General features: G+C 30.3%; 2 protein-coding genes across 5 annotated transcripts; both read right to left on the bottom strand.

Annotated features, from left to right (window-relative positions):
- Positions 1 to 13,136: 13,136 nt before the first annotated feature.
- On the bottom strand, positions 13,137 to 19,788 carry LOC142333685 (uncharacterized). Of its 3 annotated transcripts, none has more exons than XM_075381103.1 (3): positions 19,770 to 19,788; positions 14,598 to 14,698; positions 13,137 to 13,613 (listed from the first exon to the last, which is right to left on the bottom strand). In XM_075381103.1, the coding sequence occupies exons 2-3, from the start codon at positions 14,680 to 14,682 to the stop codon at positions 13,198 to 13,200; spliced, it is 501 nt and encodes a 166-aa protein (XP_075237218.1). In that variant the 5' UTR covers positions 14,683 to 14,698; positions 19,770 to 19,788; the 3' UTR covers positions 13,137 to 13,197. The 3 variants fall into 3 exon arrangements, with proteins under 3 accessions (XP_075237218.1, XP_075237219.1, XP_075237217.1); XM_075381104.1 differs by lacking the exon at positions 19,770 to 19,788 and adding an exon at positions 17,751 to 17,769; XM_075381102.1 differs by lacking the exon at positions 19,770 to 19,788 and adding an exon at positions 17,681 to 17,766.
- A 4,499-nt stretch (positions 19,789 to 24,287) lies between these two features.
- On the bottom strand, positions 24,288 to 115,587 carry Sf3b1 (splicing factor 3b subunit 1). 2 transcript variants are annotated; one of them, XM_075380833.1, is made up of 22 exons: positions 115,532 to 115,587; positions 112,220 to 112,398; positions 107,315 to 107,401; positions 97,765 to 97,891; positions 76,122 to 76,201; positions 72,027 to 72,203; positions 69,838 to 70,051; positions 68,145 to 68,402; positions 64,864 to 65,004; positions 61,302 to 61,483; positions 59,473 to 59,754; positions 53,021 to 53,291; positions 51,126 to 51,358; positions 47,906 to 48,052; positions 43,592 to 43,717; positions 40,795 to 41,016; positions 38,415 to 38,597; positions 35,579 to 35,767; positions 32,420 to 32,595; positions 31,852 to 32,124; positions 27,890 to 28,106; positions 24,288 to 25,390 (listed from the first exon to the last, which is right to left on the bottom strand). In XM_075380833.1, exons 1-22 carry the CDS (start codon positions 115,557 to 115,559, stop codon positions 25,232 to 25,234), a joined length of 3,951 nt encoding a protein of 1,316 aa, XP_075236948.1. In that variant the 5' UTR covers positions 115,560 to 115,587; the 3' UTR covers positions 24,288 to 25,231. The 2 variants fall into 2 exon arrangements, with proteins under 2 accessions (XP_075236948.1, XP_075236949.1); XM_075380834.1 differs by lacking the exons at positions 97,765 to 97,891; positions 107,315 to 107,401; positions 112,220 to 112,398; positions 115,532 to 115,587 and adding an exon at positions 80,598 to 80,687.
- Positions 115,588 to 117,447: the final 1,860 nt, after the last annotated feature.

The raw sequence follows: 117,447 nt of genomic DNA, 5'->3' as shown, positions 1-117,447 counted from the left end.
TTCTCCTCTTTCCCAATTTCCTTTCTTCCCTTTTTTGCAAAAATATTTCTTTTCACATAAGGAAGAGATCTTTAACAGCAATTTTAACCCTAATAAAGATCTTAAAACCGACGTAACAAAAATAATTTCAAACGTCATCGATGAAATACGTGAAAAATATATCTGCCAAAATTGTTCAATCTCAGTGTAAATAAATGTCAGGTAAAACATAATTTTTAACAAAAGATTACGCGTATTTTGTTTTATAATGATTAATTATAGTATTTAACTATTATAATACTATAAAAATTTATAATAACTTATATTTTTGTTCAGTAACCAGGGTTACTCCGATACGTTAATCGACCATCTTCATCTTTTCTTTTGTCTTCAGTATTTGACTGGTTTGATGCAGCTCTCCAAGATTCCCTATCTAGTGCTTAGTCGTTTCATTTCAGTATACCCTCTACATCCTACATCCCTAACAATTGGTTTTACATATTCCAAACGTGGCCTGCCTACACAATTTTTTCCTTCTACCTGTCCTTCCAATATTAAAGCGACTATTCCAGGATGCCTTAGTATGTGGCCTATAAGTCTGTCTCTTCTTTTAACCATATTTTTTAACCATCTTCATCAGAATTTCAAAACAAAAGAGTAAAAAAGAGACTGAAAGTTCGTACAAGTACTCCAAACGAAAGCAAACTTTCACGAAAATGGTACCACCTATCCGATGAATGGTGGTAACACATTTTTACTTCTAATTGGTCGAAACAGTCAACCTCAGATCGTACGATCTGGTCGGATCAACTTTGGTGTTGGGGGGGTAATTAACTGAAGAGGCAAGTCCGTTATTTTTGACTTCTCACGTGAAACATGATATTAGTCGAAAGGCTGTTGAAAAATTAACGGGTTAAAATGTAAGGAAGTACTTCCACAACTAGAGAACGATGAAAACTATGAAAAGTTAGCAAAAATTAAAAATAAAATTATAATTATTAATAACAGGAAATGAATTTAAAAAATTAAATAAAAGAGAAAACATGTTTCTTGGCTTTAATAAAATAAAATAATATAACAAGAATTTTTCTATTAAATTTTTATTAAGAAAACAAGGTTTTTTCCAGTTATTATTCCAAAAATGACCCTAAATATTAAGATTGTGGTGGATCTTGTCACACTACACTTGACACAGTAACAAAAGAGAAGTTGGCTTCAAAATCAATAAATCGTTAAGGGGGATATATAGGATGCAATATTTTTCTAATTTTTACCATTATTGTGTCATCTAATTATGAACTTTATTGTTTACCATTTGATTTGACCCATGTGTTTTGCCTATATGTAAATTTAGTTGAAACTACAAGGCAAGAAAAAAAATTATACATACGATTCTAAATGGATAATCGATAGTATTTTTAGTATCGATTTATTTGTATCGAAAATAGTTGTGTTTTAACATTTGTGTTTTGATTTAATTTTTTTTTGTCTTCAGTCATTTGACTGGTTTGATGCAGCTCTCCAAGATTCCCTATCTAGTACTAGTCGTTTCATTTCGGTATACCCCCTACATCCCTAACAATTTGTTTTACATATTCCAAACGTTGTCTGCCTATACAATATTTTCCTTCTACCTGACCCTCCATTATTAAAGCGACTATTCCAGGATGCCTTAACATGTGGCTTATAAGTCTGTCTATTTTTTTAACTATATTTTTCTAAATGCTTCTTTCTTCATCTATTTGCTGCAACACTTCTTCATTTGTCACTTTATCCACACATCTGATTTTTAACATTCTCCTATAGCACCACATTTAAAAAGCTTCTATACTTTTCTTATTAGGTATTCCGATCGTCCAAGTTTCACTTCTGTTTAAAGCGATGCTCCAAATATATACTATCAAAAATCTTTTCCTGACGTTTAAATTAATTTTTGATGTAAACAAATTATATTTCTGACTGAAATCTCGTTTCGCCTGTGCTATTCGTCATTTTATATCGCTCTTACTTCGTCCATATTTTGTAATTCTACTTCCCAAATAACAGAATTCTTCTATCTCCATAACCTCTTCTCCTCCTATTTATAAATTCAATGGTCCATCTTTGTTATTTCTACTACATTTCATTACTTTTGTTTTGTTCTTGCATAAGACTTCATCCATGCCGTTCATTATTTCTTCTAAATCCTTTTTACTCTCAGCTAAAATGACTGTATCATAAGCAAATCGTAGCATCTTTATCTTTTCACCTTGTACTGTTACTCCGGATCTAAATTGTTCTTTAACATCATTAACTGTTAGTTCTACGTAAAGATAAAAATATAACGGGGAAGGGAACATCCTTGTCGGACTCCTTTCTTATTACGGCTTCTTTCTTATGTTCTTCAATTGTTACTGTTGCTGTTTGGTTCCTGTACATGTTAGCAATTGTTCTTCTATCTCTGTATTTGAACCCTATTTTTTTTTAAATGCTGAACATTTTATTCTAGTCTACGTTATCGAATGCCTTTTCTAGGTCTATAAATACCAATTCTTCTATCTCCATAACCTCTTCTCCTCCTATTTATAAATTCAGTGGTCCATCTTTGTTATTTCTACTACATTTCATTACTTTTGTTTTGTTCTTGCGTCAGACTTCATCCATGCCATTCATTATTTCTTCTAAATCCTTTTTACTCTCAGCTAAAATGACTGTATCATAATCAAATCGTAGCATCTTTATCTTTTCACCTTGTACTGTTACTCCGGATCTAAATTGTTCTTTAACATCATTAACTGTTAGTTCTACGTAAAGATTAAAATGTAACGGTGAAGGGAACATCCTTGTCGGACTCCCTTTCTTATGTTTTTCAATTATTAATGTTGCTGTTTGGTTCCTGTAAATGATGGCAATTGTTCTTCTATCTCTGTATTTGAGCCCTAATTTTTTTTTAAATGCTGAACATTTTATTCCAGTCTACGTTATCGAATGCCTTTTCTAGGTCTATAAATACCAAGTATGTCGGTTTGTTTTTTTTTAATCTTCCATAATAATAATAAATGATTAATTTAATTTATATTTAAGCTTCCAGCTCTCGTATTGAGTGAATTGGCAAATAGATATTATGAATCCTGATTAAAATGTTAAGAGTGTGTAATCTTTAAAAGATACGTAAACCAATCTAAACCAAATTTTATTTGGAAAGATTTGCTGATATTTTTTTGTATTTCCTTAATCAATTTTCATCATTATGAAGAAAATATTTTTGCACAAGAGGTAAATAATTTTGGACACCTAATAATAGCATTCCGAGAAATCGCCCTTCAGGGCAACCCGACCGGAGAGTCGGGTTGCCATATATAATACTATTTATGGATATGACTACTTTTTAAAAGCTTTTAAACTCGCTTTAGTTATAATCAAATCTTTCAACTGCTATATCTTTTGATCTATCGTATGAAAATCAATGAAATTTGGTACACGTATGTAACTTCGATGACTATACAGCACTACGATGTCGGAATTTGATATGACCAACCCCCACGCTCTACCACTACGCTAAATTCATGCATTTAGTTGAAAATTTTCATTTCTCATGTACTATCGTATGAAAATGATTGAAATTTGGTACACGGATGTAACTTCGATGTGTAAAAACAAATATTTTTACTTTTTTTTTAGTCTTACAAAAATATATTTGATTACATATAAAAAATTATTTTTTAAGAAAGGTTTTATTTAACTAATATTAATATTAACATTAATAAAAAAATGAAACAAATTAGAAAAACCCTCTAAAAAGTAAAAAATAAGACTTAAATCAAATTGGGAATTTTAAACAAAAAAATATAATATATTAACAAATATAAAAATGCACTGCAAAGTAAAAAGTAAATTATATAAATACCTAATAAATAACCAATAAATAAATGTAAAATTATTAAATTTTAAAATTAAAAGTAATGAAAATATTTAGTTAAATAAAAACGTGGCACAGTTTTTATAACAATCTTTTCGAATAAGTATTTATAGACATTTGCTGTATTTTAAAATATATTTTTTGTTTAATGTACTTTATTTATCTGTAATAAAATAACTCAAGTTTTAATTCTTTTATGGTTCAAATTTGCACCGAGATGACCTTTAAGGGTTAATAAGATGAAAAGTAAAAATTAAATTTAGAAATTTTGCATAAGTTATTACATTTTAACGGTAATCTGAAAAATTATTAATTATTATCATTATTATAATTGTAACCGTAATTATGAATTTATTAAATAAAATTCATAATTAATTAAAATGAAACTTTTAGCGGAAAGAGTGCGTTCGATTTGGCTTAGATTTCAAGCAGAATCCAAAGATGAACTTCAATTATGTGAGAACACGTACAAAGAGAGCAAGTGGGTGCATTTTCCCAGATTGTTACTTTTAACTAGTCAGACTCAACTGGAGAGGTTCCAGCAGAACTTTCCGCCTCCTCACGTCGTTATTTAAAATGAAAATGAAGATTAATTGTTGTAAAAATAAATGTTTTGTTGTTTTAAATATATTATAAAAACTGCCCCACGCTTTTATTTAATTAATTAAATATTTTCATTACTTTTAATTTTAAAATTTAATAATTATTACATTTATTTATTGGTTGATATTTATATAATTTATTTTTTTACTTTTTAGTGCATTTTTATATTTGTTAATATATTATATTTTTTTTGTTTAAGATTCTCAATTTGATTTAATTCTTAATTTTTACTTTTTAGAGGGTTTTTCTAATTTGTTTCCTTTTTTTATTAATGTTAATATATTAGTTAAAGGCTTTTTTAAAAAAATAATTTTTTATATGTAATCAAATATTTTTTTGTAATTTTTTTTTATTTTTTTTTTATTTATTATTCATCTACCCTGTGGGAGAAATAAAAGAAGCTTGGACTCTTGGAAACATTTCCTTCTCCATTATCCTTTATTCCTAGCTAGAAGTAATATGTTTTTAATAATTCTTATAGTTCAAAATATATATATATATATATATATATATATATATATATATATATTAATTTGAACATAGTCGGTTTATTGTTAACAAAGGATAAACGAAGATTGTTCAAAAATATCGATACCTTTTTCAATGATATCAAAAAGGAAATTTCCAGAAAGGACATCAAATTCATGACACTTTCGTAAGTTTACCTTATTTTATTTACATTTTATATAACATATATTATTTTTTTTAGCCTTTCACGTAAAATTAAAATTCTTTTAATTGTAATTTAAAAGAGATACAGAAGTAATTGCGTCATTTAAAAAATTTTTCCACTGCAGCTGAATAATTATCATCAGATATGTTTTTTCCGAGATAAGTTAATAAAATGATTGTTTTACCATCTGTATTGCATAATATTTTTTTAAAATTGATACAACGATACATCGATTTAAAAGCCATCGATAAAGTAATTAAAAGGCCAAATTTTGTTGAGTTCTTAACGTAAGAAAAATTAATTTTTCCAATAAAAGTCACCAATTCTATACTAAATAATATGTACAAAATGGGTACTGTTTTATTATTGTCAATCTCCACAGAAGAATAGTAAAATTATTTCTTTTCAACAGATCGGAATATACAGGAAATCAAATCCTGTTTAAGTTTTATATTTTTTTTTATACATTACAAAAAAGCATTTCTTTTTTAAAGGTAGCGGTTAATAATGACCGTTAAACAAACATCTTGAAATTAATTTATACTAGCATAAAAAAACTTACATAGAACAAATTTCGCTTGTCCGGTAGTCACCCTAGTGTAGCCGTGAGACTTAACGCACGAGATACCGAGTCAAACAGACGATCAAGTTACTTTTTTCTTTTTTTTTTTGTCTTCAGTCATTTGACTGGTTTGATACAGCTCTCTAAGATTCCCTATCTAGTGCTAGTCATTTCATTCCAGTATACCCTCTACATCCTACATCCCTAACAATTTGTTTTACATATTCCAAACGTGGTCTGCCTACACAATTTTTTCCTTCTACCTGTCCTTCCAATATTAAAGCGACTATTCCAGGATGCCTTAGTATGTGACATATAAGTCTGTCTCTTCTTTTAACTATATTTTTCCAAATGCTTCTTTCTTCCATCCATTTGTCGCAATACCTCTTCATTTGTCACTTTATCCACCCATCTGATTTTTAACATTCTACTATAGCACCGCATTTCAAAAGCTTCTAATCTTTTCTTCTCAGATACTCCAAGTTTCACTTCTGTTTAAAGCGATGCTCCAAACATATACTTTCAAAAATCTTTTCCTGACCTTTAAATTAATTTTTGATGTAAACAAATTATATTTCTTACTGAAGGGCTCGTTTCGCTTGTGTCGTTCTTGCTTCGTCCATCTTTAGTAATTCTACTTCCCAAATAAAATTCTTCTACCTCCATAATCTTTTCTCCTCCTATTTTCACATTCAGCGGTCCATCGTTGTTATTTCTACTACATTTCATTACTTTTGTTTTGTTCTTGTTTATTTTCATGCGATAGTTAATTTTTTACACTTTAAATATTCATTTATTTAATTCTACCGCTCATTTATGACGTCACATCATCGCAGTAATTTGGAGAATTTTTTGGTGTAGCAGTTCGATTTTGCAAAACCTTTTTTTGCATATATTGTTATTTTTTAACGTTAACAAATGTTCCTAAGAAAAATACGATCTTAATTTGGAAAAATCTAGAGATGGTGACCTTATATTATAGTCTCACCCCTTTGACCTTTTAAATTGAAAATTTAATAGCATGAATGTCACATATATAAAACTAATCGAACTAAGTTAGGTTAAAATCGGTCTAGTAGTTCTGGAGATATAAGGTGATTGAGAGGCTGACACCGAATATATACGTACATATAAACATTAATATCCGGAAAATTTTTGAGTTTTTTTTTGGGTTTCTTAGGCGTCAAAACGTCCCGGTAAAAACTGCATATTCCAAATTGGAACGATTACAATATTTTCCCTTCTAAAGTTATAACTCTGCTATAGCATTAGAAGGGAAAGTATAATAAAATAAAATAATGGTTCCTTATCCAGCAGAAATTCGATGAAGTCGTCGACATGATCAGGAAAAATGAAAAAATCTCTTCCGCAGGTAAAATCACGAAAGACCCTGAGAAATACGTAGGAACTCAGATTGAAAACAAATCTGATATAAAAATGGACGAGTCGTCCGAAGAACTTTAGTCCAGTATAAGATGAAGAGAGCGAATAAACAAGAGTCTAGTAAGAAAACAGTACGCAGTTTGTTAAATTCAGCCACAAAAGTGACGTTGCAAGAACCACTCAACCGGGCGGTGGACTTGCTCCCTTTTAAAGCCCACATACCAGCCTACCAATACTGCGATCCTGGAACCAAACTAGAAAAAAGATTGCAGAGAGGTGACCCGGTGATAAATCCGTTCCATATTAATTTTATTTTCTAACATAATAAACTAGAGACTTAAACAAAAATAAAAAAGTACAAAAAAGTGAACTGTATATAATTTATTATTTTTTTATTTTCAAATGTGTAATTATATATATATATGTTTTACATGTACATACATAATTATTATTATCGCTTGAATTAAACAAACATACAACATTAAAACGCGTATTAATCAGTTATGACTGCTTAATAATCACCGGACGGTGGTCTAAGGACTGGAAGATCTTGAAAGTTCAAAATTGCTGGTAACGCGGATTTGTACTTTTTTCCATCACAATGATCCGCGGTTGATTACCGCTCTGCGAAAATATGTTGGTATCTGATTGCCTCACTTCATAGTCTTATGCTACCCTCTTGTGAAAAAAATTTCAAAAAATTATAGTATATTAAAGAGATTTAACAGATTTTGACCAAAAAAATACCGTTACGATTGGATATTTTTTATGCCTGTAACAAAGAAAAAATTGAAACAGTACAAAAATTACGTTAATTTAATTGCAGAATTTTTTTTGCTCATTTCTACCGCGTTTTTTATTAGCAAAAATTTTTATTTTTTGCTTTGTGTTTATGAAATATAGTTTGCCGATTATTTTAAAAATAATACTTTCAAGCAAATCGGTTGAAAATTGGGCAAAATATGATGAAAAACCCGTGCCATAAATCACAGATTAGTAACATATGTTAGTATAAATGAAAGTAGATTCTGATCGTGGATACCCGTGTTCTTTGGTGGTTGGGTTTCAATTAACCGCACATCTCAGGAATGGTCGAACTGAGAATTTACAAGACTACACTTCATTTACACTCATACATATCATCCTTATTCATCCCCTGAAGAATTATCTAAACGGTAGTTACTGGAGGCTAAACAGGAAAATTAAAGTTTCAGAAAACTACGTTTTATAAAGATTCCCACCATACAAAACCTATTCAGATTGGCAAAAAAACCAATTTTACTGTATACTCTTATTCATTACGAATATATAAGTGTTACATGTTTACCGATATCATTTCACAGAAAAGATATTTATAGGCCTCAAGTAAAAGTGACATATTTATGACCACAAATACCTTCTTTTTTTTTTTTGTGTGTCGTATATCATAATAATGTGTTTCAATACATCGATATGTTGCTAGTAAGGTAAGCAATTTTTGTAAATAATAAATAAATCCGTAACCCTCATAGCAATTATAAACACAAGTCACACACACACACACACAAGCACATTTCTGAAAAAAATGGTCATATTCTTTCTAGTCTAAATAAAACATTTCACATCGTATATACGTCTTTCAAATTGTATAATAAAACTGATTCCTTTGTGAATATAAAAAAAAAATAACCGACTTAGATGCCATATAAAATGATTTTGTAACAGCGTTTTAAAACTGACGCCGTACATAGCCAGTTTAATGGCTACTTGATCTGAAAAGAAATATTTAATAATACATCAGCGGTAACCATGTTTGAAAAATTAATTTTATTTCATTAATAACTTCTGATATTTTTTTTCTTTTTTGTTATTATTGAATTATTATTTATCGTAATTTTTTTTTTACAATCAGAGGTTAATAAATTATTAATAAATCTGTATATTTAAATTTAAAAAAAAAAATTAATAAAAGGAGATCAAGTCGGATTTGAACCGATGTGCTTTCCCCTTGTAAGATCAAAATATTTCATTAATTAAAATTTTATTTGGCTATAACTCTGGAACCAATGAAAATAAGTACCCCTTATGAAATATCGTTGAAAAACTCTCAATGTGGGCTTATTACTGCAGTTAATAAAATCCAAATATTTTGGATTTTGGACTTTTTTTGGATACTTTTGGTTCACTCGATTACAATTAAAAGGAGAGATGGACAACTAGATTGTATAACAGTCCTAAATCGAAAATTTCAACATCCTACGGCTAATATTTTTTGAGTTATGCGAGATACATACGTACGTACAAACGTCACGCCGAAACTAGTCAAAATGGATTAAGGAATGATGAAAATGTATATTTCCGTTGAAATCTGAAAACCGAAATTTTTCGCGATCACAATATTCCTTTACTTCACACAAGGAAATAAAAATGCTATGAAATTTTATTAAAGGTTATAAAAAAGACAGTAAATAATTTAATAAAATAACATATTTTTAATTTATTTATCCAAATTCTTTTCGAGACAAAATTTTAAAAAACACAATAATAAATAATATGTATTAAATTTAAATAGAATATCATAATTACAATGCCGTAAGGATTATGTAAAACATACAAATAGAAAACATAATTTCATCTATGAATGATAGATGGCATACGGATCAAAGATTTTAAATATGTTGTTAATAAAATCAGCCCTTTAATTTCAATTATAGTAAACAATATAATTAAAACAAGGAGGATTCCTGATCTACTGAAGATGTCTATTGTTAGACCTATCTATAAAGCTGGTTCTTTTTTTTTTGTCTTCAGTCATTTGACTGGTTTGATGCAGCTCTCCAAGATTCCCTATCTAGTGCTAGTCGTTTCATTTCAGTATACCCTCTACATCCTACATCCCTAACAATTTGTTTTACATATTCCAAACGTGGCCTGCCTACACAATTTTTCCCTTCTACCTGTCCTTCCAATATTAAAGCGACTATTCCAGGATGCCTTAGTATGTGGCCTATAAGTCTGTCTCTTCTTTTAACTATATTTTTCCAAATGCTTCTTTCTTCATCTATTTGCCGATATACCTCTTCATTTGTCACTTTATCCACCCATCTGATTTTTAACATTCTCCTATAACACCGCATTTCAAAAGCTTCTAATCTTTTCTTCTCAGATACTCCAATCGTCCAAGTTTCACTTCCATATAAAGCGACACTCCAAACATACAACTTCAAAAATCTTTTCCTGACATTTAAATTAATTTTTGATGTAAACAAATTATATTTCTTACTGAAGGCTCGTTTCGCTTGTGCTATTCAGCATTTTATATCGCTCCTGCTTCGTCCATCTTTACTAATTCTACTTCCCAAATAACAAAATTCTTCTACCTCCATAATCTTTTCTCCTCCTATTTTCACATTCAGTGGTCCATCTTTGTTATTTCTACTACATTTCATTACTTTTATTTTGTTGTTGTTTATTTTCATGCGATAGTTCTTGCGTAGGACTTCATCTATGCCGTTCATTGTTTCTTCTAAATCCTTTTTACTTTCGGCTAGAATTACTATATCATCAGCAAATCGTAGCATCTTTATCTTTTCACCTTGTACTGTTACTCCGAATCCAAATTGTTCTTTAACATCATTAACTGCTAGTTCGATGTAAAGATTAAAAAGTAACGGAGATAGGGAACATCCTTGTCGGACTCCCTTTCTTATTACGGCTTCTTTCTTAAGTTCTTCAATTGTTACTGTTGCTGTTTGGTTCCTGTACATGTTAGCAATTGTTCTTCTATCTCTATAAATCAATAAATAATGTATTGTTGAATGGTTAAAGCTTAGTTATTTATTTTCTTTATGTAATTGTTGCAACAAGATATTGTGTAATTAGTTGTAATTAAGTATAGTTTTGTTTCTTAAATATAGTTTTAGTTAAACCTAATACATAACAAATATTTAAGAAACAATTTGTTCATTAGTTTTTAAATATATATTTTAATTTTGTTAAATTAATTTTTATAATTGTACTACTATTATAACTATTAGAAAAAAAAAACTAATAATATCTTTAGTTGTTACATAAAAATGGTTATTGCATTAACCACTTAATAATGTAATAATAATTCTTTAGTATATCTGTCAACAGACTTAGGTCTGACGGATGATCATGTAAGTATTAAATTGTAAATAAATTATAAGATTAATAAAAAATAGATTGGGGAACAAAATAAGACTGCATTTGATTTTTTACTCTTACTTAAGAGCACTTAATATCCAAATTCATCAAGAAATATTATACCGTATTGAGAGTCGTAAAATGATATCACATTGCATTTGTAATAAATAAATTCTAAACATGATTTGGTTTCATGTATTTTAAATATATACATTTATACGCGAGGTATGCTTTTAAAAGCTTTTATTTAACTCGCTTTAGGAATAATCAAATCTTTCAACTGCTATATCTTTTGATCTATCGTATGAAAATAAATGAAATTTGGTACACGTATGTAACTTCGATGACAATACAGCACTACGGTGTCGGAATTTGATATGAGCAACCCCCACGCCACCACGCTCTACCACTACGCTAAATTCATGCATTTAGTTGAAAATTTTCATTTCTCATGAACAATCGTATGAAAATAATTGAAATTTGGTACATGTATGTAACTTCGATGTGTAAAAATAAATATATTTTTACTTTTTTTTAGTCTTAAAAAAATATTACAAAAATATATTTGATTACATATAAAAAATTATTTTTTAAAAAAGCTTTTATTTAACTAATATTAATATTAACATTAATAAAAAAATGAAACAAATTAGAAAAACCCTCTAAAAAGTAAAAAATAAGACTTAAATCAAATTGAGAATTTTAAACAAAAAAAATATAATATATTAACAAATATAAAAATGCACTGAAAAGTAAAAAGTAAATTATATAAATATCTCATAAATAACCAATAAATAAATGTAAAATTATTAAATTTTAAAATTAAAAGTAATGAAAATATTTAGTTAAATTAAAATCTCATCGTGTCATTTAACCAGGAAAAAATTGATCACTCACCGTATATCTCAATTCCCCCCCCTCGTCCAAAAAGGGAGAAGAAGACCCGACTCGTAGGGTGTCTGGTTGCCACACCACCCCCACCGATCCTAGCCAAGAGTGGCTTAATCGGAGGACGTCTTCTTGCCCTCCAACTGATCACATTTTACAGTCATCAGTCCGCCTCGTGAGATGCCACCGATGCAGATGCCTCGTGAGATGCCACCGATGCAGATACCTCGAGAGAGAGTCATCCACATCGGTAAATTCCTCCCTAGTCAAGTTTGCCTTTAAAGAAGACATCAGACACGTAACTCTACCACGTAGCCCTCAGAAACTACCAAACTAATAGCCTACCCGCAGAAGATCAAAGATCCCGCCCTTAACTCTATACATTCTATCACTATCTAAACCGTATATACCAGTAAACTTTCATGTCACGACAGCATATCAAAATTCAGTCAAATTCATGCCACGAAGCATATAATTAAATTAGTGACTGAAGTATTACCAACAAGAATAAATGTCCCAGAGGATCTCAGGTCTGGTCCGTTCGGGATCTGAGTATAATCGCTAGTCTTCCACTTCAGCTCCAACTTTGAGGACCGCTTGGATTTTCAGCTAGGTTGATCGCAACCAACATTTATATATTTATCACTCACCGTACAGTCCTGACCCGATGATAACCACTTGTTCAGTATCTATGTGGTCAATACAATGACGACGATATCATAATAGCCGTTCAACAGTGGTTATCTTCTCAGGTGGAAGATTTCTATGAAATTAAAGCGCACAAGCTGATCACACAATACAAGTGCCTGCCTTAACGTTAGCGGAAATTATGTAGAATAGTAAATTAAGATCTAGGTTTGTAAGTTAATATAAATTTTCTTTAAAAAAATTTGTTTTTAATCTTTTATATCAAATCGATATTTACTTAAAAACCAGACCTCGTATGTAATACAACTTTTTTTTAAATGTGAAAAGAATGGATATTGAAATAAAAGTTGGCGAAATATAAATAAATAATATATATTCTTATGTATTCTTACGGTAAACTTGTTAAAAATTAAAATTCTAAGGTTTTATAATAATATAATTACCAGCACATTTTTCAAAAAGGACATTATAATCTGTATCATCAGATAAGCTAAATGTGTTTGGAGCATGCCAATCATATGTTCTATTGGTTTTTACTGAACCGTTATGTTTACACTTAGAAATCCAATTTTGAAAATCTTTTTCAACAAACAGTCTAATGCTTTTACAACTTTGTTTAGTTTCATTAATTGCTTCATCGGACATAGTTTTTTTTGAGTCTTGTCGTATTAGAAGATAAACTACTTTCACTTGTTGACGAATGGCTGCATATACGCATTTCAGACAGCTAATTTTTGTGTGGTGAAGATTTCGATTATCTTTCAACTCAGACAAAATCATTAAACGTAACTGTGAATAATACCAGTAGTATTCAGGAAGATCTAATTCGTCAGCTGAAATCATAATTAATAAAAAAAAAAACACAAATTAATAAATATATTAATAAATTAAATTTTTTTAAATTATTAACTTGAAACGTGCCAAATTTACATCTCTAACTCAGTAATATTGAACATTTAACCCTCATAATATTAAAAAACGAATTAATTGTATACTACGCGTATAAGGATATACTACGAGGATAAGTCAATTATTATCCGCAATTTAGTTATATTTTTGTTTATGTTGGTAGTACTGTCGTGTTGCGTAGATGACGCATGCGTAGTTTAAGCGTTATGTCTTCTTTATCTTTCTTTTCCTGTTTAGCCTCCGGTAACTGCCGTTTAGATAATTCTTCAGAGGATGAATGAGGAAGATATGTATGAGTGTAAATGAAGTGTAGTGTTGTACATTCTCAGTTCGACCATTCCTGAGATGTGTGGTTAATTGAAACCCAACCACCAAAGAACACCGGTATCCACGATCTAGTATTCAAATCCGTGTAAAAATATCTGGCTTTACTAGGACTTGAACGCTGTAAAACTCGACTTCCAAATCAGCTGATTTGGGAAGACGCGTTAACCACTAGACCAACCCGGTGGCTTCATATGTTGAGACTGGCTACTCGTAATTCTTTAGTGTAATTATGTTTCAAATTATTAGCCCCTCCTTAATGAGCAGTGGTGGCACCTGTCTTAAAAATTTCCCAATCACAACTAGTATGTTTGAAAAAAAAAGCAATCTCATCATCACCCCTTCACATATTTCACACTCCTCGCCTTTTAAACTTTCATACCTTTTATCAATTCATATCTGAAACAAAATAGGAAATGTAAAACTGGTAAAAATAGGATACTTGTCTACTGATCCGTACAAGTATTTTGACATCTGTGTACTGCAGGCTTCATCAATAAGTAGACAATTCACTGCAGAGAGATGATTATTGAATGTGTTAACATATCTAATTACATTATTAAAAAATAATAAAATTATTTTACCTTTGTTAAAAGAGACAAAATATGTTAAAATTAGTACAAATGATAACTTGTAATCCACTGATGCGAATATATTAATGAAATCCATATTTATTTATTAAGATCTGAAAAAAAATAAATCATATATATATATATATATATATATTGCAGAAGCTATGTTCCATCTTGAAGAAATTACTTGCCAAGCTCTACTTTAGAGATATTTCAAACAAAAACTACATTTGACCATTGGAGAATGGAAGAGTAGGTAAAGAGATGGTTAAAAGATAAAGGATAAATCGGAAGCCTGTGGAAGAGATGATCAACAAAATAAAAAAGTACATGCTTTCAAGAATATTTTACTAAACATTATGGGAGAGCAGAAGCAAGTAGAATGATAGTTTCTTTCTGGAGGTGATTTCTATCTCACGGATAGTTGAATAAAAAAGAAAGGAGATTTTAAACAGTAAAATTATATCTTATGTCAAATATTCTTATGTCTTTTGGTATTTTTTTTATTTTTGAGAAAAATGTTCACTTTTCCCATAGCAGATAAATCATAAATTTTACTTTAATATGATCTGAAGAAAATTTTTATGAGTATATTTAATGAATGAATGTACAAATTCTGAAAAAAAATCTGTGAGTTTTCAATAAACTTTTGTTTTAAGATAACGATTTATTGATTTTGTGAAAATTCTAGACACATAATTTACCAATGAATATCTATAATTAAAACTGTTGTGACCATTTCCTACCAAAACCAGAGATTCCTACTTCTTAACAGTTTTACGGATCTCTAATACAAATAGATCATAGTTATTGTTGCTTTCTTTCTAACCCAGTTGTACCATCTCTGTTTTGTATTTTATAAAATCAATACACTCTTTGACAATGCTCTGTCTCTAAAATTTTCATTCATTTCTCTATCTATGCTCTTTCAATTAAAAACGTATTTCTACATTACCTAATTCATGTTTAAATACGTTTATAATTTATTTATAATAATTTAATACCCAAAGTATTTTTAACAACCTGCAATACATACGAGGTGTGATCAAAAAATACAGTGACTGAATTTTTATAGCAGCAACTGCCGACGCTACATCCATATACTGTAATTTGTCCAATAGCGTGATCAACTGAGACAGGCAGGAACAAGTTGTAACACGTTCAAGCTTGCCAGCTGCCAGAGCCGCTAGAGTGAGGTTGTGTTTATCGTGTATGTCGCGCAACATGGATTTTAAACAACACATTAACATTAAGTTTTGTTTTAAGTTGCAAAAGAGTGCCACCAAAGTTCACGAAATGTTAGAATCAGTGTATGGCGATAATGTGGTAACTTTGAAGACTGTGTAAAAGTGGTACGACTGATTTAAAAACGGAAATGAGTCTGTTGAAGACTAGCAGCGTGTGGGACGTCCAGTAACCTCAAAAACAGTTGAAAATGTGCAAAAAAGTGGAAACAATGGTTTGTTCAAATAGGCGAATGACTATTCGAGAGCTATCGGAAGACCTTAACATCTCGTACGGATCCGTTCAAAGCATTTTAACTAATGAATTACAAATGAGACGAGTGAGTGCAAAGTTTGTTCCCAGACTTTTGAGTGATGAACAGAAGGAAAATCGTGTGTTGCACGGAGTTGAAGAGTCGTCTTCATGCAGATCCGGACTTCATGGCCAAAATTCTAACTGTAGATGAAATTTGGGTCTATGGCTATGACCCTGAGACCAAAACACAGAGTTCCCACTGGAAAACCGGTTCATCTCCTCGCCCTAAAAAGGCACACGTCAGTCAAAATCCAACATCAAGGTCATGCTCGTTGTTTTTTTTCGATAGTGAGGGCATAGTGAGATCAGAGTTCGTTCCAAAGGGAACAACTGTAAACTCTGAATTTTATAAGGGTGTACTGCAACGTTTGCGAAACGACGTATGAAGAAAGCGACCAGAAAAATGGACCAATGGCTTCCTTCTTCACCACGACAATACGTAGTGTCACACCTCGCTTCTCATTCGTGAGTTTTTGGCCGAAAAAAGTGTTCCTGTCTATCCACATCCGCCATACTCACCGGATTTAGCACTGTGCGACTTTTGGGTCTTCCCAAAAATTACAACTGTGCTTAAAGGAAAACGTTTTGACACCATTGCTGACATTGAGAGGGCCACGACGAGCAGCTGAAAGCCCTTCCGAAAGATGCCTCCAGTCATGGAGTCAACTTTGGGATAAGTGCATTGCTAGCCAAGGACAGTATTTTGAAGAAGATTAAATCGAATTCTATGTAACCTTTACTATTTTTAATAAAAAATTATTCACCGTATTTTTTGATCACACGTCGTATTATTTTCACACCAACAATATTAAAGCAGAAAGACTTCATAACAATAAACAATCAGGACTTAATACAAAGAAGGAGCTTAACTGTTTCTTAAAACAAACAAAAAAATCATTAAAAAATATCAATATCTTATATTAACTGGTCAATTCAATTATTAAACAATCATCATCAGTAGAAATTAAGAAATTAGTATAATGAATTTTCTGCATATGAAAAGCCATGCCCAATAGGAATTTGAGCCTGGAACCTCTGGATGAAAGGCCAGGCAATATTATCATTCTACCATATAGATTGATATAACAATAATAACTAAATAAGCAATACTTATGAAATACTATAAAAAATTTAATTCTACCTGTATTAATAAATTTAAAGTAATTAATGAGTAAAAACTACGTAAAATCGTTATAGATAATCATGTCGTTTATAAATCTTTACTTTTTTGTGTTCTGGAGTTTTTATTCATTATTTTTTTGCGGTCAAACAGGAAAAGTTATCGTAAAAACTGTTTAAACTACTCAAACTGCCAGAATAATCGTTTATCTTATAACATATATCATTACATTAATACAAGGACATACATTATCAATATTAATATCTCATGCATAATTAATATTCATCATGAGAATAAACTACAAGGAAACAGAATACGAATTGAAAAAGAAACGAGTTCAGGTCTGGTAAGAATATGAACACAAATGAGGAACGTCAAATAATGTAAAGAGTAATAATATTAAAATAAATATTTTTACAAAATATTAGATACTTACACAAATAAAAATTCAAGAAGGTAACAAGTTGAAAATATTTCTAAATAAAAAATAATTGAAGTAGTAGTACCTTTTATACATTGTGAGGAGTCGAAGAAACTGACGACCGATTATATAAATTAAATAATATTATTCATGAACATATACTTTTAACAAGATGTGCAAATTAAATGTTTAATCTAACTATTTTTAATTATAAAATTTTCTTAAATATGTACAAAGCTTTTTTTTTATGAACAGAAAAATAAGTTTTCATAATTTATTTTATTTTCCTAATGTGGACATTGCAATCTGATCAATTAGTGAATAATAAACAATTCCTTCACAACCCAATGAAATGAATGTAAATGAGGTATAGTCTTGTACAGACTCAGGCCAATCATTGTGGTTAATTGAACCCCAACCACTAAATTACACTGGTATCCACTGTCTACTACTCAAATCCGCCTAGGATTCAAACTTCAATTTCAAAACTCACTGTTAACACTTGGCTACCACGTGCACAATATCTGGACAATGAATTTTTATCACAGCCCATGTGCAACACTTGTGCACACAAGTTGAACTTACAATTTTTTAACTGTATTTTGTACACAGTAAAATACTATTTTAATATACCGTTATGTAATACTGGACCGAAGGATTAGAACCACAACAATGGGTTCAGTTGATACTATTATTGAACCATAACTTGGCTTTGAAATCAGCTGTTTCTATTTCTATTCCACTTTGTAACTGACAATAGTATAAACAAACCATCGTTCAATTTGTATATCACCATTTGCTTAGTGTTTAATTTGCTTGTAATTTTAATTGTTTACTGAATACATTTTATAAAAAATGGAACATCTTAGTGTAGATGTTAGGCACTATTTAGAATCTAGTGATGAATTCAATGACGACCAAATCAGAATGATTATGGGAATGATTCTTCTGTGTCTACTGAAGAAGAACCTTGTACAAAAAAAATCCAAAATTTGTAGCATTGCAATGCCAGTACATTTAATGGAAATTCGAGGTTACACAGTCTACATCTAGAGCAAATTTGCAAATTTATCTCATTACCAAACACATGAAAAACAACATTTAACAACCATACCATCAACCAATTCAGTATCATAATATTATATGGAATAATGAAACAGGTAATTTGAACAATTTTAATCCCCTTTTACCAGAAGTGAATGGTTTTTTCCTTAATTTCTGTGAAAACATTCATGTAACAAACCAGTATTTTATCATTGCAGAAGATATTTGGTGGTATAGTGAATGATTCTACAAATGAACATTCTATTTTAGCAAAGCAGTCCAATTCAAATGTAAAAGAAATGAAAATGTTTTTCAGTCTCCTTCTGCAGGTGGGTATCCAGAAAAGGCAATCTGTGAATAAATATTGGTCAAGCGTTTTTCGACAGATATAGACATAATAGATACAAAATGGAAAGGTAAGGAGGGATGTACTGTTTCTGTAAACTTGTCATATTCGTGAAATGGTTGAAACAATACCATAAGTGTTTGAAGCAATTTTTCCACAGGCATGAAAAAATTTTAAAGAAGCCCTTGGCGACTGTGGAATATAATCAGTCTAAAGCATTCACTGATCTTTTTGATAAACTTTCTTCGTACAGCAAACCGCTTTGAAGAAGTGTAAAATGGTACCAAAAAGGTACACTTTGAGCTTCTTTTGAACACTTGCATCATCAATGCAAGCATATAACTGTAAAAACACTTGATATCACAACATTTAAAGAAATGGTGATACTTGGCCTCATCGAAGAAGATAATGAAACAACCGCTCCACTTCTTACATAGTGGAATAAAAGTTCAATTTCACGATAATCTAATTTATCATGTAAAGAACTATGTGAAAATACTAAGGTTTACGATAAACACTTATTGCCAAGGATTCAGATGACAGTTATAGTTATAGCCAGGAATAAAAAATAGCTCATAAATTTAGAAAAATTATCTGTCTTGTTATATAAAAAAATTTAATTAAATATTTAAACATTAAAACTGGAAACTTTATTATACTCAAGTGTTTTATACATAAAATTATTTTTTATTTTTTTTCATAATTAGATATTACCTTGAATAACTTATTTATACATTTTGTTTCTTCAGCTACTCTTGTAGCATAAATTATGTAAAAGCACTGCTAATTTTAACACAGATTAAAATCAAATAGCTTTGAGAACTACGTTTAATAATTTAATTATAAAATTCCTGAACACGCCTATCATCAAGTTGTTTTTATGCTGACATTGCTAAAATCATTAGTTAAATATAGAAACCATAAGCATGTTTAGAAATTATATTTATTTTTAATTACAAGACACGATATAACTTTGCTTGCGATTGAATCCAACCGACTCGCTTCATAAGTATAACAAAATAAAGGATAACAATACGATAATAAAATATAAAAATACGATCCAAACCTAATAACTAATAATTTCCGATTTTCCTCAACTATTGGCTTCTAGTTATCAGCTCAAAAATTAAGATATGAGTCATTTAATAATTAAAAAAACAAAATTAACAGTAACAGAATACCTATTTAATAAAATAGATTGAAACTGTGGGATGTTCAAGTTGGAACCACTGACAGGAAATTTTGAATGACTAATTTGCAAAATCACAATAATCTTTTACTTGAGAATAAGCATTAAAAATTTGAGACATTACAGAAATTTATAGTGCAACAATCGGCAGGCACTGTTCACTCCATTTTCCATGAAAAGCTCAATTACCACAAAACACAATCAAGGAGAATTCTGAGACAGTTTAAAATACCCTAACTTACATTGGTACAGAACTTAAACTAACTTTTAACAGAATAATACTTTTTAAATCAAAAATTGACCTGAAACTGTAATTGAACATTTGCTGGAATCCAAATATCAGCGTATGGTATGGAAAGATCCAAGTTTGCCTGCCGGGAAAAATTTCAAAATCTTTTCAGAAAAATGATATTAACAGTATTTTGAGAGTAAGGTCCAATTTAATGCAATTATATTTGGAAGGGCATCGTACAATCAACAGCAAGTACTATTGTTACATACTAAAAAACAAAGTGAAACTTGCAATAAGGAAATGTCCTGGTTCTTTGAAACTGCACAATTCTTCTCCAAAACACTGACCCTTATACTTCTCTCAAAAAAACATAGGAAGTTATTTAAAAATCAGATTGGAAAATTTTGCCCATTCACCTTACCAGCACCTGACGTTACCAATTACATTATTCTTGTTTGGTTCTCTCACAAGTTTTTAAATGAAACAAAGTTCAGCAACAATGATCCATCAAAAATAAGGTAAAAGAATAGCTCGCATATCAAAATGAACACAATTTTCTCCTACTTTATTAAAAAAGATGGCAAAAGTGATAAATATAGCTGGAGAACATTGAAAGGTGGCGTTAGTTTCATTATCATTAAATAAATACTCTCTACAGCCATTTGTCGCTTTTATTATTAAATGATTCATATCAGATATATAAGAACAAAACTTCTGAGAAACAAAAAAATAGTCTTAATAAATGAAAATTAAATATTTTTAATCGTCTGGTTAGTCTAATGATCATTATCAACTAAATATCAAATGAGAAAATATGTTCAGAAATTAAGATAACAGTATTACAACAGGGTTGAATTGATAATAAAAAAGAAAAAAATCACGTAGTGCACAACAAAAAACTAATATGCACACTACTTAATGCATCGAAGCTCAATTCTAGCTTCACCCCCTGTAAAGACATTAAAAAAACCACATTATTTATAAATATTAATCAATCTGTGATGTAACAAAATTTTTTACTTACAAATTTTCTTGAACAGTTTATCACACTAAAAGTAGTTATTTTTTTTTTTTTTAATTAAAGAAATTTTAACATTTACAGATGAAAAAATTACTACTTAAAAAATAGACCTGATAATTGGAAAACTGTAAAGGAATAAACAACAAATTTGTCTACGAGTACAGTTTTTATGATATTTCACAGACGTAACTTAGAGTATAAAGTTAAATTAAAAAGGATACAATTTTCTTTAATTCCAGTTTGGTCTGAGAAATAAATATTTCAAGTAAAGGAAAATGTGATTTGAGATTAAAATAAAAATCACAATTTACCATTATTATAAAATCAGATTTAAACTGATTGATCCAGGTATAGATAGTATTGTTTAAATGGAAAACAGTCTAAACAAGTCTTTGATCTGAAACCACAATTTAATAAACAAATTCAAATTATTCACGAAATAGATTATACGAGGGTAAATCAAATATAAACAGATTTTTGTTCCTGAGCGTCTACAGTTGGTAGGACTCGGCTTGCACTTCTAGTATGCTTGGATGGGGTCATTAGGAGTGGGGAGAGCCAGCTATTCCACATTCCGAACCTATACGTTCATCACAAACAATCTACAGTTCTGTAAAGTGTGTGCCAGATGGGTCCCTTGCCTTTTAAACAAGGATCAGAAGTTGAGACATTTGGAGAGCTGTCAGAGGCTTACAGCAAGGTTTGCAAAAGGTGTTTCATTTTTGGGTGGGATCACTACCTGCGTCGAAATGTGGGTGCATCACTGCACTCCTGAGTCGAAACAAGTCAATATGGAGTGGTGGAGGAAAAGGGGCCTCCCGTTTCCTCCACCAGTGAAAACTAAGCTCTTGAAAACTGGTAGCTCCAGTGAAAACTAAGACTTGACTGTCACCTGGCAAGGTTCTTTCAACAGTTTTTTCCGACCGGTGAGGCATTTTGCTCATTGATTTTTTGCATGAGCGATGCACAATCAATTCTGCTTACTACTGCAAGCTGTTGAATGAGGTGAGGGCTGCATATCGCCATGAAAGACGAGACCAACCGATTCGAGAGGCCATCTCCTCTAACAGCTAACGGTTTCAATACTAGAGGAAATGCACTGGACTCAACTTGATCATCCTCCCTACAGCCCAGACTTATCAACTTGCAATTTTCATTTGTTTGGGCCGCTTAAAGAACCTCTAGGAGGGCAATGATTTGAAGATGACAAGGGTGTGGAGGGATTCAAATGCAATTGGCTCCTAACACAATTAGCTTCATTCTACAATGCTGCGATAAAAAAACCTTCCTTCTTATTGGGACAAATCTATTTCTAAAGCAGGAAACTATATAGAAAAATAAATTATATTTGTGTTTTATCTTTTAATAAACAAATTTCTTTAAAAAATAAAATCCCATTTATATTTCATTAACCCTTGTAACTGGTTTTCATTTTATAAAATGGGAGAGAAGAAGCAAAGAGATACTATCATTAAAAAATATTTTTTTCCATAAAAGACATATGTATTACCATAAATATAAGAAACACACATGTATAAACAAAAGTAGCCCATGAATTATTTGGAATTAATACAAAATCATGTACACAGACTTAAGAATTTTTAAAAACAACACTGGACCATTTTGTAACGCTTGGTAATTTGTAAATGTTGTCAGCCAATCAATTAATACGAATATATCGTAAACATTGCCATGGCGATGTAATGAAGTTTCATATAACAAGGCACATTTCAAGCATATATCACAAATCACCAACATACAAAGTCCTAGATATTACAGCAGTATTATTACATTATGCCTAGACATTATCACAATAAATTATAAACACAAGATTTTTAATCAACAATAACAAATAGTATATAGCAGAAGAATTACCAAGAATTTATATACAAATTCTATTTAATTTGCACAGTTTTTGCCTGTCAGAACATAAAATTTATGTATAAGGGAAAGTACTCGCTTTCATACAGGAGTACAAAACTGGTAGCCATTTTATATGTTATACTATAACACATAAACTCTGGTACCGGTTATGTACATCCTATGTAAGCATTTAGCGATTCGTCCCATTCGCCTCTTGATTTCCCTCCCATGTAGTTCAGGTCCAAGTAAAAGAAAATAAAAGATTACAGTCTCTTTGGCGTGACATTTAATGTATAGGTAAAAGCCTAAACAAGATCACTCCTAAGCAACACAAATAGTTCTGTCGATGACCGATAGTTTACAAGAGCCGAAATCTTACAAGATACAGGTGTCCTATAATACTTGACTGGAAGCATTAATAATGGATAATGGGGGATTATAATGCACAAAAATTATACAAATTAAAAAGAATACCATAGCCAAAATGTTAAGATAACCTCAAACTTAGATTTTATACAGAGAATCTTAGATTTATACAGTCGATGCTAGAATAATAAGCTGAACTAAACCTGAATTCCCTTTCAAGATGGAGAAGTATGAAGGGAAGATTATTAATAACCTATTTAAAAAAAAAAAGAATCTACGAACAAGGTTTATTACTAGCCAAGTCTTAAAATCGTGAGATTTTTTTAATCATAAAAACAGATGGAGGAAAAAATTCTGTATGCCTAGATGCAATACGAAATATTATACTAAGTTATCCCCATTTATGGAAATTACCAATTAAAAAATAAAAACCGGCAAACCAAAGATTCAACTAAGTAAACAACAAACCGATTAGATTTGAGTTAAAATGTAAATCCACAAATATATTTGTAAATAAAAAAAAAATAGAATTAGGAATAATTGTACTAATAAAACATAAAATATATATACAATTTTATTACTATATTTACTTCAATATGAATCATGTATATAAACTAAGAGCAATAGACCGTCTTAGTTTATGCACAATATGCAACACATAAATTAATTAATAATAGAACACACTGAATGAAATCTACATACAAAATATAAAACACTATAATAATAAAAGCGATAATAACAAATGTTTTTTTTTTTAGAATAATTTTAATGTAATTTATTTTTTATTATTACGCATATATTAAGAAATAAAAGATTAAAAAAATTATCACAGTAAAGATACAATTATTAAAATAAAACAAAATTTAAATTTTGTCCATTCATTTTTACTTTACTGTATAAAGAATTTCTCTAAAAACAAAAACTAAAAAAAGAATTTTCTTTTGATAATGAAAAAATAAAAAAAGCAAAAACAAAACAATTTTATTAAAAAAGATAATTAATTTTCAACTTACCTTTAAAAAAAAGATTTTTTATTTTAATAATAAATTAATGTGTACATGTATTTGTGTGTACTTATGAATGTGCACATGTGCATGTAAAAAGTAGTATTAAATTTTTGACTAAAATTTTTACACAATGAAAAATCAAAATATACATTAATTTAAAAAATGAAGTAAAATAATAGCACTTTGATAATGTAAAAACAATTCTTATAATCATGTTATGTGAAGAAGTCGCATACTAGAAATTAAAAAAAAACAATATAAATAAAAACAAAAAAAAAAGTAAATGATGCTTTTGTTACAGTATAATTCAATTAACTTAAAAATTTGTTTTAATTAATTCATTAATTTTCCAATTTATTCATTATTTCACTTTTTTTTATAACAATAAATAAATCTTATCATCTCCATACTATTATCTGCATAAATATTACCGCTATCATCACTTTATTATTTACAAATATAAATGAACTTAAGTCTTTCCAATGATCGATCATTAATTTAAAGAATGTAATCTAATTCATAACGAACATATTGATTTTTTGGATCATTATGTATTCTTGGATAACCGGCTACTAGAGTATCTTGTCCACCAATATATAACGAATTATAGATTTTCCAATACACATCACGCACCTTTCTTGCTGGATGGAATAAACCCTGAAATTAATAATATGAAATTAATACTTTTAAAAAACCTTAATTAAATTTTCAACTTAACCTCTTGGAGACTAAGAAGAATTAAACATGATTTCTAGTCTTAATACCTTTCCCTCTATTTTTAATTTAATAGCAGTAACATGCATTTAATAATTTTAACATGCCAGAGTTATGTGCGAGGTAATTTTCTGAAGGACTGAAGATTGCTTTGTGTACAATCATCAAGTAAATCAACGTTCAATATAACTTAAAATAATTTACAGGTTATAAAAAACTGCACAATAATCAGCACGATAAATTCAGTTAAAGATTTTGACTCTTGTGAGCATTCTATAATTAAGCTGCCTTAAAAAATATTATCCACTTAATAACTGCACAAATTAACAAATTAGTAAACTTAGAAAAATAATGGGAATAATTCTCGAAAGGAAAAAAACTTTTTATATCAAGAAGACATTACCTCTTTAAACAAAGATTTTTTTGTTTACTCCTTTAATTACACAATCTCTACAAAATAATCTAAGATTACAGCTATAAAAATAATCAGCGATGAAATTTCAAGGGTGAATTTGGAACTTGTCGAGAGAAGCCTTGTGAAACAACATAACCAAAGTTCATTCAGTTTGTGCAGTATATCTGTTTTTGTGCCTATCATCTAATATTTAAAATCGGAGCAACCAGCAAAAAGCTTTCAGCTTCGAGAATATGTTACAGAAATGTTTGAATCAATCAAACAAGTGCACGACAATGAAGCTATAGCTTGTAGAATGGTTTGATCTATTTCATGACGATGTTAGATCGAGTGAGGCCGGTAACTGGCTGTGGCGTTCAAAATTTTGAATGCATGATCATATTACTGTAGCTGTCTTACCCAGACAGTCTAAAACATTTATTGGACATACTTCAGTCGTGACTTATCACATTTTCATGTAACAGAGGACTGGTTCCTGCTTCACAACAATGCACGAGTTCACAACACACCATCATTATACAGTAATTTTCAACCAAACGGGTAAAAATATCAGACCACCCTCTTACAATCCTATAGTAAAGATATCCATTAACAGGGCAATACAAGTCAACAGAGAGGTGCAGTAAGAATCAATAGATGTCATATAAGAAAGTATTACAAACATATTAAAGGTAATTCCAAAAAAAAACTTTTCTAGGGCTTTTGATGACCTTTATAATTTAAATTTAATCATATCATATTGACAGGAAAGGATGTTAAAGCTTCTTTTTTTCCTTGGCCACAAAACAAAGTGTTATCAGCGGCCAGGCACAATATTATTATATTGAACATTTCAAAATTAAACAGATTTCATACAGGCAAAATAAAACCAAAATTAAATAAACTAAAAATTAACTTAAAGCAACAAAATTACCTTTTGATAAACACCAAATGGCATAAATAGACAAAAAAGTTACAGAAATAATCAAATATTTGAATACAGATGCAATGTCCTTAAGATTCATAAGACACTCAATAACATTGTCATATTCCATAAGAAATTTCAGATGTCAGCCCCTAGTTCAAACTTATGATGCAATACCAGATAACAGACACAGACCACAAGGATGTGGTGCACCGTAAGCTGGCAGTCGCAAAACGGTGCATCAGTCTAATTAATGAGGTGTCCATGAGTAAGATTAGCTAACCTCCTCTTGACAGTTATTCCTGCATGAAGAGCTCCAAGATGATACAGTGTTCTTAAATGGATGAACTTTATTGTTGATGGTAGCATTCTGTAGCCAGTCATCACAAACCACCCTCTTAAGAAAACAGACAAGATCATCAGAAAAATTAGTGAAAGGAGGCTGCAAAAAACAAGCCTCTTTTTCGCCACACTATCAACACACTCATTGCCTAAAATTCCAATATGCCTGGGGATTCAGAAAAGCTCACACTTGTATTATACAGAGTCATTTCAAAAATAAGACATCTCATGGAACACAGAGTGTCTGAAAAGACAAGTATGTGTCGATATGTTGGGCTTATTATATTTCAAGCCTTATTAATAGCGTATAGTTCCAAGACAAAAACACTGACAATGCTGGGAAGGCCAAATATGTATATTCTATTGCCAACCACAAAAGCACAACCAAAAGAATTATTGTATTTTGAGTGGTCTGTACGAACTATAGAATCAGAATTCATGCTATTTAAATATTATAAATTTTTTCTTGCAAGATAACTTCTTATGATATCAACAAAAACTAAAGCAAATGAGAGAAGGCGGCAAGGGAAGGAAATAACATGAGCAGAAACTTACAATATGAATTAACTTTTCAAATTTTTTGTTTTTATAATCTCACTCCAGAAAATGTTTGTATGACTGTGTATTCCACACCAATATACTGTGAAAAATGAGAAGCATTAACAAATTTGTAAGTCGTCTTCATTTCATGTAGATATAGGGATGATATTGCTAGCAAAACGTAAAATTTCACTTTCAACATCAAAGCTGAAAGTTATATGTTTAATATATAATAATTTACCTGTAACGTGTACTGAAGTATTTTCATTGGCCCAAGCGCTACTCTTAATCCTTCGATCGCATCCATAAATGCTTGTACCAAATGCGGTGAGGTCTCAAATATATTTGGCCAAACGTGATTCAATAAATGTATAAGAGCATCTTCACAACCAAATCCATACACTCCGAGAGCCATATGTTTAATTGCAGCACAAGCTGTTTGTCTATGGACTAGATCCCTGTTAAAAACAAAACAATATTATAATTAATCATCAACCGTTTTATAAAATAGATATGAAATAGAATCGTACACACGTAATTAGAATTACTTCAAATCTTTATATAAAGAACGTTAAATCACACAAGGCAGCTATAATTTACATGGCATAGGGCAAGATAATCCCTTACCTTCTTAGTCTCTGCAGAAGGCATTTGCAGCTTTCATTACGGTGTAGTATGCATTTTTCAGTACTTACATGATATGTTCACATTTTCTAACAGATTGTGCAATTTTGTGTCATTTATATTCACCATTCTTTTTGTGACTGATAATAGGTGATATTTTAAAAATAGATAAAATTATAGATGAAATGAAGTGGTAAGCAACATCATGGCGCAGGAGAAAATGAAGCAGAATGAAAAACATCTGACTTCAATTGATAACTACAAGAATGTTAATGAACAGTCACATAAAATACATTTAGCCTTCTGACTGTGAATGTTTCAATAATAGATCACGAACAAGATGCAAAACAGTCTAAATAAACCAGTAGGAATGTCTGTAGAACGATAACATCATAACCTACTGAAATGAATCTCATACAATAATTTATTTTGCACAATTTCCATTGTATGGATTCAATTAAAAAAATTAAAATAAAGATTTCAAGCGGATACAGCTATTACATAAGGAAAAACTGATTCAAATGAAGCATAGCATAAAATACATTCTCAAGATCTTATTAATTTGGCAAACCTAATAGTCAACACATTATTTTTTCATTGATTTCATATCTGCCAAAATAATGTAAATTTCAAAGTAATCTGCTTACAGATAGCTTATGGAATTTTTTAGAAATAATTCATGAGCATTTCTAAGTACTATGTCAGATGCTGACTTGTTTTACTGATATTTCATTTTCTCTCATTCAAAAATCATATAGAAGCAGTAATAGGTAACTTTTACTACTGATATAATCAACTAAACTTAAATGATGTCTAATCAATTAGTACGTAAATACATTACATTATTATTGTCACTTGGTTCATGTGTTGAAAGGTTAAGTGTGTGTGTATGTATAGCTTTTTTTTAATCTATCAACTATTATTATAGTTTTTTTGTTTTTTTTGTCTTCAGTCATTTGACTGGTTTGATGCAGCTCTCCAAGATTCCCTATCTAGTGCTAGTCGTTTCATTTCAGTATACCCCTCTACATCCTACATCCCTAACAATTTGTTTTACATATTCCAAACGTGGCCTGCCTACACAATTTTTTCCTTCTACCTGTCCTTCTAATATTAAAGCGACTATTCCAGGATGCCTTAATATGTGGCCTATAAGTCTGTCTCTTCTTTTAACTATATTTTTCCAAATGCTTCTTTCTTCATCTATTTGTCGCAATACCTCTTCATTTGTCACTTTATCCACCCATCTGATTTTTAACATTCTACTATAGCACCGCATTTCAAAAGCTTCTAATCTTTTCTTCTCAGATACTCCTATCGTCCAAGTTTCACTTCTGTTTAAAGCGATGCTCCAAACATATACTTTAAAAAATCTTTTCCTGACCTTTAAATTAATTTTTGATGTAAACAAATTATAATTCTTACTGAAAGCTCGTTAGCTTGTGCTATTCGGCATTTTATATCGCTCCTGCTTCGTCCATCTTTAGTAATTCTACTTCCCAAATAACAAAATTCTTCTACCTCCATAATCTTTTCTCCTCCTATTTTCACATTCAGTGGTCCATCTTTGTTATTTCTACTACATTTCATTACTTTCGTTTTGTTCTTGTTTATTTTCATGCGATAGTTCTTGCGTAGGACTTCATCTATGCCGTTCATTGTTTCTTCTAAATCCTTTTTACTCTCGGCTGGAATTACTATATCATCAGCAAATCGCAGCATCTTTATCTTTTCACCTTGTACTGTTACTCCGAATCTAAATTGTTCTTTAACATAATTAACTGCTAGTTCCATGTAAAGATTAAAAAGTAACGGAGATACGGAACATACTTGTCGGACTCCCTTTCATATTACGGCTTCTTTCTTATGTTCTTCAATTGTTACTGTTGCTGTTTGGTTCCTGTACATGTTAGCAATTGTTCTTCTATCTCTATATTTGAACCCTAATTTTTTTTAAATGCTGAACATTTTATTCCAGTCTACGTTATCGAATGCCTTTTCTAGGTCTATAAACGCCAAGTATGTTGGTTTGTTTTTCTTTAATCTTCCTTCTACTATTAATCTGAGTTAACAATCTGCAATCTATTATAGTTAAGTTTAGAAATTATTTTGATTTTTTAAAATTATTTACTACATTAATATTGGCAATTTATACTAAATTTAATACAAAAGAAACAGATAACAACAACTCTGGTGCATCGTTAAACCTCTCTCACCTGCTAACATCAGATAACGTAACTTAAAAACTATGAAAATGCAAAAACATTACAATTAATCTGAACAATCAATTTATTCAAAGAAGCTTATTTATTAAATGGGATCCAGACTGTGCAAAAAAAGTATAGAATCTACCTAGCTTTCACTTTTCATTCATGTAGTAGTAATCTACTACTGTAGTTTTGATACAAAAAAGATTTGTAATATTACACTTTGCTATATATTTTTTATTGAATTTTTCTAAACTGTTTGGAAAAATAAAACCTAGTTTGAAGTACAAATTTATAAATAATAAATGTAGTAACATTTTATTTGTAACCTATTTTGTCATCAATTATGACACATAACCTTTCTTTTTTTTTTTCTTTTTCCTGTTTAGCCTCCAGTAACTACCGTTTAGATAATTCTTCAGAGGATGAATGAGAATGATATGTATGAGTGTAAATGAAGTGTTAGTCTTGTGCATTCTCAGTTCAACCATTCCTGAGATGTGTGGTTAATTGAAACCCAACCACCAAAGAACACCGGTATCCACGATCTAGTATTCAAATCCATGTAAAAATATCTGGCTTTACTAGGACTTGAACGCTGTAACTCTCGACTTCCAAATCAGCTGATTTGGGAAGACGCGTTAACCACTAGACCAACCCGGTGGGTTTATGACACATAACCTAACTTTCTTTAATTAAAATTTGCCATATATCTTACCATATAGATGCAGTTTATCGATAACAGATAAAAAGTATTACTGTAAGTAATTTTTTTATAAACAAAGCTGATTATAAAATCAAAATAATTATATTAATTACAGTAAAATGACAAGTCACTGTGTAAACGAGCATAAATTCACAAGTTACCGATTAAAAATAAAAATATTACATATGTGTTAACATAACTGCAAGCTGATTTAGCTCACACATGATAGTTTCATTACTATAAAAATAATAAATTTTTTCTACTGGAAGGGACTAATTTTAAGTTAGACCACACCAACAGTTGACTATGCATAACCAACAGTTATGCATATACCAACAGTTGACTGTGCATATACTAACACTGAAATAAGACATAAGGAACAGTTCAAAACGACTGCTTTTCCCCACACATATTACAAAAAAATTACAAGGGGATTAACTACATAATTGTGTGGGACATTCTGTTTTTCTAAACAAATACACTGTATCAGCAAAAAAATCTTTTCTTTTGTTACATATTAACATACACACAATTTAACACAAGATTAAGGAGTTCCAGAGAAAAATAACTATTAGGTTATCTAAAGAAACCTAAAATAAATTTAATAATTTATCGTACAACAGGCATTCTGTAATAAATTATCAAAATCTATTTTTGATAACTCACCTATCCATAAGCGCATCTTCTAACAATGGTGTAACTGCATAAATATAATCTTTCCCCATTTCACCGATGTATTCAAATAAAAATGATAACGATTTTAATACACCATTTTGTACATTTAATTCTGGTACTCTATATTCATTCATTAATGCAGGTAACACGGTGAAAGGTGAACAAGTTTCAGCGACTATGGCGATGGCAACTGTTGTACATACTCTGTTCTGACGTTCTTGTACTTTTAAATTATTAAGTAATGTTGCCAAAACATCATGTGGACTGAAAACAGGAAAAAGTTTTATAATTAAAACACACATTCCAAAAATTAAATACTAATTTAAAGAAAGCTGACCATAAACTTAGTGTAAATTTTACCTTTTTTTGCAGAGAACTATTAAACTTTCCCACTAGTCATTAATTTATACAATATTACCTAACTAATTTACTAATTCCTTTGTATTTACTGATGTACAGGTGATGATTATTGAAACAGGAGTTACTTTTTAATTAATTTTTTTAGCACGTTACGTATATACATATATTTTAATTAAAAATTTATACAAAAATTACTCACCCAATAGCTTTAGCAATATAACCGAATGTATTTACTGTAGCACGACGGATTGATTTCTTATGTGCTTTGAGCAATTCTAATAATTCAAAACAAATTCTCATCCACTCTCTAGCAGAAACATACTCTGGGCCACGATCTGCAATTCTTCCAACCAAATCTATACAATTCTCTTGTACCTACATAATAAAAAAAAAAATTATTTAATCACGTAGGTTCTAATTAACAACACTTGTAAATTATATATGTTCAACTACTAAAATTAAGTTGTATATATAGAATTGCCAAAGGTCATGCAAAAACCATCATGATCTGATATATCTTATTATGTTTATTTGAATCAAATTCAAATAAGCAACGATGCAGACAAATTATGCTGAGAATGGTGACATCAGTGTGGAGGATTCGGCAGAATCAAATCAATAAATGCAAAACAGACAATGGGAAAGAAACAATAAGGATAAGCTAAAAACAGATAGGTGGTGAGAAATGGCAATCTGCTATCAGATAAACTGGATGACACAAACAACCACCCACACAGAATCTCAAGGCCACCACCTTGCTGATAATTCATTTGGAAAGCAAGAGCATTTATATAGATGAAAAACACATGATTTTATATTTTATATTGATCAACTTAAATACATCTTGTAACAAAAATCATTTTTCATTTAAAAATAGAGGAGCGATTTAGAACAGTTATAAAGTTTCTAACAAATATAACTAATCTTGCCTATCCCGGCAATTTTGTGGTGTAACAAATTATCCAACAGAATATTGGACCGTATGGAATAGATCATTCAATCAGACCCCACTAATATATATATATATATATATATATATATATATGATACTTAACAGAGTTCACAACTCCCTTCAAACATATGTTAAATATTAAAAACGTATTTACTATTCTCACTTTTAGATTAACATGTACCATCTGTGCTAAATCTTGTTTAATCTTCCACAAAAGGACAGATAAAATCTAACACACACTGGAATGTAACAGAAGAACGAACTCACGCAAGGTGACAGATGCTGCTATCCTACAGTTTCATTCCCTGTTACTAGCATTTCAAAACTAGTTGATTCAAGCCCTTTCATTTTCAGTCACTCGCCAAGTTAGGATGAATGGTATACCTGCTTTATCAATATGTCTAAAATAACATGCATAAATTGAATTTTTAACAGCAAAAAAGGGAACACTATTGACATTCATCAGTGTCTAAAAGCTGTTTATGGTCATGAAAGCTGTTTATGGTGATGTACGGCGAGTAGGAGGGCAACAAAATTTTGTGCATAGGAACCTGGTAAAGTGAATATAGAGGATGAAACTCGTAGTGGTCGACAGTTTCTGCAACTGATGATAAACACCAAAAAAAGGAAATTGATGAACCGATTCAAAATAATCCTAACATCGCACAATGCATCACCATCGTGATAGGCATATTAAAAGAGTAAGTACGACATGCGGATCATTGCAACCCAAAAAATAAAAAATGGCAAGCACAGAATACAAACACTATGGTTTGCCACAATCAAAATTTCAAATCACAACTCTTTACAAAAAAAAATTTTCTTGATAAGTGTTGTGGGATTCCAAACACATGTATGTGGCTGACTATCTGGAAGCCAGATCAAATATAAAAAATTTTAACTGATTCAGTCATGACATTGGTGTAGTCTTACAATCAAAACAATCTATGGAATGGTGACAAACTTTGTGATCCAAAAAGACAATGCAAACTAGTGTTAACCATTCGACAAAAAAGGAATTTTACTTGTCGACTTTTTGCCTAAAGGAAAAAAGTATAATTAATAGTGATGTCAATTGCAAAATGCTGAAAAAATTGTGTTGTTCGTTCAGAACAAGCAATGCGGCTGTTTGCTTACCAGAGGCATTGTGCTGATTCATAACATGCCACCACAACAATGCAACATACTTTCATCCTTCAAGTGGAACAGTTTGATCATCGTCACTCTATCACCTATACAAATTTTCCTCTCCTATGATAACAACCTCAACAATAGGAATACAAGCACGGAATTCCATTGGAATTCACAAACAACGGAATTTTAGAAAAATATATAATCCAAGATATCTGACAAAGCTGACTACAAGGCAACTTATTCCATGTTCGCATATAGTATGCAAATACCATGCTTACTAAACATGAACTGTTGCTGCTAAGATTATGTTTTCTTTATATAATTCTTTTTTAATAGAGTGTAATACTTTTGTCTCTAACCATTAAATGATTTAGCAACTTGTACACTTACAAACTAAGTTTTCTATACGTTAAAAATGCCTAGAATTTAATTGAAGTACTATTCAATTTTCTTAATTAGTAATAAAAACTTTTTTTTATCGGAGAATATTTCACAACTCAAAACCATGCTACAATTTTCAGTAAATAATGTTTTCTGTCCGCCTAAATATTGTAGATTCATTGCTTTTAGTTAAAATTTTCCTTTAGCAAAAAATAATATAAAACTAATTCTATTCAATAAAAATAGAAAATTACATGAAGGATGAAACAGAATTAGATAAAATGAAATAATAATCAAATGACAGCAGTCTCTTTAAAAAAAAGTTAGTTACAGAATAATATAGCTAAGAATAGCCATCATTTATATTAAAAATGCTAGCAGAATGTTTGCCAATAAATTATAAAAAAAACCAAATAATAAAAACATAACCGAACATATAAATTGTAATGCATTAGATCATACATCTGCATTATTAGCATGCCATTGTCCATGAGGACAAGTACATCTGGTATGAAGAAGGCAAAAAGAAACCATTTCTACTTAAAAAATAAATAATAATAATAATAACAATAATAAAGGTTTGGAATCTTGTTACTTTTTTAGAATTATTATAATAATTTTCATCAAATTATCACACACTATGGATCATACTTATTACTGGATTAATTTAACATTTATTTCATAAAAACTGGCATGAACATTCCACTGTTACACTGTTACAAAATGCATATATTCATGTATACAAGAAATATACACACATAACTCTACTTTGAATTACGTAAGATTGGTAAAAAAGAAAAACAAGAATAATAATATGTTTGAAAATTTTATAACATTGACAATATATTAACATACATATACACAAGCACTAAAAAATAAAACAGTACTAACCTTTTCATGTCTATTCTTTAAAATAGGTGTCAATCTCGGTAGTAAATCTTTAATTGGTGGTGTCATTTTGGTCATACCAATTACATTAACAATTGCTTTCAAAGCACCCAAAATACTTCCTAATACTTCAGGATACTCTTCACCGAGGTATTCATACAATACAACCCCCAAGTGACCCATAAGTTTTTCCTGAAATAACAAACAATACAAAATGAAAAAAAAAAAAAAAACGTTATAAACCCCAACCTGAAGATTCATTTCACAAGCTGATGAGGCAAATCCATTACACAGAACTTTCTTTCTTTTTCCTGTTTAGCCTCCGGTAACTACCGTTTAGATAATTCTTCAGAGGATAAATGAGGATGATATGTATGAGTGTAAATGAAGTGTAGTCTTGTACAGTCTCAGTTCGACAATTCCTGAGATGTGTGGTTAATTGAAACCCAACCACCAAAGAACACCGGTATCCACGATATATTATTCAAATCCGTGTAAAAATAACTGGCTCTACTAGGACTTGAACGCTGGAACTCTTGACTTCCAAATCAGCTGATTTGGGAAGACGCATTCACCACTAGACCAACCCGGTGGTTAAGCAGCTATCCTGCATACCACTAACAACACTATTAAATATTTAGTTTTATCTTTTAAGCACCACGTTTCTATTCTACACAACAAATCAGGTGTAAAACTATTGCAAGATCTGTAATGTATTCTGAAGTTAACATGAAGCTATTTTATTCTTTCCGAACAGACAGCTGAGATTATTCATTAGTTTTTAATATACATTAATAAATGCCTCTTTCCTTTTTACATTGAAATAATGCATCTATATATGTACTATAATAATGTAGTAAAAACACATAATTCAGTGTAATAAAAAATCTGTACTCTTATGAACTCGTAATGATACAATTTTTTTTTAAATGCTTGCAGCTGAGAATGTGACAAATACAACCTTATTCTTAAACTACTTCAACACTAATTTTTTATCTCTTTATAGCATAACTGAACACTGAAATGCACAATCAAGAAAAAATTTTAAATTGCAGGATACATAATTTACAAGTAATATTCCATAATTCATAACGATTTTCTTTAAATAAAATGTACACTTCAGTGAAAGAAAACTTTTTTTTTTTTAGTTTTTAAATACAACCTTTAATATAACGTGCATTTCAAAAAAAATATCAGTGTTTTAAAGCTATGTAATATTTCTCAAGTTTCATACAATGATTACATAAAATGAAAGGACAACTCAAACATTTTTAGCAGTGTGCAAGTTCATAAACTATTTCCTGTACCTTCCGCTTAAAAGCGATACTAGCAAAGATGGCGACCCCCCCCCCCCCACCAAGAAAGCGTTCTGAGTTTGCAGTTTGCAAAGTATGATGCTAATTATCGTTCGACGTGGATTGGGTTTGAAGTTCTGTTGTGATCCCCGAGTGACAATAACATTCATAGATGGTATAAACAATTTGAAACCACTAGCTGTATTTGTAAAGGGGATCGTACAGGATGACTGCGGGTGTCCAAAGATAATGTTGAACATGTAAGAGTCTTTTGTGCGTAGTCCTAGAAATTCTGTTAAGAAAGCTAGTCGCGAATTAGCGATTCCAGTGACATCTGTGTGGAGGGTTTTAAAGAAATGCTTACAACTATGTCCATATCGTTTACAGTTGTTACAAGCTCTAAAGCCTACTCTGATTATGGTTTGCGTGCTAACTTCACTAATGAAATGATGCACTTTGATAAAGACTTTCTCTATTATGTTGCATTCAGTGACAAATCGATATTTCATGTCAATGGAAAAGTAAATACTTGAATGTGCGCATCTAGGGATCAGAAAATCCACACAAAATATTGCAGAGTGAACAAAACTCCCCAAAACTTATGTTTTTTTAAACCCCCAAAGTTTTTTATGTCGCATCCCAATGCCAAATTTATGGGTTGTTTTTTTTTTTTTAAAGATGCAAATGCATCTGGAATGAACTATCTTGATATACTATAATTATGGCTCTTTCCTCAACTGCAATACGAACCACAGAACTTTATTTGGCAACAAAATGGCTTGTTTGCTGTGGCCTCCCATTCACCTGATCTGACACACACCATGCAATTTTTTCTTTGGGGGTTTACAAAGAATCAAGTATACATGCCACTGTTAGTGGATGGCCAACTAAACTTGAGACATAGGATTGAAGCATTTGTCACATTAATTACTCCAGACTTACTGATTACAATATGAGATGAACTCTCCTATTGGCTGGATGTGTGCATGTGACAAATGGTGCTCACACTGAACACTTATAGGAATAACTGTTTGAGTTGCTCTTTCATTTGTATAATTTATCAATGTAAGTAAACTTAATAAGAATTACATAAGTTTAAAACCCTGATATTCATTTTGAAACACACGTTAAAATAAATTGCTATACTGATTCCATCAAGTGTCTGTGTATGGCAAACGACTTCAAAAGTAAATCTATCGTTTACAATTAATTAATACTATTGTCTTCATATCTCCATACTTAAGTGATAATTGAACTAAACAGATTAATTACATAAATCAACAGAAGAAATGCTTAAATTTCCAAAGTATTATATCAAGAACTATAACCTAAAACTAAAGAGAATTAAATACAATAAAATAAGTAAATAAAAAATAAATAGATAAATTTCAGAACAAAATAATAATTAAAGCTGGGAATCATGAATCAAGTCTGAGGATGACATAATCCAATATCACTGATAGCTAACAATAATTAGAGACTGATAAAACTTACAAGAAAAAACAGTCTATACATAATATTTATAATAAATAAAGAAAATTTACCTCTTGACATGTCTTCATTACAACAGCTATACGTGATATTAAATCTGCAGCTTGTTGTCTAACTTTGGCAGATTTATTATTTAAACGCCACAATATGGTACCACATATTTGTGGTAAGTATGGTTTAACTCTTTTTCCCAGTTGATTAACAATTGTACCAAAACCGTTCAACATAACAACATCCTGTTAAAATAAAAAGAAAGCATATATTGAATTAAATAAGAGATTGAATAAAATTTTTACATTAAAAAAACGGTCGATAGAGGAATGTCTTGTTGGAATGGGAATCAAATTGAACTCAGATTCCAAGAACTACATATCAATAGAGACCTTGAATCTATTATCCTAAGAATAGTCTCCTTAAAAAACCAAAATGTTTATTATGCTCGCCTGAAATATAAATTCTGAATAATTAACAGCATATCTGTTTAAATTTTTTTTAGATATGGCAGTAATGTAAAAAAAAATAGTAATAATGTTATCAGTAATCATAATAATCAGTAATAATACTATCTAAAAAAGCAATATGAATTCAGAAAATAAAAATTTCATCAAGTACACTGTTCTTCCATGATACATATTGTAAGCAGGGCATACATTATTAAATAAGCAAACGAGATTGTACTAATGGGAAATTTCATTGCAGGTAGTTGATATGTCAGCGGTGCCATGCTGAAAATCAGACTGTTCCAGTTTATTTTATTAAAAAGTTTTTCTATTGTCATTTATTTTTTTAATTAATTGAACAACCCTCATAATTGATATCAATGTGAATACATATTTTTAAAAAAATAAATAATAAGGACAAAAATGCATCAATGGATAGCAAGTGGTCCATGAAAATGGACATCACAAGAAAATCTAACAGTTAACTGCTAGCGCTGTTGGAAGTTACGTAAATCATATCAAATTTACATTTAATGCAATACTGATACTACGGGGAGAATAAAAATCTGTACTATATATATATATATATATAGAATATATATATAAAAATGAATGTTTGTCTGTCTGTATGTCTCTTATGCCTTCCTAAACTGTTCATCCGATAGCGATGAAACTTTGGGGAATGGTTGAATGCATGCCAGGGAAGGTTTCTGAGTTAGTTTGGACCCGCTAGGTGGCGCTGGCGTCAAGATATTTTTAAAAATTGTATTTATGGTCCGATTTTCCTCATATTCAGAATACATGTTACTTACATGGAAAGAATTATCTCTACAAAAATGAACCCGCTAGATGGCGCTGGGGTTGAGATATTTAGAAAAATTATATTTACGGACAGATTTGGTTCATATTCAAATATGAATATTAGTTACGCGAAAAGAAATATTTTTGCAAAAACTATACCCACTAGGTGGGGCCAGTGTCGAGATATTTACGAAACAATCAAACAAATATACAAACAGACTTTTTTATTCTATATATATAAAAGGCATGATGTTTGTATCCGCTAAAGACCAAAAAACTAATAGACCGATTTACGTGCAGGCAAATGGGAAAAAGGGGGAAATGGAGAACGGGGAAAAGGTGGAAAGATAAAAGGGAAAAATGGGAAAGGGTAAAAAGGAAACTGTGAGAGGGGTGAGGGAGAAGTTAGAAAGGGAAAAGGGGAAGGAAAATAAGTGAAAGGTAAAATTTGTGAAGTTCAGTTTTTTAAATTTTTTTTATCAAATTTTCAATTGTGTTCATTTAAACTCTCTCTCTCTCTCCCTCTCTCTCTCTCTCTCTCTATATATATATATATATATATATATATATATATATAGCAATAGCGAAGCATTGCTATATATATATATATATATATAGCAATAGCGAAGCATTGCCAGGTCTGCTAGTTTTACATAAAAATATGTATAATTTATGTAAAAATGACAGAAACCTTCAGGAAAATTTACAAACAGTTATAAATACTTATCAAATTAGAGGAAATAATCACAGTCTAAAAAAACTTTATATTTTTAAAAATAAATAAAAATTAATTCTAACCTCGCTTGTTAAAAAATAAAAATTCACACAATAGCAAAAAGCAATAAATATAATTTATAAATAAGTAAAGTGTGAACGTGACTTAAATAATAAATATTAATTACTAAGAATTCATAATTTACATATAAATACTGTACTAAAATAATTGTTTCATTATCTACAATAGACTGTAATAACAGCAGGATAATTAATTATAATTCAACAATAAGCATCAATCTCTACTATTTTAAAATTGAATTATTTTTTTTTTTTACTAATTTATTGAAATAGTAAAAATAAAATCTCTTCTGAAGAAGAGATTTTGTGATCCTATGAGATAGCTAAATGTAGATAATATTAAAAAAAATGCAGCAAGAGAAAATACATTTTAATTAATTTTAATAAATCAACTTACTTCAGTAGTCTGTTCCTGGAATGCATATAGAATACCATCAATAAGTTGTTCTTCTAAACGTGAATCGATATCGGCTGCACCAAGATTTCCCATAGTTTTTTCAATAGTCTCCATTACCATTTTACGATACTGTTCATTCTCATCTTTCAAATCGTCTACAACTCTATTTATTATTTCTGACGCACCAACTTTGTTAGCGATTTCTACAGTCGTATCAACAAGCTACAAAAATAAAAACAAACAAAAAATTATACAAAAAGGACAAAAAAATACTTAACATAATCCAAGGATATTAACTTTTCAACTTATAAACTTTAAGCATTTTAAAGGCTTCGTTCATATACCAAAATTGTTCAAATGCATATGGATAAATTATCAAAATACATAAATATTATCAATTATTTTGAAAATAAATCCAGTCCAGTTCAACAATCGTATGGAGAAATGTACCAGTCAATCGATCAGATTCTGCATTTATTTATAATCTGCACAATTTCTTAATCCCAACATACCTTTCTTACGTCCTCAATTATCCAACACCTATTTTAATATTTATCTCCCACTAATGTTTTTATCCTCTAATTACCTTCCAAAAATAATTCACCAACTCTGTATACGATTATTTACATGGCCTTCTAATCATGTTCGTTTATAAAACATAATTTACATTAATCGCGAAAACTATGTTTTACTATAAAGGATTACACTCTACACAAATACTTTTAGTAACTTCTGATTCCTTACTCTATTGTTGATGTGTCAGCAGATTTCCCTAAGAGAGCTTCATTTGGCTTAAATTAATCAACTTTTGATATCAGTTTTACTTTGCCCACCTTTCCAAATTTAATTACTTTTAATAATAAATATTTGTAACTTCTGGGATATTTTATTTATGCATGCATTTTTTTTCTTTTTTTAAATAAAAAATTAAACGTTAAAAAATACATTATTTCTTATACACCAACTTTTTTTGTAAATAATAACAGTCTCATCAACAAGCTACAAAAATTAAAAAAAAATCTAATTATCAATTATGTAAAGGACAAACAAATATTAAAATAATCCAAGGAATATTAACTTACAAACTTTGTGCATTTTAAAGGCTTTATTTTTTATTTAACTTTCATTTTATTCTATATTTTTCTCTATCAATGAATCCATACCATTCAAAATTTCTTCTTATTCATTATTAGTTTCTTTCAAAGTAACAAACAATATCAGAAGTGAATCGTTAACATTTTTGTTTTTCATCCCTGAACTTATTTTTAAAATTTCCAGATATTTTATTGCTTCTTTCATATCCAAATTATAAAGTAAAGGGAGACAGGTTATATTCTTGTCTCGCTTCTTTCTATATTACAGTTTCCTTTCCTCGTTTTTTACTCTTATTATATATACCTGATTTTCATTAGTCTTATTCAATTCAACATCATTTAATCCATAATAATATTACAGCAATCATAAAAGTTTTTAATACAAAACTAGAAATAACAAAGATGGACCACTGAATGTGAAAATAGGAGGAGAAAAGATTATGGAGGTAGAAGAATTTTGTTATTTGGGAAGTAGAATTACTAAAGATGGACGAAGCAGGAGCGATATAAAATGCCAAATAGCACAAGCTAAACGAGCCTTCAGTAAGAAATATAATTTGTTTACATCAAAAGTTAATTTAAATGTCAGGAAAAGATTTTTGAAAGTGTATATTTGGAGTGTCGCTTTATACAGAAGTGAAACTTGGACAATCGGAGTATCTGATAAGAAAGGATTAGAAGCTTTTGAAATGTGTTGCTATAGAAGAATGTTAAAGATCAGATGGGTGGATAAAGTGACAAATGAGTAGGTATTGCGGCAAATAGATGAAGAAAGAAGCATTTGGAAAAATATAGTTAAAAGAAGAGACAGACTTATAGGCCACATACTAAGGCATCCTGGAATAGTCGCTTTAATATTGGAAGGACAGGTATAAGGGAAAAATTGTGTAGGCAGGCCAGGTTTGGAATATGTAAAACAAATTGTTAGGGATGTAGGATGTAGAGGGTATACTGAAATGAAACGACAAAGCACTAGATAGGGAATCTTGGAGAGCTGCATCAAACCAGTCAAATGACTGAAGACAAAAAAAAAATACAAAACTGACTTAAGAACAAGTTATTATACTATGTATCAGTATAATCTAACCAAAAAAAAAGAAAGTATTAAAATATCATCTTAATTTTTTTTTTTAATAAAATTTCTAAACAACACTTAATGCTGTAAATTTATTATATGTTTTAAACAATTAAAAGTTGTTAACGCTTTTAAAATAACAGTGAAAGTAATATCATTTGTTAATTATTTTGCCATGTTGAAGGAGTGATAAAAACATGTTGCATATTTGGCTTAAGTAATCGTCACTGTTTTAATAAAATGAGACAATTTGTGAAACAATATATAATAAAGTGGTACAGAACAACGGAGCTAATCGTAACATACAACCCAATCCAACCAAAAGAAAACCTTCTAATGCCATTAAAAATAATAAAGAAAAACCTACATATAAATTTTAAATCTGAGATTATTTTTTTTCCAAGAGTTAAAGTATAAAGTCAAGAGGTCTATAACTTCATAACTGCAGAAAATTCTGAATTCCTTGCAATAACCACGTGAAAGATTTTATTTTAATTATTGATAAATTTTAAGCCTCCTTAATTCATATATCGACTTGGAAGTAAATTTCAAATTTGACTTCCACCAAGTCTGCTCAATATTTTTATAATGACTATATATATAAAAACAAATATTAAAATCTACACACCTGCCGATAATTTCTTCTGTCAAGAGCCATACGATGGTTCCAAAAATGTTTGAAAAAATGAGGTAAAATTTCATCTTTAATGTATTGTGCTTCTACACCATCGGTTCCACAACACTGTTTTACTACCTGAAAAATAATTAAAAACAATAAAATTACTATACATATAGACATTATTAAAACAACAAAAAAATTAATCTTTTAACTACTAAACAAGTAAACAAATCAAACACGACTTTGCATCATTGTTATACAATTTTACTGTTTATTTCTGAGTTCCTTTTACACTGTTGCATGTAATATTTTTACAGGCATTTTAAAAGGACAACTAAAATTTATAAAATTTTTCAAACCGTATTTAAATTATAAAAAATATTCAGTTCGCATATACTTCAATTTCTAACAGATAATGCAAGTAATATCCTGTAATTTTCCATGCCACTTTTCATAAAAGAAATTCAACAATGTTTGATATCTCTTTTTTAGTGTTAGTTTACAATTCACTAAATCTGTGTATATTTTTCTGAATAAACACGTTTTTCAAAAAAGAACAAAACCTGATGGTGTACATTCTGCAGATATAGATGCCAATTTTTTAACTTAGAGCTATATTCCTCCTGTTGATTCATTTCACTTTCATTTGTGTAACAATTTAAATTTTTATACGAAAAATATTTTATAAAAATTTTGTAAAAATATTTTTATGTAAATTTATTTATACACTACATTAAAAACCATTAAAAATAATTAATACTATTATTTACAACACTAACGTTATTTTAAAATTGATAAAACTTATAAAACAAACAAAAATAAAATAAAAAATTTTGAATTTGCGTGATAAATAACAAAATATGGCACTACACACCAACCCTCTTTCTCTTTTTTTCTAATTACTAGGATGAGTGAGGATGATATGTATGAAAGTAAATTAAGAGTAGTCTTGTAGTCTCATGTCGACCATTCCTGTGATGTGTGGTTAACTGCAACCCAACCACCAAAGAACATGGTATCCACGACCTAGTATTCAAATCTGTATAAAAATAATTGCCTTTAGTAGGAACAACCTTCCATCACACTGAGTACAGATATATCTAGACTCTTTCCCCTTTTTTTCATGTATTTCCAGAATGTGTACAAACATGGCATTTTCTCATCGCATTTTTTCTATTTGGAGTCTCTGGCACTAGAGAAAGAAAATGTCTCTCAAATAGTCTATGTGGTAGCTCTTTAGATGATGGTCGTCCCCCATGCTGAAAAATACTTGCTGTATGGTGCTGTTCAAGAAGTAGTCGAATGACTTCTAGTTGAAAGTCAGCTAAGGTGACATGTTTACCTGAATTTACCATGTATAAGGTATGGGCATTCAGCAACAGTTTATCAATGAAATGAAAAAATAACTTTTTTGTATCATTTTACTGTTTTGCAAATACATTCCACAGAACTAAGCATCATATTGTTTCGATTTACTATCCCCTTCTTCAAATTACAATAGACTATGCATCTTGTTTTTTTTCTTTTTTATTCTTTTATAAGTGATCTTTTTTATGAATTGTTTTAATTTCATCTTTGTGAAGTGTAGAAAGCATTGTTACTTGCTTCTTGTCCAACCATTTCACAATTATTATATTTTACAAGCAGACCTTGTAACACTCTCACCTCTGTTCTTCGGATCTGGCAGAGATGGTCAATAATCTTATCTGGTTTTACAGTACTACATGAATTTATCTGCAAAGCATGGAAGTGTGTAATGACATCTTTGGACTGGTATACCAATTGTCAGAATACACCGAGTGACCTTTATTGATATAAGGATTCAAAAGTGTAGTGATTACACTCCCACTAATATATAGTTCAAGCACACTGTTTTGATTTCATTAACTTTACCAGTATAGATAATGAAATCAGGCTAACATCCTACCTCACAGATTGTTTATAAACTGTAACATATGAGCACACTTTCCCGCCGTTCCATATGAGTTGAGGTTAGAAGCTGGTAACATGATTTTCTTCGCAGTTTATTTCAGCGTTAGATAAAGATATCAATAGTAAAAATAGTTACTTATAAAGCCAATAGAGTACAGCAATTGGAAGACCAATAATTATACTGATCACGTTAACACGACGATAATACTTGGTCGGGAAAAGTTAAAAAACAAGTATACGTGACAGTAGGCATATGAGTCCATCAAGCTGCCTTCGTGTACACACAAGGGTAGTACTTAAAAGGTTAAGAACAAGTGATAAAAAAATTTTTTCAATATGACTACTATCATTTCATTGGAAATTGAACATTTTTGTTCAATTTCCTCTGATAGTACTAGAGATTTTGAACCAAGTTTTCCAGTAAACTTTACCTTTTCCAAGAAAATTAAAGGATTTATAAGTGGTAGACTATCACACAACAAATACCAATTTCACGCATGAATTGTGACTTTTTATTGAGTTTCAGGAATTTTACCAATCAATATTTAATTAGTTTCACTATTAACATAACAATAATATAAAATCAAGTTGTTATTATTATTATAAAAATAAACATAATCCAGCCCCTCAACCATTTTCATCACAAAAAGAGTTCTTCATATACAGTTCTCTTCATGAACACCAAAACAGTAAACGCGCACCATTGAAAAAGGTTAATTAACAGTCCAACGTGCAAAAATAATTTTCTAGAAGAAAATGTTAATCAAGAGCTCAATACCTTCCATGATTAACAGTAAATTGGTAACTTGGGCTGTATATACAAATAATGAGATGGGAAAATTTATATATAAAACATATTATGGATATACTGCAAACTATTGATCAGGAAAATTCTACTGAAACTTGTCTTAAACATTTAAAAGATTTTCACGCTTAATAATCTCTACAATAAACACAAATCCTTATCCTTGGAAAGACACACAGCTGACAATATAAATTAATGGTTATTAAAATCACTCCAGTACATAAGGTCACTGCAACAACTATGTACAGTTTACCTTCTAACAAAGAAAACAAAATCTACTTGTGTATTAAGTTCTCATCCTCATTCTAAAAGCTGAATCTTTTTGGATGCATTATTAGTCTTTTTTTACTCATTTACCAGTGCCATCATAAGATCATATTCTGACTTGAGACAGGCCCCTCTTGCAGCAACTTCATATCCATTTACATCAAACTAATTTTTTTAATTCCTGATAGCTGCGTATTCCTTTTCAACTATCTAGATGTTTTACCCTCTATTTAATATTTTCTACCAGTCTTCCTATTAATCAGTACTTCTCTTATGATATTCCCAGCCAGTTGGCAATTTTATTTTGAATTGTTTTAATTAAAGCGTCTATTCGCATTAATTCTCATTACATCATTTTTTCTTCTTTCTATTAAAGAAGCTATTATTAATTTTATTTAATTTTCACTTATGTAATTTTCTCTAAATTCTGTACCACACTTCCTTGTTTAATTCTTCCTTCTTAGGTATAATCGGGTTATCTACTGTCTGCTATCCTGAATACTTACAAGTTTTTTAGCATTCATTTTCTTACCGTATTCCTATCTTCTAATTTTGAAATCACCTACTTCATATCCAGAGCTTCAAATCCTGATAATACCATCATTTCTTTTGCAAACTTTATAAAATTTATTAACCTTTCTCCTACATTACTATACCTTTACTTAATTACTTTACCTTACTTTACTATAACCTTTTCTCCTTCACCTTCTTCTACTGCATTTGTTTATCACATCTTCAACGCACATATCAAACAAGATCGGTCATTTGACAATATTCTACTCTTCCTTGATCTGAACCACTGATTTAATAAATGATTACATTTAATATCGTGTTTCATATGATGATAAATTTAGTGAAATCAGCATAATTTATTTAAATAACAAATTAATCTTTTTTTATATAAAATTATTTGATGAGAAAAATAAGTGATTACCTTAATAAAAGAAATCAAAGGGAGATTATAAATGAAGCAGCTAAAAAGTTAAAAGATAAGATCAAATTTATGAACAGATAATTCAGTAATGAAATCGCTAAGTTTATTTTATCATGCATACTTCAGTCTAGCCCTGTAACAGCTTATAATAAAATTACCATCAACACTATATTTAAACAGAAAAAGATATATAAACACTAAACAAAGATATATATATATATAAGATATATAAACACTATATTTCAACAAAAAGAAAACTCATAGTAAAATATCTCTTGAAGGTTACCTAGACTTTAAGTAACAAAGTATTTTACAAAGATTAACCAAATTAAACGCACACGCAAAAGAAACATAAAAATTAATTTATCAAATAAACAATTATTACCTTTAACACAATCTTTTTCATTTCTTCATCTGGAGATTGAAACTCTCGAATCAGAATCAACATTACTTCCCTAGTATAGTAATTGGCGTATTCAGCATCCATCAATGGTATTAGATAACCAATAGCTTTCAAAAATGCAGCCAAACCCTATGAATAAAAAATACAATAAAATGTATTAAGAATATTTACAACAAGTTTATCTTTTTAATAAATAAAAATGTTATAAAGTAGCTCTAATCCTATTCTCATATCTAAATAAATGTAGGTAACAAAGTTATATAAACATCTGGCAATTTCATTAAACAAAATCCTCTGATCCATATTATACAAAAGCCACATGATATTTAAAGTTCATAAATTCAGGAAAATGTTTAAATAAATATAAAAGACCACACAGAGAACTACAATGAATATCACGGGATACAAAGCAGTGACAACGATATAGCCCATCGCTCATGACACAAAACAATTTAAAGATAAAAGTTTGTTTTATATGTAAACAACATTATATATCTGCAATAGCTATGACCAATCAGTACCAGTAACACCCACCCTATTGCAGTTGCTCAAGACTACTTCCTGTAAAGAATAAAATAACTTATATCCAAAGTCTAATGCTATCTATCCCAGGAAATTATGCGTGAAAAATATAATTGCCTTTAAACAATTCATGTATCATTCCAATAATTAATAATTCAATCTAATAAACAGAAACAATATATTAGAACTTCAACAACTATATAAATCTAGCCACTATTTAACTTTAATATGCCACTACTGAAAAATTCCTGGATGTCATTTTGAGATGTTGTTCTCAGCTGCTACATCGTGTTGACAATCAGTTCTTGTACCTTTTCCCCTACAAAGCACTTTTTCAAGTGAGAAAACAAGAAAAAATCAGCTAGAGCCAAGTCAGGAGAAAAAGGTTGATGGACACTTCGGTGTTGTTACACTGTACCTTGCCAGGTATATGAATGTTCAATTTATCATACTATGATAAAAAAAAAAAATATGTGATTATACTTCGGGTGCTACAGTAATTCATGTTGTGGTGGTGCTATTGTGTAAGATTGTAATGGATGTATACTATGTGTGTTGGGTTTCATCAGGTTTAATGTCTCTGCTTCTCGTTCTTTATTATTCCATGTAAGGGGGTATAACACATTGTTCAGTATATGAAAATTGTACTGAACAATTATTTGTCATTGTGTGGCTGAAAATTATTTGGGGAGTCGTTTGTTACAGAGGTGGTGACTTCTTGCAGGGTGAGGACTGAGTTATGCTTAAAAAGTGGGTCCGGTGTCTCCACCTAGTAAAATTGCAAAAAGAAAAGTATGTGAATATGCTGGTGCACTATCATGCAAAAGAATCCCATTTTTTTCAGATGCTTCTTTCTTACTGCATTTCATAAATGACAAGAATGAATTGTCATGAACTACCCTGCAAATAAAAAAAAAACTTTCTGATAAAACCTTTCCTCTGCTCCTATCCAAACAAAATTTCTTTAACCACAGACATAAGAAAGAAGCTGTAATAAAAAAGGAGGTCCAACAAGGATGTTCCCTATCCCCGTTACTTTTTAATCTTTACATGGAACTAGCAGTTAATGATGTTAAAGAACAGTTTAGATCTGGAGTAACAGTATAAGGTGAAAAGATAAAGGTGCTACAATTTGCTGATTATATAGTAATTCTAGCTGAGAGTAAAAACGATTTGAAGAAACAATGAATGGTATAGATGAAGTCCTATGCAAAAACTACCGCATGAAAATAAACAAGATCAAAACGAAGTAATGAAATGTAGTAGAAATAATGAAGATGGACCACTGAACGTAAAAATAGGAAGAAAAAAGATTATTGAGGTAGGAATTTTGTTATTTAGGAAGTAGAATTACTAAAGATGGACAAAGCAAGAGTGACATAAAATGCCAAATACACAAGCAAAACGAGCCTTCAGTCAGAAATATAATTTGTTTACATCAAAAATGAATTTAAACATCAGGAACACATTTTTGAAAGTATATGTTTGGAGCATGGCTTTCTATGGAAGTGAAACTTGGAAGATTGGAGTACCTGAGAAGAAAAGATTAGAAGCTTTTGAAATGTGGTGCTATAGGAAAATGTTAATCAGATAGGTGGATAAAGTGACAATTGAAGAGGTGTTGTTGCAACTGGTGAAGAAAGAAGCATTTTGAAAAATATAGTTAAAAGAAGAGACAGAGTAATAGGCCACATATTAGGACATCCTGGAATAGTCACTTTAATATTGGAAGGACAGGTAGAAGGAAAAAATTGTGCAGGCAGGCAAACGTTTGGAATATGTAAAACAAATTGTTAGGGATGTAGGATGTAGGGGGTATACCGAAATGAAACGACTAGCACTAGATAGGGAATCTTAGAGAGCTGCATCAAACCAGTCAAATGACTGAAAACAAAAAAAAACCACAGAGATGACACTGATTTCCACTCTTGAAGACAAAAATTTTATCTGAGGAACATATAAAAAAAAAAAAACTACGCTTTCCCTCCAGTATGAAAATGGCATGAAAAATTTTAATCATGATCTGCCATAGTGATGAAATCTCCTGCCATGTCATGTGAATTTCTAATTTGTAAAAATATTTTTTTAGAATAATGTATTACACCAAACAAGATCTGTGTTCAGATTATAATGAAAAATACTGTAGCAACATTAAACTAATATCGCAACTATTGATACTATTTCCTTGATAGTTTTTTCTTCACTTTGAATAACATCTTCAACATTCTTGATAATTTCTTCATTTACTGAAATAGATGGATACCCACTATAGATGTATCATTTAATCTGGGTTAGCAAAACATCTGAAAAATAAAGTGTTTCTCATTGCCGATTCTCAATATGCTTGTTCAAGCAGCATTAATATCTCGACAATGACTACAAAATAAAAATTTAAGCAAAATGCAAAATTTTTTATTTTGGTGTTGTTTAATTGCTAACATTTTTTCATTATGACACACAATACAAAAAGCTTTACCATTATTATATATGAAATAGAACATGTGAAGCAGCAATACTGTTATATCATACGTGTTGCTAATGTTTAAATCAAAAACTTTCTATATTATGATTGTTATTTTAAATATGATTCAATTCTACAAACTTTTTTAACTACCTTGTACAATAATGTATTTAAAAATATATATAAATGTTATATTTTACATTTAACAAACCAACATACCTTTCCTCTGTGTGTACGAATACCCTTCCACAATGGTTTCAGTACGGAGTCAAAACTTTCAATACCATATGGAGTAGCAGCTTCAGCAAGTGCAGCAATAGCTAAGGCAGTAATAGTTCTAACCTTTTGCTGTTCATCTACTAATCCGTGCTCAATAATCTCTACAAGACTTTTTAAATGCGGCAATATTGCACAACCCATTAGAATAGCAATCTGTTGCACGATTTTTATACCTATAAAAAAATAACAAATTTCCTTAAAATTTTATTTATATAAGGCTAGTGAGAAAAAATCAAATCATCAGAAAGCACATTAGAATGGAAGACAGAAAAAAGAAGCTGACATAAAAAGCTTAATAAAAACTAATAGGTCCTCCAAATTACACCCTATAAGTGCTAAATATACATTTTAACAGCACCTCTTAAGTACAACTACCAATCTGAATAACAACTACTGTTAGATAATAAAATTTGTCTAAAACTACACTATCAAAACTCTGAGAAGGAATGATTACAAATTCCTGAACAGCATATTCCTAATGTTTATTTCAGTATATACACTATAAACAGATGAAGATGTGTTAAACTTAAAAAATCATAGACAGAGATGGTTGAAATGCTTTTGCAAGCTTACAGAAATGAAGAAATGAACAAGGCAAGGCATTTTCATTAGTAAGTATTGCACTTAAAGACAAAATTTTAATTTTAAGACTTAATGTTATATTTTATTCCGTAACTCTTTAGACACATAAAGAATAATTTATAGCAACTACCTAAATTACAGTCAAAGGTAATTGGGTGTTATGTTATTACTTTCCTAACCCTGCTTTCTGGACTGTTTAAGTTTAATCAAGATAAGACATAACTGTAATGCAATTTACTTAATCACCAAAGGATGGTTTATCTTTCAGCAATTTTTATTACGTTTAATATTTCTTTTTATTGATTATTTTTCTATTTAAAGTGTCTAGACTCCTACAGTCATTATTCAATAAAAAGGCTATCGGCAGGCAATGAACTGCACCTAGCATTCTTAAGTTCAATGATTCATGAGTACACGTTCACTGAATATAGCTTTAACTGTCTAAAATCTACCTGAATTCATACCCTTGAATTTAAGGACACTATTGCCAGAGACGTCCTGCTGAAACATCAGACTGAAAGGAATGCAATTTATACCTGTTACTTATAGCCAAATATATGCTTCTGTTATTATGCTTTATAATTAGCAGGCAATATATTAATAATTAAACAAAACAGATTTAAATTTAACAAGATTTACTGAAAAATTAATTAATTTTTTTATTTATTTTTTATACCAATTAAAGCAAAATTATTTTAACAATTTAAAAAGTCAACTTACTGGGGATCGGTTAACTCTCAAGAACATTTGTATCTACATTAGGGCACATTCTGTGACTTAAATCAAAATCTCTACTTTCTAGATCAGAAAAATCGTTAACATAAGTAGTTTGCATTTACCTACTTGTTGGTTATCATTAATAAATCATTAACATTAATGAAACAAATAACATAAATAATAGAAGCATCATGCAGTTACTAGACAATTAGTAAAATCCTAGAATTGATTCCTAAACAGCCTCCTAATTGGCTACCAAGGATGGATTGGCTCCTCAGGTATTAACATCTTACGGGAGAACCCAGACATTACAGAACCAAATAAAGGGGAAGAAGGAATCAATCAGATAAGAAGAAATAAAAGTAGTGAAATGGATGAACTAGGTTATCAGGTGAAATCAACGTAGTTTACTGTCTTGCCTAAAACCTAATATGAATAATAAAAAACAACAACCACAAACTGATCTCTATAAGGAAAATCAACAAGATACAAAATTACTACTTTAAAGGTATTTCCATATCATAAAACCCACTTACCTGTATGTCTAGCTTGCCATGACTTTTTACTACGACAGACAGCTTTTAAAAATGGTAATAATGATGGTATACCAAGAGCACTGGCGACTACAGCAAATGCACGTGCAGTTGTGTTACGTACGTATTCATCAATATTATCGATATCAGGCCTCATTGTCGAAATCATAGTAGCCAAACCGGCTGCTTTCGCTAAATTTGATATAATTTCACGGCCTTCTACCCTAGCATAGTAATCTTCATCAATAAGCAAAGGTTCAATGACGACAAGTATCTGGAAAATGAAAAACGAATATAATAAATTATAAAATCAATATACTTAAGTTTATTAATACACAACAGCAGTTCAAGAGAACATAAAATACATATTTACCAAATTTTTAAAAAGAAAAAGATTTTCAAGACTACTAAAATTTGTATATCTAATTTAGTCATAAATTTCTATCTAGATTTCCCAACTGAGTAGCAGCAATGTTTATATTCTGATAGAAAAGGTATATTAATAGGTTGCTTTATACTACCTATCACAGTCTTTGTTACGACTGTATACACGTAAATCATCAGCGTAAGTAAGAGTTGATATCTTAAATATAATGATGTTTCATTACAAAACACCAACCCCCTTGAATGAGTGCTTTCTGGAAATTGTTTGTAAAGATTGGGAAATATTTGGTAGAGAAAGCGCACCGTATGTGTCAAAACAGTTTGGTGATTAGTGAGAAAATGTGAAGAAATGGTCCTGTTTTAGATATAAAACGATCTGGTCACCCTCACATTAACTGATCTCTTGAAAATATCAAGTCTGTGTGTGACAGTGTTGCAGCAAACCTAAGAACACTGATTCACCATCGCTCAAAAGAATTTGTGATAACCAGGACAATTTTAAGGAGAAATTCTAACAAAAGATATGTATCTCCACACTTACAAAATACAATTAACTCAACAAATTAAGCCAAGGGATTATCTTAGGTGCTGAGAGTTTGCTAATTTTGAGTTTAAGCATCAAGCAGTAAACAGTGATTTTGCAAACATGATAATATTAAGTGATGAAGCACACTTCCTTCCATCTTGATGGGATGTCAACATACAAAATTGTTAAATTTGGGGGACAGAAAATTCTCAAGACTCCAGCAGCTTACCTGAGGAGGACTTCAGCTGTGATGAACAGGACTGATGATGGTCAATATAAGAATTCAGACAAAAGCAGTTTCATAACCTCTCTCACTCCAACTCAACAAATGACCTACACATGATGCTCCTGTTAAGCTGAGCAACTTACCAGAAGGTTTGGGTATCCATGCTCAATGGGAAGGCGAGTTAGCGAGCATATATATGATGGGGGGCAAGGGAGTACTTCTCAGTGTATCATTGCAACCTGATTGAGGTTAATTCTCATCTCTGGAAGTACAAGAAATCGCAGATCTGGCTTCTGAAGCAGTGTTTTATTTATTTTTATGGTTGCACGAAGCCTATTAAAAGCAAGAATTAAGAGTGAACCGGACCAGAATTCAGGCATAAATATGGAAGTGAATTGAATTTACAAATTTTTGGGACACTGAATGTATGTGATATATATGGGAAGGAGGAAGAACTGGATGAACTGAAACTCACTATGGTTATATACTTAGCTCTGACGGAAATAAAGAAGAAGGATGACAGAAAGCTGCAGCTGTAGTGGGATGCATTACTCATAATGAGGAAAAAGAACTATAAAGAGATGGAAGTTTGTAAAAGAGCGTATCATGGTTGTGAATTTAATGGTTGCAGAAACTGCAGTATCTATGATAATCGCATACGCTCCATGTGATGAAGAAAGTTTTGATAACAAGGATGCCTTTTATGAAAGTCTCCAGAAAACAGTTGATGAGGTGATAGGAAAAGTTATGATATTAGATGACTTAAATGGTAGTTTGGGTAACATTCCGAAGAAATGGAAAAATGTAATTTGATCAAATGGAGAGAGTGAGTTAAATGATGGTGAAGTGAAAGGCTGCTGAGGTTTTTAATTCCTAATGACTTTATCATTATAAGATTGTACAGAAAGATATCCATAGTTTTATTAAAGTGGTGCAATTTGGAAATGAAAAACCTATTATGTTTAGAAACCTATTATTTAACCCCCTATTTATTGTGTAAACCTTTATTTTTAAATAATAGGAATCTATGCAGATGTCCATGATGTGAGTGAGAGTGGAGCCCAAACATTGATGGTAATCACATCTTCAGGTAATAATTGGAATTTTTAGGAGCAACCCTTTTCATCAAGTTAAGAAAGCTGAGAGAAAAGCTACGTAAAAATCACAAACTATAAACTGAAGAACCTGTAGGTTCGGCACCTTTTCAAGGAAGAAGTGGAGAAGGAAATAAATGGAGTGCCAGGTGTTTGGAATTTAGAATCAAGGAAACATGGGAAAAATTTTAAATTTGTATATTGAAAGCTGCCAAGAGGGCCTACAAAAGAGCTAAAACGGGAACAGCAAAGAGGAGAACAGCTTGGTGACTAAGGAAATTAGAGCAGAGGTAAGAAGGTAAGAAAGAAGACATTACTGTGGCACAAGTAGTTAGCTTAAAAAGGTGGCAGAAGACTGTAACATCTATAAGAAAAAAAGGAAAATAGTCAAAGAGATGGTGCAGGCATTCAGAAGAAAATGCTGGGAAGATTTCAGAAGGTTCATGGAAGAGAATAGCAAGGAAAATAAGAAGTTATTCTATACAGTTCTTAAAAATATGAGGAAGGGTAAGAAGTGTCTACTCCTTAACGTTTGTAAAATCCAAAGAGGGCGATCTAGTTACAAAGGAATAAGGAGTTATTTGGAGTTACAAAGGAATAAGATATAATGGAGAGATGGAAAGAGTACCACTCTCAGCTTCTTGAAGGAGATGAGCCTCAGCAGAACTTAACTGTCCCTCACACTGAAGGAGCAGAGGATATATAGGTCACGAGGATGACATTACAGAGGACTGTATGGCTCTGATATGAATCGAGTTTGTAAAAGTGGCAGGATATGATGGCATCACTCCTGAAATGTTGAAGTTCATTGGAGCTTAAGGAGAAAAACTATTAGTCAAGAAAGAAATGACTAGCCGGACATCAAAAAGATACTAAAGGATTGGGAGGTCTTAATTAGAGTTCCCATTTTTAAAAAAGGTGATAATCAAGAATGCCAGAACCACAGAGGTATATCTTTGCTGACGGTAGTTGGAAAGGTGTATTCTAGAGTACTTGAAGCAAGACTTTGGAGGCACATGGAACCCTTACTTAAGGAAATGCAAAGTGGTTTTCAGCCTAACAGAAGCACACAGAATTTGGTATTTACATCCAATTTGGTAGTGAGAAGAGAAATGAGTATAGGAAATATGTTGAACTCTGTTTTATTGATTTAATTAAAGCTTTTGATAGAGTTGGAAGGACTCTGGTGAATAATATAAACGTTTGAGGTGTTTATGAGAACCTTATTCAAGCATTGCATAGTTTCTATAACACAAACTGCAAGAATTATGTTAAGGACAGCAAATGCATTGTCAGAGGAACTTTTTACTAGAGCAGAAGTTCGGCAGGGGGATATTTTACTGCCTTTTTTGTTTGTCTGTTTGTCATACTTTTAGACGACGTAATGAAAAGATGTAGGCAAAGAACAATGACATATTTTGTCAGAAATTTGTGACTGAAGTCTATTTATGTATCTGAACTTGTGTTTGCTGATGACTTTGTGCTTTTGGCTCGATCTGAAACAGGATTGCAGATAACAGCATATGAATGGAGGAGTTGAGGAAGAGGAACATGGAGATTAATGTGCAGTGAACAAAAAAAATGTTAATATCCAAGAAAGAAATGGAGGTTAAGTAAACTGGGGCTAGGCCATTAGAGTTAACCCACCGGGTTGGTCTAGTGGTGAACGCGTCTTCCCAAATCAACTGATTTGGAAGCCGAGAGTTCCAGCATTCAAGTCCTAGTAAAGCCAGTTATTTTTAAACGGATTTGAATAATAGATTGTGGAAACCGTGGATATCGTGGATACCGGTGTTCTTTGGTGGTTGGGTTTCAATTAACCACACATCTCAGGAATGGTCGAACTGAGAATGGACAAGACTACACTTCATTTACACTCATTACGTATCATCCTCTGAAGAATTATCTAAACGGTAGTTACCAGAGGCTAAACAGGAAAAAGAAAGGCCATTAGAGTTAGGTTATAACTTTTATGTACCTGGGATCTATGATTATTAGTGTTGGTCACATTAATGAAGAGATTAATAGCAAACTGGCAAGCTTTTTTACGCTTTGATCCGAGGTTTTATTGATAAGAAGGAAATTAACAAGACACTAAGGTAGTAGTCTTTAATCAACTTTTCTAATTTATGAATTACTAATTTATATTATGCAATAATGAAGTTATTTTAATCATCACTGAGGATGTGGGAACCTGTGAAAGTACTTTCATGGAAAATTAAGGTAAGATATGTCTTATCTCAATATTTTATACTAGATGGTTTATTTGATAGAATTTATATGAACATATTATATATATAAACTTCAACCTAAATTTAGTAATAACAGAAAATTATAGCACTTTTCACATTCAGTAGAACATGTTTATATTGAATGCTACTGAAACAATGACGTGTAATCACTTTGCAGAGTAGTCAATATAAATTAAATAAATCATTATTAAAGATATGCCTTTTTTTAAATTACTTCTACTGTTCTGTGTTTTAATATAACTTATCCTTCAAATTATCCTTCACTAATATTTCAAACAATTAATTATAAACAGACATCTGGTAAAAACAGAAAACATTCTTCAACTTTTTGGCCTAAGACAAATAACTAATCAATTTAACCATATCATCATATACACAGACAGCTTCTTTAGGCAGATGGTCTGATTACACCAGTGATCTCATCATGACAGTCTATTGTATATTTCTACAAAACAGCTATTTATTAGCATAACAAGTGATTCTAAAGTCCCGCAACCCAAACGACAACAAATTGTTTTCTAGAAAGCCTTTTTATTAATTAACAAAATAATATTAACATTTACAAAAGTATTACTTGTTTATAATAAGTGCTGAAAATGTCCACCATGATTTTCAATGCGTGCATAAACACGTTTTCTTACACTGTATGCGACCTTTTTCAGTGTAGCAGCAGTGATATTTGATAATCAGTCCTCAATATTTTGTTTGTTTATCAAGTGTATGTGGGTTGTTTGAGTACATGTATCTTTCAAAAAGCCCCGCCAATAAAAATCGGGAGGTCTCAGATCCAATGAATGAGACCATAGATAGACCATAAGAAATTAACCGATCATAGAAGAAATCACAACGAAATTGCTTACTACTGTTCACCATGTGTGCAGTTGCTCTGTCTTGCTGAAACTAGCAATCACATTCATCAGCTTGTAGTAAAGTTATAAAATGGATGATTATTTCTTTATACCATTCAGCTCTGATGGTCTCTGAAAAAAAGATAGGCCCGATAATTCTCCAATGGGATATACCACTCCCCAATTTTTTGTGAATGAAATGGCTGATTATAGAACACATGTGGGTTCTCTGAAAACCATATTCTGTAATTCTGACTGTTAACATATCCACTAAGATCAAGCTTCATTGCTGGAAACAACCCTGTCTAGTTCAGATATGTCATTTCGAATGAACTTCTAAACCACCAACAATACTACATTCGTTTCTCCTTATCTGGCTCTTGGAGCTAATGACTTATGTTAATCTGGTAGGGATGTAATTTTAGAACTTTAGTAGCCCCATGAACAATTCCATAAGATAGCCCAGTCTGGTTAGAAAGTTTTAGAAGAGACTTTTTTGTATAATGAAGAAGTGTTTCATTTATCATCTGCAGACTGTAATCAATTAAAACACTTGGATGGCTGGTACACTCACAGCCGTGCACACTACCTGTATCCTGAAAATGCTTAAATAACGATATATAGTGGATTTGTTAGGCACATTAGCATCTGGAAAAGCATCTAAAAAATCTTCTTGACACTTCACGTATGATTTTGATTCGCAACTCATAAAAATAAAGACACATTGTTCTTGCATAAAAGACATTGCTGCTCAGACTAAACAAACTACTTGGTGCCACGCCCACTGTTGCCTGGAGGCGTAATCTAGCAGTGCTACCATACACTATTCTGTCACACAAAAAAATACCCTAATTAAAATAGATTTACAAATTTAACTGTCCTTCCTACAAAATAGAAAAATTTGGATTGTACAGCTTGCTTTATGATCACCCTGTACTTCTATTACAAGAAAAAACTGAGAACGATAAAACATTAAGGGCAGGAGGAATTATTTTACGTACATTACCAGCCTTTTGTTAAATCAACTGAAAAATAAATTTTTCCCACATACACACAAACTAAAATGCACAGCTACAAAAAAATAGAATAAATATACCAATTTATATATATAAATATATAATATACCTTATGTACGTACGGCCGAACAAGGTCATCAAGTTTATATAAAATACGATCAATAACTTTCACCAAAAGATGTCGTTCTTGATCTTCTAAAGTCGGTGACATTAAAAGCGGCAAAATTTGATTGAATAAAGGACCAGCACCAAATTCACGTGCTTTATCTGTGATCTGTCTTAATGCAGCTTTACGCATCGGTGGAGTACCATTTTTGATTTTCAACAAAAGTTTCATAATTTTTCTTTCTTTTTGTTCTTCAGGACTCAGCGATTCCTCATCGACATCAACCTGTAATAATAAATTAAATAAAAACTATTAAAAAAATAACACTTAGAATAATATTTTAACAGATGGAATTTTTCTTAAAATTTAAAATTCTTAACATTTTAAGAATAACAGTTTTCACTCGAGGAAAGAATCAGAAATTAAATCACATAATTTCCTTTACTGAATTAAATTAATGATCTGTTAAGATAAAATAAATAATAACACATCTAACAAAGAAAAATATTAAACATATCATTTCCTTTTATTTCTAGAACATAAAAAACAACTTCTACAAGTAACAACCTCGTAATGTATCATCAGTCCTGGTCAATCTGGGCATCCTAGATCAATTTCTAACAAGGCACAATAGGCAAGGAACTGATTATGTTAGATATAACAAGATAATACTTCAATATGGCTCCAGTCTTCTCTATAATGCTAGTTCCAATTAAAACTTGTGGCGATTTTTAAATATAATCCCATACACACTTCATAAACTGAAATTAAACATTCAAAACTGCATTTCTATCATTTCGGAGAATTAACTCCAACAGTTTTACCAGGCATGAAAAATATAAATTCAAGCAACAAGATGCATGACGGTACACTAGTATTCATTATAAAAAGGTAAATGTCATTTTCAAAATTTAATTCAGAAAAGAACAAGTATTTGAGTTTTGATCAAGAAATAAGCAGAATTGTGGTAGTGGTGGTGGTGGTGATAATGATTTTGTTGTGTGTGACACCTGTTGAAGTGTCCCTTGTATCTGTGATGAATGTGCAACCATGATCTGTCCAAACTAACATTTACAACTGTTTATTTTATATACTCCTGTTTAGTTACATTCATCAGCAAATATTTTATTACTTTTCTATCTAATTTTATGTATTTGTCAGTAATTTTGAAAGGAACATAGTAAGTAACCTTCCTGAAATTGTTGCACTTTTGAATGCTGTATAATAACGACTGCTGTATAATAATGTTATACAACTCTTTATCACTACATGTTTCTTTTTATTTTGTTTTATATTTTACACAGCATGTTGTGATTAAATGTAGGTGGCTACCATTAACGGAAGCCACTTATTTTATTTATTGAACTCTTCAGTGCTGTTGTTGGCCAACAAAGGTGTATAAATCATATATATAACATATATAAGAAAAAAAAACTTTTGTGTATATCGGTTATAGTAGATTTTCAATATATTTTAAAGGAATATTATCTATTTTAATTGCTTTTTTTTCGCCTACAACAATTAAACTGAAACATTATCAACATATCCCATTACACTGTACTTATAAACACAATGATGACATAAATAAGCAATGTTTCTTATATCTGTAAGTTCTTACTATGAATTTCTTTTCTCTGATTACATTATTGAAAATAAAGTAAGAAATTGTATTTTCACTCAATAGATATGGTATTAAAAGCTTAAAGGATAACCGCCTTACGCTGATTAGGTCCAATACCTGAAAATTACAAAAAAAATGTACATAGACTAATATTAGATTGTATCTATTACAAAACTAATAGCATTATAATGTAAATAAATAGCAACATTACCAATAATTTATCAAAATATTGTGCATCCTCCGGTTTGAGGAATGGGAGATTTCCTTTCGGTTGATTATCAATATATTTTGCACCTTTATCTTCAGTTTGCATAAAGAAACCAGTAGGTGTACCAGCGATTGGTGTAGGCGTAGCTGTTAATTTACGAGCTGGTGTTCTAATAGGTATATATCCTGCAAATAGACAATTAATTTAAGCTTAAATCAATAATACAAGTAAAGAAAAATTCACAAGAATAAACAATTATATATATAATCAGATGAATTAATTATCAGGGTTTTTTTAACCCTGATTTTAGTAATTATACTTTGAAGGGGTGGTTTAAGTGTAATGCACAGCCGTTCATAACTTGCAAATGAAAAGAAATAGTCAAATGAAATAATTATACTTCAAAAGTTTTATTTGTTACAAAAACTTACCTTTTTCACATAGTAACAATTTAAAGCAACACATTTCTCCTAATGGTGAACTAGTTTACTCATTCCATCAATGAAAAATGTTGGTGACCTTTTCTTGACCCATGATCTCACCACATCCTTCAGTTTATAATCTGTGGTAAAATTGGCAAAAACACCAATTTTTAATTTGAAGCTATAACTTTCACATAATCTTACGTTTCACCATCAAAGCTTGTTGTCAAATCCATTCTGAGATATCGTCCTAAAATTATTTTTTACCTTTTAGTGCATTTAAGAGTGCAATTTTAAAATTTTTTTTACATATTTTTTATTTATTTATGCGATTGTTTTTCATCATAAAATAATGAAAAACAACCAAAAAGTAGCCTCCAGAATGTACCGATCACTAGCGGAAGATCCCGAATCTTTAGTATCAATTTCAAGAGTTAAAAATTTCTAATTTATTTCATTACCAATTTTCATCATTCAAAAAAAAAGTTTTTACACAAGAGGTAATCAATTTTAAACACCTAAAATCCCATTTCGAGACACTGCCCATCAAGGCCTACCTGTGGAGGCGTGCTTAGGCACACCGTGCAGCTAGTTGTATTCTAAAATGGTTGATGGCTTCTTTCTTAAATCGTTCCTTGTATTCACTTCGCTCATTACAAGAATCTTTTGTGGTAAGAAAAGTGACATCTCATTTGACTCGTCATTTTCCAACTACAATGTTTGAATTGCTTTGAAGGGTGATTGTTTCTTGCCTTTTTAGGTTAGCATTGACCACTGGTTTAGAATTAAGCTTACTGTGCTTTTTGAGAGTTCCAAGATGTGTTTTTTTGATTAAGCTGTAGTGCTAAACTAACACATGTGTATAGATCATTTGTAATTAATATTCATCCAGAGATTAATTCCAATACTACTCTTTTAGATAATTGTTGAATAGCATGTGCCATTTCCTTCCCATTATATACCTTCATATTATATGTATATCCTCCATCAAAAAAAAGTCAAGAACTTTTAAGCCATATTTATGGCACCTCCCAGTAATGTACTGACAAAAATGTAGCCTACCTCTATAGAGAACCATCGATTCGTTGATACAAACTTTGTCTTCAGGAATATAAATGACTGAATTTTGAAAATTTTCATTTAAGGCATCAATAAGTACTTTGATTTTATGCAGCTTAATTGTCTGAAGGTGCTTCATTATTAGCAAAATGTAAATTATGTAAGAGTAACTCAAAGTGGTTTTGAGGTATTTCTTTGGATAATTCGTTTTTATATAATACATTATGAGACCAATAGTTCTGTAATGTCGGTTTTTATCTAGGACAATTCACAAAAGGAAACCTAAGAATTTGTATATTTCTTTTTTATTAGTATCATCCCCCAAACGGTAACCAAGAGATTTTGGTAGAAATTTTGTTTACAATGATCAAATATACACTGTTCTGCATAACGATTAGTTTCTTGTACTACATTGTGAACAATGGAATCGTCTACAACAAAATTGTGACCATCAATTTCCCTAACGGTACCTTGCAATCTCTGAAAAATGTGGTCTTGAATTCCTCTGTAACACTACAATTGAAATCATGCAAGTTACCTGTTACATCATTCCAAACAATATGTGAATTGTCATTCCCTGAAACACTAGGGTTAATGCTTGCACTGATGTTACTCTTAAGTTATCATTATTATTTATATTTCTTTTTTGTATTTTTTAAACAATTTCAGCTGAAGTCATCGTTTTTGTTCACTTTCACTTGAAATTACATACTTAGGATCATCCGAGTCAGTAATATTATGAATTATACTTAGATCACTTTCATCAGTTACACTTATGTCACTGTCACTCAATAATTCATTTAATAAATCTCTAATCTCGTCCGAATTAGCCATTATAAACAAAGTTTTAACACAAAGAAAACAAAATCTTTTCGCACAACTGTTAGTTTTTTCGCAAACTATACACAACAGTGTGGTATCGCAATCTCGAAAATATATGATTTTGTCAAGTGATCAGTGTAGCCACCTATAGGGAAAATTAAAAAACCATTACAGTTATTCGATACCAGGAGGTCAACGTTATAAAAAATCCAAAGTATTGCAAGGTTTGTCTTACAGTTGATATACAAGCCGCTGAATGTAGACTTCTACTGTATATCATTTAGATACATGTGGCCTGCAGAAAGAAACTGGCTCGTGTATCATACTGATAAACATGGCAGCTAATGTGTTAAAGGTTATTGTGAATCTTTTAATTTAATTGATTTTTGTTATTTTCAGGTGGATAATTGTTGTTTTTCTTTTATTTTCTATTTTTCTTTATTAAGTAGACCATTTAGGTATAACATTAAAAAAAAAACTTATTAGTTGAAGTGTTAAAAAAGATAACTTATCACACAAGTGTATAACTTATGTAAATACATGCAATAGATTTTAAAAACATTCTAAAGACTGCACATCAACAGCTTAATAAACTGGATGACAAGGACTGTATTACGCACACCTTACTGCCTAATCATAAAAATATTTAAGAAAGTAGCAAAATACCAACCAAATTATTTGAACTGAAGTTCACTGCCATGCTTATATTGTTAGTACAATGAATACTTTTATTCTAACCTGCCCATAACATAAACATCAAAATCAATCTAAAACTTCACAATTATCCTTCAGTTTTTCTTATATTTATTGCAACTTTAAAGTAATACTATTGGATTTCTTTAGTAAAATTGTTGGTAACTATAATAAAATAATTTTGATATGGTACCTGGGAATGGATATCTTTTTTTTTCTTTTTTTTTAGACTTGCCGTTACCAAAATAATGGGTAAAATTGCATTTCATGAAAGGAATAATAAAAGTTAAATTTTAAATCTTTTAATTACATGCGATTTCAAATTTATGACTTTTAGAAATTGAATTTACTAAATAAAAAACATTAAAAAAACCGAGTTACGTTTTATTGCAGTTCAATAAAAATTTAAATACATTTCATACAAAATTGATACTTTCTTTTTTTTACAAAAATATAACTGCTTATACTAAGGTGTAGTTCTTTTGTTAGCCAGATTATTACTGTTATGTTGATTTAAGCTTGTTAACATTTACTATAAATAGTACTTAAAACAAAAAATTGAAAATTACCTGCAGGTGGTGTAAGTACTTTATAACCAGGTGGAAACATCGCATCTAATTCATCATCAGTAAATGGACGATTACGTTCATCAATTTCACGTTCCCAACGATATGCTTGTAACTGTTCTGGTGTCATTGTCATTAAATGACCTGAAAGAAGAAACAAATTAATCTTTATAATTAATAATAATAATAATAATATGTTGATTGAAAATTGTAATACTTTTTTAAAAGAAAATTTCATTATTACTATAAACCTACTAAGTTAATATTAATTTTAATAAAGAGGAATATAAAAAACAAACAAACAAGATGATACAAATCAAAAGCAATTGTTAAGCTAACTATTAGAACGTAAAATTGTATGCACTTTCACTTCAACAGATATCAGGTTATTTGACATCAATTCATACCTGCCCCAGAATTAATATAAAAGTTCATTTAAAAATAGTGTATTATAAAAATTTTCAATATGTATGTGTTTATGTGTGTATGTCTGTATGTATAAATACATACACTGTCTTTGGAAGACTTACTTTAAGGTATTAACTGTTCAATAACTTCTTCTCTTAGTGAGATTATATAAAACACGATTTAAGATCGATCAGTTTGTTGCTGTAGTCTACCGCAATGGTCTTGCGGTTCATGACATACCACCCGTATGGCAAAACTTCACATGTGAAGTCTGTTAGACATGTCATACAGCAGATGAGGGGTTCAGTTTTTATTTTTATCTTATTTTTAAAATATTTTTCAACTAGTGGAGTCAAAGTTCATTGTCATTCTTTAAAAGTCAAATTCCCACACATGTAACCGAAGTTATGCAGATAATTTACACACTTCCTTGAAACAGTAATTGTAAATCACAAAACAAAATGAAACCACAGAACACGCATACAGGGAAAATGTTTAAACAATACCAATATTTTACTTGTATGACTTGAAAGAATGTACTGTGCTGATGTGTAAGAACCTAAATTAATCAACATGCATATACAGCTATTGCTTTCATAATGTTATGTTTGTAATCCACTCACTGCTAGAAACCATTCCTTTATGTACAAAGACTGATAAAAAAAAAATAAGTGGAATTTTAGTTTTTCTCAAAAAGTTTTTATTTATTCATCAATTTTGTCTCCTTCAAATGTAATACATTTGTGCCAGTGCTTTTTTCAATCTTCGATATGGTGTTTAACTCCTTCAGCGATTCTGTCTTTATCTCTTCAATATTGGCAAAATATCGGCTTTTCATGGTTCTTTTCAGCTTTGGGAAGAAGTCACAAAGGACCATGTCCGGCGAATAAGGAGGCTGAGGCATCAAACAGTGCTGTTTTTGGTAAAAAATTCATCAACAAGCAGTGAAGTGTGAGGAGGTGCATTATTGTGGTGCAATTGCCATGAATTGTTTTACCACAAATCCAGGCATTTTCTTCAGATTGCTTCATGCAAACAGCATAGAATTTCCAGATAGTACTCCTTATTGACTATACAACTGGTGGCAAGAACTCATGATGCATTAATCTGTTGAAATGTAAGAGCACAGTGATCAGAACCTTTACATTAGATCAAACATTTTTTTGGTCTTAGCTCTTCAGGGAGCTTCCATTGGGACAATTGGGCCTTAGTTTTGACGTCCTATAAGGCCGTTTCCCTGTTTTAGCCTCTGGAACCACCATAAGGTATTACTTCAGAGAATGAATGAGAGTGATATGTATGAAGTGTAGTTTTGTATGCAGTCTCAGGTCAACCATTCCTAAGATGTGTAGTTAACCACCACAGAACACCAGTATCCACAATCTAGTATTCAAATTCGTAGTTTCAACATTATACCCATATATCCATGTTTCATCACCAGTTATGAAACATTTGGATGCAGTTATGGATTGTCGTTCACTTTAGTAACTCCTAAGCAAAGTTTATTCAGCACTGCATTTGGTTGAAATTCAACAATTTTATAACAAATTCTGCTGCCACATGTTTCATTTCCAAAACATCCAAAAAAATTACTTGGCATGAGCTTAAATATAACATCAGCAACCTCAATGACAGTGATTCAGCAATTGTCCATAACCATTTTCTTGGCTTTTTCAACATTGACATTATTTGTTGATGTGCTGGGACGTCCAAGGCGCTTGTTATCTTCAACATGTTCCCTCTTGGAAACATTTGTACCACTTGTAAATGCTTGTTTTATAAATAGATGAATCGCCAAAAGAAAAAATCAACATTTCCAATGAGGTGCTGCACTTTATTCCATTCTTAAAGCAAAATTTAATGCAAATTCTTTGTTCCATTTTTTCCTCACGTTAAAAATTACCAACCATATCAGAACACGTGAACCTTTTCGACAGCCAACAATAAACTGTGCATCCAATATTGCTACCAATGTAAATATACATTAGGGATAAGTGTACCAGTCCAACAAAAAAAATTGTGACAACTTATACACACCAGGAAATTTAAAAATTACATGTATTTTTTACCAAACCTAAGTATTCATAAATTATTCCTAAAAAAATACATATAATTCTACAAAACCAATACTTCAAAAATTTTAGCAAATAATGGTGGGCGACAAAAAAAATCTGCATTTTTGAGTTCAGCATAAAAAGTTATATTAGGGACATGATAAAACTTTAACATGCCAAAAACTGTCATTATTGACATTTACAGAAACTGCAAATGTTGCAAAAGTTTCAGAGGAAAGATGTATGATCTACTTGTGTTATAATTTTTATCGGTGCTTACCACATTTGTTCAATGTAAGATGAACAGTTTTTTTGTTAAAATGCTGCCATTCACTTTTATCATTTTCTATATATTATCAATAAAGACTTATCTGGAAATAAAAACCAGGGTTTGACAGTTTAATGAGAGAGGTATGGAGTACTGAAGAGTAAGATAAATATGGATGCTGTAACATGAATATGTACTGTGTATTTAATGCACTTTTCTTCTAAGTTTTCTGTGAAGCATCACATAACTTTTGCACTCCAAGATGATTTATGTTGTTATCTGGTACCTGCAAACTTTTTTCAATTTTTCAAAATGAAAAACGACCTGAAATATATTGTTTCTATGGAAAAGGAAAGGCTGAATCTGCTTCAAGATTTTCAGTAAAATGTAAAGTGGAATACGCGACAGAATATATTCTAACAGAGAAAAATTGTTGGAAGGACAATATAATAACAGCAGAGGACACTAATTTAAAAGAAATAACTCTAAAAATATTGTGTGATTTAAATTAAAATAAAAAATATAAAAACCATATGTAAAAACTTAGAGCTCACCAGGTGTAGGTGTTGCCATTGCCATCGCCTTCTGTCCAGTTGGTGTAACACCTGATGGTGTCATCATACTTGGTGTGGCTGGATGTGGTGTCAAAGATGGTGTTGATGCACCGGCACCTGGTGTCATCTGACTAGATGGTGTTTCATCCCAACGTGAGCGTCTCTTTGATGCGCTTGGAGTTGGTGTTTCTTGAATCAAATCGGTTCCAGTTCTATCTGTTCTTGGCGTTTCAGCCCAACCGCTATGCCCAGGTGTTTCTATAACATTATTTACAAATTAAAATTTTAATAAATTAATAAAAAATTACTATAATTTCATTAAGTTCAACAAATATAGCTAAATCAGTCCATTCAGTCAAAATATCTATTTGCTTTAATTTAACTGGTTAACCATAACAGTTTGTGCAGTACCAAATTTTCAAATAATTCAGGCTTATTCATACACACTTTCAACACTCTTTAGTAAACTTACTTTTTTTATACAAAAAAATTTTTTTTAACAAAATGCTCAACAGAAATAGTTAATCTTTTTTTTTTAATTTTATACTCTATTTTTTAATTTTAATTCAATAACCAGTGAAAATATAAAACTAGTTTCTGTAAAAAATCAATACCTATATTGTTCATAGATGAAAAACTACTTCCTAAACTGAAAAAGGGAAAGCCCAGAGAGCAGTTATTAAGCCTCTAATAAGTCAATTTAGTTCTATGAGAAAGTATAGATGGTAGTAAAAAATGGAAAGAAAAAATAATTAGAATATATGAAAGAAATAATTGAAGATACAGATTGCAAGAGCTGTCTGTGGAGGATAAGAAAGTGGCAATGAATAGAAAAGTATTGAGAAATACACAGAATATGAACAGCGTAAAGCTTTTACTTTAAAATAATACAATAGAATTTTCAACATATATGCTTTAGCATAATAAGTATACAGGAAATCCTCAAAAAAGAAATTTATCTAATCCCATACCCACTTTGCATGTACTTCTATATATCATAGAGCAGGCAAGTAAGCTGGACAGAACATATACTGAGAAGACTGCCTAATGCAGTGGAAGGAAAAGAAAGAAGAGAGAGAAATAAGTCTTAAGTATCGATCAATTAAATCATATCAAATTCTGGAAGTCTCAAAATATCCAGCTTTGTTGATGCATGGCCTGTCAGTGTCCCTTGTTCATTTATTCATCTACTGACAGTAACAGTAACTTTATCATATTCCTAGATCACCAGGCAAGAAGTTTTTCTTAATATAATGATCAGGATGTTTTGTATAAATATGATTTGACAAATTGGGCCGCAAACTACTTACCTCTCGTATGAGAAGGCTAGAAGCACTAATCATCTGCACTCTTCCAACACACACAAAAAAATTTTAACTAGTAAATGATAGCAGAAAGGTACATTTTAAAAATACATGGGTATAAGGAGGTTTGAGACCGATCACATGATGTTTTAAGTTTTAAATTATAGTTATGAAACAAGGGCATGGCCCATCAAACCATGAAAATGTAATTTCTTCAGCAAATCGAAAAAATTAGTCACAAACACTAGGGCAAAAATTACAAAATCTGTGAACTACGAATGTGAATAATTCTTAATGCGAGCAATAGAGTACTTCAACAAAAGATATGCTCAATTTACTGTAAAACAGAAAACATAAAAGTAGACAATTAAGGTTTTAAATTTATATACCTCTTTCTGTTTTTGGTGTTTCATCCCATCTATTTCTACGAGCAGAAGCCTGTTTATCCGCAGGGGTTTCACGACCTGGTGTGACATGACCAGGTGTAGCATGACCCGGTGTCGCATCCCAAACTCGTGTACTGGCACTTGGCGTAGCACCAGGCGTTTCACCACCTTTACCATGTCCAGGTGTTTCATCCCATCTTGACTGAGCGGGTGTTGCCTAGAGGAAAAAGAAAACTCTTATTATTAAATATTTATCTCGTCAAATGTTTTCATTAAATTATTTAAAATCTTAAATCTCACAGCCAAGAATCTATATGAATGACTGATAATCTTAAAATGATAAAAAGTTTTTGATGTAGAAGTAAGGAACTAGCTACTAACAGTACTTCTTGGCCTTTTATACATATTCATTGTTACCCATACTTTTCATAATACTATCTGATGTTACCTATTGGGCAGACAAATAAGTTTTCAAATTCATCAACTATTCAGTTATTCAAAATATAAAATATTTTTTAACCAATTATAAATCTTCAATATTATCCACCAGATACAGATTTATCATTTCTGATTAGCCAGTACACAATCACTTAAAAAATGCTCAATGAATGGATCTCTTTTCAAATATCACTTCTTCTTCAGCAACATTATGTAACTAATTATACATAAAAAAACTGTTAAGTACCCAAACATATGTTTTGCCAATTGAAATACAAGTGTAGGATGAGAAGTTCCAGACCTCACCCAGAGATTATGTTAGCACGCTTAGTTTCTCGACAGCATCACAATTCCATTCTCCATTAATTTATTATAAGAATTTCAACTCGCTACATCACTTAATATAGTACAGTCGAAGTGCAGAATTAAGGTGTTTTTTTTTCAGAAAATGGAAAAACTGGAAATTCATGCAGATTAAATAGTATTTTCTGAAAGGCTTAAGTGCAAAGGAAATTAAAGAACTTGATATGACACTGGAAGACTCTTCTCAAATCAAACACAACAGTTAAACGCTGGGTCACATAGTTCAAAATGAGTCGAACATGCAGTAGCAATGAACCATGCAGTGAACACCCTTCTACAGTGACTATGCCGGAAATGATAGAAAAAGTGTATAAAATCATTTTGGCAAATAGGGATGCGATAGTGAATGAGTTAGCAGTTTGTTGGCATGTCAACAGAACATGTGTGCAATATTTTGCACAAACATTAGGCCAGGAACAAGCTGCACGCCAAATGAGTGCCACCACTTTTGCTCAGTGCCAAGAAAAACCAAAACATTTCAAGCGATTGTCTCTAGCTCTTTTAACGCAATCCAGAGGAATTCTTACATCAATTTGTGAAGGTTAAGGAGACTGATCTGGCTCCCAGCGAGTATCACTTGTTTACTTACTAACCTAAAAAAAAAATTACTTTGAGGGTAGATATTTTCAACCAATAATAAAGTTATTTCCACTGTAGATGGTTATTTTAAGGAGCTGCATAAATTGATGTAACAAACTGGCATAAGCATGCTTGTGAATCCCTGGGCTAAATGTATAAACCTTAATCGTGATTACGTTGAAAAATAAATCAAAATGTATCCAGAAAAATGTTGTTTTCTTATCCAGTTTAGAAACTTTACATTCCACTTTTGTAAAACCTCCTCCTTTTTTCTGAACATTATTGGAGTAACAGTGATATGTCAGAGTAAAGTTAGATAAATTATTTTTGCTGAGTTGATCAAAATCAATTTGAACTAAATCAAAAGAGAATTATTTTTATGCTTACTAACATAATATTTTTCCAGAACATAAATTTCTTGGTCACTTATTAATACATGAAATATTCAAAATTACTATGTATATTAATAACTGATAGCTTATAATTACATTAAAATATTCTTTAAGCCTTTTTTTAAATTACTACGAAATATACTTATTTTTTTTAAGTGATTACTGCAAAAGTGAGGAAAATTTAGCTAAATTAAGTCCATAGGTTGAGAACAAGCTTTTAAAATTTAGTCCCCAAATAAGGGATTAAGAAGAACGCTTATGAAAAGAAGGAAGAGAGAAAAAAACAGATGGAAAGAGGAAGAAAAAACAGAATGTACAGGATAAAAGTAAAAAATTAGTGGGCACCTGCCAAAACACAGTTATTCAGAATTAAAAGAAAAACTACACCAGAAGTAAAATACTTATATACTGAGTACTTACATCTTCTTTCTCCCATGGTGACTCTTGCGGCCCAGGTTTTTTTGCAGGAGTTACATCACCAGAATCAGCAGTCTGATCCCAACGACCACGTTTCTTAGGTGCTGCTTTAGGTGCGGTGCCGTTCGATACAACTTTCAACGTACCATCTTTAGATTTTTCAATTAACTTCTTTCTTAACTGTAGAGAACAGAACAAAATAATATTTGTCATTTTCAGACCAACATAAACAACATCACATATAATTATGTAACAACGTTTATGCAGACCTAGGAAATGCCACAAAATCATTAAATAAAATTAAAAATTTACATATACCGAGTGCAGCAGCATAATTTGCCAATTTGAATTAGGTGCCAGGAAACTATTAACAGGTAAGGCTGTTAAGAGGGTGCAGATGGTCTCATTCAAATGGGTGGGTCGGAAAGTTTTTACTCCCTTCCACTTCAGTACAGAGAATATGGTGGATGAAGGAACAGCACTTGTTTGCCATAGAGCACACATGGCATGAACTGCAATGCATGTTTTGTGGGAAAACTTTCCTGGGCGGCTGATCTCTTTGAGGGGCGATCTTCTGCGACCCGCGTACTCACCCAATTTAGTCCCTTGTGACTATTTTTTATGGAGGTATCTGAAATCCCAATCGTATATAGATTGTCCAAGGACCCTTGCTGAACTGAAACAGAATATTTGCCAAGCAACACACCTCTTGCTATGCTGGAAAGAGTCGACAAACGCTTCTGAATCATGATAAATCAGTGAATCCCGAATGGGGGGAGGGGCGCCGCCACTTTGAATACAATTTTCAAAACAGTGTAAAAGTAAATTTCCAATGTAGTATATGGTAAAAAATTATCATAACGATACCTATAACATCTTTGTTTTTATTGAACCTTCAAATTAGCAAATTATGCTGCCGCATCCTATAGTATTTTACTTACTTATTTTAACCCTACACTCAGCATCTGTAATAATTTTTCCCTTTTTTCAAATGAAGTTACACATCCACTAACTTTTTAACAATTACTGAAAGTAATGTATTTTCTTCCCGATGAATCTGGGTTCAGATGTCTGGTCGCCCAATTCGGTACATTAAGACTCAAAAATACCTGAGTGTTATAATTGATGAGAATTTTTGGTTCAAGGAACTCTACAGTATGTAGCAAAAAAGGCTGCTGATGCTTTTTATGGAATCCGTAGTCATTCATCCCAACTGGAGGTTGAATTACCGTACCATGTGTATCCTTTACAAAGGTGTCAGCGAAACTATTATGCTGTATGCTGCGCCTGTCTGGGCTCACCGCATGACTTTTAGGTATTGTGCGGACATTTTTCTGCAGACCCAGCGACTCTTCTTGCTGGCTGTTATAGGCGGTTATAGAACATGGGAGAACATAGTCTCATGGGAGGCAGTCTATGTTATAGCCGGAGTCAAACCAATAGATATCTTGGCTAATGAGCATAAAAAACACTACTGTTCCAAGGTAAATAACCTGTTGACATCAGAACGAAAGCAGGAGATTGAAGACCAGGGCCTTACATCTTGGCAGGTCAGGTGGGACGAATCCTCCACAGGTCGCTGCACACATGGTATATTTCCTAGTGTCTAATTTAGATGCGACTGGATGGGTCTCCTCAATCAGTATATCACACAGTCTCTCCAGGCATGGTGCCTTTTGAGTGAGTTTGGCTAGGTTTCGTTTGGTGGACTTGAGTCAATGCCCGGATTGCGGGACTGATAATACAGTGGACTAGGTCCTCTACATCTGTCCCCCAATATGAGGTCGAACGTTCACAAGCTGTTAGTGAACTTGAGAGAATACATTCCTTTCTGGATGTCCATATTAACTGGATGATTCGTGAGTGGTAGTCTACAGTGGCTGGTTTTCTTCACCCCTTTGCGATGTGTAGGTCTGCAGAGGGAGTTTAATTGAGATACTCGATCATGGTAGGATCTTGTGTGGCTAGGGTTCCGGCTTAGGCATTGGATTGGTTGGAGGTAGGCGCACTGGCTATTACCGTCACACCTACATGAATTAAATACGATATGTTCAGATGCTTTAGTTAGAATCATTGAATTAAATAAACGAAAAAATATATTTAAATAAAATAATACATATTTTAAATTAAACTGTTGCTAAAAAATTTTTTATTGTTATGAAATGCTTATGAATGAGAATTCACCATGACAGACTCAAGAACTCAATTATTCCATTTTTTATAACACACCGGTTCAGTAGGTATCCAGAAATTCTTAGTCTAAAAAGAAGTCTATATGCTCAATCATCATCATTCTTTAGATTTATGTTCTAACAATTTCCATTTCCAAAATTAAATTTACAACTAAGTAGGATATTTCTTGACATGGTAGATATCTAATGCAATGTACCAATGACTTCAGCATCCTGCTAAAAGGATTTTCAGAGCTTATTCCGGTCATTATAGACCTCTCACTGTATACCCTCTGCATACAGATGTACTACTTTAAACAGAATACCAAGTATAATCAACTGTTTTGTTTCTATTCTATTATACAACAATTTTAATATTTAATTGTCAGACTATGTATTTAAAATTGTTTAAGTACATAATTAACTCAGCCATTTACAGTAAATTTGAACAGATTCATTTGGTTAAAATTTTTATTAAGAAAACTCCTTTGAGTACTATATACTTCAATTAATAAATATAATTTTATTTATTTATTTAAGTTTTAATGTATGAGGCATGTTTTTGAAGTGAAGTGCATTTTGAATTTCCATCTACACACACAATGTAAACAGATGGCACTTGCAGAGCTTAGTTATTTATTTCAATAAACAATCAGCTTCTAGCTACAATAGTTTAGTCATTCAGTGGTTATTTGTTTATATTCATCTATTTATAATGTGTGCTATAATTCATAATACCACCGTGTGAAGTACAAGGAGCAATTTAAGTTTAGACGGCAAAAAACAATTCTGCAGCAGAAATTCACAAGCAAATTTGAGATGTTTACGGGGCAAATATTACGAGTATCACTAAAGATAAAGATGACGATGCCGTTTACTTTGAGAGAAAAGCAAACGAAATGTTAAGGATGAAGAAAGAAATGGATGGCCATCAGTGATAGTGGATTTGATTGAAAGATTTGATGAAAAAAAATGAGAGCCTGCACACTGTCACAATTGTCTTTCATGTTTCATGATATTTGATTTCTGAAATTTTGACTGAAAAACAGTATGCAAGATGGGTGCCGAAAATGTTTATCAACACAAGAAATGAAAAATAACTTGCTGCAATCGATAAATTTTTGTGGTATGAAAATTAAGGTTTGGTTTGATTATGAAAAGTTTGAAAATTAAGGCAAATTGTTTCATCACACTGTTAGAAATGAATTGATAACTTAGTTGAACGAAAAAATCGAGACATGGCAGCATTCAATACAATTATTACTAGACTGAAGAAGTTCAAAGTTTAAGTTTAAGTTCAAAGTTTATTACTAGACTGAAGAAGTTCAAACAATCAAACAAGACCATTCGGTAAGAAGCTAACTAATGTTAGGTTTTTTTTTTTGGAGGGGAGGCAGTGTCTCATTTGTCAAATTTAATCACTGCTGTACTACGAATGTTTAGAAGAGCTATAAAGAAAACAAATGACATGGAATGTTATCCCACAAGATTTGGTTTTTGCAGGGCAATGCCCAGCCAACACATACATTATGCATTAATAATTAAGTATGTTCAAATTTTTAAGTTTTTTTTTATTTGCCTTATATTTTTTTTGGACCTTACATTACAAACACACCTCATATTATTAGGGAGAATAGATAATGTGCATTTTAAAAATTCAATATTTGATTCTCCAAAATATATTACTGATAAACTTGAGCCCAAATTACTTCATAGTTCAAATAAATAAATTTTAAGTTTTACTTAAAATTTACATTTTGAGCGTTACATTAAAAAAAAAAAAAGAAAAGAAGCAATATTAAAAATAACTTTTAGTTAATAGAGAGAGACTTTTCCTACCGATATTGACAAAATACGTGTGGTCCCACTAAATTCAAAATACTAAGTCTCTATTAAGTTTATTTATTAATTTATTATAAATATTCACCTCAGTCTCTTCTCCACGAAGCATTTGCTCCCGCATAATTTCCGTATATGTACGTGAACCGACATCTGGTGTTTTAGCACCTAAAACGAAAAATAAAATCACGCCAATGGCGTAACAACATTAGTAAACATTTTGCTATTATATAATATTTAAAAAGTAATACTCCGTACAAAAGTTACTATTTGTTTTTTTTTGTCATTAAAACCACTTACATCAACTTTTATGGTGAATTCATATAATTCAACATTTAAAAAAATCAAATGGCTGAATTTCCGCAAATTTTAAACTATTTTCACAGATTGTCATCTACCTTTTAATTATTTTTTTTAAACTTTTAATTAAATCTAATATTTATGCTCTCTATAATAAAAATATTATTATTCAAATAGTTTTTTTTTATTAAATCTGTAATTATTGTGAAAGAATATTGTTTAAAAATAATTTAAAAGAAACAAGAAAAAAATGAAAAAACAAAAGTATGGTAGTGTTAATATTATGACAATAAATAATAACAAAGTAGTCAAAAAACTTAACTGTTATAACTTAACATTAACCTTACCAAACATTTTGTTAAAACAATTTTATTTTGTAACAAAACAAAAAGCATCAATATTAGATAAAATAAAAATAAAAGGCAAAAACTAAGTTTTTAAGTTATTCTAACACATGTGCTAATTTCACTAACAAATCTTTTTTAAACAAACTGAAAATGGAAATATATGAAATAAGACTTTTTTTTAAATTATCACTAAATAGATTTGTTTTAAAATAATAAATATATCAGCCATCTGAACAGAAAATATTCATGTTGTGTATTATAGAAATCTATTACAGTGTTTATCAAATAATTAAATTTTTTTTAATTCTATCAAATTATGATATTAATTCTTTTTTTTAAATTGTTTTTAATAACATTACTTACATTTTTTAAAGAAAATAATTTCTAAAACAACAACGTAATCCTACATCTTATTTCAGGAACAATAAATACTCAGCAGACTGTAATTTAATTTACCAGAAAACTATAAATGGCAAAGATAATATAAATAAACGACTAGAAAATGCTAGTGAGACTACTCCTCAATATTTTCTAATAAAATTCACAAGAAGAAAGGACAGATGAGAAAGATACCAAAAAATAAAACTTTATACTTCTAGTACATCCCTTAAAATATTGGTAATGTTAAATCATTCGTAAAGAAATCCAAAGTAGGAAAGTAAATTTCAATTAAATATATACAATGTTCTTTATATAGTCTATATATAAAGTTTTTCCATTTCAAGGGAGAAATACATTCACAACCTATTTTGTCCTTGATAAAGTCAAATAAATGTCATTTTAAGGTCAACTTAATTTTTTTAAATAGGAATCTATATTTTTTATAGCAGAATCGAATTCTTTTTAATTTTTTTTTTTTTCATTTCAGACTTTTTCTAAAATTGATAGTTTTTTTAGTTGTTATTAATCTTCAAAACTGCTGTAGGCCTATAAATTTGTGTTGTTTTTTTTTTCATATAGCTGACCCAGTTGACAAGTTACATCCGCCTGATGTTAAATTTTAAATAAAAGAAAATTAAATCGTAAATAAAAAACAATCAATGCTATCAATAATGAAGAAAAAAATATAAACACAAGCGAACCATCTTCACATAGCCTAAAAGTGAAATTCAAGTTGCAAATGACATTTGGCTAAGTGAACATATTATCAGTGTCTTCAATTAATTTTTTTAATACTTTGTTACTTGTCAACTATTAAATATTAAATTGATTAGTTTTTATTTATTGGAAATTATGGAATGATTTACAATTAGAGAAAAAACTTCTGTTATTTTGCTTTACGGAGAATGCCACTAAAATGTTGATCAGACAGTACGTAGCTTTGTATGCTCTACGATTTCCCAAGTTGTGCTTGTACAGAACTGTAAAATAGTTTAGTGATGCTGGAAATGGGGAGGCCAAAATAGCAACCATCAAAATACTGTGACAGCAGAAAATAATGAAATAGCGGTGGCTGCGACAGTCACTGTAGGTCCTCACATTAATTCAAGAATTACCCGTGACTCCGGGATATCAAAAATAGAGTACTGATAATATTAAAACGTCTAAAATTCCATCCGTATCACATTTCGCTGCATCAGGAATTGAATGGCAATGACTCTTAAATTAGAGTAGTATTTTGTCGATGGGTGCTGGAAAAAGTACAGGTAGATCAACATTTTTTTCTTAATGTTCTACGTTCCAACAAATCTACTTTTATTAATCATGAAGCAGTAAACAGACATAATATACATTATTGGGTAGTGCAAAATCCACGGCGTCTAAGGGAAATACAACATCAATATCCGTGGACTGTCAATGTTTGGTGCGGAATCATAGGCTGTACATTAATCAGATCACATTTTTTCAATGGAAATTTGAAACAGATTTTGACACAGATTTTCTAGAAAATAAGTAGTCTTTACAGCTTGATGAACTACCCTTGAAAAACAGAAGAACGATGTGATTTCATCATGATGGCTGTCCAGTACATTATTCAATTATCACCATTTTGGGCCAGACATACAATGATCATTGAATTCGTCGAGCTGGCCCAGTTCATTGGCTTGCTCGTTCCTGCGATATTACTCCAGTAGACTTTTTTATGGGGTTCTTAAAGAAAAGGTTTACCTAAGTATCAACTACCCTTGAAAACATGAAAGAGCATATAACAAAACACCTGTAGAAATATCGAGAGAAACTCTATTAAATGTTCGTTAATCATTCTTAAAACGTTTTGATAAATGCATAGAGTAGGAAATTTTTGCTGTAATTACAATTTATATAGAGAAGGTTTTTAATATTTTAAATAAAGAGATTTAAAAAAAATTTTAAACTATCAATAATTCATTAAACCAATACAGTCGACATAACTTAACTGACTAAAGCATCAGCCCAGCTGACGAGTCAGACTTAATGAAACTAAAAACACCAATTTATACGCCTACAGCATGTTTGAAGATGAATAACTAAAAAACTATCAATATTAGAAAAAATTCTGAAATGAAATTTTAATTTTTTTTGCAAGGAATTCAATTCTGCAATAAAAAAAAGGTACAGATTCCCATTTAAAAAAATTAAGTTGACCTTTACTTGACCTTATCAAGGACAACATATGTTGTGAACGTATTTCCCCCTTGAAATGGAAAAACTTTAATAGGAAACATTTTTTCATAAAATTTGTAATTTTTGAGATAAAGATAAGTCTCAATTTAAATGTACCACTGACTATACATATCCTGAATTAGAAAGTCAATTTAAATATTATGCGAGTTTTCAATTCTACTGTGACAAGCGATAAGGCTTACATGATGGCTTTATGAAAAGAAGAAATAATTATATGTTATTGTAGTGAACTGATAGCAATCAAGGTCAAGACTAATTTATTACTTAAAAAGTTTTTGAATCCCAATCCTGAACGCGTTCCTCCTTCAAACAACATTAAAAATTATACTGTCCTGCAGTAATAAAACAAAAACTCAAAACACATTTATACTGCAGTCAAATATTCTCCTTTTACTACAGTCTTAGCACCAGTGACGCTATTTTCTCAGATTACTAGAGAGGTCAATGATATGGAAGTAATGAAGAATACCCTTGGTTCTATAATACAGTAATATGATAAAAAAAAAAATTAATCAATAACAGAAATGTTTAAAAAGTTAATGGCTACTTCATAGAAAATAACATTTTAGGAATTTAAAGAAAATTACCGAATTTACGACCAAATCAACGAATAGAACGACCCAAATCAAATATTGCTAACTCTCTCAATCAAAAAATATGAGAGCTGAAATACATACAATGTTTATTATGATTTATAAAGAGGTACAAAAATACCAGGCCTAATTCTATTGAGAAATAAGAGGCAAGAGACACTACTTCAATACTTCAAAAGAGAATATTACCATCTAGCAACATCAAAATTGACTTCAAAAACTATTTGCCGTAATGAGTACAACTAGTGCTATTGTTTTACAGCAGATAGTCTCGCATAGGTATTCGAGGATTGAACACCAAACGTTTTAGAAAGAAAAATCATTTAGTAAAATTATTAAGTTTTAATGAAGGCAATTCTGCCTACTAATACGTCTAGCAGCTGTTCAAATAGCCCAAACAAGGGCAGAGAGATGCTTATTAACAACAGCAAGGCAAGAAATCTTTCATAATTCACACATGCAACTGCAGCTTTGTTTCTTGTATACTCATGTAACAGGAAAAAATTATTTATATGAATTTTCATTGAGAAAAACCTGAATTAACTCAGTATAATCTGTGAAAAAAGAATAATTATTACAGTAAGAAATCAATTGTTATATTAAAGAATAGTAAAAAAAATTATTATTTGATAAACACAAAGATTTTGAATCAAAAACAGAAATTGCTAACTAAAATTTTCTTTTTTTTTTCGCTCATCAGTCTTAATTTATAATACGTACGTGAACAGACATTGTCGATAATGGATAACTCTTCGGCCACATTTTAAGTCCAGGATCACACACCACACATTTTACTTAGAATAATGAGAGTACCTAGAAATAAGCTGGGGTGATTAATAAAATATATTAACGCATTCACTCCGCACTTTCGCACAATATAATAATTATAAAACATAGCCTTATTATAATTAAATTTATTTTTTAAAAAACCTAATCGTAACTATCTGTTAAATTATCTTCTTTTTTTCTTAAAAGAGATAATGTTACGTTAAGATGAAAATAAGAATATACATAAATTATTATTAGTTGGCAAAAATCTTCTTTCTTCAGCATATTCATAAAATCAAATTAAATAATTATTTAAAAATTACTGATCCATTACAATTAAATAAAAATAAAAGTTTATTTAATTAAAGATATTAAAATTTACCTTGAATATGTTTTACTTTTTATGTGTGTATGTGTATGTGAGAATATATAAATTCAATACTAGCCTGAGATTTATAAAAACATAAATTTCAATATTCAAAATTAACAGTAATAAAAAAAAAAACAGTTTACCAGACAAGCAAAACCAAAAATTACTAAATTATTAAACATATAAATTACACAGGACAAACTAGAACAGACTGTTATTTTTTTAAATTTTGTAATTAAAAATACATATACATACATATATTAATTGTATAAGAATACTTATGAAGAAATAAAATTGGTAAAATAAAGAATTTTTTTAATAAACTATTTTGAAAACAGCACTTAAAAAATTTACCTATGATGTTAAATTCAATAGATATGTTTAATTGCTTTTCTCAAGTACGAAACATAGCAAAACAATAAAAATGTCCATGAATAGCTAGCACACTTGAAAACAAAAAAAAAAATCATGAACAAATTTTGTCATTAGCTTTGAGGTTATCAAAAAAAAATACCTTTATAACCTAATTAGCAAACGGTAAATAAATAAGTATATGCAAAAAAAACCACAGTTTCGACTAAAACAGCAAAAATGCAGTCCTTGATAGAATTGACTGTAGTATACATTATCTACAGATCTACCCAAAAATATATTTAGAAAAAAATAATATGAACTATAGTAAATAATGGTAGAGAAAAAGAAAGGAAAACTGAAAGTCAAATAACACATTTTTAAAAAGAATTCATAAAATAAAAATAATGAAAATTTGGCAAAGAAAAAGCTCATGAATAAAAATATCTCAGAAAAAAGAATTTGTGTATTTGTGTGTGTAAATTACAGGATGATATAATTATCTAAAGTTTTCTAATAAAAAAAAAAAACCATTTCAATTCACATTTTTAATCTATTTTTTTTTTTTAAATCTTGCGCATTTTATAACCGAAGTATACATACACAAATAAAAAATCATTAACCTAAAAACAAGCAATCTTAAATAACATAACTTAAATGGCAGCACCTTTTTCCATCCTGAAACACACTATATATAAGATTATTACAAAATGAAATATATACATTACATATTTAAATATTAATAAAAGAAAACCATCTGTTATTTACTATATAGTTAGAGAAAAAAATATATCAATATATTAATTTTCCCTTTGCATCAATATAAAATAAAAAAAATAATATATTATACAAAACAAAATTATTAAGAAAATTTTCTCATAATTTGAAAGATTTTAAAAAATTTTAAGAAATAACAATTAAAAAATATAAAATTTGGAAAAAAATAATAAATATTATATTTCTGATATGATGTTCTAGACACTATGTTAATACAAACCGCTTAAAGAGAACAATAAAGAAAAGAGCACAGTTTAAATATACTACAATCCAATCAAAGACATTAAGTCCTGTAAAAATATTTGGTGAAACAACGAACTGAAAACTAATTCATATGACAGCTAATACTATGGAAAGAGAGTGTGGAGAAGGAAAATATTGCACTCAACTGCTTTAAATTTCTTCTATTATCGGCAAAGATAACACAATAAGGTATGTAATATTATTAAACTGGTTCTTGAAACAGGAACATAGTAGTAGACAAAACCACAAAATTCAACATGGCACAAAAATGTATCAAAAAGAAACCTGACACAGCTAATCTTTAATTTATATTATTTACAAATTTTCTAACCAAAATTTCTCCATTTTATCACAAATAAGTAGTTTGAAAAACACCTGGTAAACAAATATTGCTACAGTTAGTCGCTAAACGTTGTAGACAGATTTCAGTGTTTCATCTTAACTGGAATAAGACACAATATGTTTCTGAAAAACAGGATTAAAACCTTTCACCATCTTAAGGATGATGATAATGTGAAAATCATTTTATGGAAGAGAAAAAATGTCTTGTTAATGGTGGCTTAATGGTACACCTTTAGGGATCATCACTAATTTAATTCTTAGTAGTTGTTAATTAAAATAACTTATGCTTATTTTTCCAAAGGATATAGATATTCGTAATTATGTCACATTTGAAACTTATCTATTTGGAAATTAGAAATATAGATTTTTAATCCAAGAAAATTTATTTTAGATTGTACAGTTAAATACATCAAAATAGACATAAAATTAATAAAAAAGATATATACTTTCACAGTTTTTTAAAAAGCTATTTATGTCTATGTACATTTTGTCAAATCATTTCAGTTTTATCTTTTTTAAAATAATTTTGACAAATACACGAAGTATAAACATGCTTTACGTTAATTTTATTTTTAAATAAAAATGAATTTATTATTGTAGAAGATGTACAATTATAAAAATGACTTATAGTTCTATGCTTGACAATGATCATTTCAAAATAACAAAAGTTTTATTCAAGAAATAATTAGTATTAACATAATGCAAAATAAATGCATTCGAATGCTTTAAACAAAAAAATCAACATTTCAATACCATAAATATGGAAACTGGCTTATATCCAATTACACTACCCACTTGCCCTTTCTTTTATGATCAGAAATAAGATTTGTAATAAATAAAAGGTGTACGATTACAATAAAGTTTACAGTAAAGAAAATTTAAAAGCAATAAAATTATAAAAAAGGTAGTTGATAGCTCAAAAAATCTAGAAGTGAACCAAATTGAAACTTTAAAACAAAAGTAATTAAAAAAATAAATCTTGGAATAATTTTCACTTGCGTAAATGCACAACATTAGCATTTTATAATAAAGATATAAGAGAAAAAAACCAACTAAACTAAATTTCTATAGGAATCTGGCTCTAAAACAATAATAACCACCATACCTTACAACCTGATTTTTCCATAACTACTTTTCAAACCCTGTGAAAATTAGTCTGAAAAATAAAAGTGTTGAGTGAAGTCACATTTGATCCGTCAGCGCATTAGTTTATACAAGCATAAAGAAATGCAAATCTTTTTACCTGACATTTGCCCACATACAGACCACAATGATATGGAATTCTTAAGTGATTTTTAAAGTTCTTTTACAAACTATTCTTGATACAAGTGTTTAAAAGATTAAATAAGAAATTTTTATTGGCTATTTGTTATATTTCAAAAGATCTTTTACTATTAAGAAGAGCCATATTCTAATTAAACACAGATGCTATCACAGAGGTCCTTGATAATGTCTATTTTGTAGTTCAACATATATTTGTTTACAATTTTATTTATAAATCATTACAAACTGTTTTTTTTTTTTTTTTTTTTTTTTTTTACTTTTCGGTTATTAAAATGTAAATGTATTACAATTATAAACGACAAAAAAGGATTAAATTTTCTTGAATGAATGTTTTAAATTCTACTGTTAAGGGTAAATGTGAGGTCACATTATTATATATTTTACATTTTAATGAAAAACCAATACATGCAAGATACATCCAGAAAGTAAGTTCCATTTCTAAATATTGCCGCTGCAACACTAACACTGTGATTTTACGTACATGTGCTGAGTCGTCTGATATGTTAGGAAAGTATTGACACTATTCTCATTCAGTTGTCTTGTCTGTACACCTCTCAGTGTATGTTTATAAAGTTTAAGAAAATCAAGATACCTGCTGCAAATGTAACCCAGACGTGGAACTGTTTCTAGAATGCAAGAATATTAAAACAGTTGAAATTCAGTCAGATTAGTGCCATTTGTGGAGAAAATGCAATGAGTTATTCCGTGGTAAAGAGATGGTTATGGTTAATAAAGGACAGGATAATGTGCATGATAATGAATAGAGAAAACCTTCGATTATAGACAATTTGGTGGGTGCAACTGATAAGGTTAAAAAGAAACCACAATTCATCATCAATCTCTTTCAATGAAATGCATTTCCTAGAAATTTTACAATTTTTCTGCAAGAAGTAATCTGAGAAATTGAACTGAAAATTGCTGGGTCACTAAAATGCTCACAGAAAATAAAAAATGAAACAGTAGGGCAGCACATTGGAATTTTTGGCTCTATACAAAGAGGCTATGACTATATACAGCTATATAACTCTGGTTACAACTAAACAACTATACGGCTATATGGCTTCTTGAAACATACAGTCTTTAGAAATGAGACTTAGATGTCGAACACAATTCTTAAAACGAAACAACATCTACGGAACGGCAACATACTTCAACGCCTACAAAGGCAAAATGCAAGCTGATGTTTTCCACTTGGAAGACCACGTACAGTGTTTTGGGACAAAAAGGAGTCCTGCTTGTCAACTTCTAGCCCCGTAGTAGTGTAATAAAAAATTTATTGTGAAAACACTGAAAAAACTAAATCATGCAATCCAAAACAAACAATACAGCTTGCTTAACCGGAGCTTCATTTTGATTCCTGGTAACATTCACCCACACAAATGCCTACTTCTCAAGGAAAAAACCAATGACTTATATTATTTTTTAACTTTTAATTTTTTAAATAAATAATGGCATGCAAAATAAACAAACAAAATGACTGACACAGAATGTGACATCTCCTAAAACATGACTTAAACAAAAGTGACTGCTTAACACTTTTCAATAATTTTGATAATTAAATAAAAAGAGAAAAATTAATGTGACAACACTTACTAAGTACGATTATGCAATTATAGGTATCTAAACTACGCTCTTATTAATTATTATTCACGTTATCGGTATGTAGCAGCATAATGTTACATTAAAAAAAAAGTTAATTTCAACATTTTTTTACACAAAAACTTATCAGAAAAATTATCTCATTATGAAAAATTAAGATAAACTTTTCGATCGATTGTAATAAAAAAAAATTGAAACAAAATTACAATTTTAACATATTTCATTCTTTTAAATAAACAATCGCATCGTTTTACAATACATAGATATCTTTTAGTATTAAAAAATGTACATATTTTCATAGTCGAACGACAATTAATCAACCAAACAAAAAAAACATATCAATTAATCAAATCAACCAATCACGTACACAGAAGAACGATGAATTCATCTCGGCAACCAATCACATGTTGAACATCACACATCAGTCACGGTGGAACGGAAGTAGTACGTACAACACAAGTAGTTGTGTAAGGGAAGAAGAAGTACAGAGAAATGTTGATATCCAACTCGCCAAGGAAAGAAACAAAATATCCATTAGTGGTTAAAAAAATAACCCTTTTCTTATTTTATTTTTATTTAAAAATTATTTTTTACATGTAATTATATATAGAAAGAAATATTATTTATAGATAATAAATAACCTTTTTTTTTTGTTTTTTAGTTAATTCACAATTATATGACAAATACAAACAAAATGTTTGCTATAGATAGATCTATGTATAACATATTCTATAATGTTCATCACGCTACTTAAACAAATAACTACTTATCTATAACAGAAAACTGTTTAAAACACAAGCATATTTGATTAACATGATCATAATCATTGGACTGCAACATAACCATGACACAAGTAGGGAAAACACCATCCTACTGTTTGTTTACAAATAAATTTAACTGGCCAACACAAATTTTTCTTTACACAACTAGACTTAGTAAAATCTTTCTAACATTAAACATTAAAACCTACTGCTATTGTTAACTTCTCGCTAAATTTTTCATACACCTTAAAGGAAATTAAATAAGCTTCTTCATCCTTGATGAATATTTTGCTATTTTAAGATACTTATTTTTTAAGTAAATTGCAGAAATAAGGCACAAAATATTGACTTACCAAAAAAAAAAGTTCAAAAACATTCTTCTTTAAAAAAAATTTTAATTTAAGTTTTAGCGAACAGAAATTTGATTAAATTTCAACTCACACTAATTTTTTTGCTATCATTAGTAGTTTATGAGATATCAGTAATTTTAAAAAAAATAATTTTGTTGTCCCCTTTAAAGGTAAATCAGGTGAGATCAATCCTACAATAAACATACTTTGAAATTTTTAGAGGCATCATACAGGGGGTGTCACATATAAAACGCAACCCATCAATCACTCATCCATGAAATTTCAAAAGTAGGGCTTACTCCCCTACTCGTTACTGAAATAGACTCATCCAACATCTGAACATCACGGTGACGCAGTAGAACACTACCGATAGTAACAACAATGCAATCATAACGTTCAGTGTATTGCTAGAGACAAGATGGTGTTTTCACTAAACGAACGTGTTTTCATCGTTGAGTCGTACTTCAGTACAAAATCAGTGGTTGCAGTGCAAGATTTGTTTCGCCATAAGTACCCAGATAAACCAGCTCCTAACAAAACATCAGTATTAAGGTTAGTCGCAAAATTTAGAGAGATCGGTCCTGTTAATAACAAGGAACACAAAAGATCTACGTCGGTGTTGAATACAGATACAGTCACTGAAATCAAATACCGATTACTCGCCCCGCCAAATAAATCAATCAGACGTTTGTCTGTTGAAATTAATTTGTCTAAATCAACCGTTGATCGGGCGACCAAACAATTACAATTACGACCTTATCGCATTCAAACGTTTATCGACTTCTTGAGCCCGACAAAGAAAAACGGTTACAATATTGTCAACGGTTACGTCAATTTCTGCGTGAGGGAATTAACGTTACGGATTTGTTATTTTTCACAGAAGAAGCACGGTTTCATTCAGATGGCTACGTAAACAGCCAAAACAGTAGAATTTGGAGTGCTGAAAATCCCCACGTTTATCACAAAAAACAATTACACCTGCAGAAGTCGGGCGTGTGGTGCGCGATATCGCGGAAGAAAATAATCGGTCCTATTTTTTTCGAGTACAGCATTAATGCAGAACAATATCAGGATATTTTGTTTCGGTTCATTGCACTCTTGGAAGAGGAAGACAGACACTGCTGGCTACAACATGACGATGCGACATCGCACTACGCAGGTTCAACTTCTAATTTCATCAAGGAATTCTTTGGTAATCGTGTTATCGGTCGAGGGTTGTGGCCACCAAGATCGCCAGATTTGACTGCGGCGGATTTTTTCTACGGGGTTACCTCAAAGAAAAAACCTACAGCAACAAACCAATAACACTTGAACAATTGAAAGTCGATATTGAACAAGCTGTATTAAATATCCAGCCACAAACTTTGAAAAAAGTTGCAAGAAACGCTGTAAAAGAATTGAAGCTTGTATTCAAGAAGATGGCGGCCACTTCCAACATTTACTCTGAATGTAAGGTAATGGATGGTAATAATAAAAATTACATTTACATTTACATATGCCTTTTTATTATTTCAATACCTACCAACATACGGTTGGATTGCGTTTTTATATGGGACACTCTGTAGTACAACATTCAAAACCATTATGACTTATTCAAAAAAAAAATTTAGCAATTTTTCATTTTTTAACCCTATTTTCATTGAGCTAACATCAGAATGATTGATTAATAAAGGAAATCATGAAGAAAAAAGAAAAATCATTTGAGAAAATAAATTTACATTGTTAAAAAAAAATTATAATATGAAAAAACAGAATTAAGGCCTCACTTATTCACAAAATTAGAATTTGCAATACTGTTGAACAAAGTCCTATGTACAATTTTTTTGTACATTTCGTTTTTTAAACCAAATAAAAAACGTTCCACACCGCATAAATCTATTGTGCATGTGTGTATACATATATACATAAAAACTTTAGAGAAAAGTTACAGTCCCTAAGTAAATTGAAATAAAATTAAAACCTCACAAAAAACTTCAAATGTATCAGTTCATGATATATATAAAAGGCCAAAACACTTTATAAAGCAGAAAAACTTTAATCCAAAAGCATTTTTTAAATTTAAATATAACTTAAAAAAATATTTTTTTGTTATCATAGACTGTCGAAGTGGGATGGGGCAAAAACGTTTTATAGTGGTTTGAAGGCCTAAAAATTTAGAAAATATAGATACAAAAAACTCCTATTAATTCCTTTTCAAAGCAAGATATAGCTAGCTATAAAACAAAAAATATATATATAGTAACAACTTCAACTATTATAAGGAAACGTTTTTGCTGAAGTGCCCCAGTAGATTTGAAATTTTATTTAAGCCATAACACCCCCACCTGTTTTTCCAATATTTGCAAAAATATATATGCCTCCTTGAAGTTACTACCTATCTACGAAGTTTGAAGAAAATCAGTCAATGGGTTAAAGACTAAATATAACCCAACATAAATATATACAAATAATCTGATAAAAAACAATTTTTTGAACTTGGGAGCATTAAAATAAAAAGGTTTTTCTACAGACTGTTACAATTTATTTAATTCTATTTTCTTTAACGCTTCCTTAAGGCACAAAATTTAAAAAAATTCAAATTTCTTTAGATTTTCTTTTACAGATTTATATACTTTCCTGTTGTAGCTATAGCAGCATATATCACTACAGCCAGCAAAGTAAAAATAAAGAAGCAATAATCTGTAAATAGTTAAATGGAAAAACAAAAAAAAATAAAAGATTTCTGATAATTATGAAATCAATCGCACTGCTAAGGAGAACTTTTGTAAATATGTAAGTGAATGAATGCCTATTTTAGGACTAATTATTTATATGCAAACTTTAAAAACAAGAAAGTAGTGGGGGCATAAAACTAATTCAAAGCATTAAATGGTTAGCTTCACAACTCCAAAAGAACAACATGACAACATACAGGGTAAAGTTTCCTTGAGAGCAATGATATTGTTAATGGCAATAATAGAAAGGAAGAATAAACTAATATCACCGGTCGATAAAAAAAATAATAATCAGCGGGAGATAAAAACTAATATTTTTCAGAACACTGCCACTAAAATCGTTCACTAGATGTGGTATCCACTGCATAATTTAGTACTTTATTTACTGTGCTTCTAGAAATCAAACTTACTTTGAATAAAATTATACCGTTTTTTTTTTTTTATAATTTCCTACACAAAATAGTGTGAACACATCTGTCACAAAAAAAGTTTTTACCTTAATTCAACCTTATTTTATCAATGCTGGTTCATGAATGAAAAGCACAATATCTTCTTTCTTTTTCCTGTTTAACCTCAAGAATTACCATTCAGGTATTACTTCAGAGGATGATATGTTGAGTGTAAATGAAGGGTAATCTTGTACAGTCTCAGGTTGACCATTCCTGAGATGTGTGGTTAATTGAAACCCAACCACCAAAGAACAACGGTATCAATGATCTAGTATTCAAATCCGTACAAAAGTAACTGCCTTTACTAGGACTTGAACGCAGGATCTCTTGACTTCTAAATCAGCTGACTTGGGAACGCAGATTCAACACTAGACCAACCCGGTGGGTCTAAGCACAATATCTAGTTTCATTCAAAGCTACTGTATTTTTTTTGCCTTTATGACAAAAAGATTCAGAGTGAATCGATCAAAATTTTATTTTTAAAAACAGACTTGTAGAAATGTTGTTTCCAGTTCAGGAAATAAGTAAAATTTTATTTTTTTAATGAAAGGAAGCGAACTTCATGTTAACAAAATTACAAACTCAATTTCTCAACAATATAATTAATTTATGTGATTATTAAGAACAAGTGTAGTAAGAACTTGGAACAAATGGGTGAAGATTTATTTTTGGATTTTCTCAGTAAAAAAAGTAATGTTACATCTCCATTACATAAATGTTGTCCAATGAATAATATTCTTTTCTATTTTTTTTCCCCCATAATTCACAAGAATGAATGATAATGACAAAGAGATGGTATATTTTCTTTAAATTCAAATGATTCTGAATGACTTCAAGCTATTGATCAACACCTCAGTTGATTTTATAAAAGACCAACACAAGATTTTATTGAAAAAAAAATGTAATTCAGCAATTAAAGCTGCCAAGAAAACATAAAGGCAGAAAGGCTATGTATTAAATGTTCGCTATATATATATATATATATATATATATATATATATATAGCATATACTAAACAATAATAAAGTAGAAGGCTTTTTACCGTTTTCAAATTAATAATTTGGGAAACTGACTTTTAACCCACCCAGTGTGTAATCATATATATATATATACATTTTTTCTTTTTTTATAATCACCTCTCTTTTTTTTGTTTAGCCTCCAGAACCAATGTAAGTTATTACTTCAGAGGGTGAAAGAGGAAGCTATGTATGAATGTAAATGAAGTGTAGTCTTTTAGTCTCAGGTCGACCACTCCTAAGATGCGTGGTTAATTGAAACCCAACCCAATCCAAGGACACTGGTATCCAATCACCTGAATATTTTTTTAGTACATACTAAGTATTTGTAATGGTTGATTTCAATAATCTGAATTTTATCAGTGAAATAATATTGTATATAACACTACAATTATCTCTTTTATATCCACAAATATGTAGAAGAGGAATCTTGAGCCACATTATGAAAAATGTGACAACTAGTAAAACATTTACAGATAATGTCTTACAGAACTAAAAGCATGATTTACAGATTTTAAAAAAATTTAGACAAATGTTTTGGAAAACAATTAACATAATGTAACAGCTAATTAAAATAGGAGTGGAATGGTAAAGTATAATACATGATGTAGCATTTCACAAAACATGGAACTATTTCTTAATCAACATTTGTTACTAACATAAAAAACTGTCACACAATTTAAACAAAAATTTAACTACAAATGAAATTATCAAAATTAAGATGATTAACAGCCAATGAAAATTGGCCATAAAAAAGAGAGCTCTTTTTAAGAATAATGATCAGACTGTGAATGTTCTAGAGCATCTGGAAAAGGATTGACTGCAAGCTGAGTCTTTATGACCAACAATTTCACCAATTCACGTAAAAGGACAACAGATACGGGAAGGTAATCTAACATATTAAAGCACTACTGCTGAGAACAGTTAGCTAACAAAGAAAATTTATTTAGTGTAAAATTCTATTTATAAGCTGATGAATACAGCCAGGAACAATACAATAAATCCTATGTTGTAATTATTATAAAATTCTACCTTTCTAACTTGTTTTATATGTAGGAAGCATTAAAAAAACTTGAAAGCATAAAAATTATTAGTATTTACAGTATTTTTTATCATTTTACATAAAATACCTTTTATGTTTTCAATTTGAATAAAATTATGTTATGGTGAATGAATAAAATCAACTACAACGTTTTCAGTTTTTCATAAATCAAATAAATTAGCACATTATGAATTTTTGTCATCACAGTTTGATGCTTTATTGTATTTCTCCATTAATTTCTGTTATAGGCCACTCTTTAACCCAAAGTATCTCCAAAAACTGAAATATTCCATTACCAATTGTTTCATGGTGCTTTATTTCTAGTCTTCCTTAAATTTTGTTTAACTTCAATGTTTTTATATATAACCAAATTCAATACTCCTAGATGAATGCATATAAAGCAGCCCTTTTACAAGGTTTTTTTACAAGGTTCTGCCACAACCTTCTCTATTCACCAATTTATCTTAAAAGTCTTCATTTCATATTCTATTGATTAATCCAATTTTCAAAATTCTCCTAAAATACCACATCCACAAAGGCATCCACATTCGTTTGTTTTTGTTCTGTTTTTTTCTTTTCTTACCTGGTTAATTATTTTAATGAAATACAGTCCTTAAAAATATTTTTTTTTTAAATCTCTTTTTCAGTTTCTAAATCTATGATACCAGAATATTTATATATACATTATATATATATATTCTCATAATCCTTATTTCTGGCACAATTTGTTTCATTTGTTTTACTTTTATTTACTTTCAACTGAATTTATCTGTTCAATGGTAATTCAGTCAATTTCATCAAAAACTACAATATTATCACCAAATGTCAACACTTCTTTTTTTCCATACAACTCGCATATTGGTTCTTCTATATGTAAATTAAAATGTAGCTAGTAAACTACAGCTATGCTTTCGGTCTACACTCTTTATTAGAACTATCTTATTCTTTAACAAATTTTTATTCAACTTTTACTACAATTCAATCTTCTATTTTAAAATTTCCAAATTAACTCTGCATCATTAAAAAAACTTATGAAAAACATATACTATGAAGTAAGCTTATTTTTCTTCAATGTGCCTTTTGAAATCAATCAGACGGTTTATATTGTTTTATCATATTCCAATGTTTTTTTTCATCAATGCGAGAAAAAAACAATTATGTTCATTAATTAGCAAATATTTTAATTCTGCCATCCAATAAAACATTCTTCTTGTTAAAAATGCACAGAAATTTCAACAAAATTGATTATCTAACCTCTTTTAAATCCCGAGATGTTCTACTTAAAATTTGAATTAACAATCTTTTAAAACTTATGTTCTTTCAAAACAATTCTTTTTTGTTAAGTAATATGACCGACACAAATCAATGGCCCAGCATCTCATACCATGTTTCCTAAAAGCACCATGACGGCTTCACTTCTCTCGAAAGAAAAAAAGTCATTTCCCATTTCCTTCATCACTGAACCAAATATAATCTATTACATATCATCGTCCCAATCCTACTAAAATTAAGATGACATTTTGCCTGGATAGACGACACCTTCAATCTGCTTACAATAAGGGCTTGTGTACAAGGTCATCAAACTCTCAGATCAAGCAAACTCTGAACAGTGCCTCTTATGTCTTAAAATGGTTTAAATGTGTCGCAGCCATTAAAAAACAAGACAAATCGTGTACCTAAAATTAATGTACCCCTTTCTGTTCCAATCATAATCTTATACTTGCTGAAATAATATTTTTTTGAAAAGGCAGAGAATTTTGTGATGTCTGTTCTTTAACAGTACAACGTCGCTCTCACTACATTAAAAATTAAATCACATTTTAATTTTTCAACATTTTCTTTTTTATTATTCAAGTAACATTATTTATAATATCTATTAATAACATTTTATGAAATTACTTAAGTTTCATTAATTTTTTTGTTTATTTTGTTAAATTATAATCAGAGCATAGAAATCTAACACAAAAAAAATTATTTAGGTCCCAATTTTTTAACTAAAAATAACATTAAGAGAGTTTAGGACTTCTCTATACATATATAAATAAAAGGTGCCCAAAACTAATTTATTTTTTATAAATTCTAACATAAATTTTACTAAAAAATTAACACTCCCATATTTTTTAAATTAAAAAATTTAATCATAATTTAAAAATATTTTTCCGTACTCCAATAACTTCAATTTTACATATTTATAAATCCTACCAACTGGAAAAAATAACTGCAGTAATTGTAAAAAAAAATGTTTATAACACATCCTGTTAATAAACATAACCCGTAAAAAAATCAAGTAGTAACAGTTAAATAAATAACTATGAACTATACACAAATCTTTAAAAATGGTTTTGACCATAAAAATTAATTAACTAATGAAAATTATTTAACCATAAATAATAATTAAAAAAAAAAAATCACGGAAATAAAACGCAATAACTCCATAAGTATATTTACCAAAAAAATATTAAATTACTACTTAATATATACATATATTAAATTTTTGATACATTTTTACTATTACTAACACGTACGAAGTACTTGAAACTTAATAACGATTAAAACCTAACCCTAGTACATTCAAACCAATCCTTTCATACAGGAAATAGAAGAAAGTTACATTATATGTATTAACAGAAAAAAAATAACAAAATGCAACACACCCAGCAATATATAATCTTAAAAAGTGCATGTATACATACAATGAAAAAAAATTATACTTAACTTTACGTAAATTAAAGATTGTCTCTTTTATTTTATACATATATGAGAAGTTAAGCTTTTTTATTCATATATTGCTTGAAATATATTTTCAAGACAGTTTTAAGTTTAATACAAAACTGAAAAAGAAAGACATTTTTCATGCCGATATATAAGATCAATGGCAATGATTTGACATTAACTTTAAAAGATGAATTTATCTCTTACAACTCTGGCTAAAGTTTAGGCTGTTTTGACTGTAGCGCACATTTCCCTACAAATTTAAATTAAGTTATATTTGCGCTAATCATATCTTGGCACAGATATCATGAGCAGAACAGGTGCTTGTGGTCGATTACTTGTAAACAGATCAATTCAGCTTCACACAATAAGTGATTATTTTGTGATTATAGTTATCCTGTGGAGCAGGATAACTAAGTAGGCTCACAGCCTGCATAGGGCTCTAAAAACAGGTCTACCCCTAACAAAATCAGTTGCTTAAGTCATCGATCCCATTGGAAAAATGTAAAACCGATTTGAATGCCCCTCAAAGCGGGAGTACATAGACTGTGTCCTACTCTTTGGCAACCAGAAAAACCTTGTTTCATGCACCTCGATGTAAATAGCAAGATAGTCCATGGTCTACTGAGGTGACAAGTAATACTGGATTCATCAGGTTTGTAACTAAGATACAGGTAATTACATCCAACGACCAGGCTGTGACTCCAACGAAGATTAAATGGGAAACAAATGGAAGAGAGCCCTCGATGTGCAAGTGGACACTCTGATAACATTATTTATAAATAACAGAGATAGAGGCTTTCTAAAGTGATTGATAAATTGAAAATGATTGAGTTCGTATTGAACAACTTCAAGCGTGAATTCAATAATGAAACAGAAAACTAAATATTTCTATTTAAAAACAAAAATAAAAAGGAAATACATTCATGCAATTAATAAATCAAAAATTATTTAAGATTAGTTATTTATGCTTCTTCAAATAATTACCACAAATCATTTGGATGACTACTTAACCAAAATATGACTTTTCTGATAGAGATCAATTTGTTATATAACTCAAAATATGAAGTTAAATATTTTTTTTTTTGTTTTAAAAATTTAATGAAATTCTTATATTAAGGAAGTGCTTATAAGGATATGGAATTTTTTTTTGTTTCAATTCAATATTTACATATTTTGATACTTAACAATGATTCTCTATACAACTTTTGTAAATGAACTGCATTCATTTTTATTAATGTGTAACAATATTCAATTACATTACAAGGTGGAAAAATTAAATAATATAAAGATAACTTCATAGTTCCCTTAATACGTAATGAATTCTAAATGCAGTAACATGTACATAAATCTAAACACAGGGAATTTTTTGTTTACCTCTATATTGTGGTTACATTGCTTGACCTGACCCATTTAAGTTGTCTGTATAGTGTGAGGTTATTATTTTTTGGTTATTTAGCTAGTTTGAAGATATAAGTAGTGTTTTGTTAAAGTTTTTTTTCATTTTTTATTACAAAATCATATTTTAGTATTTTTCGTTGTGTCTTAAATATATAATAATAACATAACTCCAAGAAAGCGTTTAAAATTTTTTTCTCTTTCTATTTTTGAAACAACAAATAGCTTCTGAGTGTGGTGTTGGTTTAGGGTCAGTAAATGTTATTTTATAATAATTTAAACAAACTGGTTCCTTTTCCCCTCAAAAGGAAGACAAATGTGGCCATACAAGAAAAACTACTCCAATACAGGATCAGTTATTAGTGAGAAAAAATGAACTTGATCCAAAATGACTTGCTATGGACTTGAGTTAGGGGCGAATGGAACAGATTTACAGCTGACAACTGTTAAATGCAGACTTTTTGTAGCTGAACGGAAAGCTCATTGATCAGCTAAAAAGCAGCTTTTAACACGTTATGTGCAAAAAAAAAGGCTCTTGTGGTTCAAAGCGCATGCTAACTGGATCAAAGAAGATCGAAAAAATATTATGTTTTCCAAAGATCCATTTTTATGATCAGGGGCAAAGGGTTCCATTTCCATTTCATTAGAAAAGCATCAGATGAAAAGAAAAATCACCAGCTCATATCCAACAATCAGTTAAACATCCCCAGAAAAAAGTTTTGGGGTTATTTCAAATTTGAGGGCCCTCATTCATTACTATCACTACATGGTATGTTGAAAAGTGATGGTTATATCAAAATTCTGAAGGAAAGGATTATGAAACATCTTCAAAACAAATTTCCACAAGGCAATGGAGTGTTTTCCAACAAGATTTGGAACCATGCCATGCTGCCAAAAAAGTAGAAAAACTTTTCGAAGAACACAACATTAAAGGGCTCCCATGGCCAGGCAACTCCCCAGACCAACTGAAAATCTTTGGGCAAGCAAAAAACAACTCTATAATCAATTATACAACAAAAATTCACTTCCTTAGACCAATAATATCGCTATGGTTTCATGATGAAATCAAAAAATGTGTAGTACACTTATTGAATTTCAATGCCAGATCGTCAGTGATTAAGAATGAAAGAAGACATAAATTACTAGTTATTCTCAAATTGTACAGTATGATTTTTTTTTTCTAAATAAGTTACTTTATATTAAATAACATATGTGTTCGAATTAATTAACACACTACTGTATAAAATTCATAAGTAAATAATCTCAAACCGTAGGGTCAATTAATGATATAATGTCTTTGTCTTTTAAATTACCTGTGATTTCAATTTTTAATCAAACCACATATGTCCACTGCCCTGCTAAATATAGTTTTCTCATCACAAACTTATTAATTATTTGTAAAACAAAATTTTGTCCTTTAAAATCTCAAGTCTTTTGATGTAAAAAACTATTAATATAGCATTTTTCCATTATAAATTACTTATATGTTTTTGTAATTAAGTACGGTTAATCTTTAGTTTAATTGTTTTTTTGTTCAATTACTGAAATAATCTCACTTTTAATTATAAAACCACTTGCAAATATGCATAAAACAAAAAGAAACAATCTCCATTTATTAATAAACACAAAACTTAAAAAATTATCACAACTGAAATTTGTTAAAATATAAATTAAAATGAATTAAAAAAAAACAGATCCAATCAAAACCTACCTTCAGCAAACGGATCAATACGTTCTGGAGATATGATCATCCGTCTCCTTTTCTGACGATATTCATCTTCTTTTTCAGCAATAGTGGGACGTCTACGATCAGCAAACGGGTCATAATCTTTTTCACTCTGTGAACAGATCATAATTAAAATAAATTTTTAAATATAACAACCAAAATTACATAATAAAAATAAAATAATAATACAATTATACACAGTTTACACTTTTTACACGAGTACAATACATTATAATACAATTATACTAAAAATATAACGAAAAGGATAGGGATAAAAAAGTTCTAATGGAACTTTTATGGAACTTTTTAATTATGGAGTAACTACCAATCAGAAAATTTATGTAATAAATTATCTTAGGTTCATCAACTACAGGTAAAATATGTTAAATATCATTAAAACACATACCAACTTAGCACTGCTCTTTAACATTTTTTTCCATAAATTAAACCTATGTCCTGTTTTACTCATTTATTGTTTTAAGAACATAAATTTCTACAGCTATTGATAAGCACTTATTGATGTACGAGTGCTAAGATTAAATAGAACAAAAGTCTCTCATAAAACCCCCAGAACTCTCCTCTCTTAATACTATATTGTCTGAAAAATAACAAAACATTAACCGGAAAACAATAAAAATTGAGTAATGAAGTAAAAAAAAAAATAACCCTAAGATCTCATGGTATAACATGATAACATTTTACTGATTAGATAACATTTATACTGGTTATTATGAAAATCCCATAACCGGTTCAAATTTCCAATGACAATATTTTCAAATTCATCATCTACATCAGAAACTCCAGACAGCAAATATGAATTACAACAAATTTCATTCACAACATGAACATGTTATTTACTATCGGGCAAACATTTTCTTGTAATATGGCATTTTTCATATCAGCTTAAATATTTATCAGTGTATTACAGAAAAAACCTTTTTTATTTGAAACACAAGAATATAATATTTATTAACTCAATTATACTTTGCGTAACATAAGAAATGTAAATATAAATTTTCACAACTTTATAATAAAGAATTGTGGTTAAAGTAAAAACTCAACAGGGCTTTTTTTAACAAATTTGATATTTTGTAAACATCCAAATAACTTTGTACTGATTACAACACTTAAAATTTTACTGGATAAAAGCAACAATGTCTGTTAGCATTTAAAATCGGTGCCTCATAGGGCTGCAATTTGAGTCACAACAGTCGCATGAAGAGATCTCTGAGGAAACCCCCTCACTCAAGTACCAAAAGGTTCAACACCAGTTCATTTGTACGAAAAGCACTTCTACAGGTGGTGTTAGTAAAATTCAATACTTATAGCACTAGAAATATATCACAAACCACAGGAAGAAAAAATAAAACCAGTCATCGATACAAATATATGAAAATAAAACTATTAGATAAAACAAATATTCATCGATAAACATTAACAGCTATAATTCATAGATTATCAAAGTGACATTCACTACACAGTGAAAGGGTCATCCTGTTACTCTTAGGTTCCTTCTTCAGATCACTCCTCTCATTACATCTCACAGGTCCCCAGCACATGTAACTGTTTCTGTCACCTGAAGTCATCACTGTTGTCCAATAAATTTACTGCCACATAATTTACATTTTTGTCTTACCTCTGTTTGTGTCGCGAGCCAATTTTTTTGGATCACTTCAGAAACAGAGAGTAATCCTAAATAGTCATGAATTTTTCTATCCCTAACAAACTACAGTACCTCTATTACGGTCCTCACCAATTTATTTTAAAAACTTTGAATTATCTCAATATTACTGCTTGTCATTCCCACAGCAGGATTCCGTATGTCTAGATAGGTTTAAGGCTAACTCTGTATATAAACAGTTTATTAGACAACAATAACTTTGAGTTTCTACCCAGCAACCAGTTTAGTTCCCTATACCTAATTTTAAGTTTTCCCTCTTTTCTACTACGTGGTCCTTCCACATCGATGATCCAAGTGTACCTAAACAGCACCTACATCTGTATCTGCGCCATGTGAAGGATGTAGACCCCATTCAGGTGAACCCATGGACAATCACCCCCTTCTCATTAAAAATAACACATGACTTGATTTTTCCTGATTCATCCTCACTTTCCATTTCTTCAGCCATGTGCTGACCTCGTCTAACTGACTAGTTTAGCCAAGGCTTGATTCAGATCTTCATCGGCTAGGATTACTGTGTCGTCAGCCAACGACACAACAGTAAAGTCATTTGGAGCAGGAAAGTCTGACGTGAAAATCAAATGAATACAGAACAGACCTCAGAACAAGAGCTTTGCGCAATTCCCCACTTTGTGTCAAAGAACCCAGATAGTTCCTGATCGAACTTAACTGGGAAAAGTGCCCATCCAGGTAACTCTGCAAGTAAGTAGAATGACTGAGGGAAGCCCTGTTTTAACTTATACAGCAGACTAGCCAGCCAGAGTTTATCAAAGACCTGCTGAACATCAGAAAACTTGCTGAGCAGTACTTTTTCTCCTCCAAGCAGCTGGTTATGATGGTAACAGCTCTATGGATTTGTTCAATGGTAGTGCTCAATCCTGAAGCCAAATTGATGATCTGGTAAAACCTCTCCCACTGCAAGATAGGCCACAGCCTCCAGAGAGATAGCTTTTCAAACAACTTTGATAGTATCAATAGATGTCTATAGAAGTAACATATTGAGGAGATTTATCTCACTTCAAGACAATTACTATATATGGAAAACCTTCCTCGCAGATGGGAAATATGTTATTTGGAGGATTCACACTGTAAAGGTCCATTTATGTACCACATGCCTTGTATAGAAGCATTACTAACATCTTACGAGTGATCAAATCAAAGCCTGGAACCTTTTTTAATGTCTTTCCTTCCTCATTGTCTTTCCTTCCTTAATTACTTCTAGCACCTCTCTTGTTGAAAAAGCCTTAATTGGTATATCTAGAAAAATTGGGCTAAAAAAAAAATTGGGAATTGGGAAATTCAAGTATTTCATCTTCATCAGGACCCTGTATGTTCAGCAGTAAAAAGAGAAGCAATTTGGTTGGCCTTTTACAAGTCACTCCTAGCCCACATCCCATATGAAGCTGTCTAGGGAAGTTGATTGTTGGTCAAACCCACAGAGGTTTTTCCATAAAGTTTCTACCACTATTCAGAAGGGAAAGATCCTCTTTCTTAAATGTTTCATTTCTAATAGACTTCAGCAGTCCATCTGCATGCCACTCTGTTGAAAATACAATCTCTGTTGCCTAAGCCATCTCTCTTAGTATTAATGAGGTTCATCACCTCCCTTGGATAGTTCATATCTTCCCTTCCTTCAGACCTCTCTTCCACTGCCAAGTGCAAGCGCCCTTCATGCATTATTGAGATTAAATACTTGTATTGCAATAATCAATATCAAATAAGTATAAATAAAAAACAAATACAAATAAATAACTTGATCCACCAAGTACAGAATAAAATTAAATTAGGTAGGATGTCACTTACCTTACATCATTATATATATACACAAGAGTACTTTCACGAGTTTCTTGCACCTGCGCATTCTCGCATGAAAGTACCCTTTGTATAATGATATATACAAAGTGTCATCCTACCTACTGTACTTGGTGGATCAAGTTATTTATTTAAAATTGTATAATAGTACAGAGGAATATGACTCTTAAAATTGTCTACAAAAAAATTAAAATAAACTATATGAAATAATTTCTATATTTTTTTTTAGGGCATTTATAGGCGATTTTAAGAAATCTTTATTAGTGAAGTCTGTTAGTTAAAATGACAATAGAAGTGTTTTCATACGCTGTGTTTCACTCTTGTATATAATTATGAGAACCCAATCTCCAGTCAATTATGTAATAAATACATTCCTGGCTTTTAAAAATTAGAGTCTAATTTTAAACTTTCTGCTCAACTACCTGATAAATTGCAGTTATCAAAAGTTTTACTACAAAAGTAAGATAAATTTAAGTAATTATTTATTCAATTAGTTCAAGAAAAATTATTAGAATTGTTCAATTTATATTTTAAATAGTTTAAAGCATCACACTCAGGATTGAATTTGTGCAAATTTATTTTTTATAAAGTTGTTGACAATAGATTGTTTCATATACTCTCTACACCATCTTCTGTCATACCATGAACTGTTGTCTATCCCTCTCTTTTCTTTTTATTACTTTTAAGACCATAATGGATCACTTTAGTTCATTTTTTTTTTTTTTTTTGGCAAGTTCTTTCTTTTCTTGCTGATTTGTTGTTTTTCAGCTTTTCTTTTTTGCCAGTAATTTCTAAGGGTTTCAGATCTTCTTGCCCTTTCTTGTACTTCAAGAAGCCGGGTTTTCAGAGTACAGCCGGCTTATTGTTTTCTTGGGTTTTGATAGGAATCTTGTTTCTTTATTTTTTAATTTCTCATAGTTTCCGGTTTTCGTTTTTAGGTTTTCACAGGTTATGTCTAATTCCTCCATGTCTTTCTGTACTTCGTATAACCAGTTCAGTCTGCTTTTCTTGTTCCAGAAAAGTTTGATTATCCGTCTGATAAGTCTGGTCTCTTCCATTCTGAAAATATGTCCTAGAAAGGAAATTCTCTTCTTTCTAAATTTATTAGTTATCGGGATGATAGTTTTGTAAATTTCTTCATTTGGAATAATTCTCCAAATCCCGTCTTTTTTAATGTTTTTCCCGATGCATCGTCGTAGAATCTGTCTTTCAATTCCAGTTCGTCGGTAAACCTTGTCTGGTACGGTCCAAATATGGTTTTGCATATTTTATAAAGTATTTCTGGTTGGATAACTGAGTTATAATGTCTTATATTTTTGTGTTTATGGACATGCATTTTTTGTTATAGATGTTTTGTGTTTTTATTGTGGCTTTGATGAGTTTATTTATTCTTTCATACCAGTTTGGATTTTCTTGGAGGTTGTGCGTGATGTTTTCCCCCAAATATTTAAAGTTTTCTACTAGTTCTATGTCATTATTGTTTATTTTTACTTTGCTTATGCATAGTGGGTCTGTCACCATAATTTTGGTTTTTTCGTATGAAATTTTTAGACCGATTTTTCCTGCAATCTCTTCCAGTGTTGACAGTTGGTATCTGGCCTCTTTTATATTTTGGGATAGTAGGGCTAAATCGTCCGCAAAGCCTAGACAATTTACTGAGATATTTTCCAATTTTAACGTTGTCTTAATTTAATTTTTTCCAATCCCGTATTATAAATTCAAGGGCACAGTTGAATAAAAGCGGTGACAGTCCATCTCCTTGTCTCAGTCCTGTTTTGATGTCGAATGGATCAGATATTTCTCTCTTTATATTCCTCTCTTTATATAATACTTTACATTTTTTTCTAACAAATTCAGGAACTGGAAAAGAATTGTAAAACAATTCTTTTTTACAGTATTACATAAGAAAATTTAAGATTAAGACAATAAATAAGTTTATATGAATAATTATTTATTTTTATTAACTTTAAAAATGGGCGAGGTAAACAAGTTAAATGTTATAACTCTATGCTAGGAATTTTTAATAAGATAGCTATCCGTTTTTATGCAACCATTATATTTCCATTAAAGAGAATCAAAAAATCAAAAAACAAAAATCAAGCTATATTGTTATAATAGGTTTATATCAAATGACAAACAAATAATATTGTTAACAGACTCACAACTTTATAATACCTCGTAACAAGTAATGATTAAATTAAATTAATTAATGATTTTTATGACCTCATTCTTATGTAACAAGTGCAACAGTTAATAATTGAATATAATTACATCAAACTTAAATAAACACAAATTTCTTTGCACAAGTGTTAAAAATATGTTATTAATCAAGAGCTATGTTGATGTTAAGAGTGATTAAATATCAATCAGCCTACCAGTATTATATATATTCCTTCATTAATGTGTAAATAAAAAACTCATTACAATCAAAGAATACAAATCAATTTAAAAAAATAAGAATACCAATATTCAAATGAATAAAAGATTATTAAATACCATAAAAATTTATTACTTAAAACACTCTAAAATATGTAATAATCAGTTACAAAATATATAACTTCCAACAAATTATAATTAGAGGCTACATGTAACAAAAATATATAAAATAATACACACATTATAATACACAGCAAAGAATTTAACCCTTCAAATACTAACAGTTTTACATCAACAAAATGACCATTGTACCAAAAACAACAAGACTATAATTAATGTCATGTGTCCATGGTTCGACAAGCATGTTTAAAGATTAAACACGTAAAAAATTCTATATAAATACAGTTTATTATCTCAATTATTTAGAAATAAAATAAATTTCGTAAATACCACAATTTATTAAGATTTATCAAAAACTGTAATAAAAACCATTATTAAATTCACAATAAGTTAAAAATAGAAAAATGTACAATTCAATTTCACGTATTACTTACTTTTACTGTTAAAAGAACTACCCTACACTTTATAAATGAATAGAATACTGTCACTTTCACTCCTGTTCACAAATAACTTACCTTGTTTTTCAACTATTGTACAAAATGGATTACCTGGAACACGCTCGTCACTTGTTGCTCAAGCATAATTATGCAATTGTTCAAGCATAATAAATATTATTCTCCAGGCCTACTACACTTTTCTATAAAAAAACCCCCTTTGTTGTTCCTTTTAGATTCTTCTTTCTTTATTTTCTCTCTTTATTTCTTACTGGAAGCTTCTCTATCAGTTACAAAAAAAAAATTGAAAGAAAAGCAAGTAAACAATGTTGCTAAACTTTGCTGGCATTATTATAAGTTTTCAAATTCATTCCTTCTCCCTGTGATAAAATTTAGAAAACTTTTTAACTATTGTATCATACTGAAAGGAAAAAACGGAGAGGCAAAAATTATGAGAAATGTAATAACAAAACAGGAGTGGAAAGTATGTTATATATGATAGATTAATACTGTTAAGGAATGGGATAATACCAAAAAATTTAGTTATAGTACAAATATACATGCCAGTATTGAATTATGAAGAAGATATTAAGGAGATGTATGAGAGTAGTAAAGATGTAATAAAATCAGAAAATGACTGCTGTCTTATGGTACTGATGGTAGACTGGATTGCTAAGGTCAGAAAAGTGAAGAAGGAAACGCCATAGTACAGTTTAGCCTAGAAGAAAGGAATGAAAGGAGATTAGATTATTAGAATTTGACTAAAGAAAAAATCATTTATAACCAACATTTGGTTCAAAAATCATATAAAAAGAAGGGAGTTAAGAAATTAAAATTAAAAAGTTGAAGAAACTGGATGAGGAAACCAACGGGAGAAAAACGTATTATGTAACCCAAAAGGGAAAATGAGAACAGGGAGAAAACCCGGATAAGAGTAAAAAATTCCATAGTAAAAACAATAGAGGAAAGAGTACATTAAGAATGAAATCGCCAAAGAATCACGGCTAACAATGATAAAGAAAAGGGAAGAAAGAAGGCGGTATAAAGACAAGACAGGAGAGAAAGAGCAATGTATCACAAATTAAACAATGATTTAAGGAGGGAAATACAAAAACCTAGGGAAAAGTAATTGAAGGAAGACTGCAACAAAGATGTTGAGAATCTAGAAAAGAAAAGGCATTTGATGAATAGGAAGGTGAAGAACATTATATGGGGATAAATGAAAGGGAATGGTAAAGTGGGAGAAATTGGCTATAAGAACGGTAAATATACTACAAGAGGAGAAAAATTAAAGGAATATGTGGAGGACCTCTTTACAACAAAAAAAAAAAAAAAAGAGCAACTAAACACAGAAAAGGAATAAGAGGTAGCTGAAGAGGATAAAGGACCATCGATACTAAAATATGAAGTATACAAAACATTTAAAGAAAGAAAGAATAAAAAATCAAGTGGAGTAGATGAACTCTCATAGAATCTTATAAATCCTTATATGAGGAAGGAGTGGAAGAAATATTTGAACTGTGTAATAGTACATACCTTGAGAGAGAATGGCCTGAAGGCTTGTGAAAATATGTTTATAAATTCTGAAAAAAAAACTAGGTACTAGAAATGTACAGAACATAGAACAATAAATTTTACCGCTAAAATATTGTTAAGTCCTAAATGAAGGTTGGTAATAATAGTGGAAGAAAATGCAGAAGAGGAACAGTTTGCTTCAGGTAAGGGAAAGAAATCAAAGATAACAACGGGCTACTAAGAATGGTTACAGAAATATTTAGGGAGGAAGAGGAATTAATCCGTTTCATAGATTTAGAGAAGGTAACCCACCGGCTTGGTCTAGTGGTGAATGCGTCTTCCCAAATCAGCTGATTTGGAAGTCGAGAGTTCCAGCTTTCAAGTCCTAGTAAAGCCAGTTATTTTTACACGGATTTGAATACTAGATCGTGGATACCGGTGTTCTTTGGTGGTTGGGTTTCAATTAACCACACATCTCAGGAATGGTCGAACTGAGAATGTACAAGACTACACTTCATTTACACTCATACATAACATCCTCATACATCCTCTGAAGAATTATCTAAACGGTAGTTACCGGAGGCTAAACAGGAAAAAGAAAAAAAAGGTTTAGAGAAGGTATTTGACATTCAAAAAATGACAGAAGATTATCAAAGAGAAAAAATAAAATGGAGAGAAAGAAGGTGAACTGAAGGATTATACATAAGACAAAACATCAGCAGGAAGTAAATAAGAATATGACTGACTGAGTGGGTGGATCTAGATTGAGGTGTTAGAAAGTATATAAGGCAAAAAAATAAAATGAATGAGGTTTGCTGATGACATGGTAATTGTATGGTAATTGTAGGCAGATAGTGCGCTCACACTTGCTTCAAAGATTATTAAAAGCCCTGAAGGAACAGATAAAAGGGTAAGGTATGAAAATAAATGTAAAGAAAAACTAAAGTAATGGAAGTAAATAACAAAGAGGCTTTAGTGGTAAGGACAAGTGAAGGAGGAATAGAAAAAGTAAAAAATTACAGATGTTTGGAGACTATGGTTACAGAGGTCTGGAAGGGTGCAAAAACAAAGGAACCTTTCAGGAAGAAGAGGAAATTACTACTATGTACTAAAGGTCTGGACTTAAACAGTTAAGGAAGAAGTTAGCCAAATGCTATGTATGGCACGTCCTGTTGTTATAGAAGTGAACCATGAATGAGTAAGACGGAAGAACTGGATTGAGACGGACAGATAAAGTGAGAAACAAAGTAATGCAGGATTAACGAAAAAGAGTACTTATGCAGGAAAAAAGAAACCAATTAAACATGTGAGGTTAAAGAGGGAGTGGAATTTTGAACACAAGGATCAGTAGGACAAACAAAATGAAGAAGGTGAAGTTCATAAAAGATGTGAAGATTAGAAACTGCAAGGGGAAAAAAGAAAAGGCTTGAGGCAGAAAAAGGTGGAGACAGCAGTAGAATAAAGAACCTACTGCCAGTTAGAACACCAGATGATGATGATGATGAATAAGAATCTTACTTATTTTATTTACTATAATAATACACACAAAAAATGACTAAAAAGTATTTGAAATGGATAATCATCAAAAAATATTTACCTGAGCGACATCATTAAGAACAGATACAGGTGCACTGTAACCAGCTCGTTTGTTTTGAGAAAAAGACACAATGTCATACTCATCATCCTAAAACAAAACAAAATAATATAACATGATACATAATTTAAATAATGAAAAAAAATAAATATTTTTAAGGAAACAATTTTAATAAAATCATTTATACAGAAAAACACTATCAAACTCTTTAAATCAGACTTATCCTCTTTAGTAACAAATGATAAAAACTCAAAACTTTTAGAATTATGTGCCACAACGAGTTGCTAGTCATCATCTCAATGCAAACCCAATCACGTTATTCTATTCAGAACCAGTAAAGAAATAGTAAGTAGAACGTGTAATCTATCATGATTATTCCTGAATGTTTTACAATTAAGAGTAGGGCACTACAGCACTACAAATCATTCGCCGCTTGTCATGTTCATCATAAGGTGTAAAATTCCAATAATAAATGCTCAAGACTTCAGCGATGTTGTATTATTGGACTATATATCATAATTATATTTAAAAACTGTAAATTACCTAAAACAACAATTGATCAAGCAGTTCAGTTTACAAAAAAAAAAATTAATAGGAAAAAATAAGTTAAAGAACAAATTTCTTTTATAATAAATACTAAAAAAAAAAAAAAAGCTTGTACTACACTGCAACTTTGTATGAATTATTGATTTCTTCAGTAAAATATCTATTTCCCTAGTTTATTATATGTTATGTAGATAATACCGAAAACATAATATTTTTTATGGTGTCAATTACATAACCAGTTTTGCCACATGAAAACACTGGACGTACAGTAAACAAAATAAATGCATAGTAAAGTAATGGAACCATGGTAATTACACAAGGGTAATTTTTTTTTCAAGGTCCGATCGGTCGCGAAATAAAAACCCACGCAATAATCGGTTGAACCTTTGCGCATATGTGTTGCGCAGCATCTCTAGTATAGCCTTCAATCACGTCACGTCACTTCATTTGGTTCTGAACACGCAGCTAGCACGTAAACATGTCTACAACAATACCATCTCCCGCCAAATGTGAAGTGCGTGCGGTAATTCGATTTCTTCAGGCTGAGGGGTGTAATGGAGCTGAAATTCATCAACGAATAAGTAATATGTACGGTGAAACTTCAATGAGTGATAGCAAAGTGCGACAATGGGGCAGGAAATTTAAAGCACGACGTACAGATATTCATGATGCAGGCAGTCAGGGAAGGAAGCGAGTGTCAACCGATGATCCCGTTGAGCGAGTGATGAGGCAATTCAAGAAAATCGTCGGTTCACAATTTCTGTATTGATTGATTCGTTTCCTGAAATTTGAAGGTCAGCTCTCTGCACCATTGTGAGTGAGAGACTTCAGTACCGCAAAACTGGGTGCAAGATGGGTTCCCAAGATGCTGTCCGACCATCACAAAACAATGAGAATGGACGCGCCTAGTTTCTCCAGTGCTACCACAATGAAGGAGAAGATATTTTGAACAAAATTGTTACAGGGGACGAGACATGGGTTCATTTTCAAAGTGAAGAAACAAAAGAACAATCCAAACAGTGGATGCATTCTCATTCTCCCAGTAAACCAAAGAAGTTCAAGCGAATCTTCTCCAACAGAAAGTGTATGGCTACTGTGGTCTGGGACCGGAATGGAGTTTTCTTGGTGGAATTCATGGAACGTGGCACGACCATCACTGCAGCCCCATACTGCATGACTCTTCAACGTCTATGAAGGGCGATTCAGAATAAGCGAAGAAGAATGTTGTCATCAGGCATTGTCTTTCTCCATGACAATGCTCGGCCGCATACTGCAGCTGTGTTACAAAGAAGCTCCCGCAGCGTTTTCGTTGGAAAGTGTTTGATCACCCACCATACAGCCTGGACTTGGCTCCATCCATTTTCACCTCTTTGCTCACGTGAAACGCTGGCTAGGAGGACAACATTTTGGCACAGACATCGAGCTGCAGACCAGCGTAGAAACATGGCTGAAAACACAGGTGGCTCCATTCTATGACGAGGGTATTGGAAAGTTGGTACCACACTATGACAAATGTCTAAATAGGAGTGGCAACTATGTAGAGAAATAGCATAACTATGTAAGTACTTGTTACAAATAAAGAATTTTTTATTTTCACTGTGGTTTTAATTTCGTGACCGATCAGACCTTGAAAAAAATAACCCTCGTAATATATGTCATTTTCTAATCTAGAGACACTAAGAAATTACCTCTGAAGCTATTTATAGCATAATTAATTATATATGCACATATACAAAAATGTACTACAAAAATGATCTGCTAAAACTAGTTGTGTTAGGGGGAAAATTTGAAATAAATTCTCTTATTTTCAGTTCTTGCCATTTTTTATTTTGTTTTTTTAATACTAGAATAATTATTTCATCTAAGAAACAAAAATTAAACCACTTGAAATTATATAATTTTGTTTCGTAATATCTGCTTCAAAAAGAATTATAGTTTCATTTAAAAAAAAAATTTGATGTGTACACAACATGACTTCCTTGTATGCCTATTAAATTACATGCACACATTTTTTGCTACATTTCATTAACTTATTTCGTCGCTCAAATGTGGTGTAAGTGAGTACATGTTGGATCAGTAACCATGCACACATCGGTTCGAATCCAACTTCATATAGATATATATATATATATATTTTTTTTTTTAATTAACTACCTTGATTTATTAATAATTACTAAATCAGATTCAAACCAATGTGCCTTCCCCTTGTAAGATCCAAATATTTCATTAACTAAAATTTTATTTGGTTATACCACTGGAACCAATGAAAGTACAAGTTATGATGTATCATTGAAAAGTTCTCAATGTGTGTTTATTACTACAGTTAGGCAAAAATGCAAAATCTAATTTTTTTTGATTTTGGGCTTTTTAGGACACTTCTGGTCCAGCTGACTGCAATCAAAAGGAGAGATGCACAACTAGACATTACAACAGTCCTAAATCCAAAAGTTCAACATACTATGGCTAATCGTTTTTGAGTTATGCGAGATATGTATGTATGTATGTATGTATATACAGACATCATGCTGAAACTAGTCAAAATGGATTCAGGGGTGGTCAAAATGGATATTTCTGATGAAATCTGAAAAGCGAAATTTTTTCCAGTCATAATACTTCCTTTACTTTGTACAATAAAGTATAAATCTATATTCGACTTTATTTTATTGTAAGAGATGTGCCTTTTCGGCTTTAGAAGTGACTTCATTCTTTTTTCTCTTGTAATGAGATTGATTTTGTTTCAGACATAAAAATTTTGCACAATAAATATTTCAGAATATATCTTCAAATCATTTTTCTATAAAATGGTAGATTGTAGATGTTTCACAAGGTGAAACATTTACAAAAATTACCAGAAAAAAATTTAAAAATAGAAATATAGCTTTGGTTCAGCATACTGGACCCGCTTATACATTACACATATAACAGTATACATCATGGTAAGAGTACATAACAAACAGGCCTGCTGCATATTGTTATGTTAATCTACATAACAATATGCTACATAACAATATATTTTGATTAACATATCAAAATCTATCATTTTGATATGTTAATCTATCATTAGCATAATTAATTTTTATTAAGCAATTACAAAATAAAATAAGATTTCGATTTAAAAAAGGGAAGTGCAAATGAAATACATAAATATAAATATTTTACTTTGGCGTTAGTAATAACTGAACATTCACAATTTATTCGTAGTAAAGTGATAACATACTAATACTTTGTACACAGAAAAATTACAACATACTCTGATTAAATTTCACAGAATAGAAAATAACAAGAAATAGGAATGAAACAAACAGTCTAATTTTGTTAATTCATTTGGATTCTATATTTTCTTATTAACAGCAGTTAATGACGATTTGATAAAATATACATTAAAATACCATTGATTTACGCTCTTTTAAATAAAGTTCAAATGCACACCCTTTAGGATTTGTTTAAAGGTTGACTGACTCTGCTATGCTTGATTTGGATAACAGCTTTTTGGGTAACAATGAGAGATGAATTTGTCTCTCATTGACTTTTTCCATATTTGCTCCCAAGAGATAAATTTATCTCTCTGAGATATTATTTTATAAATCAATTTTAATAGCATTTCTCAATTGCATAAAGTAGAAAAAATCTGTAGTTTTTGGAAATGTACTTAGCATTTGTGTAACGTGTTTAGCGAAAGATGTTATGAGTATTCAAAAAAAGGTAAATAATTTTCTGTAGTTTTTATGAATAGTAAAAATAGAATGTTTTTTGTTGTTTCAGAAATGTTTTGAAAGTTGGCAACATATCATTCTTTCTTTGTTTTTACACTGTATAGAATGCAGTTTTAGGATAAATTTATTGTAAAATGTAAAGAATGAGAATCTCCATTGCTATGAGAGATATATTAGTCACTCACAATTTTTCTATCACAAACAATATATGAAGTGCTAGAAAAGGTTTTAATGTGTATATTATAGACAACTCTATCTGTTACTACTGTAGAAACCAGTTTCATCGTTAAGTCGTCGAGAGATAAAAAAAACATCTCTCATAGCAGTCAACCGTTAAGTTATTGCATCAGGTAAAAGAAGATTTATTACTTTTGCAGTGTCATACCGATCATTTATACTCTGAAAGTTTTACAAATTTTACTTAAACACATAGCAGTAACTTCCACAAACTGATATTCCATGTTAAGCTCATCTTCATCACACTTAATTAACAACTTTAAATCATTCAGAATGATTGGTAATTTGTTTAAGCATCACTTTTGAATATTTAAAAATTTTGAACTAACATTTTATTACAATTTTACTTTAAGTTAATTTTTTTGACAGCAGAGAAAGTATTTTTATAATAAAACAAAATAAACAAACCAACCTCAATTTCATCTGTGGCTGCAATAGACGTTACATAACCTTCATATTTTCCACCGCCATCATAAATATCTGGGTCGTACACACCGCTTTCCCCTAAACCAACTCGTTCCTTAGCAGTTATCCCATCTTCTGCAATTTCTTTCTTTCTAGATTGTATCTCCCTAATCTGTGCTTCAATATCTAAAATGCAATTAAAAATCATAATAATCTTTACTTTCAATATAAACACCATTAAAATAGTGTAAAATGTACAATTACATGAAATTTGACCCTGCAAAATACTTCTTCCTAAAATTATTCCTGATAGATCCCTCAGTAAAATAAAGGAGTAAATCTGAATGAAGGAGGAATCTCAAATTTATTCTGACTCATGGAAAATGTATTATTATCAAATCATTTGATACACATTTCAGTAAACCACAGACATACCTTATTTTGCAAGGCAAAAAACTGGATGGGATTATTTATTGTCTAACAAACACAAGCAGTAGAGTGCCTAACTGTTTCCCACCAGAACATTTCATAAAATTGTGATGAAAAACATTTTTTAAAAAATTAATAATTTTTTAAAATGTTATATATACAGAAAATATAAAAATAGACTCAAATAATTCAAATATCTTTGTATAGCACAATGAAAGGACTTAAGTGGACTTTGATAACGTGTATAGAAAAACTTTACAAAACTTCTGGTAAGTAAAAAATGCTACAAACAATACAGAGGTAAACATAGATACCTTACGGATTCATATTTTTATAAAGTTCATGAAAAATGAGATTGTTAAAAACAATCCTTTCATAGAATCTACCAAACTATTCTGATCCTCATAAAAAAAATTCCATTTTGCGGGTAATTTTGATTATTTGTTTGAAAAAAGAAGTCATCACACAAGCAGAGAATCCAGCAATGGCATTTTGCTTATCTGTACAAATTTACATTGTGTATCACTGTGACTTTTCTACAAAACTGCACATATTAAGTTATTTGCAAAACTGGAACAAGATTATAAAGTTTTGTTTGAGAAAGGTGGGAAAAGCGGTAAACTCAACCTCCAAACTGCATAAAGTCAATTTTATCAGCCATAATACAAGTAAAATATGATCAGAAGTCATGTATAAGTTTTAAACATAATAAAGTTTTTGTACATTTTTTCTTAAATCTATAAAGGTTGTTCAATAATTAAAAGAGGCAAATGGTAACAGCAGAAAACAATTTAATAGAATAAACTTAAACTGACTAATATTAAAGCTGGCACCACAGACAAAAAATACTAACTGTTCAAAATGAATTTAATTATTATAATCTCATTTATTTATTTAAAAATGTCGGCTCCATTTGAAACATGTATCATGAAAGATCAACATGATCTATTATTTTCTGAAGGTATAAAACTGGCTGAAATTCACCAATGGCTGTTAAAACACCCATGGTAAAACTTGTACAAGTGTGCAAATTTTTATAAGTGTATTCAATGGTTTAAATTAGCCAAAACAAGTGTCACAGATTTGGAAGTTTTGACTGATGTTTTACAAAATCACACAGATCTAATCCACAAGCGCAAACAGTTTTGGGAAATTGCAGAAATTATTCATATAAGCTTATTTACCACAGAAAGGGTTTAGAGGCAGAAATAATAGAATGCCTGAATTAACATTTGTACAGAATGGTTTTCTGGTGAACAGTAATAGCTTCACCTATGTTAATATTTTGAGACTACAAAGGTCCAATTCAATGTGGTTATTTAAAGAACATATAATCAGTAGTGAATACTATTGTGAAATGCCAGAAAACGAAACTGAAACCCATACTAAGTACCATACCCACCAATTCCTAAAAAGACCTATATAATTTATTACGTACAAATTATAATAAAATATTAATCTAAGGGTAGTTCTTGCAATTGATTGTATAAATCGCCTTTAAATTTAATTTAATTACACATGCTGATATTACACTTACGTTTATAAAACCAAATACATACAAATCTACAATAAAAGCCTCATTTTTAAATAAATGCAAGACAATAAAATAAATCTTATCATTAAACTACGTCAAAAAGTTATGTTAATTTACAACATCAATAATTAACTGTTAAGCTTTGCCAACAACTGTAATCTCCTGTAATACATCAAGGTTGATAACTTTTTTTTTTTAATTATAGATATGAATTATTTTAAACTGTATCCACTTCCAGTTTACAGCCAACATCATAACAGAAAAAAAATTGGGGGGAGCAAGTCGGCTGATCATTTTATACTTCCAAGATCAAACATTTAAAGTCTCATTTTTATTTAGTGCTTACATTAAAAAAAAAAAAAAAAGATAAAACAAAAAGAAGTATTTAATCATACGATTAAAACTGCTTAAAGTTAAAACAAATTACTGAAAATGAACTAAATTCACTTACATAAGAATTAGGTTCTTCACAGGTTTAATAAAATTATCCATTTCACATGATCATTCATTACCAATTTTACGGATATAATTGAATATAATTTCTACTAATAATTGCGACAAATTTTTTAAACCAGTTAATGTGAAGTAAATTATGACACTTCATAAGTTTTACACTGGCTTTTCTAAACTGCCAAATAGTTATACCATGTATAACATGGTAGAAAAAACCTGTTTGTATTAACTACATTAAAAAATTGTGAAATTCCAAAATCTTCATCGTGCAATAGAAACAGCATAATTTTGTCAACAAAATATAGTAAATAACCGAAAAACAATAATGGTATAACCACATCTTAAATCATAAGTAATCCAATAAATCAGAAGCTTATTTCAAAATAAAACAAATGAAAATAATATCAAAGCGAAAACAAAACAATGATTTCTATTAGTTTATAAAATTAGCAATACAAATAATTACGGGGGCTGTTGTGAATATAAATTTAACTGTTAACTAGATAATAAAATTATCAATAAATACTTTGTAAACCCAAGGTATTAAAAACTTATACTAATATCTAAATCTCCAAAGTTAAACTACAAAGGCTGTCAAATTGATTCTTTTAATGAAATATTAATTTACATATGTAAATTTAGAAAAAGAATTAAAAATTACGCAACGGAGGCAGACTTTTTTTTATTAACGCAAATCTTACATCCAGTATCAAACCTATGATGGACGCAATTATCAATAACGATACACAACGTCTACAACCTATCAAAAAATGTACAGTTCACACTTTAAAACAATAACCATTTATAAACGTAACTGAATTTCAAACACAGAATAATACAAAATGATTATTTATTTCTAGTAAATTCACATATTTAATAAAAATACTGTATAATATCATTTACCTTCATGAGTACGAGGAATAGTCGCCATTTTATTCTTGTTATAAATTCAAGCAGTGATGCAAGTAAATAAATGAATAATTGAAAACTGATATTTACCTTTCATAACATTCAATTTTGAATTGTAATGTTTGTAATTCCTATTAATGAAACTTTCAAAATCATTTATTTTTTTAAATAAATAAGATAGTTTTATTCACATAACCCGTCTATTAATAATATCGGAATCGTCTTCTTATAACTATACTTTTATCAGTCATTTGCATATTATATAGTAAAAATTTACTTTGTATTGGCTATTTATTACTCAAAATATTGTTTTCCCTCTTAATTTATAAAAATGAGATTAATCTGCGGCAATTGTACTATAAGTACATTGAAAAAAGTATTTAGAAGATTTTTTTTTGCCGCTCCTTCGCAATCAGATAGTAGTATTTAAAAATTATTCTTAAACTACTGAATAAACGTTAATACTTTTCAATTAATCACCAGGTAATAGGAGTTTTAAAAACGATAATATAAGTTATGTTTTATAAATATAAATAATTCCACTTGTTTAACAAATGATTTGTTAATATAATAATTTACAAATCACTTGTCTAACAGCTGATTTTCAAAGTCAAAGGTTCTCAGGTTCAAATATAACTAAAGGTTGACTGCTTTTACAAGGATTTGAATACTAGACAGAGGATACTTGTGTACTTTGGTGACAGGTTCAATCAGCCACATATATCAGGAAAGGTCGGCTGAATCTGTACAACATGTCCGTACATAACATCATCTTATTTTGTTGGAGGAGGGGTTTTTTTTTTTTTACTTATTGTTCATTATATTTAATAGATTGTAATGTACATATTAGGAATAACAATAATAAATATTTTCAGTGCAAGTTATTTTTTTATCTCTATTTTTTAAAATATTTAATTAAGTTGCAAAACCAATGCAAGTAAAATTATAATTCTTGAAGATAAAAAAAACTGAACAAACGATCTTGAAAAAATTAGTAAAAACAATTTCCATAAACACTGATTATTATGTATCATTACTGAGAAAAAAAAAGGAGAGTGAAATATCATCACGCAATCATATCTACAAAATTTTTAAACCAATATTTCAATATTTTTATTCCCAAAAACTAGAAAAACAAAAATTTAGATGGGATAATTTTCTTACCACAGTAAAACCTTATCCTTACATAGTGTAGCGCTAGAATCTCAGCTTTTCATTCAGAAGGTACTGGATTCGAAAACTGGCCTACTTGAAGTCTGTAATATTCTTTATGACACTTAGAGTATGAAAAGTATGCAAGGTAATAAAAACTTAGTGAGAAGTAAAAGAAAAGAACTTTAAGCATGTTCCCCCACCCCCTCCACAAACTAATGTTATTTAATTTCAGGTAGATAAAGAATTCTTAAAGCAATTATTGGGGATGAAATATGGATATTCAGCTACTGCTTTGAGAAAAAACAAACCATGGTATAAAAGTAAGTGAAGTCAACTATCAAAGAATTAAGTAGAAATCATCCAACAATCCTGGGAAAATCATGATGACACTATTATGTAAATTTATGGTGCACTGTTGGATTTCATTCTTATTAAATAAACCATTCCTTAAAAGCCAAGAAAATTTTTCAATACAAAAGACCACAAATGTCAGCAGAAGAGGGAGTTGTTGCTGTTGTGTTATGAGATCCTATTATACTCAGCTTATTATGATACAGTGAATTAATTTGAAGTTTAATTCACAATGAAAACCAAATTCTATGATGAAAGATTTTTACAAAACACTGTAAATGTTTTGTCACTTTTGTGACCATCCACCCACTGTGTGGCTGCTTTTGCATTGGCATCAGCTACTATTAGACAATTTTTTTTTTTTTTTAATTAGCAGACACGTTAAGAATTTGATCATAGAATGT

The sequence above is a fragment of the Lycorma delicatula genome, chromosome 13, assembly GCF_047948215.1.
Source record: "Lycorma delicatula isolate Av1 chromosome 13, ASM4794821v1, whole genome shotgun sequence".
NCBI lineage: Eukaryota > Metazoa > Arthropoda > Insecta > Hemiptera > Fulgoridae > Lycorma > Lycorma delicatula.
Note: the sequence above shows the minus strand (reverse complement) of the source record. Positions and strands in the feature narration are given on the sequence as shown.

Coding starts and splice junctions, on each gene's coding strand:
- LOC142333685 (XM_075381103.1), bottom strand. CDS start 14,682: ATGGATTTCATTAATATATTCGCATCAGTGGATTACAAGTTATCATTT. Junction 13,614..14,597: donor TTTTGTCTCTTTTAACAAAG/GTAAAATAATTT, acceptor TTATGATTTCAG/CTGACGAATTAGATCTTCCT.
- Sf3b1 (XM_075380833.1), bottom strand. CDS start 115,559: ATGGCGACTATTCCTCGTACTCATGAAG. Junction 70,052..72,026: donor CACCATGGGAGAAAGAAGAT/GTAAGTACTCAG, acceptor TTTTTCCTCTAG/GCAACACCCGCTCAGTCAAG. Junction 32,596..35,578: donor TAAAGAATAGACATGAAAAG/GTTAGTACTGTT, acceptor TTTATTATGTAG/GTACAAGAGAATTGTATAGA.